The sequence below is a fragment of the Petaurus breviceps genome, unplaced genomic scaffold, assembly GCF_028583685.1.
Source record: "Petaurus breviceps papuanus isolate PSGF00001 unplaced genomic scaffold, PetGlider_PUasm1.0 178, whole genome shotgun sequence".
NCBI classification, from domain to species: Eukaryota; Metazoa; Chordata; class Mammalia; order Diprotodontia; family Petauridae; genus Petaurus; species Petaurus breviceps.
In genome coordinates, this window is record NW_027185777.1 from 8,743,754 (window position 1) to 8,870,389 (window position 126,636).

The following is a 126,636-nucleotide window of genomic DNA, read 5'->3' on the forward strand; positions in this document are numbered from 1 at the left end:
GCCAGGTCCTGCCAAATGAATTTGACTCGTCTTTTCAGCCAAAGAAAAGTAAAATTTATTAAAGTTCGCTTGCATTAGACACAGAGTATGTCTGTGCTAGAAAATTCTACAGCACTCTCACAGCGCTCTCACTATTCTATGGTGCTCTCAGTATTCTATGGCGCTCTCATACCACATGTGTGGTGTGAGATGGGGGTCTTATATTCAGAAGGTTGTGGGGGGAATCTAGGGGTGGTCTAGAGGAGGAGTTTGGGGAGGGTTTTCAGGAGGAGTTAATGAGGTCAATGAGTGATTAAGGGTGGGAAGCCACCTGGAGACCACAAACCATGGTGGGCTAGGCCAGTTCAAGGGTGGGAAGTCTAGTAACAGACTTGCCTCATCAAATGGGATGATTTAATCAAGAGTCCAAGGGAGGTTCCCAGAGCCTGTACCTGAAGGACTCAAGGAGAGCTCGAGGGGGCTCCCAGAACCCATACCTCATCATTATGTCCCACCAAAGAGCTATTCCCCAAATTGGTGATCAAAGATTTGTAGGTTGGGGGAGTGAGCAAGATTGGTGGCAACAATTGCCAGGCTCTGGGGTGCTCTGTGGATCCATACTCCTAGAACTAAAAAGCATGAGCCTCCACTTGTAAGACTACTTTCAATATTCAGCCAGAAGATAAAATTAGGTCAAGAACAAAAGGTATTCATGAAGATGGCATAGTAAGAATTATAGCTGAAAATCACCCCCACATATTAGAGGCACACCTTCCCACAAAAATATTCAGCCTCCATGGTTAGAGTGGAGACAAAGTCCCCTGACAGTGACACCCACTTAGGAAGCAAAGCACATGGCTAAGGCAACTCACACCTCCAGTACAGCTGGGACCTGATACCTTTTCTCTACTCATAGTACCCTTATGAGTTTCTACTGGGGAGCCATCATTCATGTTTAAGTTTTTGTTTGTTTTGTTTTGTTTTGTTTTTGGAGGCAAGGCAATTGGGGTTTAGTGGGAGGCCGTCATTCAGCTGGGCTTCATGGGTCTGGTCCTCTCTTAGTTCTACTCTTGCATTCCAGAACTTGTTGCTTCATGTCCATAGTCAGCTCTTTTCTATGCTGCCTGAGTTTATGTGAAACTTAGAACCTTCAAACAGTCCCAAACCAGGACTATTTGAAGCTGCTTTCTCTGCTTGTTTCTCTGTGTTTCCTAATGGATGAAGTATCTCCTATTCTGCTAGTAGATGCTATGGCCAATGTGGGCTAGTGGGAGAGGGAGGAGAGGAGAGAAATCCCTCCCCCAGGTGCAAGTGTCTTCTGTTAAGAGATGCAGAGGGAACATTTTGGTATAAATGAGCATCAAATAAATAAGCATCAAAATGTAACTGAGTTTAAGAGAGTCATCACAAATCCTTCCTGATTTGATAGCAGAGGGAGTGACAAGAACAGGAAAGTATTGGATGCCTGAGGCAAAGGAAGAATTCCCCCACTGAGTCAGGGAAAGAGTATGGAAAAATGGACCCCCTCAGTGTGAAGCAGACTCAATTTACGTTCAGTTGGGTGAAAATGGAAGTGAGCTGTGAGCTGAACTAGTTTTGTTTACTTCTGATTCATTGTTTTCTATGAATTATTGGGGTTTCTGGGTTTTTGCTACCTTCTACAAGAAACTTCCTATCACTATAGTCTTCCCCATTGATTTATTTTTATTTTGCACACATCTTGTATATTTCTACTTAAGATGTGTCCCCAGGGGAGGCTAAGTGGCTAGAGTCAGGAGGACCTGAGTTCAAATTAGACCTCAGACACTTAACACTTACCAGCCGTGTGACTTTGGGCAAGTACATTAACCCCAATTGCCCTGCCTTCCCCACTCCAAAAAGCAAAAAAAAAAAAAGTGTCCCCATTTTCTCCCCACATAGAACGTGAAATCTTTGACAACAGAGACTTTATTTTTAAGAAATGATTGTTGAAGGAAGGGGAAAGGGAAGGAGGGAGGGAGAGAATTTGGAATTAAAAGAAAAAGTTAAAATTTCTTTATTTTAGAGAAATTAGAGTCAGAAATTGAGTAGGAAAAAAAGAAATTATTTTTTAAAAAATGTCTGTTGATTGCCTGAAGGCTAACTTCAAAGAAAAACCTTCATTCAAAGATTTGCTCATCTATTGCTTAGATGTGATGGCTAGGTAGCACCATGGACAGTGTTGGACTTGGAGGAAGACCTCAGTTCAAATCCTGCTGAGACACTACCCATGTCACTTAATCTCCATCTGCCTCAGTTTCCTCATGTGGTAAACAGGGCTAACAATTTAACATAACACCTATGTCTCAGGATTGTTGTGAGGATCAAATGATATATGTTGTGTTTTGCAAAACAAAGCACTATATGTATCCTATTACTATATACTGTTGAACAGAGCTAAGGTCTTGCTCTGAAAAAGAGAAAAGAGGGATTAGATATGAAAACCATTCGGTCCATTTCAGTCATTATTTTGTGATACCGTAAGAACTTTATTCCTTTGCAGTTTTTTGCTTGTTTACCAGTAGATTATAGGCAGCATTCCCTTGAGTAATACCAAAGATTATGTCACAGAATTCAGAAATAACTTTGGTAATATTCATTCTACAATACTTTGTGTTGTCATTTAGTTGCCTATTATTTCTCTATTATACAGACTAGAGAAACAACAGGATATCATTCATTTCTATTTGGACAATGATCTCAAAGGGTAAAAGCCCAAGACTTCTCCCAAGAGAGACTAATAAGAACAAATGCTTAAATGTACTAAAATTGAGTAAATCTGGCTTTTTGAGCACTGGAGTTCCACAGGAAGGAATACTAGAAAAAAGGTAGAGATTCAGTAAGATGAGTATAGCAACAAATGACTCCTTTCAAGGCTCTTGAGTGAGGACTTTGATCTGGTGTACCTTCTATTAAAAAAAAGCTGCCAAGTTTAGCCCTTGCATTTTCCATTCTGACTCTTCTGTTTCTAACCTTAATCTGACAGCATTGAAAGTAGGTAGCCATAAAATGAGCAATCATCATGTTAACTTGGCATTCATTTTTTAAATTGTTTCCAAATTGCAGCCTATATTGGTGATTATTTCACAAGAATTTTCATGCCTACTTGTACGTACAAAATTTAGCTGAAAGCTCTTTCTTGAACTGGATGGCTGGGTCAAATGACAACTCAAAATTATTTTGGTGTGAATGAAACACTGGCTATGTTGCAGCCTCCTGAAGCCAATCTTCCTGTTTAAAAAATGTTAGCCAAGTGATTTGATCCAGTTATGAATATATATTTCCAGATTTTATGTGTCTGGTGAACACCATGCCATTTTCCTAATGAACAAATTAGGGCCTAGATAGGGAGAAAAGAGTGCTACTGGAGAAAACATTTTGATGGTAAAAACAAATGAAAATCTAAGAGAAGAAGTAATTTTAAGCAGTTATGGAGGGAAGAGTTTATCTGTAAGTCAAAATATTTTAAAGAGGTTGATCTAAGAGGGATTAGTCATGGCTGTAGGAATTCTAGCATATTTCTGATTAGAAAACTTTCAAAAGAAAATTTATATCATGATAAACTAAGAAAGGTTATATCAACTTGACCTGTGCTGCAAATAATAATAATTATTTTGGGATGGGGGTAATGGTAATGGGAAATTGAAGATCTTCCCTGCCCCTTAATAGGCCAAATATAATCACATGGAGCCTGTGGTGGGAGGAGTTTGCTAAAAGGGTGGAGCAGAGCTGAGAGGAAGCTGGCAATCAGAATGGAGTGAGGAGAGGATGAATGTAAGCAGACAGCTAAGATTTTGAATGTTTGTTTGTTGGAAGGCCCAAGGAGGGGGAAGGCTTTGGGAAGGTGTTGCTTCCTGCAGTGATAAGGTATATTAGCTTTTTTGTTGCTATGATGGATTGGGTTTTCTGGAGTTGGGATTCAGCTTTCTGGTGTCTAATTAAATGTTTTGCTTCTGTCTTATATATGGAGAGTCTGCTATATTTTGCATTTCAGAACTATGCCAGCATATTCATGGTCACCATTGGTGCTATGAATATTGCTTTAGCCATACAGGCTGATATTAAATTTTTTAATAAAAAAAATAACATTTATTGAGTACCTTGGTGTTCAAGGCACTAAGAAAAGTACCCAAAGGACAACAAAATGAGAACTAATTTTTATATTCAGAGTGACCAAGTTGGTATGTGAATAGGAGGAAAAAGTGGGGTAAGTAAAGAGTCTTGGAGTAAAGCACTTTATTGTGTATACAGACCAAAGGGAAGGAACAATGATGAAGTGTGTGAACTCTTCTCTGAGTGAGATGGCATACAGAGAGATAAGATGGTGGCCTAGGTGCTAGTGGCCCCACCCTCCACAATAATATATATCGTCTTTGCTCTCAGAGACCCAATGTAGTAGGGTGGATAGAAAGTTAGCCTCATGGCCAGAAAACCTGGGTTCAAGTCCTGCTTCTGACACATAATGAATTGTGACCCTGGGCTAGATGCTACAATTCTCAAAGAAAAGAAATTGCAAAGATGTTGGCCAGTAATAGTAGTATTTCCTCACCTGGTAGTTTCTAATACCAATGTAACCAAAGGTACTCTAGCCCTCTGAGAGGAGTTATGACTCAGGGAAACAAACCGTTATTTTACAACAAGAATTAAGCAGTATAGGTTAATATGAGAAATGCATGATTACTTGGCAAATGAATCCTTCTGATGTGGATGACAAGAGACTCCAATAGGAAGAAATGGGATCTGAGCTTGGCTTTGAAGGGAAGTATTTTAATAGGTAGACATATAGCAAATATCCAGTTCAGACAGGTGTCAATACACAGAGGTAGGAAGATTCAAGAAAAGGCAAGGAAACTTGGGAACTGCTAGTATTCCAATTCATTTGGAATGAAGAAGGCAGGAAATGGAATACCATGAAATTAGGCTAGAGCTTAAGAGACAAAATTTGGAGAATTCAGGTTTCTGGTATCTGGTTTGTTTGTTTTTTCTTTTTCTACCCTCACAACTATGACTGTAGTCACTGCAGAAGTAGAGGGGATGGAATCAAGGGCCTAAGTTGAGGAGCTGACCAAAGCAAGAAGAAAGGCCTTTTCATTATCAGTCTGGAATGAAAGAGGTATTGGAGGACAACGTCAGAGAACAGAGTGACTGGCACATAGTAGGTATCTGATAAAGGCTAGGTGACTGAATTTTAAGTGAGAAGAGGTTAACAGTGCACTCTTGACAAATGGTCTCTTTTTTTTCCTGTGAAGGTCCTATGAGGAATAAGGAAGGCTTCCCACAGGAGGTGGCATTTGAGTTGGGCTTTAAAGAATGGGTAGGAATTCAAAAAGTAGAAGAAAGTGAGAGAAGTAGGATATTTCAGGAATACGTGTGGGGGAAAAAACAAAAATGGAACTGCTCAGGGAGTATAGCGGAGTTGGTAAGTATTGCAGTTTGTTCAAGCATGAGGCATGTTTGAATCATGTGTAGCAATGTGAGGCGCGAAGGGATGTGGGTTCAGGCTGTAATGATGGTGAGGCACCACACTACAGCAGGCCTTAAATGACAGGCAAAAGCCCTTGAACTTTATTAGGCAAGTGGAAACTGGCAAAGATTTTTGAGCAAATAACCTGTATGTATAGGAAGGAGAGTTTGGAAGCAATTATGAAGATGAGCTTGGAGGTCAGAAGGTCAGTTAGGTGGTAATGGCAATTGCCCAGAAGGAAGGGAAATTAAAGTGGGAACAGAGAGATAGGAATGGATGTAAGACATCACAGATACAGAATTAACAGATCTTGGATAAAAAAGGTAAGTGAGAAAGAGTCAAAGATAAAACTGAAGTTTTACAATTAGAGACCAAATACAGAAATGTTGCAGATAGAAATCACAAAATAAAAAGGACGGGCAAGTTTTGGAGGAATGAAAACTTTGGCTTTGGATATGTTGACTTTGAGGATATGTTGACTGGTGGGATGAACTAGCTAGAGAAAGCACTTCAATAGAGATCTGATAAATCATCTGGAGCTCAGGAATGAGCAGGGCTAGATACAGATCTAGAAGTCACAGAAGTCACGTGAATTATGGTGATAGTTAACACCGAACTAAGTAAGAGCTAAAAAAAAGAAGGTACAGAAAAGGGACACTGGGGAATATCCATTCTAAGGAACAGAAGATGGGAAGAGCATGAGTAGACAGCAAAGGAGAAAGAGGAGTAGCTTGAGAAATAAGAGAACCAGGATTGTGCAATGTTTTAAAACCAAGAGAAGAGAGACCAGCTAACAGGAGTGGTCAATAATGAGAAAAGCTGCAAAGATGTGGAAGTAGAGAAAGACTGCAACAAATATAAGCTAATGGATCTCATGATTAGATCACGGGTTTTAATGCCGACAGGGGTCTTAGAGATTATCTAGGCTAACATTTATTGAACTATTGAGGGGATGGAAGCAAGTGCACATGAAGACGGATTGGTCTTGTCAAAGAAAACGGCCACCTATTTGTCAGAGATCGGGGGAAAGGAAGAAAAAGTGGAAGATGATGTCAAGAGGTTTTGAGATGAAGAGAATGGGAGAAGATACCCTGGTATTAAGTAGCAGAAGCAGGGTTGAACTCAGGTCTTTTGGCTCCAAATTCAGCATCTGTTTTTCATTGGCATATTGTGAAAGAACAGTTTCAGCCAAGGAGTGGAGAAAGAAATCAGATTACAAGCAGCTGAAAAGAAACTAAGCTGTGAAAGACACATTTGGTATAATGTTTTCAAAATCAATATATCAAGAAACAAAATAAAAACCAAAATATACATTAAAATAACTTATCTTTATTTAGTATACAAAAATAGGCAACTTGTCAATTATACTGTTAAACAAGTTTAAAAAAAGATCTTCCCACATAATCTGATGAACTATTCATGTAGAACAGAAGTTTTTTTTATTTAGAAAATATCAATGTTCCTAAATGCGTGAAGGTCAATATAGGATACCTGTATCTTAATTCATTTATTCAAGGGACACATTTTTAGAAGAAATTTTTCATTTGCATATTCAAATTTAGTATATATTATTCACATTCAGTAGGAGTACTAATGATCTTTATTTTAAAAAACTAAGTAGATAGTAATGAAAAGTTTTAAAGGGAAGTGAAATTCAGTATCTAGCCAAGAACTCTGATCATAGCAAGTGCTTAAATTACTGTTTTCTAAATGGAATTGAAAACATTTTAAAACGAATATTAAATAACTTAAAATTTCAAAATCTTTCTAAAAGAAATCTAACCATGTGGCTGAATTTGTTCAAAATAATTTTAAAAATAAAAATTTCATCATTCTCTTCTGAACACAAGGGAACATCATTACCATCATCTGGAAGTATGTCACAATTACCCAAGCAAGATTTTGATGAGTTTGGACACGACATGTACGTTAAGACTATTCCCAAGTAGGCGGTAACATTGTTTCACTGTTATCTTCTCAGGAAATCCTAGAGACAGAGACAGAGAGACAGACACAAAGGGAGAGGAGGAGGGGAGGAAGAGAGAAAGAGAAAGAGAAAGAAAGAAAGAGGGAGAGAAGTCAGAGCACAAATATTTAATTTCAGACACAAAAGGCTCTATTTTTTATTAAATGTAAAGGGTGCAAAATTATACAAATAACAATAAATGAGATCCTCGAACATGCAACTCATGCACTGCCTCCAGAAGAAGGAGGAGAAATGCATCGGCGTGATCATCACCAAGAGCTCGCTGACCCTCCAGCTGCCATTAGTCCACATCTGTTTCTCCTGCTCTGGATTTTTTTTTTAACAAAATGCTCCATTAATCCTATCTGCATATACTCAAAAGTCTTGTTTTCACTGCAGAACACGAAATTCCAAATGTCAATTTTAAATATTATCCTGAGACATGTCCTCTTTACATAGGGACTATAGACCCACAAGTACTCCATAGTTTAACATAATATTGGAGTTATACTCTGGTCAAACATTATTTTTTCTTTTTTTTTTTCTTTTTGGAAGGGAGAAGGCAGGGCAATTGGGGTTAGGTGACTTGCCCAAGGTCACATTGCTAGTAAGTGTTAAGTGTCTGAGGCTGGATTTGAACTCAGGTCCTCCTGACTCCAGAGCTTCTCTTCACTGCGCCACCTAGCAGCCCCAGGACATACATTTCTATAGCAGTCACACAATGAAAGGCTAATTAAGTATATAAATTAATGGTCAATTAAATTTAAAAACATCAAGAATAGTAAGGCAGTATCCATTTAAAAGAGTCAGATCTGGTCATTGAAAAGCAGCTATGTGAATAATTCAGGATCTATTACTGAAAATAAAATAGTTTTGCAGCATTACCACTCAACCTGATCATGAATCTGTTTTTACAAAAAAATATGAATTAGGAAATAAAGAACTTACCTCATCTTAATTACAATTTAATTCAAAGTAATTCCAGGTTTATAAACATGACTACTTTAATCATCCCAAGAGATAATCCTGTTATAGTAAGACTAAGGCAAAAGACACATAACACTGGACATAAACAAAAACTAAAACATTCAAAACAATAATAAAAAAACCAGAACATTTCACTGGGTGATCATAAATTAGTTCAGACATCACAGTATTAATAAGAACACAATCTCAGGTTCAACTGAATACTGTCTAGCTAGCTCCACTTAACTTCCAGAAGGGGACAAAGGGGACTTCACCTCATAATGTGGGACAGATATTTCAGAAATATATTCTCTGGTCATAAAGAAAACTAAAACAAACAGCATGATAGGATTTGTGCAAATCCATCACCACAACTGAAAAAAATAATTCAAAACACATCAAATTCTGATTACTGTTGAAAAGGGTGATCTATGAGTATCAAAACAGTAAGTGTTGATCAGTCATTTAGAGCTCCTTTTAGCATTCAAAATTTCCGTGATAGATAATTTTGTTGGCAGGATACTCCTTCCACCAAGACAGATCACAGCCCCTCTACAATGGTTGAAAGTCATTGAAAAGAATTTCTGGGCCCATAAATTCATCATAATGCAGTCAATGGGGTGATTGACTTCTCCCAAATTCAGTTACACTGGTTATCAACACAACCACACTGTCCGTGGATGAGTTTATCTTTCTGAAGCTTTTCTACCTCTACCCTTGAGAATCCAGGGACACCTGCACAGCAGAAGGAGATCTCTGGTAGAAGCAATATATCCATATATATGCATATAAATATATATATATATATAAAGAAATATGCTTTTAAAATGTGATTTAAATGACTGAAGTATATATTTCTGAATCTTACAGCTATCAAAAAGACCTATTATTTTTATTTTTCCCCAACTAAAATCCACAAGCAAAGTTGAGAAGAGAGATTTTATCTATAAAAGTTATGAAGGCAAATGTTTATTCTCCCTGCTCCCTAGTACACTACAGTTTGGGGGAACTTAGGGGAGGCTGAAGCCATTCTTGTATTAGAGTTGTAGAACTGCAAAATTTAGCATGTTTAAATCAAGGATTACCTGCATTTTACTTACCAAACTCTGGGGGAAATCCATGAAGATTTGCTATTTCTCTAGGAGTAAAATACCGCAATTTAAGCATTGACAACTTCATAAGCTTCTCTTCTTCTGACAATGCTTCAAGAGACATGTACACACTTTCAATCTGTGAACACATCAGATATCAAAGTTTTATGTAATTGCTTTTAAGTTGCCATGTGATACTGTAGAAGAATACAGACATGCCTTCTATTATCAATAAGGTTACAAAGTTTCCCCACATTGAACAAAATGGCTCAGTGCCCTAAACTGAGTCACAAACACATTAATGCCATCAGAAACTAAAAAAGAAGTCAATCACAGTGCTGAAGAAGCCAGGACATTTTTCTACTGTAATTATCAGCTCTGCTTTTACTCAAACACTCAACCACAAAACTGTAAACAACTGCCAACCACAGGATAAAGGAACCATAGGAAAAGAGTCATGGCTCATGCCAGGGGAAAACATCAGCAGCCTCCATCAGTCTCACAAGGCTAAGAGGAGGGACATGGTAGCTTGTACTACCACCCATTCCACCAACTAACAACGGCCTCTTCAAGTGACAAAATAAACTTCATTCATCAGAAATTTAGAAATTTAGTTGACGCTGATGACATTTTTAACGAGGGTAACTTGATGTTAAGAGAAATGTTTCAATAGGGCAAAGAAGAATGCATTGAAACCTTGCTATTTTACTATATATAGTAGAATTCAGTTTAAGATAGGTTAAATTTCAATTCCATTCACTGAAATTTAGGGCTGAAGTCCCAAAGGAATCTTGCTGAAAACTGGACTTCACTTATTATACTTATTATAAGTAGTCCTTATAATACAGACCCAACAGTATACATGAAGCTCCAGCATAAAGTCAGTAGAAGAATGAGATGCTGGCAGAATATTCACTAAAGGAGACAATATTGGGGGGAAAAGGAATTGCATGAAATCATAAAAATATCTATAGATACATTTTTAAACCTAGCAATGCTAAATTTATAAGGTTCTATAGAAGTTAATACTTTGAATATGTAAGAGTATTTTTTTCCCACAAAGAAAGATGATTTTATTGGACAATCTCCCTGGACAAACATTAGAAACTCATGAGTACCTGACAGTCTTGAGTATTGTCAGGGAGTTGGGGGATAGGTGTAGAAGAGGGGTGCTTCTGAGGGCCAGACAGTCAGTCAATGTCAGAGTCTGGGCTCGGTAGCTTCCTGACTCCAAGACAAGTCCTTTCATTGACATGCCATGATGTTTCTCAAGATTATACAGGGACATGTAAAATTAAAGCCAAATACTATTCAGACTATTCAACTTTATTATTTAATATGTTTAAAGATTTTAATTAGATTTGAAAATGTGTAAATTACCTGTACATTCTCAGCAGTTTGCAAGACAGATCCAGTCCCTTCTACATAGCTTCCATAGCTAAAAAGTGAAAATTATTTGAGATATATGTAAATGTAAAACTCAGTTCAGAACTAATAGATGCTAAATTTCTATTTAGGAATGCATAAAATAATCTCAATATTTAAAAAATATCATTGTTCAGTTATTCAGTCATATTCTGACTCTTGGTTTGCCATTTCCTTCTTCAGTATGTCCCTATTTTACAGATGAAGAATTGAGGCAAAAAGGGGGTTAAGTGACTTGCTCAGTGAAGCAGGTAGTAAGTGTCTGAAGCCACATTTGAACTCAGGTCTTTCTGACTCCAGGCCCAGTACTCCATTTTCTGCACCATCTAGATGCTCCCATCCCCAAATTAAATCACAAGGGAAAAATGCATGAAGCCCTTCCATTAAAACTTTGTCATAGTTTTATAATGCTTTCAGAACTGTTTTAAATACCCACATTTCATTTTATTTTAAATACCCATTACTTTAAAACATCCACATATCCTACCATATTCCATGAGATTCATTAAGAGTTGGCCAAATAATGACAGTCAATATAGGTCTTACTGAAACAAAAAATGACTTGTTAAAAGAAAATTGCTCTCTTCTTCACAACACTTATTTCATGATGAATGAATGAAAAGAGTATTCATCAGGCACTTACTATGTACAAAGCACTGGGCTAAGTGCTCTACAGACAGAAAAAAGATAACTTCTGCTCTCAAGAGGTTTACATTTTACTAGTTACAAACAACATATATAGGAGGGGGGTTTAGCCAGGAGTGTGCTTAGTAAATGTTCAACAACCAGCTCTTGGGAAGGGGGAAAGGGGCGTACACATGACGTGCTTTTAAGTTTAATTTGCATTGTTAACATTTTCTCCATCACTCTCTTTAAATAATCAATAGAACTATAAATCAAGTCCTAATTTTTAGTGTTTGAAGATTTTTGAGATGTAAATGCTCACAATGAAAATTTAACAATTAGCTACTATAAGCCTGTGTGAGATGTTTGAGGACACTCCTGCTTTGTAGCCCATTACAAAGTATTTAGGTCATAAAATATGTTGCCAAATTATGTCCCTGCCATATAAGTAAGGGCATGGAATGAATCTCTGACCACAACACATTAAGTCTGTTAGCCACATCACCTAATGCCACCATTCTCAGAGATCTCTTTGACTCTCTCTCCTTACCCTCAGTCCCATATACAACTACATACAAGTCCTTTCAATTCTATCTCTACAACATACTTATGATTGGGAAGGTTTCATTTTAATGGTGCATGGATTTGAGAGATATAATTCTTTTAACTTCAAGGCACAATGAAAAGAAGGGAGTTAAGGAATTCAGCCATCCAACCATCTACAGAAATCTCATTTCTGCCATGAGTAATTAAGATCCTCTGAAGGTCACCAAACAAATGGCTTTGTCCTTCATAAGCACTTTTGTGGGTTGTGCACATAATGTTCTGCCAAAAGAAATTTTCACTCATGTCCTATTGGACCAAAAAGCAAGCAATTAGAGAAAATTAATTCTAACAGAAACAATTTCCAAAACATGACACTTGTTTGAAGGATAATCAAAAAAGCTACGGCAAATAAGACCAAGATATTTTTGACCATCAATAGAGTCTTTTTTAAGCTTACCCTTTTGTAAAGCACGTCGATCGCCTACAAGTGGGCTGAACAATGTCTAATAGAAGAGCATAGCGTAACAAGGCCTTTGGTGGCAAAAAGTACTGACTCATGTCATCGTCATCCTCAAGAAAATCTTTTAACATCTGAACAGAGAGATCACTGTCCTGCTGAAGTTTTCTCTCTTTTTCTTCTGCAGTTTCCAGTTTGAAAAGAAATGTCTCTCTCCCAGAACACAGTGTATTGCCATCACAGTAAGGGTTTGGTTCCATTTTCCTCTCTTCACTGTTTTTCCTCACATCTACAGTAATGGTGTGCCTTTGTGAATCTGCAGATTCAACTGTGGGAAACTGAACTAATACCTGATATGAAGTAAAAAGATGCAAATGTTTTAAAAAATAAAACAAATCCATGACTGCTACCTAATGAATTTATAGATTAATTACTCTAGTCATTTAAAGGTTTGCCTTAAAAATGATAAACTATAATGTTTTGTCACCTTTTTCAGTAATTCAAAAGACACATCACATGGCTCAAGAAACAATCTAGCATCCATTTTTATATATAGTCAGCTAATATGCAATATGAGGATATTGTGCTCTCGCTCAGTAAATAGGAGAAGCTGTCCAGCAAAGGCTAGAATAGTTACTTGGAAAAGTAGAAATTTATTGAAAATGGGTTTTGGACCAAAAGTTTCATTAAAAAATAACTGGATCATTTCCATGCACAAAAGGAAAAACAGTCATGGAAAAGAGAAAAATCCCTTTTACACCCAGCGGGTATTTATTGCATGTAGCTCCCTTAGGACTTGCAACAACTTCCAAAGAGCTCAATTATTTCAGCAAAATCTGGATCATTTTATAAAGGTTCATTTATAAAAGAAAACACAAGCACTCTTCTAATACAACTTAATACTTTCAATAAAGAGTCAAAAAATGCTTTGGCTGGGATATTGTTCTATGTTTTACTCACGGGCTGACCCCATACCCATATACTTATGGGATACTTACATAAATTATGGGATAAAAAGGCTGTCTTTCACATATGAAATAGGATTGTTCTACTGGACATATATTTTGAATTCTCCTTGGTGGTAGAGGCTCCAAGTTTCACAGACCCAAAACCACCATGATCAAAGGTTGTATTAGTGAACTACAAGCCATAGGCTGTACTTAGTTTCATACTCATTGTTACCATGATTTAATCATCTGAGTTAAATAGCTAAAACATCAAAGAAAATAATGGAAAGTATAACCATGTTAAGACTTAACTGGTATGAAGAAAAGGAAGAGGGTCAGAAGTGTCCATATAATTAATTTGACAATATTGAATACTTTAAAAATAAACAAACAAGAAAAAACAAAGTGATACCTGACCAGGAACTTGAAAAAGGAATGGTTCTGACTGAAGTTTTGCAATAAGAAAGTAACGTAATCTGGAATTTGGAATACCAAGCTACAAACAAAACATATCAATTAGCTACATAAAATCAAATTTCAATTTCAATTAAAAATCTGCATCAGAATGACTAGAAGTAATTAATTTTCTAAAAGTCTTCTAAGCACACATTTTCCTTCTTGTAGTAGTAAATGTTGGTTTGCAGAAGTAATTTTTCAGTTCTTCTAAATTCATGCTTTTATAATTTAATTGATGGAGAAGAGAATTGCTCCCAATTAGTATTCTACCAGAGGGTCATTTTCATTGTAGATTGTACAGATAAATAGCAGGAAAATATGTAACTAAGGATCAGGGCAGGAATTGGAGTCAAGGTTTCATTACCATAGAGAACTTGAAGAACCTGACATTTTCCTTTCCTAACGGAAGTGGACTGCTTTTCTGCAACTTAGTCTTAGAGCTGTCTAGCTAAGTAAAGTCATATTCAAATACTGAGCTTTTTCCAGTTTGAATAGATGAAATTCAAATACATTCCAACTAAATTATCTCTATAGTACCTTTCAGCTATAAAGGGTCTGTTCCTTATGCCAATTTTTGACTTTTCACTTATTAACCAATTTTATTCAATAAAACTGTCACTATGTTGTAGAAATTTAAAGGTAGCAAAATATGAAGTAAGACATTTTAAAATACTTTTAGAGATTTAACATCACCTATTTTCAAAATTTGTAACTAGCTTCAGGAATTAGTTATTTTAAATGTATCTCTTCCCTTTTTTTCCATAACAGGGAACTGAGTAATGTGCAAACATACGGATAGAAAGCCAAAAAGTAAAGAACAAGATGAAAAGAATAATAGTAAAGGCACATTAGGGGGAAAAATCAGTAGCCTATCAAAAATTTGCCTTAATTCAAAAGTAGGAAATTTGGGGTTTTTTTAGATTATAAAGTCATGATCTGACACTAAATTATAAGCATTATCATTTGATATGATTGATTTTCTAATTTTTTGGATTACTTTAAAATATGACAAAATTTTCGAGACTACTTGATACAAAAATACTATTTTTGGAATCCTATAATTAAACTATATTTTAAAATAATTTTTATTAAATAGCAATACCCCCTATATCCCAGATGGATTAAAAAAGAAATATTACATGTGCTTTGCATGTTTTAGGTATTTAAACAATTATCTGGTTGTGACTGAATGAACATAAGCTACAAAAGAATCCTATTTCTAATTTAAAAAAATGTATGTATAATGCAATGTATACAAATGCAGACTTAAAATATATATAGGAATGTGAAAAGATATAAATAGGCAAGACTATATGTGTATACCACTAAAAAGGTCAAAAGGTATATAGCATTATCTAGAATAGTCTATAAAGTAGAAATTCTATTGAATGAATCAAATTCTTAGAATAAAAGCCTTCAAGCTATAATATACACAGGTCTTTATAATTTGTTACTTACAGATGTCGGAGATAATAGAAATTCTTGGTATTTAAAGCCACAATTTTCTAGTGTTTGTACAAAAAGATCTCTGCAAAACAATGTTTTAAAAAGTAACTTCATTATACAATTACAAACATAATTGTAGACCTCATATTAAAATAAAAATTGTATCTCCACGAAAGTTCTTTAAAAATATGTTAAGCACTTTAGGTAGGATTGTTCTGCCATGACCTCAGAGCCAGTCCACTACTATGACCTTTTCCAATGCTACGCTCAAATCTAAAATGCCTCTATGATTCAGTGAACCTTGATTTCACTACTGTGGGTATTGACCCCCACCAACACAGATTTGGATCCTTCTAAGACTCGATAAATGATCTTTAAGAGCTTCTGTATAGAATTCATCACCCTGTGGCCAAGCTGACAGTGAGCTGTCTGAATCCATCCAGGCTGGTTTTTCAGATGACAGACAGTCTGTTACTAAGCTCAAAATGAAAGCATTTCTAAGGTTCACTGGACTTGCCAGAGCTAACCCACCACTGGAAGAGCCACCAAGAACCCCAGGTCACCACCAGGCCACAATGAGGCATCAGAGAAGCGCACTCTGAGAATAATTCTATAATAAAATTATAGTAATAGAAACATACTAGTTCTTCAAGGACATGAATAATTAAGACTGGTAATAAGAATTTCTCTGCACTGTGTGCCACTGGTTGCTGTAAAGCCATCTCTGGCACTGCACAAAGGAAAACACTGTAATAGCAATCGAGTGTATAAAGCTAACACACCTGCTTAGCTCTCTCTGCTGGCTGCGCACACTGGGCTTAGATGGTCTAGATAACCACTGAAGATTGGCTACCATCAACCAAATGATCAAAAAACGGACTTCTTATTGGTTTATGCTAAATCACTAAAATAATTCAAAACCATACAGGTTCTGTAGTACAAACATAGTAGGTACAAAATAACATCCACTTCTATTTTGAGGTTTTCATATGGAATTTTTTAACCAGCCTCCATCAAGGGTAATAAGACACAACTGAGAAATCTGAAAAGGTTCCAAAAAAGCAAAATGAACCAAGACCGATGATGAAACACCAGTTTGAGGAGCAGAGGAAGCTCCTCCTCACTGGGTGTTCCCCATCCTAATGAAATCATGAGTCCAGTAAAAAACATCTGTATCTTGCACATACTTAGATATGTCCCCGATAGAATGTAAGCTCCTGAAGAGTAGAGGCTCTTTCATTCTTTGCATCCTCAATATTTAGCACAGTACCTGGCATCGAGTAGCATTTAAATCATCGTTTGTTGGTTAATATTAATTTTTTTTAAATAGTTCTATGTTTCTGGCAAAATTAATGCACTTAAAAACGCAGCAAATTTGTAAATGAAGTAAAAATGAAATGGAACAGCTCTCAAATACTACCTTACATAGGTAAAGCAGAAAATGCCTCCAACAGCACTCATTTATATCTAGGCACAAAACTTAGAGGGCAAATAATTACACACTTCTCATTAAGTTTGTTTTAGTATTTTTAGATTGTGAATAAATTTAACCCGATAATATGTATTTTATCAGCCTTATGTTATCTAGTGTCATCAATAATATTTTTTAAAAAATTATTTCAAAGGCTTTTATTCCAAGAGTTATGCAGTTTTTAGAAGGGTTCTGTCATTGCAAAACATTAACTAAGTCCTGTGTTAGATAACTTATTGAAGACAATTGGAATTCATTCCTTATTTCTATGGAAAGAACCAGGAGACCCTGCTGAAGGGAAGGAGGGACTAGAGATACACGGTTCCAACCATTAGTCCAAAGGGAAACCAGAATCCAAGAGAATAACAACAAAGCATTCTAATTGGGTCTCCCTAACTGCACTGCAATAGAGTTCATTTCCCCTAACAAAAAACAGTTTTAAATAAAACTAATTCTAACTAAACAAAAGGTTAGTGAAAATTAAAATATTATTTTTTCTCTTTCAAGCTCATGAGCCCCTTGAAATTTAATGATGACCCCAGAACCCTTGATATAGTCCAATACTTTTAATGGGAAAATGAGGTTCGGATAAGTTAAGTGGTCATTTTGCTAGTAAGTAGCAGGGGTAGATTATTACTCTAACGTTTTGTCATCATTTAATAAAATCAACAAACATTTTCTAAGGGCCTATTTCATTTATTATACTATCTTAGACTATGGGAGATTAAAAGATAAATAACTTGTGGGAAAATGCTTCTTAAATGAATGGAATTTAGAATTTTAACTGCACAAAGGTGGGTAGCCATTACTTTGTTCTTTATATTTATATGACACGATATAGAACCTATTTTTATTTGTTTTAATTTTGTAGCTAAGGGGAGTTTAATGGATTTGTCATATAGCTTGATATGTTTTTGGTGCAGATCAATAATTCCTTGGTGCTGGGGAGTTCTCTGATGTAGAAATTTTCTTCAATGATGCATGCTGACAACTCATCTGTAACTGAATATTTCAGAGAGGTATATGGGACACTGAGATGTTAAATGACTTGTCCACACAGTCAGGATTTGTCAGAGGCAGGAAATGGATTCAAATGATTCCCCCCCACTGCTACTTTGCTACTCTGCCCTTCTTGAATATGGTTTTGATTTCACAATGTGAAGGCAGGGTTTGGTTACAGGGAATTATTGATATTATTTGAAACACGCCGATTAGGACAGTATTTCATGAAGTATGCCCAAAATGAAAATGGAAAAAATCAGTAGGCACATCACAAAACAATTTAATGTTTTTTTACTAAAAGTTAGCCAAAGTTACAACTGTGGCCAACGAAGGCAAACATATGCTTTACCTGGTAGAAGACACTTCAAATCCTTTAACGTTTTCTAAAAGGATATACTTTGGTAATTTTTGTAGCCTGCAAGAAAAAGGTTTTCTTGTAAATTATATTAGAAAAAGAAAAAAAAACCCACACTACTATTTAAGAAAAACATTTTTCAAATCATTCACAAAGTAGGAAGAATTCATTACTAATGCTTTAAAAAGTCAGAAAAGTCATTACTCATGTACCTCATGGAGATAAACCACACTCAGCCAAATCATCGTTTCAAAAGAAAACTTAAAGCAAATTCACTTTAGAGAATACAGTATAAAACACTGTCAAATGAGAGACAAGAGTCCTGGGTTCTAGTCTTGGCTCTGCCCCTAACTCACTATGGGATAATGTATTAAATCACAGGGAATTAATATTTATTTAAGTAAATTTAAATAATTAAATAAAATTAAATTACACTGAATTTAATTAATTAACTACATTTTAAAAGTATTAAAACTGGGGCAGGCTAGATGGCACAGCGAATAGAGCACTGGCCCTGGAGTCAGGAGGACCTGAGTTCAAATCCAGCCTCAGACACTTAACACAAAAACTAGCCATGTGACTTTGGGCAAGTCACTTAACCCCAATTGCCCTCCAAAAAACAAAAACAAAGTATTAAAACTTCACCTCTCTGGGCCTCATAAATCTGTACAATGAGAAAGCTGAACAAGGTGAGCTTTAAGTGACCTTCTGGCTCCCAAGTTAAAGTGTGGCAAGAACAATGTACAATGTTTGGTTCATGTGAAAAGCAAGTGTCACATTCACCCAAATGACAAATTTTCATACTTCATATAAGACTCTGAAGAAATTTAAGGCTATACCTTGGAAGAATGTGAAGAATGTGCAGGAAACTCTTTGTCCTCGGATCAGTCACATCTCCCTGTAGGCCAATTCTAGAGGGATAAAGAACACATGTATGGAGAAAATTAACACTGCAAATTATTCTGAAAATTATGATTAGCTCTGTGAACTAAAGTTCAAAAAGAAAAATAGAAATTAGCATGCTTCCTCATTTCAAATCCTTTAATATTCAAAAGGACTGAAGTCTGAGTCAAACAGGATTTTGTGGTTTGTAGAGAGAACCCAACCACCTGTCAGAGCATTATTTCTATGAGAAAACATACTCTGAATTCTAAACAACTGTCTTAGAAATGAGCTTTGAAATGGAATTTACACTATATCCAGGCTCTTTAAAATGCAGGCCATCCCACAAAAAAATCGTACTACATATTAAGGTGGGTTACTTAAGAATAAACCATCAAGCAATAGTTATAAAAACGGATAAATATTAGGACATGATGGGCCAGACTTTCATTCAACATATAATTCACTTGATTATGTAACAGAATAAAGGTTTGTGAATATAATGAATTGTATCTACAGAAAGCAAAGTGCTTTATCCTTTGTAAATCCTTCACAGGTATCTTCCTCAGTAGAAGATGATTTATTATACCTACCTTGTGAATGGCTGACACGGAGGGCTCATTAAAATCATATTGAAGGACAGCTGATTAAATTCCTGGAGTGTAATTCCCTAGATGATTTAGAAGAACAGACATGATTTAAACAAATAACGTGTTACCTTTATTTAGGACTTTATATTTTTCTAGGCACTTTCCTATGCCTTTCATCATCATAAGAATTGAATGAGAGGCACAGTACAGGTGAGCTTATCCATATCTGACAGCACAGGTGACTGAGGTGCAAGGGACTTAAGCAACTTGCCCAGAGCCGCCAAAGAGGACCCAAACAGAACTTCCACTAGAATCACGGTCTCCTGCCTCCCACTCCAGTGCTACCTTCACTAATACCTTTTTGGCTCTGGCTTTGTACCTGGTGGAGCCAGAAGTGGAGAGCTCCTTTTATAATTATTTGAATTTAGTATTTAAATTTGAAAATGCATTTTAGAGTTCAGAGTACACCATAAAGAATGGAAAGACAGGTAGTGCTGTGTCCAGGCTCCAAGCTCAGATCTGAGACCTGGCACCACCAGCCTTTCCATCACTTCAGGTCAGCAATCTCATCCCCCGCAGGATGCTCTTCTGCCCACCCTCCATCCCCAAATCTTTTCTTCTTCAGATTAAACATTGCCAACTCTTTCCACTAATCCACGTGTGACACAAATGACACTATCCTTCTAGCCATCCTTAAGAACATCTTAAAGATGAGAAAGGAGTCAGATTAAGGAGAGAATGCAGAAGAACCTAGGTTGCTCCATTTCTCTGATCATCCTCACCAACACTATGAGGGAACTATTAAGAACTCTGCAGCTACAAGCTCTGCTTTTGGTACTTTGGGCGGATGCCTGATACCATCAGTTAGCGTGGACACTCCTTCTACCAATGCCTCTTTAATTCTTCTCAAATCTTAGCAATGTTTTCCTATTTAGACCACACATGGCAAATATGCCCAATTCACTGGAGGCTTCCTTTTTTCTTTTTTAACATCTCAGGATTATCAACATACCATCTATTGTCCCATTCTTGATTCATGACCCGTTTCCTTTTCTTGCATACATTTCCCTTTATAATGTTTCTTGGACAAAACTTCTCACAGTCAAACAACTGCTAATGCTGTAACCTCACATACATCACTGCATTGTTCTTTTGTTGATTTCATTTTAATCCTTTTAAGATCATGCTGTTCCACACACAACTTACATACACAGAGTAACACCAAGAGAATGCTTGTGTTTAAAAGATGGGTTTTTATGACAATGAGCAGTTTGGGTCAGTGAAACCCTGTGCAATTTGACAAATGTGAACCAATTTAATCTCCTTTTCCTACTCAATCCTGGGCCAAGCTCACTGTCCTTCGGCAGTTCCTGTTATGCACATATGGACAGACTCATTTAGCCAGCTGCATGTCATAATCTCAGCAATGTATATTTTTCATGCTTTGTTTCTCCACTGTGGGTAATGAGTTGGTGCATGCCAGGTTCTCAAGTGAAGAGCTGGTGATCTCCAACCGTGCACAGGAAACTGTATTTGGGAGACAGCACATAAGGAAAGGGGTGGGTCCTAGTGCCCAGCTATATAATGATGTACCAGTGGGAAGAACGATGGTGCAAGCTCAGAGCTGAATCCCGGGCCTCTTTCTGGGCCCCTTCTGGCTCTCTGTTAGTCTGCAGGCTTCACCAGATTAGCACAAGGGTCTATGAACCCCTGCATGGAGGCTCATCTTCTCTTCAACTGCTCTTCACTGTTTTATTATATGATTCTGCTCCAGTTTCCTTCAGCCTCCATAAGAGTTTGCAAGTGAGATTGTACTCCAAATTGCTTTTGCCCTGGGGTGCTGTGTCTTTTCCAGTTAACGAGAAGAATACTAGCCAAATGAGACAATTTCTGGGGTCCTTCAGCTGCTGCCTTGTGGTGATTGCTTTGTATCTGTCAAAATTATCTAGGAAATGGTCATGGAGACAAGGTCTTTGCTTTTGTATATTTTTCATTTTGGTAATTAACATTTTATTTAAGCAGGACAAATCTGGTCTGCTATAATCTTCTACTGCATATGGTGTTCTTCTAATCTTTATCCTTTCTTCTAATGTGACATTACTCTAACCATTTTTTTTTTGCTCTAACCAACTGAGCATTTGACTGCACAAAAAAGATTATTCCTCAAAAGACTAGCAAATGGTCACTTCCTGTCTATTAAGACAATAAATTTCATTGTTTGTCATGTTGATTCTCCATATTTCGTGCCCTGACTCTCTTCTTGAAAAGTATATTTAAGAATCTTCTTGATCTTGAACCTGTCTGGTCACTCATGACACCCTCTTCCCAAGACACTCTCCAGAAATCCAAAGGTGAGCTCTGATATGTCCCCGTTAATATGAGCTACATTAGACTAAAGTTCCTCACCACATACTAGTGTATGGCATGTGTATGTGTCACTGAGGCAGTGAGAGTATTACAAGCAACCAAGCCAAAAGCCTGTGCTCTTTTTGGAGAAGACACAATGCCCATACAGATGAAAGAGCTACAGGGCAAGTTCCATGAGGCCCTTGCTAACAGCTCTAACTCTCACCCCAAACTCATTGTCAGATGATTCCCAAAATGCACTACTACAGTTCACAAGTCCCACACACTCTGCTATTCAACATACAGACACCATAGTCACTTTCTCTACAATCATGCTCCCATACTCACACTCTCACACCCAAGGCAGCTTCTACCCAACTCAAAGCCACAAACATCTACTCATGGTCTCTTCCTGCTCCCTCTAAATATTCCCCACAAAAGCACAAAATCACTCACTCTGCTTTTCAGTCACCCCTACAATACAAGTGAGAAGGCAATCTTCCCACACAAAAGTCCCAAGGCCTACCTACAGTTTTCCTTTTCTCTTAGCCCAGTTAATATTCCAGTGTCTGAACAGGAAATCCTTATCTCCTTCCAACCCCAAGCCTGTTTGGCCACCATTTTTCAATGAAGAGAGGAAAAGCCTCCTTTTTTTCCAAATGCCTTAGAAAAGAAAATATTTGATCCACAGAAATATCCCTATTAACTCAGAGAAGTGTTATACAACTTTCTGTTGAGTCTGCACAGGAAAAGTGTCTGATGGACTCTGTGTTTTCTTCTGTTTTTGTCCAGGACTCTTAGGACATTTTCAGTTAGCTATCTCCTCTGCCCTCATAGCAAAGTACTCTCTCAAACCTGCCTCGGTTTTGCTCCTGCATTTCTCTGAGGGTCACCTCAGGTGTGGCCTGAATCTAAAGCTCATTCCCACTAGTGTTTCTTTCCAACCTCTGGTGGAAACTACTAGGAAAAGGCCACAGAATCACACATGCAAGTAGTCAAAATGGAGCATTCCTAAGCAACAAGTTGAAAACATTTGGTTTTAGTCCTCTGTTCTATGAGAGTGATTGATGTCCTTGAATTAAAATGCTATTAATCATAATGTGGCCTTCATTTTGTAAAGTGGCAAACATTTTCTATGCTACATAGTTATTAAAATAATAATAATCATTACTCACCTCAATAGTTTTGGCCCATAATTGTGTATGAGGAAAGTTATGTCTGTATACTTCATTCGCAATAGTGTTTACATCAATAGCAGCTACCACTTCAGCAGATACACAGCTCTCTGCAATGATAAACATTTAGAAGGTGCTCTGTTTAAAAAGGAGTAGGAGAGAATGGCATTTTGTCCAATATGAAGAGACAGTAAAATAACTAATACTCTTAACTGTAGTCAGATGTCAGTCCTCTACAAAGTCCTGCTCCCATGCCTCTTTGTGCCAACCTGATCCTTGGAGGCTCTACCAGAGGCGCAGGAGCTCAGAAAGCTCCATCTATTACACTGGAAGAGCTCCAGGTGTGATTCCAGCAACAAACTATACCTACTTTTCAAGGACCATCCCAGCTAAGTACATCAACAGCCTGGTCAATCAATAACTAACACTTTGGTTATGGCAACTCAACAAACAGATCTTGTCTGCTGGTATGCTCAATGTGAAATCTTTGTCCAGTAATCATCAATGGACCTCTTAATGATGGAACTGAATGAATCATATCATTCTTGACATCCCCACTAGGAAACCAGAAGACAAAAGGAAGTTGAAGCTAAATGGAAGGATGGTTCCATAGCTTTTATTTGACAGTGAGAGGAGTTAATCACAGAATAACAAAAGGCAACAAGAAACATCATTTCATGAAACATGTGACCATCTCATATTTCAGTACCAAAAGTGGTAGCAAACCAATGTGAACCATCTAGAAGCAGCTAGAAGTTGAAGGCAACTTGGAACCAAACCCAAAAGAGCAGGCCACCAGGACAGTTGGCCTGAAAATAATCCACATTTGGAATACAACCATGTTTAGGGGACAATAGTGAATAACTACAGAGAAGAAAAGGGGACTAAAGGTCTGAACTGGTCCCTGGGTGCTCTGCTCAAAAACTGGGATTCCTTTTGCTTTCTATATGCCTTTCATTGTAAAGTAAAACATTGTTACTAATGTATCTTAGGTGGCTGCTTCTCATTTTAATTAAATCTGGTTATGAGGGTATCTATTACTTTCCCAAAAACAAAACAAAGAAACCCTTATTTTGCTGGTATTGATCTTATCTCAGTTAAAAAGGCAGTCAGGAGAGATCTTTGGGCCAGTTTGTATAACTGTAAATTTTTCTTTTCTTCCTGAAACTCATTTCAAGAATCAAGCTCAGTGCAAGATTATCACTAATTATTTAATTGTATCTTGCAATGAATAACCTTTTTGTGGAATACGTTTAAGATAAGTTCTTAAGAAAACATTGTTTTCAACATCACTCAGATGCTTTCATTACCTTAGGTATCCTGAAAAACTGAGTTTGCTTGATGCCAGGTGATATGTGACCTTTGTCTCTTTCTGTGGGGCTGGAAATCCGCTCTATGGCATTTAATCTATTCAATAATTCAATATTCAAATATTCAGTAATTTATAATTAATACTATGTCTTCCTGTGTATGTGACTCAAAGATCAACTAATGACAGAAATTCCCCAAAGAATTATTTTTATATTAAAAAAACCTTCAGTAGAGAAAACAGATTCTTGCAGCAGTGACCAGATGAGTAACAGCATTGATAGGAGGCACATAAAAAATGCTGGCAAATAAAGAACTAATATATAACATTTAATACATATTTTGTGATAAGAAATAGATATGAAAAGACATGAGTGATGCTGACTCAGCACCCTTTTTATCAAAGAACTGGCTTACAGTACTGGTGAGCTTCAACAGGAAATCAAAGATCTCTTTTAAAAGTTAAAGATCTCTTTAAAATGACCCAAAATACAGGCCACAGTCTGTCAAAAGTTTAAATTAAATTTGTAAAGTTAAACTAGTCATATGAGAATTTTCTGACATGTTTTATCCTAATACTTTCCAAAGGGAAGACAGCTTTCTTCCCCAACCTTTGTCTCTTCTCTAGCACCTAATACAGCCAGTATACTGAGCACTTTTGTTGTTTAATCATTTCAGTTGTTTCTGATTCTTGCTGACCCCATTTAGGGTTTTCTTAACAAAAGACACTGGAGTGGTTTTGTTTCTGGTCCTTCTCCAGTCCATTTTTACAGATGAGTAAACTGAGGCAAACAAGGTTAAATGACTTACCCAGGGTCACACAGCTAGTGAGTGTCTGAGGACAGATTTGAACTTGGGAAGATGAATCTTCCTGACTCCAGGTCCAGTGCTAACTGCCCTAGCTGAGCACACAAGCAGGTACTTAATAAATACTTGTTGAATTAAATCACATACCAATTTAGCAACAGACACATTTATAAGAGGAGGCTGCCCAGTTACAAACCAGCACTGTACCTCACGTACAGAAGGAACACTTGGATGACCTCATCACAATCACACCTGTAATAGCTACCCAGGTATGCGAACACTGACATCTAGTGTGAGACCAACACAAACAATTGCTAAAAATAGACATTCGAGTTATTCTGTAAAGTACAATATGACTTTTGTGAGGAATGGAAGTATCAAAGCCCACATAAATACTTCTCAAGGAATCTGAATTTAAAATCATTGCTGAAACTCTGCTATAGGGTTTAGTCAAGCATCATTCTTGTTCCTTTTAAAAAGAAGATAGTAAGTAGATATCTGTGTAGATATTAACAAGTTCTTTTGTAAGGTTATTAAAAAAGCACCAAATACAGAGATTTAATTTCCTTTAAAATCCAGCTTGGCTAAAAGTCAAACCAAAAGTAATCAAGGAAATGTATTTCAAGATTTGCTAATTCTTTCAACAGTAAATTCAATATTTCAACAATATAAGAAATTTCATGATCCTGACATAAAATCCCAAAGTACCCAATCACAGAATCCAATACCTGGAAGGGACCTCTGGAGCCATCTAGCACAATTTATGCCCAGAATGAATCCCTATATCTCATACCTGACCAGTGACAATCTAGCCTCTGCTTAACGACCACCAAGGAGGTGTGCTGGGTGCTAGAGCTAGGAAGACAAAAAAAAAAAAAAAGACACAATTCCTGCTCAGGGGGGCTTATATTCTATTGGAATCAAGCCTCAATTTGTCTCTGCAATTTCCATTTGGGGTCCCTGGTTCTGCCCATAATTCTAATCTCTCTTCTACATGACTGCTCATTCAGTGCTTGGAGATAGTTATCATAACCTTCCCTCTCCCTCCCCATCCTGAGTCTTCTCTTCTCCAAACAAAATTCTCAGATCTTTCAAGTGAACCTGATATTACATGGACTCAAGGCTTTTCACCATCTTGGTTGCTCTCCTATGGACACTTTCCAGTTTGTCAGAATACTTTTAAACTGAACACAACATTCTAGAGGTAGTCTGACAAGGCTAGAGTACAAAGGACTGCCACTTTGCTATTTCAAGAAGTTATACCTCTCTTGATACTGTCTAAGACTGCATATTTTTTTTGACTGCCTTATATTACTGACATATATGGAGCTTACAGTTCACTAAAATCCTCACATCCTTTTCAGAACATTTGTAGTCTTACCTCATCTCTATCTTATACTTGCAAGGTTGATTTTTTGTGCCCATATAAGACTTTACATTTATTCCTTTAAAATTTCACCTTATTTCATTTAACCCAGTCCTCTAACATTTCAAGAATCTTTTGGATCCTGACAGTCATACAGTATGTTAACTATGCCTCCCCATTTTGTGTTGTCTGTAAATATGATGAGCATGCCTTCTAAGACTTTACTCAATTCATTAACAAAAATATTAACATTAACAAAAATTTTCACATATTTTTAAAATGTGTCAACAGCACAGAACCAAGTAGATTCCTGGGGTACTCAACTGAATAACTCTGAAATAGAAATAATACTTTCAATGTGGCCATCCAATCAATCCTGAATACATCTGACTGGATTCTCATCTAAACTTAGGATTCCAAACCCTTTTTGCACCACAGACCCCTTCAGTCTGATGTAGCCTATGGACCCTTTCTCAGGATAATGTTTTTAAATGTAAAAAATAAAATACACAAGATGTTCTTAAAGTCTTAGTGCAGTTTTAGGCTTTAATTAAACCTAAGGATTTTGGGATGCCCTGAATACGAATACAAGATCAAGAACTGATCTAATCCATAGCTATACTCTCCATAAGAATAGTATGAAAAACATGAGTGAATGTTTTGCTAAAATGCAAGCAAACTATATCCAGAACATTCCCCTCATCTACTCATTCCCATAGTCCTATCAGAAAAGGAAATGAAGGTGGATCTGGCACAACCTGTCCTGGCCAAGCTAACTCTGCAATCACACAGCCCTTTCTAGATGTTCAATAACTAACTCTTTATTGAACCTTTTGAAAATTTCCTCAAGAATCAAAGTCTGGTTCACTGGAGTTTACAGACTGTTCTCTTCCCTTTTCTTGAAAAGCAGGAAAATATCCAATCTCATAGTACATCTCTCCCATTTTCCATGATCTTTCAAATGTTACTTTCAGAAGCTCAGCAATCACTTGACAGTCTCAGGACACAAGGTTAAAATTCACCTGCTTGAGTTTTCAAAGAAATTAAAGCTATCTATAGTCACATGAAAAAAAGTGCCCTAAAGCACTACTGATTAGAGAGATGTAAATCAAAACACCTATCAGATTGGCTAATATGACAAAACAGGAAAATGGCAAATGTTGGAGAAGATGTGGGAAAGTTGGAAGACTAATTCATTATTGGTGGAGTTGTGAACTGATCCAACCATTCTGGAGAAAGATTTGGAACTATGCCCAAAGGGTTATAAAAATGTGCATACCGTATACCCTTTGATCCAGCAATGCCATTTCTAGGGCTGTATCCCAAAGAGATCATAAAATTGGGAAATGGACCCACATATACAAAAATGCTAATAGCAGCTCTTTTTGTGGTGGCCAAAAACTAGAAATTGAGGGGATGTCCACCAACTGGGAAATGGCTGAACAAGTTGTGGTACACAAATGTAATGGAATACTACTGTGCTATAAGAAATGATGAACAAGCAGACTTCAGAAAAACCTGGAAAGACTTATATGAACTGATGCTGAGTGAAGTGAGTAGAACCAGAAGAGCATTGTACACAGTAACAGCCACAGAGTGTAATGACTGATTTTGATAGACTTAGCCCTTCTCAGCAATGAAAGGTCCTAGAACAATTACAAAGGACCCATGATGAAAAATGCCATCCACATCCAGAGAAAGAACTATGGAGTCTGAATACAGAGTGAAACAGACGATTTTCTGTTTGTTTTGTTTTGTTTTTTCTTTCTTATGTTTCCTCCCATTCATTCTAATTCTTCTATACAACATGATTAACATGAAAATATGTTTAACAGGAATGTATATGGAGAACCTGTGTCAGATTATATGCTGTCCTGGGGAGGTGGGAGAGAAAATTTAAAACTTTTGGAAGTGAATGTTGAAAACTAAAAATAAATAAATTAACTTCAAAAAATAAAATAAAATAAAATTCACCTGCCTGGTAACATGTATTTATCAAGAGTAACTAGGTAGTATCTTATTCCCTTACTTATCTGAGTTTCAACTCCCTGTTAGTCATTTGTGTTCTGTCATTTCCAGAGAAAGGGTCTTTCCCTCTGTAGAAGATGCCGAAGCAAAGCATGACATAAGCAACTCTGACTTCTTTCTGCTGTCAGTTACCATGACTGCATCTGCCCCAAGCAGGGCCTTGTGGCCTCTTCTCCCTGTCCTATTCAGGCTCCATTACTTCTACTCAGCTTCTGGAACTATGTGGATTCTGCACCACACAGAGGGAAGAATTCTGGCTCCTAGTGAAAAAACTGGAGCCCTGTCTTACAATGGGCACCTCTACAACAGATGTGACCCTGGACAAATAAATGCTACATGTCTCTGCGTCTTCTGTTTCTTCATCTTCAATACCGGAACAGATGATCTCTAATGTATCCAAATAGCTCTAAATTCCATTGATGACTATTTTATGAAATATGGATTTCAGATACAGAATAAAGTAAAAAGATAACATAATTCAACAATTCAATTCAATAATAATTTATTCAATCCCTATTTGAAAAGCACTGTTAGAAAGGCAATAATTGAGCAGCTGTGTAGCACAGTGGATAGAGTGCTGTCCTAGAGTCAGGAAGACTCATCTTCTGGAGTTAAAATCTGGCATCAAACACTTACTACCGTGTTTCCCCGATAATAAGACCTATCCCGAAAATAAGCCCTCCCCATTACTGTGTAAGATTCCTCTAAAATAAGCCCTCCCCCGAAAATAAGCCCTATTGAGATTGCTACTGTAGTGAAGGTGATCCCCTGTGCTACACGCTACATTACGGTACCCTCTGTATGCACCGTCCTCCCCCTGTGAAACTCACGCCGTGCTCTGAGCTGCATCCAATCAGAGCTGCAGCAGTGAGCACGTCATCCTGTTCTTCCCCAGTGATTTGCTTATTGAATAAAGGTACATTTTTTTGTTCACATTTACCTGTTTATTAAAATTGCTGTCAATGTTCATTAAAATAAGCCCTCCCCTGAAAATAAGCCCTCTGGTGTTTTTCTGTCCAAAAATTAATAAGACAGTGTCTTATTATCGGGGAAACACGGTAGCTATGACCCACTGCACAAAGGGAAAGGGAAGCCCTGTGAAAACAGACTGGAAAGGTAAGTTGAAACTGGTTTAAGATAAAAGAATGGAGCATGCCTTCACGGAGGTAGCAGCCAATAAAAAGTACTAGCAAGGGGGGAAAAAACCTCTTATAGCAATGAGATGGTTATGAATGAAGATGCTCAAACTCTAATGCTTCCATAAGTATTTTCGAGAGCTATAAAAAGTCAGTACTTTAGCAAAATATAAATTGGGAACATGGGACGCTGGAGGAGCAGCAGAGAAAGACTCCAAACTAAGAGGAAGGCAACAGGGCAGGGATTACAGGGAAAGGAAAAGCAGGGCACAGGGCCAGACATGACAAAGCTGTTAGCAAAAGCGGTGGAGACACAAATTTATATAGGACTTGGGGAGAATGGGCAGAAAAGCACCATCAATCTCTCCAGTAAGTCTCTAGGAAAATGAGCTAATAATTGCACTGACATGCTGAGAGTCCAACACAGCTACTGCTTCTGGTCGTGTCTCCGCCTGGCCCCTGGAGGCTCCTTGGCAGGAAACAACACGGAGCTAGCTGTTCAGCTTGCTATGGATGAACTCCATGGAAGTGGTACAGGAGGAGGCTACTGGCAGGTACCCTGTGGATCTGGCCCAGCCCTGAGTCAGTTACCCTAAGTCTAATGTGAGAGGAAACCAAATTGTTCTGGGCTCTCTAGTATGTTCCTGAATCCCCAGATCACTGCCAGGTCCTATTCCCTCTTCCCTTAGCCTTACACTACCTCTTTGGAAACAGAGGTAAACTGAGGTAAGGCTAAAAACATTGGAGAGATCACTACCAACAGAAGTCCAACAAATCATTCTCTGATACGACATATTTTAAATAACAAAAATTAACCAAAATATCAGAAAATGATACCAGTGTGAAAATTTACTTCTATAAATATGTGTGGGCATACATAGATGAATATACGTGAACATATATGTGTGTGTGTGTGTATTATACACTATATGGTAGGAAAAAGAAAAATGAGATTTCATTAAAAGTTAGTAAAATTCAGGAAGTTCTTGTTATCTGAGAATGACTGATGAAATAAGTAATTTAAAATTAAGTGAATTCATTTAAAACTGGGAGGGACCATTGTGTCACAGCAAACAGGGAAAAAAGATTTGATAAGAACTTTACCACAGACACAAAAATAAAGACTATTAAAAGTTTAATTTATCTGACAGGAATAAAGACTAGGAGCTGGAGGTGAGGAGAGTGAGCTAGCAAATGCATGGAGTATCTGTCTGGAATGGGAAAGAGCAGGGCCAGCAATGGAGGACAGAGGGAGAGGGTGGGAAAGACTAGAAAGGCAGTAAGTCAGAGGACTTCACAATTATCTCCCAGCAGATCTTCTGGATTTCATGACCTCTAAAAACTCAACATTCTGCAAGATGAAATGAACTCAGAGGGAGTAGACACCTGGGAGTTCCTCCCAGCCCCACTCTTTAAGGAGGGAATTCAGGGAATTCACTTCAGCATTTCTTACCCAGCTGATCTCCTGGATTTCATGATCATTCTGCAAGGTGAATTCAATTTCATACCTCAGACCTTCTCAGATCACCCCTGATCCCAGTTCTAGGGACCTTCTCCCCTCCTCCCTTTTCCAGCTTCTTCTAATATGCTGTTTTCTAATTAGCTTATGAGATCCTTGCCAGCAGAAACTGTCTGATGTCTTACTTTGTATCCCAAGTGCTTAGCACGGTAGAGAGATGCTTAATAAATGTTTACTGAATGTGACTCCGATCTAGAAGTCTTCTGATCAGACTGAGGTGGGAGAAGGGGAGTAATGTGTGGCATGGCCAGACCTACACTTTAGGAAAGTCATTTTGGCAGCTGAGTGGAGGATAACCTGGAGATGGGAGACATTTGAGGCAGGGACACCAAAAGAAGGCTACTGCAATAATCCAGATGAGAGGTAATGAGAATCCCAGGATGGGATCTGCACAAGTGCAAAGATGGTGGACATAGAAAAGAGATGGTGTAAAGGTACAAACACCATGATCTGACAACAGATTGGATACATGGGGTGAAAGCAGGTGAGAAGTGATGACACTGAGGTGGCAAGCTTGGCGGGCACTAAGAAAACGCTGTTTCCTTGGATGGTAACTGAGAAGCTCAGAAGAGGAGAGGGTTTGGAGGAAAGGATGGGGAGTGCTGTTTGTTCACACTGAGTTTGCCTCCGGGACATCCTGTCTGAGTGCACGAGGCAATTGTTCATGCAGAACAGAAGATCAGCAGAGAGAGCAAGGTAGGATATGTAGATCTGGTCATCAACTGCAGGGATGACAGCCAAACCCACCAGGAACTGATAAGATCAGTGAGATACTGGGCTCTGGGGGAAAACAGAAGGTCCAGGCTAGATCCTGTACTAAGCCCCTCATTAATTTTTTTAAATTATCTATATGTACTAATGTCTCATTTTCCTATAAAAACAATTTTGTAAATATAAAAAATGGTGAGTGCCCAGGAGTCCACAACACTATGTATGCTTAACCCATTGTTTACCTGAAGCATGGTACTAATTAATATTGTTTTAATAAGACAACCATTATCTATGACAATATTTTTATGAGAAATATATATTTCAAGTTTCAGCCAAGGATGGCAAGAACTCATCTTGCTTCTTTACCTTCGCACCTTTCCTATCCTACCTTGTTGGGAATAGCAATTCTGAAAGTGACATCAAGTATTTTTATTTAGCATCATGGTTGGGGGGAGGATGAAACTGGACTTCACTCTCTGCATTTACACATGGGAAGGAACCTAAGTCAGTCTTTCCCCAAGTGAAATATTATTCAAACCATAATAGAATCAATCTAGAAAAAGCATCTCAAACTGAACAGGTTTAAATATATCCCAATAAACTACACAAAATCTGATGCTTAGCTAAAGCAGGAAAACTGTGATTCCATCCATCCATCAGTAAAGTTCAAGTGAACAAAGATTAATTGAAATAATTAAGCTGTACAATACAGCCATTGTACAGTTCAGCTCCAAATGATTATCATGTGGTAAACCTTTTCTAAGAAATATAAAGAACCAGGGACTGTCCACATTCCAATAGCATTTCAAAGGATACAAATGCAAATCTTCCTTACTCAAGTTTCCTTGGAAGTTTGACAGATTCCCACTTAAGTTAAAGGGGCTATCTGGTTTACATGAAACACATTTTAAAATAATTAAGTAATAGACAAAAAAAATTGGCTAATATTAGGTTTTCACTGCACAGACTTTGAAAATGCTTCATAAAAGAAGACTGGAACTAATGAATCAGTCTATATTTGTATAAAAACTACAAAACAAAATACCATAATTTCCACTAAAGATGGTTTATAGGGTCAAATTTTTATGATTGAGGTGGGGGAAGGAGAGAAGTATATGACATGGTCAGACTTGAATATTTAAGGGTCAAAGATTTAATTTTTCTATTCTAGAAAAGAAATTATCTGGAACGTTGAACAGCAATACAGATTTTTAAAAATAATTTTTAAATGTTTTTATTCAAAGTTTTGAGCTCCAAATTCTCACTCCTTTCTCTGTCCCCTCCCTGAGATGGTAAGCAATCAGATATAGGTCATACATGTGCATTTACATAAAATATTTCCGTATTAGTCATTTTGTATAAGAAGACTTGAATAAAAGAAAAAAAAAGAAACTGAAAAATAGCCTGCTTTAGTCTGTACTCAATCAGTATCAGTTCTTTCTCTGAAAGTGGATAACATGCTTCATTATTAGGCTTTCAGGATTGTCTTGGATCATTGTATTGCTGAGAGTAGCTAAGTCATTCACAACTCTTCATCATACAATATTGCTGTTAATGTGTACAACATCTTCCTAGTTCTGTTCACTTCACTATGCATCAGATCATGTAAGTCCAGGTTTTTCTGAAATCACCCTACTCATCATTTCTTACAGCACAATAATATTCCGTTATAATCAAATACTACAGCTTGTTTAGCCATTCCTCAGCTGACGGGTATCCCTTTGATTTCCAATTCTTAGCCACCACAAAAAGAGCTGCTATATTTTTGTACAAATAGGTCCTTTTCACTTTTTTTTTGGATGACTTTGGGATATAGATCTAGCAGTGGTATTACTGGAACAAAGGGTATGCAAAGTTTTATATCACTTTAGGCATAGTTCCAAATTGCTCTCCAGAATGACTGGATCAGTTCACAACTCCACCAACCATTCATTAGTTTCCCAGTTTTCCCACATCCCCTCCAACATCCAACACTTTTTCTTTTTTGTCATATTAGCCACTCTGATAGGTGTGAGTGGTACCTCAAAGTTGTTTTAATTTGCATTTCTCTAATCAATAGTGGTTTAGAGCATTTTTTCATATGATTACAGATAACTTAATACAGATGTTCTTAAGCAATATTTTTTTCCACATTCATGTCACTATGAATTATAAAGTGGTTGTGGCAAAATATAATTAAATTATCACCTTTCTATATCCCCTATAAACACAAATCTATTTTGAATTAGTCCTAGACCCACTCTCCCACATGCCTTCTCTCCTCTAGGCCTAAGGTTTCTCATTTATTGCTTCTGAAGATTTCAGACCTCATTCTCATATGGCCTAAGGAAACATGCTCTGCTATGGGCATCAATAAAAGGAAAGAAACCTCAAAGAAAAAAAATATACTTTATTTCTTCGCTTCCACATTATCACAGTTTTTACTCTCCTCCTGTCTTTCTGGCTGGTTACTGAGTCAAAGACATACTCCTCTCAGGGCCCTTTGCCCCATCAAGGCTCATACCCAGCCTAGCCCTAATTCAAGCACTAATTTTCTCTTGCCTGGACTCCTCATCAACTCCTCATCCCAGTCACACCTCCCACCAACGAAATTCTATGTATCTTGACTTTCAATCAATATGGTTGACTGAACAGAGAAAGATCAGTTAGCCATATAGCTAATCCAGCAAAAACCTGCAATTCATACCAGACTGAATAATGATCAAGAAATACAATGAGAAACTATAGTGATTTCTACCACCCTAGACCTACACAAAAAAGTTAGCCATAAACCTATGTGCAATAGTAAAGGGGGCCCCCCAAAAAGCCAGCATCAGTGCAGACAAACATTCATTATAACCAGAGACAAGCCAGTGACAAACCTCTGTGTCTAGAAGCCACCCCCCTACTGCATCCCAACCCCCTTCACCCCCAAAAAAACAACAGGAAGGATAGAAAAACCCAGGTACAGACCTCTGGAGTTTTAGTAGTGATAGGGATTGGAGCACTATGGGACAGCACAGATCCAGAAGTTCTGACAGCCCTAGCATTCTTTCCATATTCACCACTGACAGCCCTTAGGATCCAGTGAGGAAGAGATAGAGAGGGAGCCATTATCAGACAGACCTCACTCATATATGAAATGAGCAAAGGACAACTGAAAACACATACCCACATATACAATCATATGTAGAAATAAATCAAACACAACAGGGAAACAAGCAGGGATGGAGGGGGTAACAGAAGGTAGACTATAAGGAAGTGTAGAGTGTGTAATATGATATTTCAGAAGACGACTGATAGGCAGGTTTATAACCATGAATAACTCAGCCAACAAAATGGAATATAACCCGACAGGGGGAGAAATGAAATAGAGGGCTGCCAAACATTCCTAGTGAAAAGACCAGAGCTGTGTAGAACCTTTGAAATAAAAACACAGGAGTCTAGAGAAATATAAAAAGCAAATATGAATAATCATAAGGAACTAAACAAAGATTTAAAACTGCTTCTATTCTAATATGGGAAGATGATACCTGTATGTCTCCTCAGGATCCTATCATCGGTGGCTGTAGGAATCCAATAACCCAGGGGGCTGGGAGTGGTTTTTAATATGCTTTAATGACCTTAAAATAAGAACAGAAAGAGAAAAGGATGGAATCCATTAGGGGAGGGGGAGACAAAAGAGGGAGTTAATCAGGGCAAACAAGGAGAAAACTATCCAGAGAAGAAGGGACAAGGGGAGAGGGAGTAACACTTGAACCTCACTTTAATCTAAACTGGCTTAAGGAGAGGAAAAGACATCCACACTGTTGGCTACATAAATACAATTCCCTCAAAAGGGTAAAACAGGAGGGGAAGGGGAGAAGAGGAATTAAGAGGGAGGGCAAACTGAGTAAGGGTTCAGGCCTAAGCAAAACAAAACAGTGGAGCAGATGCAGATCACATCAAACTTGTAACACGCAGGGATGCTGAGCACACTCTTCTCATCACCGAAGTGGAGAACACACACACACACACACACACACACACATATATATATTCCTTTCTATTTGCATTCAGTAGTCTCTAGAGGTCTGTTATTTCAACATTTTCTAATATTCTATTCAAGTCCTTAGCTTCTTTCTTGTTTATTTTTTTGTTAGATTTTTCGATATCTGAAAGGATTCTCCTTGTAACTCATTTAACTTTTAAGTATTAAGGTGGTATGCCATTTGGTGCAAATATATTTAGCACTGGCATTATTTCATTGTCTTTGGTATTTCAGCAATATATAGTTTCTCCTGTTATCTTAATAAATTCTGTTTTTGCTTTGGCCTTGTCTGATACTGTGATTGCTACCCTTGCCTTTTTACTAAAGCTGAAGCATAAGAGATTTTTTTTTTTTTTTGCTTTTTGGAGGGCAATTGGGCTTAATTGACTTGCCCAAGGTCACACAGCTAGTTTTTTGTGTGTTGTGTCTGACGCTGCATTTGAACTCAGGTCCTCCTGACTCCAGAGCCGGTGCTCTACTCACTGTACCACCCAGCCGACCCAAAGCATAATAGATTTTTACTCCTGCTCCTTTTTTAACTTGGTGTGAATCTTTATGCTTCATCTGTGTTTCTTGTAAACATATGGTTGGCTTCTTCCTGATCCAGTCTGCTATCTTCTTTAGTTTTATGAGTTCATACCATTCACATTCACAGTTATGGTAGCTGATTGTGTGCTTCCCTCCATCTCTTTATACTCTTCTCAACTGTGCACAACACTTTTACAAAAATTCACCAGGCATTAATGTATAGAAACCTTACAAAAATGCAGAAATATTAAACTCATTTTTATGACCCACAATGCAGCATTTCTTTAAGTTACCAACAAAAAGTAGCAAGAAAAGATAAAAAGGTAATTTCCATTTAAAATAACTACATGATATATAAGATATTTGGGCATCTACTCGCCAAAATACACACAAGATCTACAAAACACATTACACAAATAAAGATAATTCTAAATAACTGAAAAAATATGAATTACTCCTGGGTAGGCCAAACCAATATAATAAAATAATACTGCATAAATTAATTTATATTTTCAATGTCATACCAATCAAACTACTAGAGGATTTATCTATAGAGTTAGAAAAAAATAATAACAAAATTCATTTAGGTGGCGGCCAGGTAGCACAGCGAGTAAGAGCACCGGCTCCAGTGTTGAGAACACCTGGAGATCGAATCCCGGGCTCAGACACTTAGCACCCACCCAGAAACACCTGGCCGTGTAACCTTGAGCAAGTTACTTAACCCCAATTGCTTAGGGGCGGCCAGGTGGCTCAGCGACTAAGAGCATCGGCTCCAGTGTCGGGATGACCTGGATCAAATCCGGGCTCAGATACTCAGCACCACACCCAGAAATAATAACTAGCCATGTAACCTTGAGCAAGTTACTTAACCCCAATTGCTTTAAAAAAAAAAATTCATTTAGAAGAACAAAAGGTCAAGTATCTAAAGAGAAGTAATGGGGAATGGGAAATAATGGGAAAATGGGCGGGGGGGAGGACAGAAGGAAGCCTACCAGTACCAGATCTCAAAATATACCACAAAGCAGTAATCATTCTAACAATTAGATACTGGTTAGAAATGAAAAGATTTGATCTGTGGAATAAATTAGGTACACAATAGGAGTAAGGAAGGACTCATTTGACAAAAGTTATCATAAAAAAAGGAAAACAGTCTGGTAAAAACCAAATACAAAATAACACCTTACAATCCATATACCAAGTAAGCTCCAAAGGAGTATATGACTTAAGACATAAAGGGTGACATCATAGACAAATCAGAAGAGCAAAGAAGAAATTACCTGTCAGGTTCTTGGAGAGGGGACAAATTTACAAAAAAGGGATAGAGAGGCTCACAGAAGGTAAAATGGGCAATTTTGATTCCATAAAATTTAAAAGTTTTTGCACAAACAAAACTAATGCAGTTAAAAATTGGAAGAGAAGCAGATAAATGAGGGGGAAAGTCTTTGCAGCAGTCTTGTTTCTAAACTATGTTGGGAACTGATTCAAATTTTTAAGAATACTCCATTTTTCATTCCCCAATTTTCAAAGGAAGAAATCCAAGATATAAAAAGCCATATTAAAAATGCTCTAAATCACTAATAATTAGAGAAATACAAATTAAACAACTCTGAAATTTGATCTCACACCCATTTGAGGTTCAAAGTTGGCAAAAAAAGAAAATGACAAAAGTTGGAGGGGCTATGAGAAAACATACATTAATACACTATTGGTGGAGCTGTAAATTTGTCCAGCCATCCTGGAAAATCCAGAAGAAAGGAAAGCAAATAAAAATAAAAACCTATTACAAATATGTATAGTCGAGCAAAAAAATTTCTGCACTGGCCAAATAACAACAATATTGTAAAAGCAAACAACTTGACTGGTACGATGACAACTCTAATTCCAGAGGTCTCTCTCTCTCTGTCGTTCTCTCTCTCTCTCTCTCTCTTTCTCACACACACATACACATGCACATGCACATGCACATACACATACACACATTCAGGCTCATACACACTAATGTGGGATTCTTTTTTGTTTCATTCTATATATTTATTATAAAGGTTTTGTTCTTCATTCTTTTTCAAAAGGGGAAGGGGGCTTTGGTAGGAAGAGAAGCTAGATTTTGGTTAACTGAGAAAATAAAATTTAATTTAAAAATTTATAATAGTGTTACTCATTTAAGATTATTCATTCCTTGGCCTATAACATTTAAAAATACTCCCTACAAGAAGGAATACCTACCTCATTGTATAGATTCTCTTTTACTTTTGGTTCTTTTCTTATTTAAAAGCCCCTATCACTGAGATTCCTGACAAAGCTTTCAAGCCTCAGGTCCTGTGCTGCTACACAGGCCCTTTACAATGAGATGGTTCTATCTTAAAGGTTCTCTTTATTCAGGCAAAATTATATTAACTTTCAAGAAGAAATAAAGGGTTTGCAAGTACACTCCCAATTAAAAAAAAAAAAATCACCAACAACTATCCCAAAACAATTACATAACTCCTCAGTAGGGAACCTTCTGTTTTAGCCAAATTGTACTTAATATTCCCTGGTGTGATAGAAAGCCCATAAATAAAACAAAGGATTAACTGCTAAAAGTAAAGGCATCCAGCAGGCCAGGTGATCTAATAAACTTTTTATCCAAGTTAAACCTATTTTCTCTCCAAGAATGAGGTATAATGGAAGCAATGCCCTTACCTCTCAGTCAGGGTCACAGCTTGGGTCTGCTTAACAGTTGTCTCACTTTGGTCATGGAAGGCTAACAAGACTACTGATGAAAACAAACATCCAACCCTGTGTATAATCTTACTCATATGATCTTTATGTTAAAGTTCCTTGAGGGCAGGAACTTCCCATCTCTGTGTACCTAAACTGATCCTAACAGCGGCTAGCACACAAGAAATATCTGTGAAATGGAAAAAAAGGAGGCCCAAGAATGGAATTTCAGAGTCCAAAAGGTCCTTAGAAACCATCTAGTTTAAACCCATTTTACGGATAAGAAAATAAGACTGACCCTGCACCTCTTTGATCCTGTCTCCTCATTTGGCTTGTTTGGAAAGAAGTATTTTGTAACTTGAAAAACACTACAGAAATGCAAGTTATCATTATTGGACACCATGGCTCCCCATCATGTCATACTTTACAGGACCCTGTTACAGGAAGTACACTGCTGTTAGGTACTTGGGCCCCACTGAGCCTCACAACAACCCTGTAAGCTCACTTCTGAAAACTGTCCTCTTCTAACAGGTGTGGAAACGAAGGCCAAAGAGTTGGAGTTCCTGAAGGTGGTCCTAACTTGACTCAACCAACAACTCAGGCAGACCAGAACTGAGCCTCTTCTGAATCCAAGTTCACTCTTCTTTCCATTATACTCTCTCTTCAAGGCCAAACAACTCTCTGGAAAGTGAAAAGAAGGTGAAGGAAGTGTCTCTCAATGGACCGGGGCCCAGAAAGCTGGTAACAGGGTTACAAAGGAAGATTGTGTTGCCTTCCTACATTTAAAAGGTACATACCATGTTTCCCCAATAATAAGACACTGTCTTATTAATTTTTTTGGAAAGAAAAACACCAGAGGGCTTATTTTCAGGGGAGGGCTTATGTTGTCCTGCCTCAGCTCTCCTCCCCGGCACTGCTCTCAATGGCGCCAGCAAGCAAATCACTGGGGAAGAACAGGATGACGCGCTCACTGTTGCAGCTCTGATGGGATGCAGCTCAGAGCGCGGGGTGCATTTCACGGGGGGGGGGAGGACGGTGCATACAGAGGGTACCGTAATGTAGCGTGTAGCACAGGGGATCACCTTCACTACAGTAGCAATCTCAATAGGGCTTATTTTCGGGGGAGGGCTTATTTTAGAGGAATCTTACACAGTAAGGCGAGGGCTTATTTTCGGGATAGGTCTTATTATCGGGAAAACATGGTATTGAGAATATAAAAAAAATCATAGAATGCTAGAGTAAGAAAGGACTGTGGGGCCCATAAGGACTGAATGCCTCAGTGAGAGATGAGGAAACTGAAGCACAGAGAATTAGACATAGTAAGTAGGTCTTCTAACTCTTAAATCCAGCATTCTTTCCACTATACCACATTGCCTCTAAGGTTATATTTATTTAAAAGTATGACAAGAATATCACTTCATAAAATCTGGCCCCCGTCAACCAAGAACATCAAAAATGACTAAGCTCAAAGTATGTTCAGAAGAAAAAAAAAGCAATGCAATCCATGTGAGTTACTATTACTATTAATATATACTGATTATAACATCTGGTCATGCATCTGTTTCACTCATTCCCAAAACTTTTCCAAATTCTGCAGCTTTTTCAGCTCCAAAACCTATCTGTTCTTTGCTTCTCCTTTATTTTTCTATATCAATATTATTTCCTCATCAATATACTTCACCCATTTAACTCTGACTCATTCAAATCTCTTCAAAAATCTCTCCAATGCCATAGTTAACAATCAAAGGATCTGAATTCAACTTCCTACTCCTCCAATTTTATCAGTGTAAAGTAGGGTTACCTGAGGATTGAAAAGCTGATATATCCAAAGCACTTTTGACTCATCATATGCACTGTCACTCTTTTCTAGGAATGAAATTCCACTTCTGCTTTTGTATTTTAATAGCCTTTAGGCAGAAACTGTTAACTTGATAAATTACATCCATTACCATAAACAAAATCACACAATGGAACACATTATACACAAATGGCAGCAAATTCATTAAGAATAACTGGATATGGAAAACAAACCAGATTATTAATACCAACTGTCCAATGACCTTGAAAGATAGATTTGCAAGAAGGAAAAAACTCCACAAAGATTCTTAGAAACCAGGCAAAGGCCACTCAAAAATAGAAGTGAGGTAGGGAGTCCTAAATGATCTAATAAAATTAGTTATCTACCCACTGAATATTAGAAAAGCAATCAGAAAACTTTAAAAAAGTTTTTCACATTCAATGAAAGCCACTTCATTCACCATAAAATAAATACTATCAATAAATGGGCAGTTAAGTGCTCCTGGGCTGGGCTCACACAAACTAATCTTAAAGCGATCAGTAAATCACTATGTAAATACAAAGTGTTATTGTTTTTATTACCAAAGCTAATTTTAAAAATGGATAATTTGCTGACCACACTCTACAGAACAAAATGCCAAGTCTTTTAAATATTAGGGAGTTTTTCTGCTTATCCAAAATCTAAGGGTAGAAATCTAACCAAGGAAAATGTAGCACAGAAAGAAAATGTCACAAAATCATAGGCAAATGCAAAAGGGAAAAGGGGGGGAGGGAAGAAGCCTTGCTCCAGCACTCAAAAATTAAACAAAACCAAAGATCCAAAAGCATTGTCTGGTGACACCTTTACTAACAGGGGAAAAAGTCTCAAAATGTTCTGGTAAAAGAGCAAAAATCCTTATAAACACATATAATTACAAAGTGGTTTGGTTTAGGCTCAAATTGGCAAATATATTACTGAGGATTGAAGATGACTGAAGAGGTCTAACAAAGGAGCCAGTGATGAGTGATAAATGTGAAACTCTTATTTTTAACCAAAAATAAGAACCTGGACCAATTTTGCTGAGTGTAATTAGGTACTACATGGAAAGAACTCAAAGTTGACACCCTGGCTGGACTTCTGATACTCTTTTGTAGAGCAGGCCTATTTACTTTGAGTTTGAGACCATTAAAAAATAAAATCACCCAGGACCTTCTTTTCCCCCCATTTCATACACATTTATTACTTTTACTGAAACCATTTTAATTCTTCATTGTTTAATTTCTCTTAAAATTAGAAACACAATATAATGAATCGCCTCATTTTGTATGCATGGGCTTCTGAAGCAAGTCCTTTCAAAAGTCATTAATATATACCTCAAGATACTCCATGACTTCATCTTGTTTCTGAAAGCAGAGGGTGGGAAATGTCATGGGCTATGACAGCAAACCGTATAATACGGTTTGAAACATGCATTGATCAATCAACAAGCATTTAGTCAGTACCCGTTATGTGCCGGGCATTGTACTTTAGGCATTTAGGGATACAGAAACAAAAAAAGATGAAATTGTCCTTACTTGCACAATTACATTTTAGGTTTCACATTTGGGAAATGAGTACAAAGTAAACACAAAGGAAAATAACTTTCTCTACTGATTTTAGAGTTTATTGGAAAGAATACAAAGTCTTACAGGATATAATTTTTATTAAAGCTTGTAGGAAAAATATTGGAAAAAAAGTCCTCAAAATAAGCCAGCTCTAGAAGGGAGCAAAGCCCAAGAGCACTGGAGAATGGCCCTTCTAATGAAAGATTGACTACACTGAGGAAGATCAAATCTGTTTTTGGTTCTTATTTCCCAAACAGAAAATTAGTTTTGTTTAAACATCTATGATCCATTTTGGCTTAGAAACTTTGGGAAAAGGATACCAGCAAAGTTGGAAATAAAGAGAATTTCTATAAAATGAAACCCCATTTATCCAAAGACCTTCATTAAAAGTAGGTTCCCAAGGTGGACAAAGGACAGAAGAACATACTACAAAAAACGTACCTGAAAACTTTTGGGAAGGAAAACATTTATAACAGTGGCCAGATGCTAAGAGTCTGCTGGATAAGGTGTTATGACGAATGTGCTCTAATTCCCAGCCCAGTGTATTTATTAGATAACTGCTATGTATAAAGCAATAGCTAAAACAGACACAAAAAGTCAAGAGAAATGTCTGCTAATTAATAAAAAAAAAAAGCATCTTGAAAGGACAGTAATAATACTCATGGCTTTACATGTCTGTACTAAAATGCAGAATATGAGAAAAAGACAAAGTGAATTGGAGATCTTAATACTAAACTGGGCCTCAGAGGTATCACTGAGACTTGGTGAGACTCATGACGGAAATAAGGCAATGGGGTAGTACTGTATGCAAGAAAAGAGAATCCTAGAAACATACTGAGAAATATTTTATTAAGGATCCAGGGAAGGAGCTGTCTAAGTGATACAGTGCTTCTGACAATCAATATATTATAGACCACATAACCAAGAGGAAATGTTTGATGAATCTCTGAAATAGACCACAGAGTTAACACTCTGAAATGAATGACAGAGGAGAGATTCAACTATCCAGATATCTGCTGAAGTTGTCTCTCTTGCTTAAATCAAAGCAGCAAATAATCTTATTTTTTAAGAGGTGAAGGAAGCAGTGTGGAGAACTGCCATTATGGACCTAATTTCAGCAATAAGAATAATGGCTTACTTAATTAGAAATGTCAGAAACCTTGGGAGGAAGTGATCAGGCCATCTTGGAGTCTGTTACAGACAAAGGATAAAGCTGATTACTGTCAAGTATACCCTATATTCAGGGAGAATTTCTGTTCTTTATTTTTTTTTTACAGCTGAGAGAAAGAATAAACAAACTTTCGTGATCAATATTTTGCAGCTCACAAAAGATGGAATGCACTCAGGACAAAATGGGTAAAAAGGGAGGAAGAAAGTTAGCTATCCAGAGACCAATGTTCTTCCTATATAAAAAATTTGTACTGTGTAGGGATAAAAGTCTCAGTCTTAGATGGGGGAGGGAGGCCCTAGGTGAAAATTCTGACTATTCCTTATCAAATGAGCAACTTTAGGCTAGTTTATTTTACTTCTCTGAAGCTCAGTTTCTTCATCTATAACTTAAATGGATCAGTTTAGATAACTCTAAACTCTAAAGTTTCCCTCCAACTGGAAAGAGTGACAACTTAGATTTTTAAAACACATGTACAAAAGATGGAAATAAAGTCAGGTGATAGAGCAGGGATTCAAAAGGATAGCACTAAACCATGTTAAGATTTGTGATAAATGCTAAAGATAATAGAAAGTCTGGGTAGGGATACTTTTTTCTTTTAAGAAATTTCTAAAATTTAGAACTCATGAAATCTGAATATAGATTGAAGCGTTACTGTTATTTTACTCTATTTGGGGGGGTTGTTGTGTTTTCTTTTACAACATGACTTACATGGAAATATGTTTTGCATATTAAATAGGTTAAAATTGTTTTTACATGTTATTGGGGAAAATAAAATACTAAATTTTTTTCAAAGTAGAAAAAAAAATTTTAATTCAATATCATTTTATTTTCAGTTTGTAATTCTCTCCCTCCTGACACCCCCACCCATTAAGAAGGCAAGAAAAACAAAACAGGGGGAGGGGTGCATTTTTATCTATATTACAGTTGTTTGTTCCTTATTTTTGAAGAGGATCAATGACATCACAGGGTCTTGACTCATGCATGAACTGGATTTAAGTGAGGACTGCCTCACAAAGTCATCAGCCTCACTCCCTCTTCCAGAGTTATCAAAGTGCAGGAGACAAACAAAAGTCAAGATGACTGGTGATGGCCCAGGATGCAGTGGATGACCTTGGTGTCTTCAACATGTGATAGCACCTGCTTCAACAGCTACTGGAACAAATTGTTCCCATCTGCCCATTCTGCTGGCAGGATGCCTTTATATGCTTGGGGTAGACACCCCTCTAGCTACTGGTTGCCCTCAACCTTGTTCAGTTCATCGGCTGAGATGGTTTATCAGGGTGTGGCTGCTGTGCACGCTACAGCTTCTTGGAGCCACAGGTGAGAGCTAAGTGCCAGGTAGATACCAAAGGTGGATGAGCAGCCCTGAAGAGGCTATTATTACGAGACTACAGTTAATAAGACTATTAAAAAGGAAATAGGCTCAGTGTTTGAGGTGGATAGAATAATAATGGTCAATGGAAAGAAGACAAATTACTTACCTTTTAGTTTGCTTCAGACTGTAAGCTCATTTGACCTTATTTTTTTAGACTGGACCTATGATTTTAGCAGTATAGAGAAACTCCCAGAGAAGAACACAAGTAAAGATAAATAATAGAGTACATAGCTACCAGATTAGGAGACAAACACATCCTGTACTGCAGGATACTAAAAGACCTTGAAAATGTGATTACTGAGGCAATGATGATGATCTATGAAAAATAGTGGAAAATGAGAAAGATGCCCCATGACTGGAGATAAGAAAACATAGCCCATATTTTCAATAAAGGGAAGATGGATTCTTCAAACCATAAGTTAGTAAACTTCAATTCTTAGCAAAATTCTATAAAGGAACTATTGATTGCTATGAGTCAACAAGGGCTGACCAAGAGTAAGTCATATCAGTATAACCTCATGTCCTTCTCTAAAATAACTAAAGTAATAGATAAGGGAAACAAAACAAAAACAACAACAAAAAAATAACAGGCATAGCAAAGTCTTTGACAACATTATCAGGGACAATATGGAGAAATAGGAAGTCAAAAGTAAAGTTGATTCAAAATTGGTTAAATCACTGAATTCAAAGGGTGATGATTAATGAGTGAAGGAACTCTAAAGAGAATTCTGTAGCTGAGTGCTTTTATCTATGACATGGATGAAAATAATATAAAAGCAGGCATAACAACTTTCTAGAAGGGATGGTACTAATGTAATAGGGCACCTAACATCTTGTATGTTGGCTTGGATTGGAGTCAGCATCCAAAAAATTCTCAACAGGCTAGAAAGGTGGGATAAATTAAGTAAGATGAAATTTAAGATATTTAGTAAGAAAAAATATAAAGTTCTACATATGCGTTCAGAAAAATCAAATAAACAAGTAGAGAGTGGTTAAGACCCTATGCTACACAATGCCAGAAGGGACGGGCTCAATATCAACAAGTAACAAGAGTTGATACCCCCTTCTATAGACTACCTTACCAAGCTTGGAATCCAGAAGGGGGTGATTATGTACTGTGTCCTAGCTAAGCCAGATCTGGGATTCTGTATTAATTTCTGGCAGCCATCTTGTAGGAAGGGCATTGACAGGCTAGACAAAGGACAGTGACCAGGAAACCTGAAGCCATGCCACACAATGACCAGTTAAAGGAACATTGTACAGAGAAGTGAAGAATTAATGGGGACATGGTAGCACTCTCCAATTATTTGAAGGCCTATCATAAAAGGAGACTTTTCTTTATTTGGATCTAAATGGAGAACTTGGGATAATGAGTGGAAATTGCACAGAGGCAGACTGAGGCTCAGTGAAGAAAAAAACTTTCAAAGGGTTGTTCAAAAGTGAAATGAGCCCCAGAGAGTTTCTCATTATTGGAAGTCTTTAAGCAGAAGCAACACATCTCCTTCTTACAAATAATAAAGGTAGAACTACCTACTCAGGTATGTACTGGACTAGATAACCTCTGTGGTCCCTTCCAATTCTAATTCTATAAGGAAAAACCTCAGAATATCTATCTGTTAGGTTAGATAGCTACAAAGCCCCACACAATTTGAGATAATTCTCAATATAAATAGAATTTATATTGAGATATATAAATAATATTACTTTATACATAAATATATAATATATATTATATATATAAATAAATAATAAACATATGCAAGTGCTCCTAAAAATTTTAATTTTTTCATCTATACTGACTAGTAACACTACCAAAGAAACTTTATTCTGTTCATTTCTTTGGACACCATTGCCTCCCCCTCACCCCCCAAAAAGAAAATATAAATGACAGACTGGAAGAGTATACTATTCTCCCTTCTTTGTAGAGCTGGGCAACTATAAGAGACCACTGCATTACTGTCAGATTCAACCAATGTGTTGATTACTTTTACTAAAGCACTTCTAAAATAAATGTTTTATTCTTACTTACAAAGGATGGCTTGCTGGGTGGGGAAAAGGAAGGTATATATTCAGAAATGAAGGTGATGTAAAAACTAGGTATCAATAAAAAATTTTAAATTTAAGGAAACAAGACATAGCATTGTCATGCCTTTAATCAGCAATAATAAGGTTTGAAAATATTCTAAATTTTGCTCATCTGAATTTCAGGAAAAGTGTTTTCAGGAACAACAACAAAAAAAATAAACAAAATAAAACTATAAAAAAGGTTTTCACTAAGCCACAAAGTTTTAATGTATCAGTATCTAAACCACTCCTATAATATGTTCATTTCAATTCTCAAATACAGATTTCAGGAATACATGTGATGAAGGCACTAATGCTTTTCTTATTGTAAAGATGACAAGATTGGGCTACACAGTGGTAAAGTTAGGTGGATTTAGAACTGATTGAATGGCCAAGAATAAACAGCAACCATCAAAAATCCAAAGTCAACTTTCAGGGAGGTCTCCAGTGGAGTGCCCCAGGATCTACTACCTAGTGTTATTTAACAATTATATTAAAGACACACATATGTAACACAAGGTACATTGAGGGGGTAGGGGGTGGCAGTAGGAAAGAAGGGGGCTACTTAACAAGCTAGATAAGTATAATGGTAATGAGATTTGAAGATCTTACATGCCCCTCATGTTGGCAAGCTAGCTGCTACTTGGCACTTGGTTTCAAGTTCATAACTGTGTCAAGTATTGAGACGCAGAATTTGTGAATCCCGAAGTAGGATGAACTTGCTGACATGGCAGGAAGGGGTGGGGCAGGGAAGAGATTTTGAGAACAGAACTGGTGGTGACAGAACTTCTTCTGAGATCCAGCCAGAACTTCTGCTGAGGACTTCTGCTGAGAACTGCCGGGAACAAGAACTGCTGGGAACTGGAAATGTGAGGAGCAAGCAGTGAGTGAAGAGAGGAGGATCTTTGCCTGACGGGGCCTGTTTTGTTTTAAAGGCTTGGGAATGTGGGTATTCACTGCATCAACTATGTGTACCAACTTCATGGCTACTGTAATGACTCTGACTTTCTGGTTTTGGTACTCAGCTTTCTGGTATTTGAATAAATGCTTTGGCTCTGCCTCCATGTGGAAAGCCTGTTACATTTTGTGATTCACACCTACACCAGCATATTTATAGTCACCATGGGCTTTGTGAATATTGCACTGTTGTTACAATAAGTCAGGATCAAAAAAGATCTTGACAGGGTAGAAAACTAAGCCAAATGATGTAAGATTCAACAATTTAATAAAAATTAACATAAGGTTTTAAATTTAGTTACAAAAAACCAATTTTATAAGCATAAAATGGGAAAAACATGGTTAGATGCCAGCAAATCTGAAAAAAAAAATCCATAGGGAACTAATGGGCAAGCTCAGTAGAGAGATCTGCTGCTGGTACATACTGCACTAGGTGGCCCATTAAGATTACATCCACTTATGTGATTTACTATATTTCAGCATGGCAGCCAAAAAAAGCAAATACCAATTTCTATCTCACATTAACCCAGGAAAGGTGTAGGGAATGAGCAAAATGATGGTCCAACTGAACACCATGTCTACAATTACTGCATTTAGTTTGGGGCACTCTATTTTCCAAAGACCACGGATAAACAAAAGTATCTAGAACAGGATGACCAGGATGTTTAGGGCTGTCAAGGTCATACCACAGGAAGACCAACTGAAGAAAATGCAGGTATTTAATTTAGAAAAGAAAAGATTAATGGGGGAGGGGAGAGAATAATCGCTATATATAAGTATATGAAGGGCTGTCATAAAGAAGAGTTATTAGGGGCAGCTAGGTGGCACAGTGAATAGAACACTGGCCCTGGAGTCAGGAGGACCTGAGTTCAAATCCGGCCTCAAACACTTAACACAAAAACTAGCTGTATGACCTTGGGCAAGTCACTTAACCCCAACTGCCCTATCCTTCCCCCTCCAAAAAAGCAAAAACAAAAAAAAGAAGAAGAGATATTAGACTTGTCTGGACAGTTGGAAGTTACAAAAAAGCAGAAAAACTGCCTAACGTTATCCAAAATTATAGTGTATATATATATATATATATATATAGCTCTGAAGGTTGTCCATTGATCATTTGTTGGCAGTGTTATAGAGAGGGCTCTGGGCTGGTTTAAGGATGGACTAACTGGCCTTTTGAGGCCCACTGTAAATTCTGAGACTAGGACTTGTTGGTTACCATACGACCCTTCTGGGCATATTCTATCCCACTTCTCACTTGGTGCATACCTTGAGAGACCCCAGCTCCCAATTTTTGGCTAATTCACAATTCAGACTTTTCTGGTCCCTTCCACTAACTCTGGGATCAGTGGTTCCAAAAATCAATGATTGTTCCAGACACTGGAAATATTCAGCCTAAATAATGTCTTCTACAATATCCAAAACATATTTGTTTTTATAGGCCAAGGGATAAGTTATTTTTTCAAGATTGTATATAAAGTGTCAAATTAATATACACTAGAAGTGACTCACATATCACCATATTTACAGAGTTTTTATGCCATGGAAACTGACTTTAAAAAATCATTTTTGTCTGTATATAATTTTTTAATTAAAATCACTGATACTGACCTTCAAATAAGCAAAAACTTGTGTGAGGGCTGGAATGTAGCATTATTTCTATAAAAAAGACCTTTTCCATTTTCCAAATGACCAATTTATCATCCTCTGAGTTACAAATTTCCCAAATGTGTGTTTATTTGAGGCTGGGCATCACCTCTCTTTATGGGAGATATATTTGTACTTATTACAAAAAATTCCACTACAAAGAAAAACTCTGAATGTTTCGTGGAACACTATGCACTAGGATTTGATCGTCTCAGCACAGGATTTAGAAGTGGAAAGGTATTAGAGATTACTTAATATCCTTTCATTTTACAAATGAGAAAACCTAGGCCCAGAGATGAATAACTTGCCCCTAGTTACACTGGTGGTAACAGAGAAAAGTCTTGAACCCATGTTTACTGACTCCAAATCCAATGCTCTCCCCACAGTACCAGAGAGTACAAAGCTGTACCAAGGATTTACCTGCAACATGTCACGCTGGCGAATGAGAAAACCATGTACTCTCCTACTACAGATTAAAAAAAAAACCTGAGTGATAAGTTTATTATTCAACTTAACTGTAAATCGGTCTTAGTAAACTCTGGTTGGCAGCTGAACAATTCGACCAAAATTTAGGCTAAAAGTTGTTTTTCTTTCCTCACATTGTTCTACAACTGAAAGTTGCCAAAGTACTTCTAGCACAGTGCCTTGCATTGAGCAAAAGCGAATAAATCTCAGCTGAAAGTGGGCCTGAGAATTAAATCAAAATGTTCTCATCAGATAGTTTAAACAATGCTGCTTCGAGGAAAGGAAGAAAATGAATTCCAAAGCTCAACAGAAAAAGGCAAAGTAAGTAGATACTTCTACTTGAGAAATAAAGCTAATTCTTCTCAGCTGAAAATAAAGAAAAGTGACAAAAGGCCTGAGATGGGAACCTTCAGAGGTGTTACCAGCTGGCATTTACTAATGGTTGTGGATATGCATATAACACTATAAGGTTCACAATGTGTTTGCTTTATATATCTTATTTCAATGGATCCTCACAACAATCCTATTAGGTAGATACCATAGGCCTATGATCCTCCTTTTATAAGAAGTAAAATCGATGCTGATAGTCACAAGTTAGTGTCAAAGCCAGGACTGAAACCCAGATCGATCAATAAGCATTTATTAAGCACCTACCATTCACTAGATACTGGGCAAACAAGTGATCCCTTTAGGGATCATTTTTACTGGATTTCCCCTATGAGTCAAGGTTCCCTCCGCCTTACAACTGCTATATCTCCCAAGGCTGGCATGATTTTTGTGTTGGGAAATATACTGGAAATTACCCAATCAAATCTCTTTATTTTAACAGATGAAAAAAAAATGGGCCTTTAGAGGTTAAATGATTTGCCAGAAGTCCGGACATTTAAGAGAACTAACAATTGGGCAACTACACTACATTCCCACTCCAACAAGCAACCAACTGAACAATCAACAAGCATTTATAAAGTATCTACAGTGTACTGTATACATACAGTATCTACAGCATACTGTGTATATAAAGTATCTACAATGCACCAGCTATCGTGGGGGCAGCAAGCATACAAAGTCAAAAACAAAACCGTCCCTGCTCTCAAAGAACTTACATTTTCCATGGGGAAACAACATGCACATGGCCACACAAATACAACATAAATCCAAGGTAGTTTAATGGGGAGGCCTAGCAGTGGGGAATCAGGAAGTTTCATGTAGAAGATGGTACTTGAGGGGGCGGCCAGGTGGCCGCAGTGAGTTGGGAGACCTGGGATCGGTTCCGGCCCCTGATACTCCGCACTCACACAAAAATAACTGACCGTGTAACCTTCAGCAAGTTACTTAACCCCATTGCTTTAAAAAAGAAGATGGTACTTGAGCTGAATCCTGAAGAAATCATGGGCTTCTAAGAGGTACAAGTGAAGTCTGTATCTGGGAGATGACCAGTGCAAAGGTCTGGGGAGGGAGATAAGAGTGTCAGGTGTGAAAATCAGGAAGACCATAAAATTCAGAAAGGGAGTAATGTGTAAAGGTTGGCTAAGGCCAGGTCATGAAGGCCTTTAGACTAAAACAAAACTAAGCTACCGTGGTTTATAATTGAGGAGGAAAAAAATGAGAATCTTTTGCCTGTTTCCTCATAAATAAAATGAAGAGCTTGTACAAGACACTAAACTCGGGCAGGCCGGGAAGGTGCAGCGGCCTGTGCGGGAAGGCGTGGCACGGCTGGCAGACGCAGGCCTGGAAGGGGCCTGATCAACTCAGAGGGCAAGTCTTCCCACCAACCACAAGGTCCACTACCAGGCCTATCACCAAAGGGCTGGGACTGGAAAGAGCAAGGTAAGAAGCAAATACAGGGGCCCCTATACTGGACAGCAAACACTCCTGGGGCTACCACTTCATAGCCCAGAAATCTTTAAAAAAAAAAAAAAAGCCCCTTTCAGGACCTCCAAAGACAAGGATGACAGAGTGAACCCCGCTTGCTCCAAACCCCCCCTCTGACCCTGAAAATATAGTAACTCTTGCCCCAGGGCAAAACCCTCTACAGTAAAGGCTTGGGATCCTAGAGGAAGGGCGTGGCTAGGACACTGCCTCAAAATGGGTAGAAAGCAGACTACAAAGACAAAGACTCTGGAGTCCTACCATCCTCAGAGGGAGGAACCAACCTCAGAGGGAGACAATGTGGACTCCACACCCACAGCTGAGACTTCAACAGGGAATGGGTCCCAAGCACAGAAGGCTCTCCTAGATGAGATCAAAAGGAAGTTTGAAAGCAAAATGAGAGAAATAGAAGACAAAATGAATAATTCTCTCAAAACGAAAATAGCAGAATTCGAAAAACATTATAATGAGGAAAACATCTCTCTAAAAAGAAAAGTGTATGATATGGAAAAGGAGCTTCAAAAATTAACCAAGGAAAATGATTTGCTAAAAACCAGAATTAAACAAATGGAAACAAATAACTCTATGAGGAACCAAGAATTAGCCAAGCAAAACAACAAAAATGAAAAATTAGAAAAAGAGGTAAAATACCTCAAAGAAAAAATAAATGACCTGGAAAACAGATCCAGGAGAGAATCATAGGCCTACCAGAAAATTATGATGAAAAAATGAGTCTGGACAACATTCTCCAAGAGCTCGTTAAGGAAAACTGCCTTGAGATACTAGAACCTGAGGGGAAAATAAAAATCGACAGAATCCACTGGACACCTGCTGTAAGAGATCCCAAACTGAAAAGTCCTCGAAATGTTGTGGCCAAACTCCAGAACTACCAGATAAAAGAGAAAATACTTCAAGCGGCCAGAAAGAAACAATTCAAATATCGAGGGTCCACAGTGAGGATTGCACAGGATTTGTCAGCCTCCACATTGAAAGATCGGAGGCAGTGGAATACAATTTTCAGGAAGGCAAAACAGCTCGGATTACAACCAAGGATCACATACCCAGCGAGACTGAGCATATTCTTCCAGGCAAAGAGATGGTCATTCAATGATATAACAGAGTTCCAGACCTTCTTGATAAAAAAGCCAGAACTCAACGGAAAATTCAACCTCCAATTATGAGAAGGAACAGTGACTTAGAAAGGTAAACAAGGAGAACACACATCATTTTAGAGGGAAAGAGGGGAGGGAGAGGAGCTTCGCATGAGATCTGTTCCTGTCATTCTTGATGCGAAGAAAAAAGAGCATACCTCATTAAGTATAACAATATCCTACAGGTAGTAGGAGGGGGAAAGGGTTACAAAAGGGGGGTGGGAGTGGTTTGTAGGGAGGGAAGTAGTAAGGGAAAAAGGGGAGGAAAAGGGATGGGGGCCAAAAAGGGAACACTGAGGGAGGCGGTGGTCAAAAGGAAAACTATTAAGGGGAGGAAGGGAGAAGGGAGGGAAAATACGAACATTAACAGGGGCAGGAATAGGATGAGGGGAAAGAAACAGATAACAATCATAACTGTAAATGTGAATGGAATGAACTCTCCTATAAAATGGAGACGGATAGCAGAATGGATTAGAAATCATAATCCTACAATATGCTGTTTACAAGAAACACATCTGAAACAGAGGGATACACACAAGGTAAAGGTAAAAGGTTGGAGTAAAATATATCATGCCTCAGCTAAAGTAAAAAAAGCAGGGGTAGCAATCCTTATCTCAGATAAAGCAAATGCAAAAATTGACCTAATTAAAAGAGATAAGGAAGGAAACTATATCCTGTTAAAAGGCACCATCGAGAATGAAGCAATATGACTACTTAACATATATGCACCAAGTGGTGTAGCATCCAAATTCCTAGAGGTGAAGGTAAAGGTAATTCAGAGGAAGAAATAGATAGCAAAACTATACTAGTGGGAGACCTTAATCTCCCCCTATCTGAACTTGATAAATCCAACCTCAAAATAAACAAGAAAGAAGTTAAGAAGGTGAACAGGATTTTAGAGAGGATAGGTATGATAGATCTCTGGAGAAAACTGAATGGGGATAAAAAGGAATATACTTTCTTCTCAGCAGGTCATGGCACATATTCAAAAATTGACCATGTTCTAGGGCATAAAAACCTCACAATTCTATGCAGTAAAGCAGAAATATTAAACACATCGTTCTCAGATCATGATGCAATAAAAATTATATGCAATAAAGGACCAGGGAAAGACAGACTAAAAGCTAACTGGAAATTAAACAATTTGATCCTAAAGAATGAGTGGGTCAAACAAGAAATTATAGAAACAATCAGTAATTTCATTCAAGAGAATGATAATAATGAGACAACATACCAAAATCTGTGGGATGCATTAAAGGCAGTTCTTAGGGGAAGTTTTATATCCCTGAGTACATACGTGATTAAATTAGAAAAAAAGGGAGCTCAATGAATTGGGCATGCAATTTAAAAACCTAGAAAATGAACAAATTCAAAATCCCCAATTAAATACTAAACTAGAAATATTGAAGACTAAAGGAGAGATTAATAAAATCGAAATTAAGAAAACTATTGAACTAACAAATAAAACCAAGAGCTGGTTTTATGAAAAAAACAACAAAATTGATAGACCCTTAGTCAATATGATAAAAAAAAGAAAGAAGAAAACCAAATTATGAGTCTCAAAAATGAAAAGGGTGAATCTACCTCCAATGAAGAGGAAATCAAAACAATAATTAGGAATTATTTTTCCCAATTGTATGCATATAAATTTGACAATCATAGGGAAATGGATGAATATTTAGAAACATACAAGTTGCCCAGATTAACTGAAGAGGAAGTAAATTACTTAAATAATCCCATCTCAGAAAAAAAAATTGAACAAGCCATCAGTCACCTCCCTAGGAAAAAATCTCCAGGGCCAGATGGATTCACTAGTGAATTCTATCAAACATTTAAAGAACAATTGATTCCAATACTCTACAAATTATTTGGGAAAATTAGTGAAGAAGGAGTCCTACCAAATTCTTTTTATGACACAAATATGGTACTGATACCTAAATCAGGAAGAGATAAAACAGAGAAAGAAAATTATAGACCAATCTCCCTCCATGAATATAGATGCAAAAATTCTAAATAAAATACTAGCCAAAAGACTACAGCAACTTATCTCAAGAATAATACACTTTGGATTTATTCCAGGAATGCAAGGATGGTTTAATATTAGGAAAACCATCAGTATAATTGAGCATATCAACAATAAAACTAGCAGAAACCACATGATCATCTCAATAGATGCAGAAAAGGCTTTTGACAAAATACAACATCCATTCCTATTAAAAACATTAGAAAGTATAGGAATAAATGGAGCCTTCCTTAAAATAATAGGTAGCATCTATTTAAAGCCATCAGCAAGTATTATATGCAATGGGGAGAAGCTGCAAGCATTTCCCATAAGATCAGGGGTGAAACAAGGGTGTCCACTATCACCCTTCTTATTCAATCTGGTACTAGAAATGTTAGCAGTAGCAATTAGAGAAGAAAAAGAAATCAAAGGAATCAAGTTGGGCAAAGAAGAGACCAAGCTATCACTCTTCACAGATGATATGATGATATACTTAGAGAATCCTAGAGAATCAAGTAAAAAACTGCTTGAGACAATAAATAAATTTGGCAAAGTGGCAGGATATAAAATAAACCCACATAAATCCTCGGCATTCCTATATATTTCCAATGAAACACAACAGCAAGAAGTAGAAAGAGAAATCCCATTTAAAGTTACTGTAGACATTATAAAATATTTGGGAATCTACCTGCCAAAACAAACCCAGAACCTGTATGATCATAACTACAAAACACTTTTCACACAAATAAAGTCAGATCTAACTAATTGGAAAAATATCAATTGCTCATGGCTGGGTCGAGCTAATATAATAAAAATGACAATTTTACCTAAATTAAATTATATATTTAGTGCCATACCAATTAATTTACCAAAAAACTACTTTATGGAGTTAGAAAAAATAGTAACAAAATTCATCTGGAAGAATAAACGGTCCAGAATATCAAGGGAATTAATGAAAAAAAATGCTAGGGAAGGTAGACCAGCTTTACCAGATTTCAATCTGTACTATAAAGCAGCAGTCATCAAAACTACTTGGTACTGGCTTAGGAATAGAGGAGTGGATCAATGGAATAGATTAGGCACACGAGATTCAGAAGTCAACGACTACAGTAATGTATTGTTTGATAAACCCCCAGACCCTGGTTTTTGGGATAAGAACTCACTATTTGACAAAAACTGCTGGGAAAACTGAAATATAGTACGGCAGAAACTGGACATAGACTATTATCTAACACCATATACCAAAATCAAGTCTAAATGGGTTCATGATCTAGGTATAAAGGTTGATACTGTAAGCAGTCTGCTAAAACAAGGGATAGTTTACCTATCAGACTTGTGGAGAGGGAATGACTTTATGACGAAACAGGAATTAGAGAACATTATAAAATGTAAAATGGATAACTTTGACTACATGAAATTGAAAAGTTTCTGTACAAATAAAGCCAATGTAACCAAGATTAAGAGGGAGGTGGGAAATTGGGAAAGAATCTTTACAACCTATGTCTCTGACAAAGGACTCATCTCTAAAATATACAGAGAACTGAGTCAAATTTAAAAGAATACAAGTCATTCCCCAATTGATAAATGGTCAAAGGATATGAACAGGCAGTTTTCAGAGAAAGAAATTAAAGCTATCTATAAGCACATGAAGAAATGCTCTAATTCACTATTGATTAGAGAAATGCAAATCAAAACAACTCTGAGGTACCACATCTCACCAGTCAGATTGGCTAAGATGACAAAACAGGAAAATGACAAATGCTGGAGAGGATGTGGGCAAATTGGAACACTAATGCATTGTTGGTGGAGTTGTGAACTGATCCAGCCTTTCTGGAGAGCAATCTGGAACTATGCCCAAAGAGCTATAAATACTTTCATACCCTTTGATCCAGCAATACCACTCCTAGGGTTATATCCCAAAGAGATCATAGAAATGGGAGAAAGACCCATATGTACAAAAATGTTTATAGAAGCTCTTTTTGTTGTGGCAAAGAATTGGAAATTAAGGGGGTGTCCATCAATTGGGGAATGGCTGAACAAGTTGTGGTATATGCATGTTATGGAATATTATTGTGCTATAAGAAACGGGGAGCAGGCGGTCTTCATATTTACCTGGAGAGGCTTAAAAGAACTGATGCTGAGTGAGAAGAGTAGAACCAGGAGGAATTTGTACACAATTACAGACACAAGGTATGTGTGATGACCATCTTTGATAGACTGGACTCTTCTCAACAATGCAGGGATATAAGTCAATCCCAAAAGACACATGATGGAGAGAAAAACGTGCATCCAGAGAAAGAACTAGAAAGAACTAAATTTATATCCAGGTGGAAGCAAAATACCTGATCTTTTTCGTTCTCTTATTTGATTTTATGTCCTCTTTACCATTTTTCATTCCAGCTGGTACAATACATCCTTATAACCTGACCATTGTATAATGTGAAAGTATTTACAGATCCTATACTTGATTATAAGACGCCATGGGGGGGAGGGGAGGGAGGGGGACAAAATGTGAAATTCAAGGAATTGTGGGATTGAATCCTGTAAACTAAAAGGAAACAAACAAATTAATTAAAGAATAAATTTAAAAAAAAAAAAAAGAAAAAAAGACACTAAATTCGGCTCAAGTTCTCTGCCTATAATCCGGTGACCTAAGCTAGCATCAGAACTGAACATTTCAGAAATCAAGGTGAAAGGTAGGGTCTATCGTTCTCTTTTATCCCGATATCTACGTAGTAATTAGCACGCAGAAGGAGGCTGATACATGCTTTCTGAATATCAATATGCTTACTCCGAAAGAGCTCCACGGTGCCTGAAAGTCTTAGCCGGGCACAGCTGGCAGCGTGACAGGAAGGCATAAACCTTCTGGGCGGTTCTGTGCTTGTGCTAGTTTCACGGCCAACTCAGTCTTAATTAAGTACCTGAAGATAAGACTTATGGGAGAGAAGGGCTGGACTGCAGTTAGGACGCCACAGGTTCAATCCCGCCGCGCACATGTGCATGCCCGCCGCGCGGGCACGGGCTGACCCAGGCTACCTGAGACTAGCAACCGCAAACCCCCCATCTGCATCCGTGGCAGCGAAATCACAGGGACGCACCGTCTTCCTCCACCCCACCCCAACCACTGGACCTCGGAATCTCTACGGAAGAAACATCGGAAGGAAATCTAATCTACTTCAATTCCCTGAATTTTCAGGGGAGAGATGTAAGGTCCAAGAAGCTGACTTGCCCAAGGTCTCAAAGGAGCCATCCCGACTCCCACATTTGGATCACCTACCCCGGAAGCGACTCGAGGGGGCGGGGCTAGAAGAGGGGCGGAGTCAGGTCGGGGGCGGGGCTGGCGCAAGGAGTGGAGTTAGTCGGTCGGGGGCGGGGGCAGGCGCAGAAGGCGGGGCCACGCGCTTCCGAGCCAGGCCGGGCCGGGAGAACACAGGCCGCGGAAGCGCGGGGTTCGGAAAGCCCTTGGTTGCCAAGGAGACACAGCGCACGCGCGGCTCCTCCAAGCGACCCGCCCACGGAATCCTAGGGGAATACGGAGCCGGAGAGGGCGGCTCGTACCTTTCAGGGCCTGGTGCATGCCCCCAATGCCGCTGTACAGCTCCAGCACCCGCAGCGGTTCCATCGCTCCTCCACGTCACTTCAGGCCGGGTCTCTCAGCGTCTCCTACCCCCCTCCCAAGCCACCTGGACAACGGGCCACACCCACCGCTCCTCAGTTCCGCGGGAATTCAGTTCTTTGCCCCGCCCCCACTGCCCGAGGTGCACGTGCAGGCCTCCCTTAAGGCGCAGCCCAGCTTCGGAAAGAGCTCGCAAGGGATTGTGGGAAGGGAGGCGCTCCGTTCTCGGGGCACCTCGGGCCCTGGGAAGGGGGCGGGGCTAGGGACCCTGAAGGAGCGAATCACCAAGCCCCCCCCTCCATTCAGTCAACTAGCGAGCATTTATTAAGTGGTCACTGTATACTTGTCTCTTGACTGGGCTCCAGGGACATAAAGAAAACCAGAAATACAAGTCCTGCCCTCAGGGAGCTTCCATTCGGAGGAGAAAAAACCAAGTCTACTTATACACCAGCTATCTACAATACAACGTAAATGGGATTTGCCACCTGGGGCGCTTCTGGGTCTGAGGCTGTCCTCCCCAAAGCTCTTGCAGGGGATAGCAGACATTCATGCAGCGCTCCAAGGCTTGCAGATAACTTTACCACCCTCTCATTTTACCCTCACAACAACCCTGGGAGTTGGGTGCCATCAATTTACCGAAGGGGACCATAGCCTCCCAGAGCCTCAGTTTCCCCATCAGTAAAAAGGAGGAGCTTGTACCTAAGGACCGCAGCAGGTCCTGGATAGTAGGACTCAGCGTTGGAGAGCTTGAGGCTGAGGGAAATGAACCAGAGAGGAAGGGTGCTGTAAACGAGTGTCCAGTGGCTGGTCAAAGACATTTTTAAGTGATGAGACAGTGTGCCTCCCTCAAAGCCCTCCTGCTACGGAGGCGAACCCAGCCCTCCCAACCAAACCGCAAGGGCTTGGAGGGAAACGCGGAGAAGGCGCACGTGTCTGCCACCGTGCTAGCAGCTTCGTTTGGAGGACCTCCTTGTAAGAAGGTTAATTGCCGTGTGATGATTTTTGTGGGGGACACAGCAGTGAAACCAACTCCCGCAAGTACAGGACGGACCCGTCCTTGTGGGATTAGATTGCTGGAACTATTCAACCAATATGTTATGGTTTCCAAATTGCTCTAAGCAGTCAGCCCTCAAATGGTCCAGGGACGACAATGTTGCAGAAGCTACTGAAATCAATATGGTTTCATTTATAAAGCTGTTCTTCACTACACCCCCCTTATTTTAACTCAAGGGTGTTACTCTACTACTTAGGTTTTTTAAATTCAGTTCAAAAAATATTATGCAGTTCAATTAGTAAACATTTATTAAGTGCCTACTATGTGCCAGGCATTATGTTAAAGTGCTGGGGACACAAAAAGAAGCTAGAGTCTGTGCCTGCCCTCAAGGAACTTACAATCTAATGGAGGAGACAACATGTTAATATATACAATGCAAGCAATACACATGATTGTAATGCCAAGCAAAGGCAATTTCCCAAGGTTCAAAAATACCAGCATAGCCGCTCTCCATTTTATTAGTGACAAATTAAGAACAGAGAAAATCAAAATACAGCATAATTCAAAATACAGCATTCACCAAATGTAATTCAATAATTTCCCAGTACTACTCCACCCCTGGAAAGTGCATTCATTTAGTCAATCACAAAGTCCATTTTCCAAGTACTACTCCACCCCTGGACAGTACATTAATTTAGTCAATAACAAAGACCCTCTTCTCAAATAGAGATTAGTTTCCAATCATAAACAAAGTACATTTATTTGGTCAGTCACAGAGCACAAAAAAGTCAAACGTTTCCTACCCCTGGATCACAACTGAATTACAATTATCATCAGTTAATGCCAAACACCTTCTTCTGTCTCGCTGGGGCCTCCAATTTATGTTGGGCATAAAAGGAGCGAGACAGAAGATCCCTGAGATTAAAATTGGAAGTGGATTTTATTGCCGTGGGACTGTTGAGGTCACATACCCAAATCAGACAGTAAATTGGCATGAACAATATGCTGATTTTTAAAGAGATTACAATAGTCAGATTATGTAAGCTGAAACTACAATCAGTGATTGGTCAGTGTATATTTGAATTTTCCCTTGCTTTTCCTAAGCTGAGGTACAGGGAACCCAGAATGGGAGGAGATGGGGGGGAGGGGCAGGGAAGAATGGAGCAGGAATTTTACCCTAGGCTGAAACCCCCACCCAGGTCAATTAGGAGAGGACAGGGTAAAAGTTATGCTAAAATGCCTGCTTATAGTTCAATGGAAGGGAAGGGAGGGGTAAAAGTTATGCTAAAATGCCTGCTTACAGATCAATGGAAGGGAAGGGAAGATGGAGTTGTTGCTTACAGATAAATTAAGGGAAGGGAAGGTGGGGTTGTGCTCAACAGTACCTCTCTAAATTCATGGCACCAGCTTCTCCCAGTTCAGCCCCCTCTTTTCACATCAACAAGTCCACCACACAAGTGGGATTCACAAGCTCTGGGTTTTAACACAACCCGAAAACCAAACCAATACAGGGGGATCATTAAATTCCATTGCTATTACAATGATAAAGAGAACATAATTAATAAAGGGAAGGCACTGGAATTAAGAGGGGTTGGAGAAAGCTGCCTGTAGAAGGTGGGATTTTAGCTGCAGCTTAAAGGAAGCCAGGGGAGGTCAGTTATTAGAGTGGAAAAGGGAGCGCATTCCAGGCATGGGGTACAGATAGAGAGAATGCCTCTCTGTGATGTGATCAGACTTGTACCTTCAGAAAATCACTTTAATGGCTGAGCAGAGGATGAATTGGAGTGGGGGGAATTTAAGAAACAACAAAGGCAAGCACTTACTCTGTGTTAGATACTGCTAGGTACTGGGAATCCCAGGTCAAAAAGGTAATAGTCTCTAATCTGAAGGAGTTTGTATTCTATTAGAAGGATAAAACATATACACAGATAACCTGTGAATTCTTCAATTTATCTACAAATATCTTGATTTCCTTGGCATAACATTTGAAAACCCATATTCACCTCCAAGTCATTATGTAGCATTGAAGTAGGATAGGTATTTACACTTACAATTATTATTATATTATATTCAATAGAATTATATAGTATTTTATTATATTATGATATATTATTTACATTCATGAATACATAAAAACATTATTCATAAATATTTTGTTGTTGAGTTGTACCTGACTCTTTGTGACCCCATTTGGGATTTTCTTGGCAAAGTTACTGGAGTGGTTTGCCATTTTCTTCTCCAGCTCATTTTACAGATGAGAAATTGAGGCAAACAGGGTTAAATAACTAACCTAGAGTCACACAGCTAGTATGTCTGAAGCCTGGCATTCTATCCACTGGGCCACCTAGCTGCCACCATTATTAGCAACAACCTAATAATATATTTGACTGTATTAGACACAATAAAAAGGATTCATGACCTTGCCCACAAAGAATTATAATAACTTTTCCCTTTGATGAGTCTCACTCCCCCATGGGCCTCCAAAGAAACTTGCCTAACAATCAAGGAAGGCCCAGATTTGCCCTTCAACATTGTAGCGCTTCAGTTCCCTGCTCTTAAATTTTACTTCCAGGAGCTCTTTGCTAAGGCTCGGGGGCTCCTTCAATGATACTACTTTGCCACTGTTTTACTCCATCTTCTACTTGGTTGCTGCTGCTCCTACTGTCAATAATGCTTCCTTAGGGAAATGATTTAGAATATGACTGCCAGGGTCCCTGGGACAACACACCCAGGGGCTAGTTAACACATTTCCACACTAGTGTTAGTCTTTATATATAAAAGGGTCAATCAGGAAGCTTCTGACCAGAAGGTCCCCAACTATTACTCTTACCTGTCTTTTGCTTTGAATTAATCTGCTATCTATCTAGTTGGCTGGTAAAACCAAACATTTTGTTGGGTACCTGTGAATTACAGATTTGAATGGAGGTTGAATCTGGAGAGTACCTCAAACCTGAGATAGCTTTCTGGGGATCTATTTACTCTCTCAATGGCAATTACCTGAAGTACAGGCATAAAAAAGCATCCACCAACTTCTCTGGACTTTGCATGTAGAGAGCAATCGAAGACATATAAATGGATTATTTTTCAGGTTGAGTTAATGAAGAAGGAAGCTTGGAGGATTCCAGGTAGAAAAACAAAAACAAACCCTTTTTAAGGATTTGATTCCTAGTTGTTAGTACTATCTTAAAGAAATATTGTTCATGAAGACTCTGTTCCACTTCATGAATGTTGAAGCAGACAGGAAACCACATTGCCCAAGCAGCAACCCCCATAGTTATTCCAAGTATTCAAAGAAATGTGTGGTTGCTATATTTCTAGAGCAACTTTTACAATCCGAAGGAGGAGGGAGTCATTTTCTGTCTCATCTTTCTCTTCCTCTCTCTGTATCTCTCTCTTTTTCTGTGTCTGTTCCTCTCTTTTATGTCTTTGTCTTTGTATGTCTCTGAACACCAGAAATATCTAGGTCTGGTCATTTATCTCTAGAACTTATCCCAAACAATTTTTTAATTCACTTAACATAGCTGTATTCTTACTCCCTTTTTCTCAAAGCCACGCTCAAATTAAGCCTGAGAAGTTTTCTGTGGATTCTTGTAATAAGTCATTATGGCATTATGGAGACAGCTGTGGATGGTACAGACCCTCAAATTATATTTATTTATAATATTTCTAATCTCTGGCTTGATCTTTAGACAAACTTTCATAAATGCTGGTTTAATCTCTCTTTACAGTAAAAATTATATGCAGATGTATGAGAAGGAAGAGGAAAATGGATAATTATTACAGTAATACTATTTTCTTTTTCTGAAGGATCAAAAACCTACATAAAAGATAGCTAAATTCCCAAGGAGAAAGTTTCCACTATTATTTCACAACTTCTCCTTTTTCCCCTCTGAATCCACAGATAGTATTTCAATCAACGGATCAATCAAAATTAGGTACCTCCTATGTGCTAGGTCTTAGAGAAAGGGAAACAAAAATGAAATAGTCCCTGCCTTCAGAGAGCTTACACTCTACTAGGATGACACATCCTGGTCACTGATGAGTAAATACAAGATATAGCACCTACAAAATAAATATACAATGATTGGGTGGGGAGAGGGAGAAGGGCTGCACTACCCGAAGAAAAATCAGAAAAGATTTCTTGTAGGAAATTGTCCTAGAGACAAGCTTTGAAGGTAGCTAGTGAGTAGGTTCTAAAAGATGAAGGTGAAGAGAGAGCCTTTGAGCCTTGGGGCAGAAGGCATGTTAGGGGAAGGGGAAATGTTGCACATGGGAACAATGAGTAGATCTAAGTAGCTGAAGCAAGAGGTACAATCATGTGTTAGCAACCTTGAAAGATAGGCTACAATCAGTAACTTTAATGAGACCATCACAGTATTAGTTGATAGTTCAATCTGACATGATGGAGTGCTTCAACTGAGGCCAAATTGACAAAAATAGTTAAAGGTTGCCAGTGGCACAAAAATAAAAATAACTAATATGTACAGAGACTTTCAAGATTTACAAAGTGCTTTATATTGTTCTTCAGTTTTTCAGTTGTGAATGACTCTTCATGACCCTATTGGGTTTTCTTGGCAAAGATATTAGAGTGGTTGGCCATTTCCCTCTTCAGCTCATCTTACAGATTAGGAAACTGAGGCAAACAGGATTAAATGACTTGCCCAGGGTCACACAGCTAGTAAATGTCTGGGGCTGGATTTGAACTCAGGAAGATGAATTTCTTGACTCCAGACCTGTCACTCTATCCACTTCTCCACCTAGCTGCTTTATAGAGATTGTTTAATTTGATTCTTATAACAGTCTAGTGAGTTAAGTACTACTTTCCTACTTCACAAATGAGAAAACTGAGACTCAGCAAGATTTACATAAAGATTTACTGAAGAAACTGCTAGTAAATGTTAGAGGGAAGATGAAGTCAGGTCTTGATTCCAAGCACAGAGTTCTTTTCTCAACACTTTTGGCAGTCATTTCAAATGTATACTTTGAACCTTATTTAGAATTTGAAACATTGTTTTTGACATAGAATGATTTATATTATTATTAACGAAAATATACTGTCCCATTTGGGGAATGAGAGAGCTAATGATAGACCTACCATACACACTATGGCAAAGTGTCCCTTATCATGTAACATACTGCTGGCTGCTCCTTGAAGTACTAGGCTATCCTGGATACACCTCCTACTGCCTTTTCCCTTGCTTTATCTAGAAAGGGAACTGTTTAGTGATTTCCAGGCAAGGACAATTTCCCCACCCCCCCACCACTACCACCAACAACAACTTAGAGGGGCCTTTATGGCTTGCCCTCTCAGAAAAAAAAAATGGCCAGAATAGAAAGTTGTTTGTTTTCACCCTGAGATATGAAAGTTTAATGAAAGTCTCTGCTGGTTTTATTTATCTTTTTTAACTAACAAAAATATATTTTCTCTCTATTCCATGTCCCTCCTCTTAAAGAAAAGAAAAACAATAACCTTATAATAAATATGCATAGTTAAGCAAACAAATTCCCAAATTAACCAAATCCAAAAATATATCTCATTGCACAGTCTAAGTCTATCATTTCTCTGTCAGAAGATGAATCCTGTGTATCATCATGAGTCCCCTGGAATCCTTGCTGGTCATTGAATTGATCAGAGTCCTTAAGTCTTTCAAAGTTTTTTGTCTTTATATCATTGACATTAAGTTATTCTGCTGGTTCTGTGCACTTCACAGTGCTCCAAGATCACTAAACATTGTGTGTCCCCTTTGACCCAGTGATTCAGTACTAGGCCTATTCCTCAAAGAGAATGAAAAAAGAGGAAAAGGACCCATCTGCACAAAAACATTTACAGTAGCTCTTTTGTGGCAGCAAAGAACTGGAAACACAAAGGGTGTGCCCATCAATTGGGGAATGACCAAACAAATTATGGCATTGGAATGTAATAGAATACTATTTATTGTGCTACAAGAAATTATGGAGATAGTCTCAAAGAAGCTCAGGAAGACTTCTATGAATCCCACTGTGTTTTGTGGTCACCAGGAGGGAGCGCAAAGCCAGGCCAGCTGCATGGAGATGACTGCATTTGGGAGCAACAAGGCAAGTGGGGAGCTGTCAGAGACCAAGAGCAGCTTACACTAGAAGGAGTCACTGGACAGCAGCCTCTCTGCACTCAAATTTCCGAAGAAGGGAGCTTGCCCTCTCTAAGCCCTGAGTCTTTGGTGGGGCTCATTTCCCTAACTACTCTCAGGTAAGTACAAGGTTGGTGTATTCATTTAACAAAGTGTGCTAATAGCACTTGTATTACTTTACTAATTGTTTCTGTCCTGATTAAATCTTTTTTGTCTTGGTGCTATTCCTTGCCCAATTTTGTTAGCATGGTGACCAATTAAATACCAATGCCTGAATTACCACCAAAAATTCCTTGTTTCTGAACTAGCTGGAGACATATAAACCAAGTAAATTACCATGAAGAGTCCTAGTGTGTGAGATTCCAGAGGTTATAAGAGCAACAAAGTAGAATTAATGTGGTAAGAGGGACAAATAAAACTTTATTGCCATTAGAAATCATTTAAACACTAGACAATGAACAGTAAGTACCAAGAGTATGCCCTAAACTAAACTAAATGGATAGTATGGGATGGGGAAAAGAAGCAGAAGACATAGTCCCAACACTGAAGGATGTTAGAATCAAGAAGGGAAGGCAAAACATACCAAGACAGTATTTAATCATTCCCTACATTTCTCTGACAGTGTGTCAATAAAGGTAAGTACTATGATGCTTAAAATTGCCTCTGCTATTTTTTTTATGTCTTTTAAAGAAAACTCTGGAAAGGATTTAGTTTCTATGACTATCTCTAATTCACTCCAGATGGTTTGTCAGGGGGTTTCTAGATTTATGTGGAGAAAAGTTTTACAAATTCAATGAACATAAAAGATACAAAAAGTAAATTTTCATTCAACTGCACCTTCCTTTCTCTGAGATTGTCATTCAACCTTTTTGTCTGTTCCATAAACTCTATTGAAGCAAATGTCCTAAGCCATATCTTTCTAAAGAGAAGTGTGGTATAATAGAACAGGCACTGGATTGAGAATTAGAGGATCTAGGTTCAAATCTCTCATATGCCTCTGCTACTGTTTATAAGCATGCCTGCAAATCTCACCTAACCTATTGGGCCTTATCTGTAAAAGTGAGAGAATTGGAATATATCGTCTCTAAACTCTCAGTCTTATGCTCATTTCTACCAACCATGATCTCCATGATTAATGTTAACTTTGGGAATTCACGAATGTGAGATACATTAGTATAATTTGTTCTTAATTGTTATTTGATTATTCAGGGAATTTTGAAGATTGAAAAAATAATTGGAAAAAGAGAGACCATAAAAATGCAAAAAAGCAATAAATCTTTAAACTAAATGATTGTAATCTTTCACTAGAGATGATGGTTATCTTACTTGTAATATGTCAATGGCAGAAAAGAAACAGGAATAGGCAAGATTTCAACAGAAAAAGAACAGATGGAAAATTATGTATCATAACACTCAGAGAATATCAATCAAAATGTTTTCTGCAGTAAACTGTGTTCTTATGATTTCTTCTGTACAAATCATATTATCCCCCCAAAAAAGGGATAAATGTAAAATAAACATTAGAACTCAAAAGGAAATATAAAATTCAAGTTTTCTGTTGAAACAAGTCATAATACTTCCCTTTATATGTTGGCAAATTGTATGGCACCTTGTCACAGATTTTTTTATATTTGAATTTTACTTACTGGAGTTTTCTCTGAAATAAGAGTATTGTCATCAAATGATACTTTTACAAAGTGATTTGGAGTAACAATCAAAATAGCCTTTCTCTGTCTTTTTAATGTGTTCTTATAGAATCAAAGCTGGCAGGGGTTTTAGGAAGTCATATAATTCGTTCTTCTTCCTTTTCTAGAAGGAGAAACTGAGTCCTCAAGAGCTTAAGTGATTTGTCCAAGGTCACACATCTGATCAGTGACAGAACTGGTGCTAGAATAGAACCTAGGTCTCTTGCGAACTATTCTAGTGCCCCTCTTCTTTAGACCATGCTGTCTTCTCATCACAAACCATTCTTAAACAAACATGATAGCCAGGCTTAGTAGACATAGTTCTCGTGACTAGAGACATTCCACAACTGGGAGAATGATCTTATTGCATTTCTATTCCTTTCACCATTTTATCAGCTTCATCAACAACAGGAGAATACTTCTTCAGCAGAAGTGGATATAATTAGTCATCATTTGGATCAAAAACAACTTTGCCCACAGATCTGCAAACTAGGTGGCTGATGGTGCCTCAGACTTAGAGTTAGAAATCTCCTTAAAAGCCAGCTAACCATGAGCCTGAATTTCCAAATGCCTTCTAAGATCCTCTACTGTAAAACTAAGATTGGACAAAATTAATATAGTTTCCCAGATTTACTACTGGAAAATAACCAAAAGTAGAGAAGAATCAGCCACAATGAGCAATGATTAACATTTTCATTAGAATTTTTGCCATCATGAGCCAGTGATGATCTATATTTCTCTTGTCCAAGTATAGCTAAGGAAGGAAAACATCATAACCAGATTGTCACAGGTTTGTGAATATTTTTGACCACAGAGCCTTTCAAAGACCATCTACTCAAGTTTCAGAAAGATTGTAATTTGTATCAGTGCAGGGGTCCCTAAGCCAGGAAAATATAGACCCTTGATATTTTGAAGTATTTTGCCTAACTGCTGTTTAAATTGGAGTTATATTGTTTAAACAGTAGCTATATTTAGTTACAGTGTAACTAAATTAACCTTTGAAGAATATAATCTATTGACAAAAATCATGAACCTCATGAAAGAATAAAGAACTAATTTCTTACATTATTTTCAAAACTTTTTTTTACCAAAGATTATAACTAGGCAGAAACCAAGAAGAGTCTGCATAAGTACCCATATTTTTCCCCATTCTATCTAGTAAATTTTGGAGAGGTGGATGTGGGAGAAAAGGAAACAGAGATTGAAAAAAGGAAATCTGGTATCTTAAATTTCTGGTCATTCCTTTGCCCCCACTTCCCTAGTGAGTCATATGAACATCCAGAGTTGTTACCTAGGCAACCAAATTATATAGAGTTAACCACAAACATACCAGGAAAAGGAAATCACCAAAATAACCAATATCACTTCCCCTTTTGTCAAACTTCAAAAGCACAAAAGGACAAATAATGATGGGAAATTAATAATTTTATTCTTGCTAATTAAAAAAGGCTCAATAACTACACTACTATGTGCTATCTATAAAAGTAACAAAAACTACAAAGTTCTGTATTTATTCTGATATGTCTTATTACTGCCAGCTATATACTTATTTAGAAGGAAAACTCTAAAGTCAGCTATCATGTGCTTATGATACCTTTAAGTTTGTATATTTTTAAAGATAAATTGAATAAAGGAAATATACCTATTTTCCTACAAAGTTTTATATATGTGTGTATGTATGTATGTATGTATGTATGTATGTATGTATGTATGTATGTATGTATTAGTCTGGATCTCTGATTTCCTTAAGTTCCAGCAGGGAAATGGCTTCCACCAATGCAGATCAGCAACTATTATAACTGATAGTCTTAGAGAATGCTTAGACAGTAAGGGGCAGAGAGACTTGGCCATGAGTTTACAGCTGTCCTCTGCCAAAAGCAAGATTTGAATACAGATCTCCCTAATTGAAAAGCTAGCCCATCATCCATTATGCCATTCTCTCCAAAAGAAGATGAATGTTAGTAAAGGATATTTAAATTTACATTAGAAAATAGAAACAATTGCCTAGAAGAAGAAATAACCATACTTGATCTGCCTCTCAATTCATATTCATGAATATGTGTGTGTGTATACATACAATAGGTACAACTTGTTTTTGTTCTTCAGTCCTGACCATATAGGGTTTGCTTAGCAAAGACACTGGAATGGTTTGCCATTTCCTTCTCCAGTAGATTAAGGCAAACAGAGGTTAAGTGACTTGCCCAGGGTCATACAGAGTAGTGAATGTCTGAGACCATATTTGAAATCAAAGTCTTCTGACTTGAGGCCTAAAACACTATCCACTGTGCCACCAGCTGACTCCTAGGTAAACACCTAGCATGTCCCAATTCTTACTCATACTTGAAACATGTTTTGATGCACTCACCCTATATCTTATAGAACTAACAATGAATGGTTTCTGGGTTTGGTTTCCATCTAAGGTCATTGTAACTGAGTCAAAGCAAAAACCCTTAGAGAACCAGTAAATGTCAACTATGGTAGAATTCAATTACATCCAGAAATAGAGGGTCAGAAGAAGGAGCCAATCCCAGGCATTACTGAATAACTTTAGACAGAAAATAAACTATATTTTAATAATGGAATGATGCCAGCACATAATAACTATATTTTAATAATGGAATGATGCCAGTACATCATAACTATATTTATACAAAGTTCCAAGCACTTAAAAGATTTTTTTGAACTCTTAAATTTAGTGGGGACAGACATTAAAAATTTCTACCATCCTTTTAATATCTCTCTGCCCTCCATTCCTCAAAGGAAAAACTTTGATTTGCCCAAGGTAACATAGCAAATAAAATCTTATCAGGGAAGTATCATAATTGTGTCATGTAATTTATGGTCTATCTTAATCTGGCAAAAAGAACTAACCAAGGTCACGATGAGAGAGTCATACATTGATATTTAATTTGCAGACCTTAAAATGTACCACTGGTGTTCATTTCATTTCATTTTCTTACCATTACCCAGCATGAGGTAGTGAAAGGGGCACTAGTGTGCTCTTTGGTTACTGAGACCTGTTCTAAGTTTCTCCTCTAACTGGATAAAGGCAAGTTAAGGGGAAGATTGTTCTTTGGCTCTGATTCTCTTGTCTGTAGAACTATGGAGTTGAGTTGAACAAGATCAAAGGGTCTTTTTTTTGGGGGGGGGGTTGGCTTTTTGGAGGGTGGAAGGCAGGGCAATGGGGCTAAGTGACTTGCCCAAGGTCACATGGGTAGTATGTGTTAAGTGTCTGAGGTCAGATTTGAACTCAGGTCCTCCTGACTCCAGGGCCTATTCACTCTATTCACCGTGCCACCTAGCCACCCCAGGATCAAGGGTTTTTAACCTAAGATCCTTTGACAACTAAGGGGTATGTAAGTAGATTTCTGGAAGTCCTTTTATTTCAATATAAGTGAGTTCTTTTGTAATTCTATGAATATTATTATTCTATGTACCTAAAGCATTATTTTGAGAAGGGGCCCACAAGACTCCATCAGACTGCCCTTAGGGACCATAACACACAAAAAAGGTTAAGAACCCTGAATTCCCTCCCACCTTTATAATTCTGTGAATCAATTTCTGCCCAACTAGATATATAGATAATATAGATAGAGATATTCCCTAGATCACCGAGGTAAAGTATTAAAATTGAAATATAGCATCTTAAAAAAAACCCAATCTATTTAAAATGGTGAACAAAAGGGGGAGGGGTGAAAGTGATCCTAAGGGCATTGTAAAAAAAAAAACTATTTCATGCTTGGAGTTAAAAATCACTGTGGTTGGGGCATCTAGGTGGTGCAGTGAATAGAGCACTGGCCCTGGAGTCAGGAAGACCTGAGTTCAAATCCAGCCTCAGACACTTAACACAAAAACTAGCCGTGTAACCTTGGTCAAGTCGCTTAACCCCAATTGCCCTCCAAAAAGCAAAAAAAAAGAAAGATAAAAAAAAATCACTGTGGTTTGGAAAGAATGTTTGGTATCTTCATGTCTTATCTTTTTAGCTATATATGTATTCCTTTCCATTTAGAAGTAAACCTTAGAAGAGTATAGCATCAAAAGGCATTTCAACGAGAGGTTAAAATTTGATCATGGTATTTTATGGATAGAGATAAGTCCTATATTGTGGTATATTTGAAGATTACAGATGAAAACTAGTTAAGAAATAAATACATGCTTTAAGTGGCCAAAACTCCTGAAAGGCTCACCTGGTATAGAAAGGCTCACAATGTATAGAACAATGGACAAAAGCAAATGACTGATTTAGATTTTCTAGTAAAAGGTGGGGGAGTGGACTAAGGTCCACATGTTAGAATGACAAGTTTGAGTTCAAGCAGTCAGTAGATATGAAAGGTGATAATTCTGTGTTCCAGATGAAATAACTCTATGTATTACTTACCTGCCTTTAGGTTCCCATGGCCCCAAAGACCAGTTTAAAGATGTGAGTCCCATCAGAGGAGGTATTCCAAAGAAGAAACCAAAGAGCAGGTAGCAACAGTGATTTGGCAGTCCAAGTTCTTCAAGCAGATTCTCTATGTCCATAAATCACAGCATAATGTGAGATCTTCTGAGCCAGCAAGGCAAAGCTGAACAGTGGAAAGTGGCTTGTACTTAGTCAGAAGACCACTTACTAACTCTTAGTTTACTAAGTACTAGTTTACCAAGCTCTTGGTTATTTACTAGCTTGGTGAATTTGGGTAAATTGTTTCATGTCTGTGGTCCTCAGTTTACTTAGCTGTCAAATGAAATTGATAACCCAAAATACAAAGGAAAAATCTAGTTTTCTGATTTTAATAAAATAGGATAGAGGCTGTTTGGCATATACTGGATAAAGAGCCAGCCAATGAGTCAGGAAGGTCTGAGGTCAAGTCACATAACCTCTCACTTCCCCCAAGCAACATTTTTTAAAATTAAATTTTATGTTTATTTTTAGCTTATATCATTCATTTCCACAAGATTTTGAGTTACAAATTTCCTCCTCATCTTTCCCCTACCCACCACCCCAAAACAGCAATCCCGCTGAATACCCCCTCCCCCAATCTGCTCTCTCTTATATCCTCCCCCACTCCCCCTCCGACTTTCCAGTAGGACAAGATGGATCTCTATGCCCCAGTGCCTGTATATCTTATTTCCCAGTTTCACGAAAAAAATCATATATATATGTTTAAACATTTGATTTTAAAACTTTGAATTCCAGATTCTTTCCCTTCCTCCCTCCTCACCCACCCTTACTGGGAAGATAAGCAATTCAATATAGGTTGTACATGTGTAGCTATACAAAACCTTTCCATAGTGGATATATTGTGAAACACTGACTATATTTCCCTCCATCCAATCCTGCCCCCCACTTGTTCTATTCTCTACTTTGACCCTGTCCCTTTTCAAAAGTGTGTGCTTCCAACTTCCCTCCCCCCCAACCTGCCCTTCCCTCCATCATGCTCCCCTCTCATCCACTTCCCCCCTATTCTCCTGTAGAGTGAATACTCTATTTAGTGTGTATGTCATTCCCTCCCTAAGCCAAATTCAATGAGAATAAGGTTGACTCATTCCCTTTTGCCTTCCTGTTCTTCCCCTCCATTGTAACAGTTTTCCCTTGACTCTTCTATATGAGATAATTTACCCCCTTCTGTCTCTCCCCCATCTCCTCTCATTATATTCCTCTCTCACCTCTCAATTTTACCTTTTAAGTATCATCCCTTCCTATTCAATTGATCCTGTGCCCTCTGTCTATGTATACCTGTACACATATATACACATACTCACATATGTATTAATTCGCCCATATACCCTCCTATATAGACATATATGTGTGTATATATATACATACACACACATTTATATTCCCTTCATTCTGAGAATTATATTCCCTTCATTCCTTTTATATTGAGAAAAGTTTCATAAGTTACAATTATCATTTTTCCATGTAGGAATGTAAATAGTTCAACTTTGATAACTTCCTTATGATTTCTTTTCCCTGTTTACCTTCTCATGCTTCTCTTGCTTCTTGTATCAATGTCAAATTTTCTATTCAACTCTGGTTTTTTCATAAGGAATGCTTGAACGTCCTCTATTCCATTGAATGACCATATTTTCCCCTGATAAATGATGCTCAGTTTTGCTAGGTGGGTGATTCTTGGTTTTAATCCCAGCTGCTTTGACTTCCAGAATATCATATTCCAAGCCCTTTGATCCCTCAGTGTAGTAGCTGCCAGATCCTGGGTTATCCTGATTGTGTTTCCACAATATTCAAATTGTTTCTTCCTGGCTGCTTGTAATATTTTCTCCCTGATCTGGGAACTCTGGAACCTGGCTATAATATTCCTAGGAGTTTTCTTTTGGGGATCTTTTTCAGGAGGTGATTGGTAGATTCTTTCAACCTCTATTTTGCCCTCTGGTTCTAAAACATCGGGGCAATTTTCCTTGAGAATCTCTTGAAGGGTGTTTTCTAGGTTCTTTTTTTTTTTTGATCATGGCTTTCAGGCAGTCCAATAATTTTTAAATTATCTCTCCTGGATCTATTTTCCAGGTCAGTGGTTTTTCCAATGAGATATTTCACATTGTCTTCTATTTTTTCATTTGTTTGGATCTGTTTACTAGTATCTTTTTTTTTTAAAGCAATCGGGGTTAAGTAACTTGCTCAAGGTTACACGGCCAGTTATTTCTGGGTGTGGTGCTAAGTATCAGAGCCCAGATTTGATCCAGGTCATCCCGACACTGGAGCCGGTGCTCTTACTCGCTGAGCTACTGTGATAGTAATGGCAATTAAAGATTCCCCTGTATTGGCTTGGTTTTCAAATTGATAGTGTTAAAACCCAGAGTTTGTTAATCCCACCTGTGGGATGGGCTTGTTGATGTGAAAAGAAAGTCCTGAACTGGGAGGAGCTGATGATGTAGATTTGGAGAGACACTAGAGAGAGGCGGAAGATCTTTTTGGAAGCAGCACCTCGTGGAGAGAGAGAGAGACTAAGAGAATTGCTGGTGGCCGCTTTGAATTGCCCTGGACTTTTGAGACCTGCCCCCTGAGCTGCCAAGGACTGAGGAGACATGGCTGTTTTGCTGGTACTTTGTCTGTCTGTTTTGATGTTGTTTTGCCAGATTTGTCCACTGGTGAAAGACAGTCCTTTTGTTGAAGAAGTCCTGGAACCTGGCTGTTCGCTAAGAAACCCTGAGACTGTCCTGCAGACAGAAAGTGAATACTGTCCACTGGTGAGGCACAGTGCTGTTGTTGCAGGGGTCTGGAGACTGTCCTGCAGACAGAATGAATACTGTCCACTGGTGAAGGACAGTGCTGTTGTTGCAGGGGTCTGGGAGCCTTTCTGTTGGTTCAGAAGCCCTGAAGAAGGATTTTCTTGTTGTATGTTTACAGAAATCCTGGGAGAGGGCTTTGCTAATGTGTTCAGGGGTTCTAGGACTGTTCTACAGACAGAGGATAAATTCATGAAGGGACTGGCAATGTATCTTGTGGCTTTGCTAAGCCTTGTCTCCCCAGGAACAAAGATTGCTGAGAACTTGCCTCTTGTCAAGATGAAGAAAAGACCTCCATTTGGGTATTAAGTGCTGTGTTTAAACTTGATGTAACTCTGGGGTAGATTCAATTGTGATCCAGGGGTGGGGAACTTTTGACCTTATGTTTGGTAACTAATCTCCATTTAAGAAGAGGGGCTTTGTGGTGGACTTAATTAAGGTATAGCCTAGGGGTGGAGAAGTATTTAGAACAGAGACTTTGTAATTGATTGAATGATTGGAAGGTCCTGGGGTGGGGTAGTACTTGGAGATTATTTAATCACACTTAGTAAATGCTGTATTTTGAATGATGTCATGTTTTGATCTTCTCTGTTCTTGGTTTGTCACTGAATAAAATAGAGAGCACCTATGCTGGTATTTTGAACCTGGGAAGTTGCCTTTGCTTGGCATTACATTACAGCTACCTGGCCGCCCCTGTATACTAGTATCTTGATTTCTCATAAAGTCACTAGCTTTCATTTACTCCAATCTAATTCTGAAGGAATGATTCTCTTCAGTGAGCTTTTGAGATTCTTTTTTCATCTGTCAAATTCAGCTTTTTAAGGCATTCTTCTCCTCATTGCCTTTTTGAGCCTTTTTTGCCATTTGAGTTAGCCTGTTTTTTAAGGGTGTTATTTTCTTCAGTCAGGTTGCTGACTCTCTTTTCATTATTTTCTAGCATCATTCTCATTTCTCTTCCCAAGTTTTCCTCCATGTCTCTTATTTGGTTTTCAAAATCCTTCTTAAGCTCCTCTATGGCCTATAACCAGTTCATATTTTTCTTGGAAGCTTTTGGTGCAGGAGTTCTGACTTTGTTGTCTTCCTCCTACTCCATGCCTTGATCCTTTTTGTCCCCAAAAAAGGAATCCAAAGTTGGACTGCTGTGCTTGCCCCGCTTCTCCCATTTGCTCATGTTGCCACTCAACCACTTGACTCAAGATTTTTGCCACAGTAGAACTCTGCTTTCAGAGAGGAGAGCTTTGTTCCAAATTACTGGGGTTTTCTCAGCTGCTGGAGCTATTAGCTGGGTGCCCTCTCAGAAGCCTCCACTGGCTCTGGCACACTGGTCACGCACCCCATGGAATAAAATCTTCTACTTTATATTCCAGGTTTGAATTCTCAGCAATGGAAAAATACTTTTAGATCTCTACACTGGTATTAGCTCTTACATTGCCTGGTCCAATTCCTCATATTTTTTTTGTAAGAACAAGCTGCAAAACCAAAAATATCATTTGTATTAGTTATCTCATTGGAATGATATGAGGTATTCCTCATATGATATATGCATATGATGCATGCAGAAGAATTGGTAAAGCACCTTGATCCACACACAACTGAAAAAAAGACTGAAGATCATTTTTATCAAGAAAAAAATCAAAACATTTGTGGGTGTATAATTAAAAAAATTTTTTTTTCAGTTAACAAACATTTTTTTCCCCATTCCAGGCCTCCCAATTGGGGGAAAAAACAACAACAAATAACCTTGTAACAAAAATTCATAGCCAGGTAACAGAAATGTCCACATTGTCCATGTCCAAAACTATATGTCTCACTCTGCATCTTTAATCTATACCCTCTCTATCAGGTTGTAGGTAACATACTTTATCAGTCCTCTGGAATCATGTTGGTCATTGCTTTGATCAGAGTTCTTAAGTCTTTCAAAGCTGTTTGTCTTGAGAATGTTGTTATTATTATAGAACTTGTTCTCCTGGTTCTGCTTACTTTACTCTGCTTCTGTTCATACAAGTCTTGCCTTAACCTCAGGTCCCTTTTCTGTAAAACTGGGATAATAATAGCACCTACCTCATAGGCCTTCAACACTTACAAGTTGTGTGACCCTGGGCAAGTCACTTAACCCCATTTGCCCTAGTTTCCTTAATTGTAAAATGAACTGGAGAAGGAAATGGCAAACCACTCCAATATCCTTGCCAAGAAAATCTCAAATGGGGTCACAGTGAGATCGACATGACTGACAGTGAGCATAGGATTGTTGTAAGGATCACATGAGATAACATAAGTAAAGAACCCTGTGCATCTTAAAATATTGTGTAAATGCTAATAACTATTGCTATCCTTATCATCATCATTATTATTCCAGAGTTTCTCTGGAAACTTCCCTTTTGTAACTTCTTATAGCACAATAGTGATCCATTGTAATCATATACTATAATTTCAACAAACATTTATGGAGCACCCATTATATACAGGTGCTGTGCTAGGTGCTGAGGATATGAAGATGAACCCAAATGTGCACCTACCTAGGGACAGGGACTGCACCTGTATTCTCATTCATCGTATTATTGATAAGAGTTAGGGATTATACATCGCCAACTATGTGCCAAGCACTGTGCTAAGTGCTTTACAAATATTATTTAATTTGATCTTTGCATCCAATTTTATCCATATTAGTTGAGGAAACTCAGCAAACATAACTTGAGGTAGCTGGAAACTCTCTCTACCAATACAATCAGCACCTTCCCTGAAGCTTCTAGTTCAAGAGAACTTTCTAGAGCACAGTGGGGTTAAGTGACTTATTCTGCTCAAAGTCATACAGCCAGGAGACTGACAAGATCAAATCTGTCCTCTCTTTGCTTTTGCCAATTCCACCCAGCCCCTGAATTTTATCAAGGGAGGGAATAAGGGGAATAATGTGGTCATTTCTAGGCTTTAGGAAAATTTCTTTGGCCGCTGTATGAAGGGTGGTTTGGAGTGGGGAGAGACTTGAACCTAGATTAATTACAAGGCTATGTGGTAGTACTGGAGAAAGGTGATAAGAGCCTGAGCTAGGGTGGTGGTTTTGTGAGTGAAGAAAAGGGGACAGGGGTGGCTAGGTGGCACAATGAATAAAGCACCAGCCCCGGAGTCAGGAGGACCTGAGTTCAAATTTTGCCTCAGACACTTAACACAAAAACTAGTTGTGTGACTTTGGGCAAGTCACTGGGCAAGCCCTACCTTCCCCCCTCCAAAAAGAAAAAGAAAAGGGGACAGATACATGACATATCAGGGAGGAAGAAATTGCAAGATCTGGCAACAGATGTGTGGAATGAGGGAGAATGAGTTGAGGTTAACACAAGTGAAGAACCTGTGACTGGAAGGTTATTGCCCTCAATAGTAAGAAAGAAGAGGGATGGGTTAAGGAGGAAAAATAATGAGTTCTGTTTTATATGTGTTGGTTTCCATAGAGGTTAAGTGACTTGTCCAAAGTCATCTATTTAATTAAGCATCTGATTTAGGATTTGAACTCAGTTCTTACTGTTTCCAACTCCAGCACCCAAATACCCATTGTTCCATCTAGCTACCAACAAAATATACACTTGTTGCATTAAGAAGTTGAAGTATTCTGTCCCTTCTAAGGCTGTTTCAATTTCAATATGAAATAGGGAGATTTCTTTCTTTTTTTGTTATTTCAATGAGGTAGAAAACTTCCTTAAGGAAACACCCTCCACCCGTGCAGATAGAGTACAATTCTTGAACCTATAGTCTTAAAGAGTTGCTTGGGGGAGGGCGGGGCCAAGATGGCAGAGTAGAAACAAGACTTCTTTGGGGCTCCCACTTCCACCTTCTCCAATACATGTAAAAAAAATGACTCTAAACAAACTTTAGAGCTACAAAACCCACAGAGACAGAGAGAAACTAACCTCCCGCTGAAGACAGCCCAGCAGGCTGGCAGGAAGGTGCCAGTGCAGCATGCTGGGAGCCAAGCCCAGCCCCCGTGTAAGACCAAGGTTTTTAGCCTCAGGGTGGCCTGAACAGTCTTGGCTAGAGGGTTGTAGGGAGAGTGGATCACCAGCAGCTGTTGTGGTTTCCAGAATTATCAACCCATAAATGCCAAAGTCAAAGTGAAAGGTCAGTGGACTTTGGGAACAGGGAGTCCAGGAGTGGGGTCTGGCCTCTGCCCCCGAGGTGAGAATCTGCTGAGGCACAGCAGCCACTGCCCCATGGCTGCTTCAGAGCTCCTGGTCTGCAAATTGTAGGGGGACCAAGCATCCTGTCTGAGGGGCAATCGCTCTTGCTTTAACCTGCATGGATCTGGATCCTTGTTCTGGGTGGAGATCCTACTACTAGAATAATTATCCTGGATTTTTTCTCTAATATATTTTCCAAGAGTTCGGTCTCCTATTAGTCAATGCATCAATAAAGCACATTGATTAAACACTTACTATGCAGTAGGTACTAACGATACAAATACAAATCATTTCTATATTCAACATGACTGGGATGTGATTGTTGAACTGTGGTCCATAAACTTTAAAAAATTATAGAAAATAAGATGAGGTACAACAGAATTGGGGAATGCCATCCTCATTTCAAAAAGAGGGAAGAGAATGGAGCCTACCACCTCTAGTCCACTGAGCCTTTTCTGGGGTGGAGGGGGAAGGATAATTTTATCCTCACCATCAGACTTAAATTTTTCCTTTTACAACTTCAATCCATTGCTCCTAGTTAATACCCTCAAGAGCTAAGTAAAATAACTAATCCTTCTTCTATGTGATAGCCTTTCAAATACCTGAAGATAGTACCTTTCCCCACCAATTTCTTATTTTTTCTATCCAAAGTTGATTCTCATATAGCACAAACTTGAGACTTTTCCCCATGCTGGTTGCTGCTCTCTAGAATGTCAGGCATTGCTAAAATGTAGCAGCCACAATGGATGCACTACTCTGGATGTCATCTCTCATGGGCAGAGGAATATTCACCTCTCTAGCCCTGAACATCATGCTTATCTTGAGACTGTCCAAGATCACATTAACTTTTTCAGTCGTGTTATCACACTATTGACTCCTGTCAGACTTCCAATTCATTCACAGTCTAGATCTTTTTCAGATGAACCTGTTCATACTTCCCTGATGTGTAGTTGTGACATTGAATTTTTTTAATCAAAGTATAAGAATTTAGATTTATCTATATTAAATTTCATCTTACTCAAATTGGCCCAATGGTCTAGCCCAACCAGATTTCTGTTTTTAATCCTGTCTCTTAACCAGTGTGTTAATTCTAACCTCCTTGTTTTTTGTCACGTGCAAATTTCAAAGCATTCCTTTATCCAAGTCATTAAATATTAAACAGCAGAGGGATAAGGATAGATCCTTAATACACTTAAATGTAGATTTACTTCCTAGATGATATTGAACCATTAATGATAATTCTTTGGGTCTTGCCATATTCTCTCTCTCTCTCTCTCTCTCTCTCTCTCTCCCTCTTTTCTCTTTCTCCTCCACAAAAATATCATAAAAGATTATGTCAAATGCTTTATTGTAATCTAGGCAAACTTTATCTCCTGCATATCTCCAATCTACCAGCCTAGCAACCTTATCACAAAAGGAAATGGGGTTAGTATAGCATGACCTATTCTTCTTTTTAAACGGAAAGGCATTTATCAAGTCCCTATTACGTGCCAGGTCCTATGGTCAGTAGCATGACCAATTTTTGACAAGTCACATTAGTTCTTGGTGACCATTTTCTTTCCTAGATATTCACATCTAACAGTTAAATTGGTTTAAAAAGTCAGACATCAAAAATCTTAGGCTAGAACGTTGGGCCAAAGCTAATAAAATGAAATTGAATATGTTTAACTGTACAGAGTTTTCCATATAAGCTTAAAAAATAAACTTTTAAAGTACAAAGTGGAGGAGATATGCCAAGAAAACAGTTCATTCAACAAAAGATTTTTTTTAATGGTATGGAGGTCAACATGAGAAAGCATCATGGGATATGGCACCCTTTCCCCCCCCCCCAAAAAAAAAGAAAGAAAAAGGAAAAGCATCATATTAAACTGCATTAAGACAAAGGATCCTGGACTAGAGAGGTGATAACCCTTTTGTAATCACTGGGTTCATTCCTAGGTGATCCACTTTAGTAAACACAGTGATATTCAGAAAAGAACCAAAGAAGGGCAAAGAGGCTATTGAAGAGCCTGAGAGCCCGGAAATCATGCAAATGTGATGATCATCTAAAGGCACCCAGCATGGCATGCTTATACTGGAGGAGGGAAGTCCTGGGGGTAGGGGAAGGGGAGATTTGAGAACTTTGTTTAAGTTCATGAATGGTTATAATATACAAGAAGGATTAGGCGTATTCTACATGGTCCCAGAGGGAGGAGGTGGAAGTTGCAAAGAAGCAATTGTAGACTTGATGTCAAGACTTTCTAACAATCAGGGTTCTCAAAAACTGCAATGTATTTCCTAGGAAGATAGTAGATTGCTGGAAAGATTCAAGGAAATGCTGGATTACCACTCTTTAGGCTTGTTAAAGAGGGTATTCTCGGTCCAGATGTCTTTCCATGTCCCTTCCAACTTTGGGATTTGGTGTTTCTGTGATTACCTTCTAAAAGACAGACCTGGTGCTTGTAAATTGTGTGTGTGTGTGTGTGTGTGTGTGTGTGTGTTCAGAAACTTAACATTTTTTCTTGTTCTTTTACTGGTGTTTTTTATTCTTTAATTTATTCCAAGTTACAGAGCTGTAGGACCCTCAGGTATTGTGGAGTACCCCACTTTTCCTCCACTCATCCTGCCATAAGTACTCAAAATCCAAAACCTCTTTGTCCACAAGCTCCCTTAAGAGGCCCCCCAAATGAAACACATGCTGCTGCCAAGTCTCTCTAGAATCCCTCTCTCTGCCTCATCTTGAAGGATTTTGGAGGGGGTGGGGGTGGTATGGAGAGTAATGAATGTCATGACTCACTGTCTGTTTCAAGCCTTGCCAGCCACAAAATTTAAAACAGAAGAGGATGATTTTTTTTTTTAAATTAAAGAAATGTTGATCAGCAGGGAAATTTGTGACGTGGAGATTAGCACTATGAGAACTCTATGACCCATGCAACTAGGGCTGTGTACAAAAGAATGTCCAATTCAACTGGCACATTATCTGCCCCTTTCACCCACCCCTTAGCCCTCCATCATGCCATGATTTCTAAAATAAAGACTGGAGAGTTACCCAGAGGAAATCAGTATTGATACCAGTTACTGCCAAGGAAATTAGGTTACTTTGAGGAGAGGGGGGTTCTCCTAATTGAAAGGAAGAGTCAAAATTGATATTAACTTCTCCAGTATAGTTTTCTGTTTTGTCTCTCCAGACTCATTTTGCTTAAGCACTTACCATGTGACTGGGATCCCCTTTTTGCCCTTTATGTTTTTTCTTACAAATGAAAAACTCTTACAGTCACTGAACAAAATTCTCTGCAGCAGCGAACCAACATGGAGCCTGAAAAGAAGGTTTAAAAAATTGGCAAAGAAACATCCTTTAATTTTTTTTTTTATGACCAAGGCCTGAGACACAAATCTTTCTGCAATGGATATATTGATCCTAATACTTATTTCTTAGGTGGAAAATTAGGTAACTTATTAAATTGATACTTCAGTGATATACAGTAACAATCCTAAACAACATACCCAGCATTTTAAGCGCCGTTATTATACTAAAAAACTGAAGGAAGAAAACCACAGGGAGAAAACAATTAAAGCCACAACATCCCACACTTATTTTTCAAATGGAATTTCACCTTCTATCTTTAATAGTCTATAGGAACTATTGACCTTTTTTACTTGACTCACCACCAACCTTCTTTCACCATGGAGTACTTGTTCTATTGGCCATTAAATCTCAGTATCTGGGTCAGAAGATAAATGCAAACACCTCCAAGAAGTAACAACCCTGAAAAGTGTCCTGGTAAAATGAATCTGTTCTGCCTCTGTCCAGTTCAAAAAATTCAAAGCAAAGGGCTACAGGAACAGGCCAGCAAAGCTGCCAAGGACACTGATTTTGAAATGAAAATCATACTGTGTGGGTAGTATGAGTCAATGAAACAATTTCCTTAGTGATAACTGTTACCTCAGTTACATAGATTACTTAGAATTCTCAGTTGTAGGCAGGCATTTTGATGGTTTTCTAAACTCCACTAGTCATTTCCTTTTCTCAATTGCTAACTCTTCTTACAGGATATAGTCTTGTGGCTGTTTTGTGTGGTAACCCAGCAACTGTTATATATGGTATATTTTATGAAAATGGATGGGACAATAAAAGTTGGATTTTTATTGCCTCTCATATTAAAAATCACTGTTATTACATTGAGACTGTCTAACTTGATGGAATTGTTATGAAGAAGATAATAATAGTCTTTGGTGAGAAGCACAATAGGTCTAATTAGAGACAATATGATTTAATAGAGCTTACACAAACTTTAGGAGATAGTGGAAGATAGAAGGGCCTGGTGTGCTATGGTCCGCAGGGTTACAAAGAATCAGGGACCCTGAAGGCCATCTAAATCCAATCCTCTCATTTTTCAGATGAGGAGCTGGGGCCCCAAGAAGTTAAATGATTTGCTCAAATTAACAAAGGTAATAAGTGGCAGATGTGAGATTGAACCCTAATGCTAAGTTCAACAACTTCATCTACCATACCATGCTACCTCCCCTAAAAGTGAATCTGCTTTTGTTAGAAGGAGGATTACCAGGTAGAGGACGATTTCACTAGACCTTCATAGATAAATCTTTGGGAGTTGCCTGAGCTTAGAGGCATTAAGTGGATAACTAGTGGTCACATAGCTGGCAAGAAGAAAATTCGAAATTTGAATGCAGGCCTTCCAGTCCAGCTTGCTGACCACTATGGCATTATAAACATTAACTGAACTAAGTTTTTGAGCCATAGCTCTGCTATGGTCTTGTTCAATCAGGCCATTTCCTGTAAATCCTCTGTGATTCATTTTCCCTTGCATAGATTGGATATATTTGCTATGGTCAAACTCTATGACAGTTGATGAGACTTAGAATAATTAACAGTTACCCATCTCTCTTACAAACTTCCCTTCTTGCACCAAGGATCCATAATCCTTCCAGTTGCTCAGGTTTTCTTTTTTAGTGTCATCCTCACTCTCAGTCATCCTGAATGTCCAGTAAATTGTCAGATCTTACCTTTCTACTGCCAAGACATCTCTTGGATCCATTCCTTTCTCTCCACTCCAATTAGGCCTTCATCACCTTTTGCCTGGACTCTAACAATAACTTCCCAATTGACTGCCCTCATCTCTCCGCCCGACTCGAATCTAAACTCCACACAGCTGTTGGTGTGGCTTCCTAAAGTACAAGGTTGACCAAGATTGACCATGTGACTCATTCCCATTTTCATTATGCTTTGTATTTTTCTAAAATTAAAATGGATTTTATAATACTCACCTCCATGCACACTGTGGTCTAGTCAATCTGGTTTCTTATTACTCCTTAATCATGATGCTCCATTTTCTGTCCCAGAACCTTTGCATATCATGACCCATGCCTACAAGGCACTCGTTCCTCACCTTGGCCTCTCACAATTCCTAATTTCATTCAAGGTTCTGTTGAAATACCGCCTTCTACAGAAAGTGTTCTTTTTTTTCTGGTCCTCCCCACTAGCTAGAGTTTCCTCTCCTTCCCACAAAAAATGATCTTTTTATATATTTTGAAACAGTATCCCTCTACCCCCTATGTGACACTTGGCAAGTCACTTAACATATTTTGTACTGGTCATGCTGTCAACCCATGGCAGATTGTAAGCTCCTCAAGGGCAGAAGCCAGGTGACTTGTCTTTTGTTTTTCATACGGTTGCCTGGTACATAGTAGGTGCTTAATAAATTATTTTTTTGTTGTTGACTGAATAGAACATTATTGATAACAAATAATTTAAAGCAAAAAATAAAGCTTGATATTGATTAACAAGAATTATGAATAGCAATAGCCAACCTTTACATAGAATTATACCATTATTCGAATTTAATACAAAAACCCTGTGAAGTAAGTGCCATAAAATCTTTTTATCCAGAAACTGAAACTCAGATACAAAATGACTTGATCATGGTAATAAGTTCCAAAGATAGGATTCAAACTCAGGTCTTTCCTGACTCTTAAGTGTAGCATTCTTTCTCTAATCAAACTGCCTCTCATAGGAAAAGTTGCATATGCGAATGAAAACAGATGTCTTCAAATGAGGAATTTTGGGGGGCTTTTTTTGGAGGGGGAAGGCAGGGTAATTGGGGTTAAGTGACTTGCCCAAGGTCACATGACTAGTTTTTGTGTTAAGTGTCTGAGGCTGGATTTGAACTCAGGTCCTCCTGACTCCAGGGCCAGTGCTCTATTCACTGGGCCACCCAGCCGCCCCAAAATAGGAATTTTTAAAAGTCTAAGATGCCAAGTTCGTATTTATTGACATTAACAAAAATAAGAAGAAATTATATGCATATAGTGGTTCATTTATTTCTGATAAGTCCATTCTATGTAACACTGATTAATTCTAATTAATTCCAAGTAACACAGATTAATTCTACTCCCAAGGTCTAAAACAGATGTCAAACACATGGCCCAAATATTCCTCAGTGTGGCCTGAACCAAATGAAATGCAGTTGGGAAATATTTAACAACATATGTAAAAATACAATAAAATATAAACAATATTAGTATGTGATTTTCTAAGTCAGTATGTACCCAGAAGGATTTTTATGTACTGTTTGGTGGTCCCTGTCTCTAAGTTTAATGTTGCTGTTGTTTTTCAGTTGTAACAGACTCTTCATGACCCCATTTGAGGTCTTCTTGGCAAAGATATTATAGTGGTTTGACATTTCTTTCTACAGTTCATTTTGCAGATGAGAAAACTGAGGCAAACAGGACTCAGTGACTTGTCACAGCTTGTAAGTGTCTGAGATTAGATTTGAACTCAGGAAGATGAGTCTTCCCAAGTTCTGGTCTGGTACTCTATCCACTGTATCACCCAGCTGCCCTTTTGGCACTAGTCTAAGCTACCATCTACTATCATAAGAATTTAAGGAATCCCTTACCTTTGTTGGGCCTGGAATACCATGTAGTAGTGCTCTAGAAGTGACTACTGAACTTTCTTTAAGACCCTGGTCATATTATTTTCAACTTGTATTATATTGTATCATAAAGGCATGGACCGTCTACTAAAGTCCAATTCCAATTCATCATGACAGAGAGAATGCTGGATTTTCCAGTGCTGCATGAAAGGAATGCAAGCTCAAATAGACCACATGAGTCAGCCAATAAGCATTTATTAAGCACCTACTATGATCCAGGCACTGGGGATATAATTAAATCTGGAGAGTTGGAGATCTGGGAAGAGTGTTGGGGTCAGAGACAAAGACTTTGGGATTATCTCTATAGGGATGGTAATTAAAGGCATGGGAATCACCAAGGGAGGGAATAGAGACAAGGCCAGAATCTTGTGAGATATCCACATTTAAAGAATGCAAAGAAGAAAAAGAAGAGGCAGAAAAGGAGGGTGAGAAAGAAAAGCCATAGATGGAATAAGAGAACCATGAGACTATCAGAGTCATAGAGGTGATGAGCAGAGATGATATCAAGCAAGGGGATGAGGGAGGCAGTGTGATCAACAATGTCAGACACTATAGAAACATCAAATAAGGTAAAGTTTGAGAAGAGGAAGTCACTGGTAACCCTGGAAAGAGTAATTTCAGCAGAGAGGTAAAGAAATATGCTAGCAAGGAAGGGATTTTAGAGATGCAACATGGTTTAGGGGATATAGAAATGGATCTGAATCAGGAAGATCTGGGCTCCCACCCTCCCTCCTATAGGAACTAGCTGGGGAACTCTAAATGAACCACTTGACTCTTCTGGGGTTCAGCGTTCTCATCTGTGAAATGAGGAGATTGCATGACAGCTTCTAAGCTATGCTTTAAATCTATGAATGTATGATACCACAGGCTAAAGAGTGAGTGAAAAACTGAAGGCTATGAATCCAGAGTATTTTATTTAGAAGTTGAGTTGTGAAATAGAGGACTTTGAATGATATCTTGAGAAAATAGGAGGAGCAAGTAATTAACTTCATTGGTTCTTTTTTTTTCTTTTTGGAGGGGGGAGGGCAGGGAAATTGGGGTTAAATGACTTGTCCAAGGTCACACAGCTAGCAAGTGTTAAGTGTCTGAGGCTGTATTTGAACTCAGATCCTCCTGACTCCAGGGCTGGTGCTCTATTCACGGTGCCACCTAGCCTCCCCAATTGACTTCGTTGTTGTTCAGTCATTTTCAGTTGTGTCTGACTCCATTTGGGGTTTTCTTGGCAAAGGTATTGGAGTGATTTGTCATTTTCTTCTCTAATTCATTTTACAGATGAGAAAACTGAGACAAACAGGGTTAAGTGACTTGCCCAGTGTCACATAGCTAGTAAGTGTCTGAGGTCACATTTGAACTCAGGTCTTCCTGACTCCAAGGCCAGTGCTCTCTCCACCACACAAGCTAGCAACCCACCAAGTAATTAACTAGCAGGGAGTAATGTAGGTACTGGTAAAAAAAAAATGCCCTAGAGTTTGTTTCTTTCTTGCTGGTAAACTCAAGTTAAGCACCGTTTATTTAGCTGGGTATATTAGTCATATGCCAGTTGTATTAGTTTTTCCTTGCAGTTGAGTCAGTACTCAAATGAAAGATCTCCAAGGAAAACATCTCAAAATGTACCAAGAGGTTTTAGTGATTCATTTAAAGCATCATTCTCCCTGAGTAAAAATTGACTTAAATCTGAAACAGTATAGCAACAAAAAGATTTTTGAAAGTACAATTTGAACAAATATTACTGTTAGTGGCCATATGTACGGGAGGCAGATGGTATAAGATACTATGCCGTACAGATGGTATAAGATATTATACCACATGTGTGGTCAAAATGCCATTTGCCCTCCTGTCTGGGTCCAATTTCACTTCTAGTAGTCATACTAAAGAGCTATAATTTAGTATATGCTAGTCAAGGACAGTGTAGAGAAAGTGCAATCTGTATGCTGCATGATTATGATACAAAGTCAAACACCACAGAACAAACACTTATCTCCAAGCACAAAGAATTATGTTGTACTATGCATCTTAAAATTGCAAATCCTGTGTGGTATTGGAGATGACAAATAATAAATTATAAGGAAAGTGACCTAATTCCTAAGACAAATATTATGGAAATGAAAATATTGATAGCTTGGGCTTAATATAAATTAATTTTTCCTTCATGATGGAAATGATAGAATTATTGCCCTAACAAAGTACACTCAGTATCCAAATATGTTGTCAGGATTCCAGGAATTATGAAGAAAATTATAAATCTGTTCATTCCTTTGTTTCTAACTCAGAGTAACACTGTCCTTAACTCATTAATGATATACTAGCTTTTCTATACCCCTGTGGCTTATGTATTTTTCATTACTCTTCAGCAGTTAGTGAGTTAATCTTGGAGACAGGAAGATGTAGGTTAAAGTCCCATCTCTGATACGTCCTAACTCTGTGACCATGACCAAGTCATTTACACTCTCAGTGTTCCAAATAATTCTTGACGATTATAAGGCACAGAGCAGGTGTTGATCTTTGTTAATATGGTGCCCTCATCAAGAGTTCTCTTTTCTAAGGAAATCACAGATCTAGTCCTTTCCCTCACTATGGCCAAAAATCTTTCATCACTACCCACTCCATACCTCTTTCAACCTATGAAATGCTTGTATTTGGGGCTTTTTTCTCTGGATGCTCCTGATTAGAGTTTCTCGTACTTTTTTCTAATAATAATGGCTCACAATTATATAGTATGTACACTGAACAAAGTCCCTTCCTCACAACCTTTTTAGAAAGTGTTAATTTTGTTATCCTCATTTAATGTATAAAAACCTGAAATTCAGAATTAGTAAATGACTTATCCACTATCACCCAGATATTAAATAGTGGAACTTGAATTTGAACCCAGGTCTTTTGATGCCTAAGTCCAATTATGTCTCCATCATACAGGACTTTTACCATCTTTTTAGCTTGCGTCTCTTAGTTCTTAAAATGAATTATTCTTTGATAGAATACATATGGAACATTTTCTAGTCAGAATTTGTCAGTGTATAAATTATACTCTGATTAGGCATATTCAGAAATGTTAAGTGTCCTGGGAAAGGGAATACCATGGAGGTAACCTGAAAACATTAAAAGGCACCTCCAATGTTGTCCAACTATTGGGAGATTTGGTAAATTCAATTAATTTGAGGACTTGGTGTGCATGCATGCGTGTGTGTGTGTGTATGTGCGTGTGTGTGTGTGTGTGTGTGTTCCTTTGGGGATGGGGAATGGGTTACACTCACTTGGCCATGCCATTCCTCAGGAGGTGGAACAGAATTTCTTCTCTGAAATTGTCCAGAAGAGACGTAGATATTCAGTATATTCTCTTTCCCATAGTGGGCTACTGTACTAATAAAAAAGACTGTATGTAAGAAAGCTACCTCAGGTCTTTGGAGGAAGGTTTCATTATAAATCCAAGTATTATTAAATGTAATGTTTTGAGAACTTAAAACTACCATGAAAAACTTCTAACGTTTAAGGTAAAACAACTTTCACAAAACAAGGCTGAGTAATAAGAATTTCATCAACTAACACTAAGTCCTTTTTAAGGGTTCAGACTAGCACACAAAGGTCAGCCATAAAGGGTGTTTCACCAAGAGATGCATCAAATTGGATGAACACTCAAAAACTCAGCTTCTATTTTGCCTTGGTCTTCCATAGCTTTCCCTTGAAACCTTGGGTTAATTCTGATGCTTTGCCCTCAACCTACCTTCTGTTCCTCTCTACTAAATCCAATGGTTAATTCTGATGCTTTGCCCATGTTGTGTTCCTCTCTACCAAATCCAATATATTGGACTAAGGCTTAAAAACTTCAGGTCCCACTCCCACAATACCTGCTGTTACAGACTCTTCCTTCTGACACTGTTAACCTGAATTTTTTTAATATTGATTACAGCTTGCTTCTCTCCCTTTTTGATGCTATTACGTGGCAATCTCCTTCTCCTCTGTATAATCTGCATCTGGGGTCTTTTCTCTTCCCTTTTCCTTCCCGTCCCTTCCCTTCCCCTTCTGTTCCTCATCCCCCTTTGTCTCTCCACCTTGCTTCTTTCCTAAGATCCTTGCCCGGATGGTTGTCCAAATGGGTAGTGACTAGGATAGGTTTCTTTCATACAACCAGGTTCTGCCTCATGTAAATTTATTCTTGCTGGTCAGCAGGATCAATTTTCCAAGTCTAGCATCAGGAGACATTATCTTCTTTTCTAGTATCAACTTTTTCCATTTTTCTTTCCTTTTATATTTTTCTGTGAAATTCCTAGTCTATATAATGTAGTCATTTTAGATCCCCTCCCATACACTTACCATCCTCTCTTATCTTACTCAGACTCAGAAGTCATTAAATCATTACTTGTAAGAGGTTCCTTAAATTTGCTCTTCTTTCCTTATGAAAGTTCTTAGGCAATATTAATATATTTAAAGAACTCACCATTTGTATTATCCTGACAAGATTTCTATGTGCTCCTTTCATTTTCAGGGTAATTTTCTTTGAACCTTTGTTTACTGCTATGAGTCACTGTTTATGCCTTGAATGTCTACTAAATGCACCATACAACCCCCGCTGCTGAGTACTCTGTGGGGGGAGGAGGACATGGAGAAGAAATAGAAGCCAATACTTCAATGCATTCATGAGCTCATAAATGGGCACTCCAGGGGCAGCTAGGTGGCGCAGTGAGTAGAGCACCAGCCCTGGAGTCAGGAGGACCTGAGTTCGGATCCTGCCCTGGACACTTAACACAAAAAAAACTAGCTGTGTGACCTTGGGCAAGTTACTTTACCCCAATTGCCCTCCAAAAAAAAGCAATAAATAAATGGGCCCTCCTTTCATAAGTGCAAACCACCCACATCTTCTCGTGTCTAATTCTTATCCATATTCCCCCATAAATTTTCTATGGAGGATCTCTTCAATGTTCCAGAAGGCTTCCTCCAAAACTTCTGATATTTACAAGTACTAGGGCAGCTCCTGGAATAGCATCACATTATTCCTCACTCCACTTCAGATCCTGAGCACCTCATTTTCTGATCACATCTGGAGGACAGATAGCTCTTATAACACTTCTTACATGATAATATACTATAGCCTGCCTATGCCCACCATGCAACTTTTCATTGCCCTTTTGGTCACCTATAGTTACGACACTTTGGAGACTAATATTCTATGATTGATAACCATATGGTACCATTACAGACCAGTGGCATTTTTAAAATGATAAGGTTTTGTAAGTTAAAAAAAGATTATGAAGAAGTCTTTATTAGAATATAAGCTCTTTATGAATAGGGATTGTTTAGTTCTTTGTTTTTGAATCCCCAGGATATAGCACAGAGCCTGGAACATGGGAGATGCTCAATAAATGCTCAGTGAATAATTGGTTGATGGATCAGGGTTTTTGTTTGTCTGTTTGTTTGTGCTGTGGTAAAAGTGATGGAAGAGATACAAAGTATAGAAAAGACATAATTTCTACCCTTGTGGAGTTGAAAAGACTACTATGATACAAACACAGAGAACTATAATATATAATAGTATATGCCATATGCATTACAGAATAGCAAAACAATATACTATGTGAGGACCAAAGAGGAAACTTCTAGGGTGGGGACTGGAGATCAAGGAACACTTCCTGGAGGCAAAGACATCTAAATACAGCTTGAAAGACTCATAAGATTGAATAGTGCGCAGGCCCTGGAGTCAGGAGGACCTGAGTTCAAATCCAGCCTCAGACACTTAACACAAAAATTAACCATGTGACCTTGGGCAAGACACTTAACCCCAATTTGCCCTCCAAAAAGCAAAAAAAAAAGGCTCATAAGATTTCAAAAGGCAAAGAGAAGTAAGGACATTCAGTCATAGCAAATAGCATGAGCATAGATAGGTAGTGAGGAGAGAAAAAAACACAGGTTGTGTTCCTTGTATGCAGCCTGGGATTGTGGGGAACAACATATGATTTAGAATTAAGAAGATTTGAATTTGAGTTCTGCCACTGATATATACTAGCTATGTGCCCCTGGACAGGTCACTAACTTCTTAAAACCTCAGTTTACTGATCTGTTTTTGTGGTTCTGCCTTCCCACCCCTGGAAGACTTCAAGCAAAGGCAGGATGAAAAGTGTTGGGCCTGTTACAGGAGGGTTTCTTGTTCAAATACAAGTTAAACTCAAGGGTCCAGGGTTCCTTTCAACTCTTAGATTATGTGTTTTCCTTCACTTTTTAAAAATTTATTTGCTTTTAGTTTACAACATTCAGTTTCACAATCCTTTGAGCTTCAAATTTTCTCCCCTTCCCTCTCTCCTGTGGTGGCATGCAATCAAATATAGGATTTACAAATACCTTCACATTAAACATTAGTCAAGTTGTAAAGAAGGATTATAACCAATGGAGTGAACAATGAGATAAAAAGAAACAAAACAAAATGAAAAAAGAGAGAGTGCAAGTAGTTTGCTTCAATCTGCATTCAGACTCTAGTTCTTTCTCTGGATGTGGATATTAGATTATGCATTTTTGTGATAGAATATATTCCAATTTATCTGGAGCATAAACTATGTGGAGAGCAGCAGTGTGAGACAAGGATGAAAGATCGAGTGACCCCAATTATAGAAGACTTGTATGGCAAATAAAGGAGTACAAACATTATTCAGTAGAAATAAGTGAGTCAGTGAAGTTTTTGAGCAGAGGAATAACATGGATAGATCTGTGCAAAAAGAAGATTCACTTGGAAACAGTGTGAAGCACTGGTAGAGAGTTGAAAAAAGAATACCAGTTGAGAAGTTAATGAAACAGTCATAATAGAAGGTAATGACTGATATGTGGGTGGTAATAGTGGAAAGAGAGAGGAAGGTGATAATAAAGAGATATAGCAGAAGCAGAATCAATAGAACTTGCTAAACAACTTGGTAAAGGTTAGGAATATGATAAAGTCTAAAATAACTTCAAGATGTTGAATATGGCAGACTGTGAACAATGAAGCCATTATGACACTGTGAAGTTTGGTGGGATATTCAGGTAACGATATCCTTTCATTAGTTGGAGATGCAAGACTAGAGCTCAGAGGAAAGATCAAGGCTAGAAAATGAGATTTAGTAGTCATCTGCATGGAGGCAGTCACTGAAGTTGTGGGAATAAATGGAGATTGCCAAAGGAAAGATATTTCAAGAGAGAAGAGAAAAGGACCACCTGAGGGAATACCTATATTAAGGAATTAGGAAATAGAATAAGGACTCAGATATGCAATTTGAGAGTAGTGGCTTAAAAGGAAGAAAAAAAACAAGAGAACACAGAGTTTCTGAAGTAAAGGAGAGAAAGAACATCCTGAAGGAAGACATGGTCAAAAATGGCGAATGCCATTTAAACTGTCAGAGGATAAGGAATGAACAAATGAATATGAAGCATTTACTAAGCTTTACTATCTGCCAAACCATATGAATGGGGAAAAGGCCCTTTGGCTTGACTATTAGAAAGTCATTAGTGACTTCTGAGAGGCAAGTTTCAGAGTAATGCACTCAGAAACAATATTGTAAGAAGTTGAGGAGAGAGGAAGTGATGAAGAAGTATCAGCCATTATTTTAAGAATTTGGGCAATAAAAGGAAAAAGGAGTGGGATGGTAGCTGGATAAGATAGGAAAGTATTTATTAGAATTAATATAGAACTGACAATTTTGTAAACAGAAAGGAAAGGCATGATGCATTGAGATTGAACATATTTGTCAAAGAGTAGATAATTGCTGAAGGAAGGAGATAATGGAGGAGGAGAAAGGAAATGGGACCAAGAACAGCAGGAAAAAGGATGAGCAACAGAGAAATATTTTCTTTGGGGTACAGAAAGAAGAGGGAAAGAGGAAAGTTATGTGAGAGGAGGATTTGAATTAAGAAGGAAATGTTAAGATTTAAAGGGTTTAGGGAATTATGAATTTAAGAGATTGAATTTGGGAAGGGGAAATTGGAGTTGGTAAAGTTGATATGAGGAGAATGTAAAGGAGGAAAGGGCTTAAGCTAAAAACCATGACCAACAAAAAACCAAAAACACAAGGCTAGAGATGAAGGGAAAGGATTCAAGATAAATAAAAGGAAGGATTCCAAAAAGAAAATAGGGAGAAGGAAGTTGGTAAAGGAAGATAAGAGTAATTAGTAGGACAAGGTAAGAGGTTGGTTAAAAAGGGAAATAAAGTCAGATAAGACTGTCAAGTTGCAAAGTGAGAAAGTGCTAATGAGATGATAATGAGATGAAAAAAAAAAAGTGAGAACAGAAGAGATAGTTCTGGGGTTCAAAAGCTCCAGTGCCACCAAAGCTAGCCAGAGGAGCTACTGGGGAAAAAAACAAAGTTGAGGATCTCAGCTTGGCAAGTATGTGGAACAAGGAAGACACAGTGACTTAAATAGAATATATAATATCCCAATTTCTGCCACAACAAAATGACTGTTACCTACACTCAAAATCCGTGCAGGCTGTTCTCATGCAGCAATCAGTGTTAAATAGATATACTTCATTGAGGAAATCTAGCAACCAGAATAGGGTAGAAGGTCAATAGAGACCAAACTGAAATGGTATTATCATTTTGTTTTATTTTCCAGATTATCTGGACACATAAAATAAAGAGATTAATTTGGGGGACAGATCACTGGCTTGGCACAAATGTATATTATAGGAGTGATAAGAAACTTTGGTATATCTGCAAGAGTTCTATTTCTCTGGCCCAAGCATGGCAGCTAATAATTTCCTTACTTAACTTTATTATAATTTCTATTTTGCAAAAGGCAAAAGAATCAAGGATTGAAAATCCTTTAAAAAAAATCATCAAGAACTGATTTCTGGGTTGGAAATGATGGAGATATCCGGAGAATGTGATCATTCCATCTAGGAATCTGTGATAGGGAAGAAGAAGCATGCTAGCTATATTCTGACAGAATTCCTAAATTTGAGAAGAAAAGTCAGTCCAGGAGGGATGAGAAAATTTCAAGAATGGAATTCTGAAGACACAAATGGATCCAATTTTGTTGAGGAGGAAAAGGGAAGGCTGTTTAAAGAGATCAATATGGATGCACAGGGAACTCATTTATTAACTCAGATTTGAAAAAGAGATGTACAGAAAATAGAAGCAAGAGTATGTAATGAAGGATAAATGCAAAAAGAATGATAGTTTTTGTGTTGTGTCTGAAGCTGGATTTGAACTCAGGTCCTCTTGACTCCAGGGCCATTGCTCTATTCACTGCACCACTTAGCTGCCCCCCCCCCAGTTTTCAAAAGAGAGAACAGAATCAACTCTGCAAACTATGGACCAGGGAGCTTGAACTAGATTTCTAACAAAATGCTAAAATTTTTTAAAAGTTATATTTGTGACTTTTGTTTATAATATAACATTCATTTCTGAAAAATATCTCTCTACCACTGCTACATCTATTACCACATGAGCCTTCCTATGGGACAAAGACTAAAAAAATGTTCAGCAAAATCAACCAACACATTGACCGTACCTGAAAGTTTATACATCTCACATCCACTGTCCTTCACTTCTTCTAAAGGAGAAGATACATTCTTCTCTCTTCACTGGAGCAAAACTTGTTGTTATGGTTGTATCTTGTTCAGGTTCATTTTATTGCTCTTTTGATTTATCCTGAAGGCTTGAAGTTGAAGATTTGAGCTCCTTGAAGTCAGAGAATATGTTGTTTTGGTATATTTTTTATCACTACTGTGAATACATCCCCTAGCACAATACTGGGCACTTAATAAATGCTTGCTGAATGATTGACACATGGTTTTCTGGTTCTACTTATATCAGTCTGTCAGGTCATATGCCTTGCCATGTTTCTATGGCTTCCTCATATATATTTTTTTTATTTTTAATGGCACAATAATATTCCATTACATCACGTACCACCACTTTCTTAGTCATTGGCCAAATGAATGATGAGAACCCAATGTATTTCTAGTTGTTTGCTGCTACAAAAATTTAAAATTCAGTGTTTCTGTAAAAAATGCTGCTATAAATATTTTTGTATATATGGGCCTAGAATGTATTCTCAAAGGGTGAGTTAGTGTACACCTAGAAAAGGAAGAGGTGATCACAAAGAATCAGCATGATTTCATCACGAATGGGTCATACCAGACTAATTCTATTTCCCTTTTTCTTTTTGACAGTTACTTGATGAGTAAATCAGCTGTAGATGAAGTTTTATATTAAGCTCAAGATAGGGGATAGATGCTACCTCCAATTTATCCTGTATCTATCTTGTTCAATTTATATGTTGTCTTCCCCATGAGATTCTGAGCTCCTTAAGGGCAAGAACTATATATTTTTTTTACCTTTCTGTGTATTCCTGGTACTTGGCATTGTTCCTGGAATGAGGTAGGTGCTTAATAAATGCTAGCTGACGGAGGTTAGAGTCAGATAGATTAAAAACTGGCTGAATGGCCAAGCTTAAATAAGGTAAAGGTTTTATATTAACACTAATGGAGTGCCTAAGGGATCTGTACTTGGACCCAGAGATTGTTTGACTTTTTTTGTCAGTGATTGGATAAAGATGAAAATGGCAGAAATACCAAAATTCCAGATGACAAAAAGCCTGGAGAGAAGGCTAACAAGTTGAATGACAGAGTCAGGATCCAAAAAGATCTGGACAGACTAGAATACTAGGCTGACTAATAAGATGAGATTTAAATAGGCTTACACTTCTGTTCAAAATGTTAGTTTCATGAATTCAAGACATGGGAGATGTGGCTAGTCAATGACTTGTCTGAAAAAAAAAATCTGGGGGATTTAGTGGACCACAAGCCTGAAATGAATCAACAGTCTGATATTTGAATATTTCGATGGGTTGGTGATCTCACTAATGTGGGCATTCCCCAATGGGGCAGAAGGCAACCCATCCAAATTCTAAGAACTGATTGAACATTTAGTATGTGGTATTTTCTATCTTCAACTCATTTGGATTAATTACAATTCAATCAAATTCAAAGCCAAAGGAATTCCAAACATTTATTAGCTGCCTTCTGTGAGTAGAACATCATGCTAGGCAACAAAAGTACACACTTTAGATGAGAGTAGTGCTGACCCTACATCTCTCAGTCCTATAAATTGCCTTATTCTCTCTCACTTCAAAGCTTGTTTCTCTTCATTAGTATATGAAATAGTATTTGAATGCTTTCTGAAGAGGTTCATGCAGTAAAACCAAAAAGAAACGTAAGAATGAAGTCAATAGTTTCCTTGTCATCAAGAAAATGATAGAACATAGTATTAGTTCTTGTACTTACAGCTACCATCTTAGATACATCTATTTTTTTTTACTATATTTAATAAATCAGCAAATATTTGTTAGGTGTCCACTGTGCACTAAACACTCTACTGGACACTGCCTTTATTACTTCAGATTTAATTCAACACTTGCTAAAGCCTGCTGGGCTCTTGAAATAATTGAAAAAAAAGTGTTTCTCACAGTAATTGTCTCAAATGTTAAAGTAATTTTTGATGGAAAATATGGAAAGTATGCCTAGTGGACTGTGGATATTTGGGACAGAAGAAAAAAAAACTTATGGAGAACATGATAACCAATGTCTAATATTCTAAGGGTTGCCACATGGTGGAATGCTTAGACATGTTCTCTTTGGACCCTGGGAGCAGAACTAGGAGAAATGAGTGGAAGGTACAAAGAGGCAGATTTGTCCTTGATGTAAGAAAAGCTTTCCAAAAACTAGAACAATGCAAAAGTGGGATGTAAGGCCCGCAGAGGTCATAGAATAGTAAATTTAGAGATGGAAGAGATGGGCCTTCAAGGTCATCTAGTCCAACTTTCTCACTTTACAGTTGAGGAAAGTGAGGTCCGGAGATATATGACTTGCCCAACGTCACATAGATAGTAAGTATTGGCTTCCCCAATCCCTGAGGATCTTAGATGGATGGGGGATCACTACTTGTTAGAGATCCGATAGACAGCAACCTTGTTCAGATACAGACTGGACGATAGTTTCCGGGGTCCTTTGTAATTCTGTGATTCTGTAATTTGACATAAAGTACACAGAATAAGAGCTGTACTGGGACACGCCAAACACGGTGTCAAAACAAATGTAGAAAAAAATCACAACTAACTGAAGATAAGTGGTGAAAGGAATGAAACTGGTAACATAAGGATTGCAAGCCAGACTTTCTCGACCTTTTTAAAATTAATGCTTCCAAACCTCACCAAAATCTCTTTTCACTCTATTCAGAGATTTATCTTCTGCCAGTGAGTCAGTCAATAAGCATTCACAGAGTTCCCAGGAGGTATAGAACACTAAACTTGGCTGAGCAATTTTTAAAAAAATATAGAATGCTAGTTTCTTCTATAGGGTGGGCAAAGCCTTACCCCCTTTTCTTCCCTTAAAGGGTGATAGATAGCCTTTCTCATTCCAAGGGTTCCAGGCAACCTTACAATGGGCTTACATTTCCTAAGCAGCAGTTAAAATAAAGACCTCTCAGAAAACAGGATGGTAACACGGAACACAGGCTGATCTGCCAGTACAGTGAGCCCCAGGAATGTTCTTTTCGTGTGACCCTGGCCTCCCAGGGAAAGCATGAATAAAGAAAGCCACAGTACAAGATTTGTGCTTCAAATGCTCTCACAGCTCAACCTTGTCAGCTCCATTTGCCCAATTTAACTGAAATGAGGAAAACAAACTACAGTCTTGACTGAAAGAAGCTTGTAGAAAGAGGCCCATAATAAACTTCTTTATTTAGCTCTGAAACACATTCCTTAAATACAGGTAACTTTTAGCATCCAAAGGGAAAATAAGAATAGGATCTTCCTTTTTTTTCTTTCTGTATCCCTGGGGTAGCAAGATGCATTTACTCTATTTTTGTAGTAGCCCTGAGGTTAATGCTTTCAAGGGTTTCAATAAATGAAATCATTTTAAAACTTTAGGACATTTGTAGCTTTTAAGCTGTTACTTCATGCCTACCATCCCCAGTGTTCAATATTGTTCTAACCTTCCTCCACAGTCAATGGTAAAGTTTTTAGTTCTGTCTTTAACACCATTGAGATTCTAGCATTTAAGTAGTGACAGTATGTGACAGGACCTCTGGTTTCTGGATCAGGGTCCTTTGCTCATGCTAATATCACAATTTCCTCCCTCCCCCAACCCACCTCACAGTCAAGTAGCAGAAGGACCTGTACTATTCTACGATTGCTCATAAGCCTGTATCATTTTTCCAAATGGTGGCAATTTTGAAATGAGAAGGTGTAATGTATTGTGCTACTCGAAATACAAATGTTAAGTTCTTGGAAACATCCCTATTTCATCATTTGTTATAATTGCTTCCCATTTAAAATAATTCTTTATTTAAATCTGGTCTTAAGAGTTAACACTTCATTAATCCTTTAATGGAGCTATGTTTATACCTCTGAAATAGTTTCTGGATATTACTACAAAATGAAAAAATCAGTCAACTCAATTTGCTTTTGAAAGACTTGTTTCAAAACATGGGTTGCTTTTTTTTTTTTTTTGGAAGGGAGGGGTAATATTATGGTTTCCTTCTTATAAAAGACTTTCTGATCTTTTAAAAGGTTTGCTTCATGGGAGGAGAACGGCCCAGAAAAACAGACTTGAAACATGGGCATTTTCAAAATTCTCCCCTTCGGTGTACCTAGGGTGGATACCCCCTAACTCAGGCTCTCCACACTCACAAATCGACAGAAATGTCCTCCTAGTAAGAATGGAGCCACACCCCTTCATCCTGTAGCGAAGCCCTCTTCAGGATAGAAGAGTAAGAAGCAATACCCAGGCAGGAAGGGGCCCTTTTAAGGAGGGGCATATAGACATCGTCCGCTACAATTCAGAGCAGCTATTTATCTATAAATTGGGTGAAAATTTTGTAGAGAATGGGCACATCCAGACTGGAGTCGACTTTGTCTAACGGTTTCTGAAGCTGGGCGTTGGAGACGAGCTTCTCCAAGCAACCACCGTCCAGTGATTCATCTCCAGTGATTCACGATCCCCTTTCTCCACCCCCCACCCCCGCATTCCTTCTATCCTCCTCTACCGCCTCCCCTCAGTCGGACTACAGACCGTCCGATTCCGGACAAAACCCGCAGGGTCCCTAGACACAGGGGACGGCCCTGCAGGATAAATGAATTCGCAGAAAAGAGCCCATCCCTCTTCTTCCGCTAGGCACAAAGGGGAAGTAACAATGCCTGAAGAACTTCATTTTGTGAAGTGCACGCCCCCTTCTCCCTCCTCCCAAATCTCAGGCTCTCTTTCTTTCTCGCTGCTTCCTTCCCTTATGGCCGAAAAATCGCTCTCCCCCCGCCTCTTCTCCCACTTGGCCAGGGTCTCTCTTCACTCTGGTCCTTCCTAGCAAAGTCCTTTTGGCTCCTCAGGCCTCCCTTTCGCCCTTTTGGCAGAAAACCAAGGTGCCCCTCCCACCTCCTCCTACTACGCCCCTTTGGAAGAGTTTCCTAGACCTCTCCTTTTCCAATCTCGAGTTCCGAGTGGGTCCCCCAACTTCCTTTAAGCTTTCTCCCACTTCTTCAATGTGCCCAAAGGTGGGAATCACCCCCTCCTTCAGGGGACAATCAGCAGGATTCCGAGCCCAATCCCAGAAGTAACGGGATCGGGCTCTCCGCCCAGTTTGGGGGAGACGGGGGAGGGCTAAGGGCGGCACCCCCGCCCACCCTACCCCACCCCTCCACACCCCCTCCCCGTTCCCTCCCTACTCTGTCCTTTCTCTCTGGGTCCCCATTGGCTGGCGAGTGGCCGGGGATTGGCCAGCTGCAGGGGCCCCCTCCACCGATATAAGAATCGCCAACGAAGCGGGGTCCCGCTCTCTGCCGCTCCAGTCGCCCAGGTCTTGTAGCCTTAGCCACAGCCAGCACCGCCGCCGCCGCCCCTCTCTTCGCCGGTCGCGCTCCTCGCAGCAGGCACTGCCCACTAGCCCCACAGCAGCCCTCCAGCCATGTCTACCCGGTCGGTATCCTCATCCTCTTACCGCAGGATGTTCGGCGGCAGCAGCGCGGGCGGGCGGCCCAGCTCCAGCCGCAGCTACGTGACCTCGACCACCCGCTACAGCCTGGGCAGCGCCATCCGCCCGAGTACCACCCGCAGCGTGTACTCCTCCTCCCCGGGCGGCGTGTATGCCACGCGCTCGTCGGCGGTGCGCCTGAGGAGCAGCGCCCCGATCCCCGGGGTGAGACTGCTCCAGGACTCGGTGGACTTCTCCCTGGCCGACGCCATCAACACCGAGTTCAGGAACACCCGCACCAACGAGAAGGTGGAGCTGCAAGAGCTCAATGACCGCTTCGCCAACTACATCGACAAGGTGCGCTTCCTGGAGCAGCAGAACAAGATCCTGCTGGCCGAGCTGGAGCAGCTCAAAGGGCAGGGCAAGTCGCGCCTGGGGGACCTGTACGAGGAGGAGATGCGGGAGCTGCGCCGGCAGGTGGACCAGCTCACCAACGACAAAGCCCGGGTGGAGGTGGAGAGGGACAACCTGGCCGAGGACATCATGCGGCTCCGGGAGAAGTAAGCGCGGCGCAAGTTCGCCGGGATCGGCTTGCCGTTGTCCATTGTTCGTTTCACCTAGCTGGGGAGGAGGAGGGATGCAGACTGGGGCGCTCCATCCCTGGTCTGCTCAGGGCTGCCACGCCCTTAGGCCTTTGGGCGTGGCGTGGTGGAGGAGAGGGAGCCCGGGCTGGGGAAGGAAGGAGAATAGGGCGCTGGGGTTTGCAATCTGCTTTCGGGTCGCCCCGCCCTTCATCTCTTGCAGCTTTCCACGACTCCCCCTCCATTCTACTCATGCACGAGCTTTAAAAAGTTGTTCACGCTTATCTCGCATCTGTTATCTCTCCCATTGTTGGAGGCGGGAAAGAATTCCACAAACTTTTCCCCAAGTTTCCTTGCCTCCTTCTTGGAGAGCCCTGGAAAGAAAGAAAAGGATGGCTTGGGGAAAGGAGGCGAGACAAAGGGCAGCGACGCCACGGCCTTGGCCACACTCAGCCGCTCGCCCCTCCGAGTCCCACTTCAGTCGGTCCCCAAGGTCCTGCAGCCCCCCGCTCCCTCAAAGGATCCCGTTGGAAAGAGCCGAAGTTAGCTGTCTATCGTTAGAGACTTGGTTCTTTCCCCCCTGGTGGAGAGAGAGGGGGAGGGTTTGGTGGTTGGGTGTGGCTGCTTGTCCAGCCCAGCTGGCGGTTTCCCACTTCCCCCTTGGTTGATGTGTCACTATTTCAGGTTGCAAGAGGAGATGATGCAGAGAGAGGAAGCTGAGAGCACCTTGCAATCTTTCAGACAGGTTTGTAGCCTTCCTTCCCTTTTGTTCCTTCTACGTGCAATTCTAAAAGTTGATCCTTAACCCTAACTGGGCTTGGAACAGCTTTCAATCTGTTGGCGCAGCCCTCTAGCGGTGGCCAGGGGCCAAATCCGAGCTCCCGGGGAACTGGGGGATTTGCCTGGGTGTCACCAGAGAATACAAAGGCCAGTAATATAATCCTCCTTAGCTTTTAACTTTGTTTCAAGTTTTCAAAGAACGGGACAGTCTTCATTTTTCCCACGCTTTCTGAGACTCAGATTTGAGCAGCCCCAGTTTGAGTGGGATTGCGATTTGCTGAAGTCAAAGAAGTTTGACATCTTTGTATTATATCCAAACCAAAAGAAGTGCAACATACAATGGTTCAAAGTGTAAAATAAATGTTGTTTTAAGAAGAATTTGCTGTGAATAAATAGAATCAAGACAGAAACTAGATGGGGGGCGGTAGAGAGGAGGGGGAGTCCTATTGTATAGTAAACTATATGGAGCATAAAACAAAAGGGCTCCCATCCACAACTATTTTTTTTTATCTTATTAGAGTGAAAAGGAGCCATCTGTCCTGCTGGCTATAGAGTATTAGTGGTTTCTATGGGATTCACTATGGAATGTAGATAGAAGCATTCTGGCAAGAGGGGTCGCCTAGAAGGAAAGAATAGGAGTCTTTGTTTTCACAGGGAAGTTGCAACAGGCTGCATTCTTACAGAATATGTAATCATTTTTAATTGGACACAAGTATTTTATACCAAAAAAAATATACTTAATCCCAAATTGCACATTAGATATGACGTTAGAACTTTTAAAAGGACATTAGTCAGAGCTGGTCTTGAAAGGACCCCTCTTCCTTCTTTTTGTTTGTAATTTCCATTTCCAGAAAAGTTTTTCTTTAAAAAGGTGCTCTCATAAGGAAACAGAGCCCTTAAACTTGGTTTTTAAGTGACATTTTCAAAATAGATGTTATGCTCCAGAGCTTTGAGACATCTGAGGCTGTATTAGGAGAATTAAAAATGAAGGGGCAGCTATCAAGGTGACCACAGTGGATAAAGAACCAGCCCTGAAGTCAGGAGGATATGAGTTCCAATCTAGCCTCACACTTGTTATTGTGTGACCTTGAGCAAGTCACTTAATTCTGATTGCCTCAAAAAGAAAAAAGAAAGAAAATGAAGTATAGAATGGTTACCTAGTTTAAACTTTGGGTTAATATATGTACTTTTTAGAGCATACCTTAAAGTCATTATTAGATTGTTATTCTAGCCTCTTCTGGGTGGAGGTGTTTAGGACATTTAGATCCAAGATATATACATACATGTGTACAAACCTACACACATACAAGCGTATACTTACACCAGGATAAACTTTGAAGTGTAGGGTAATGAGAAGAGTGAAAGATCTGAAATTAGAAGACTCAGATTCAAATCTTGCCTCTATAGTTTCCTTCCTGTGTGATCTAGGACAAGTGACTTAACCTCTGTCTGTCCCAGTTTTCTCAACTGGAAAGTAAGGGGTTTGGACTAGATGACCTAAAAAGTCCTTTATATCATAAAATAGATCATAAAAGTGGACAAAGAAGGGAGGAGAGAGTAATGCAGTTCCATTTTGAAGGATTGACAGGAAACAAATGATCTTGAGTGATTTGATCACGTTTCCATTCACCTGAGTTTGTCAGTATCCCCTTTTACTGATATTTAATGAGATTTTAAAAACTTATAAGTCGCAATTTCAGGGTAAAAATGTCCACCCACCATGTTATGAGTATATTAAGAAACCAAAATATATTTGCCAAATTACAAAAGATATGATGACATGTTGTAGAAAAACGGGGCTGTTGTCTTTATTCACTCATTTTTGAAGGATGAGTGGCGTTTGTCCTGTTCACTTATAAATAGGTGATCATAAAAATCTCAGGACTTGAACTTAATATTTTTTTCAGTCCTGTAGAATGACCCATGTGGCCCTTTTTTTGAGAGTACCTGAACTATTTGCCATAACTATTCTCAGAGCTGAACAAAAAGCAAGACTTTTTTTTCATTCAAAATTGTATCTTTTTTTTACTTATCAGTTACTCGATTGATTTTTTTTCAATGAGAGTGTTACAAGTGTCTCTGAATTTTGTAGAGTAGAAACTGTACACTAAATGTGTCTTAAAGGATAAAATAGAGACATTTCTGAAGGGGAAGGAATAATCCATCTACTTGCAAGATACATTCTGATTAGGAAATACTGCTATTTACAAATGGAGTTATTAAACCTGTTATACCTTGAAACAAATGAAGGTAAGTCTTCACCAGGCAACAGGAAGATCTCTATATATGAGTTTCTTTTTAAGAATAAGAATGAGGTTCATTTTAAACAGTCATTTTGAAACAGGTTCTAGTAACTGACAAACCCATGGAAAGAAAAGGATGCCCACACCCTTAAGGTGCTCAAGAAGAACACATGCAACTCAGAGGCCAAATAAATGCAAAACAAAGGTGAATCAGAGGTGTTGAATTTTTCCTCCCTTGGTTCTTTTCTTGGCAGTGAAAATACGTATCCAGAGCTAGGTTACTGAAATACCAGACAAAGCTCATAAATCCTGGGAAACAAAGTGGTACCTAAAAATGTTCTTTCAAAAGATCTAGGGTAGGGCACATTGTTTTGTTTGAATTAATCGTGAAACTTTATGGTAAGTGCTCCCTCCCAAAAAATTCAAACCAAACCAAAACAAAAAAAGACCTTGGGGAAAAGATCAGCTAGGTGGTACAATGAACTTGAAGTCAGGAAGACCCGAATTCAAATCTAGGCATGGATGCTCAATAGCTGTGGGTCACTTCATCTCTGCTTGCCTCAGTTTCCTTGTCTGTAAAAAGGATAATAAAAGCGCCTATCTCCCAGAATTGTGAGGATAAACTTAAAATCACTTTGCAGACCTTAAAGTGCTATATAACTACTAGCTATTATTATTCTTAGATTGTAAGCTTGAAAAGTAGATAGGTCTCATTATTGCTCCTCTGTGGTCCTTTGTTAAATTTACCATTGTCATGTGAAATCTGATCTGAAAAGCTCTGTGGTGTTAAAAAAAAAAGTTCCCCAAATATTTTTAAACTGAATATAAATGTCACTTCAGTGAAGTTGATAGTGTGGTAACAGCTGCCTGGGAACATTTGGTTTTTATTCGGCATTAGGGGTCCTGTGCATCAGTATCACCACTTCCAAACTTTGGGAAGGACTGGTGGCATTCCAGAGTGTGTACGTTTCTCCAAAACCCACGCACTTTTATAACTGCCATAGTTGGGGTATTTTATCCCAGGATTGCTGAACATATTTTCATTATTTCTGAAAATCTCTTAATCTGGAGTTAATGGTGGTTCACTCAGATGTGAATTTTCCATAAAAGATTTTAGGTTTTTACTTGAGTTCAGGTATATTCAAGAGAAGGTATGGTATGAGGTATCAGAAGATTTTTACAAATGAGAGGAGAAAGAGGGTGATTTAAGTAGCTTGACTAGATAGGTCAGTCAATGAGCATTTATTAATCACCGATTGTCTTTTAGGCACTATGCTAGGTGTTGGCAATATAAATAGGGAAGTGATATAGACACAATCCTCAACAACTTTAACCTTCTGTCAAGGAAAACATGCCTATCTATACGTTTAATATATTATTTAATATATTATCTATATGTAATAAGTAAACAAGATAATTGTTTACCTTGGGGGCAGGGAGAGAGGATTTAGAAAAGGCTTCACATAGATGACACTTGAGAGAAGTCCTAAAGAAAACGAGGCATTCTAAGTAGGAGTAAAGTGGTATTTAAAAAATTACAGTCAGGGGAAGCAAACATTGGATTTTGTCGTCCAACATGTCCCTTAAATGAACAGACTAATATGATTAGATTACCCTCAATGACTATATTTCATTTTTTAAACTTTTGTTACCACTTCTATAATCAAAGATAATTCACATTTATGGAAGTCTTGAAAGTATCCTGAGCTCTTTTCCCATACAACAACCAGAGACTTAGATAATGCTGGTATGATTATCCTCAGTCTGCATATGAGGAAACCAAGGTTTCAGTGGGAGAATTGACTTTCCTGGGGTTGTATTGCTAGTGAGTGGGCTGGGCTACGAATTCAAGTTTTTGCAGTATGTGAATGGCTAGGAATCCAGTTCTCCCATTTTGTGTCACAGAGATGGGAAAAGATATCATCTTTGAGATCCAGTTTTATTAGATGACATTCTCAGATGTTTGTGATGAGTTGGGTCGACTCCTACCCTAAGAGCCTGATTTGCTAATGAGCGTTTATAACTGCGTCTCAGAACTGTCCCGGGGCATCTGTTGAAATAAAGTGTTGGTCAAAACAACAAAAGCGTTCTTAATAATACATAATGACAAAATCTAACATGTATAAAGCACCTACTATGTGCCAGGCACTGTGCAGTCAAATTTACAAACATCTCAGAACAACTCTTGGAGAGGGTGTTATTAATAAGTGTGTTTTACAGATGAGGAAGTGAGACAAGGAGAGGAAAAGTGACTTGCCCAGGGTCAAACAGGTGATAAGTATCTGAGGCTACATTTGAACTCAGGTCTTGCTGACTCCAGGCCCAATACTCTTATCTACTATGAACCTAGCTGCCCCATACCTGTCTTAGAATGCTGTACAAAATAAACATTATTTGGAAACCAACCAGTAATTTCATATAATTACACACTTAACATCCTGTTAGTACCTTACCTTTAACAGATTATATAAAAATCTAAGTCTAGCCCTTTCTTACAGAGGATAAAGTAAATATCCCTTGGATCTCATCCAAAAACCTTAATATAAAACGGTTGAAGCTATAAGATTATGTAGGACATGGGTTCCCAAGATCAGTGTCATAGGAAGGCCTCTCAAATCTATTAATTGAAGTAATAATATAATTTCCAAAACTGTTTTCTTTTTTAATCAGGATGTTGACAATGCTTCCTTAGCACGTCTAGACCTGGAGCGTAAAGTTGAATCCCTGCAAGAAGAGATTGCTTTCTTGAAGAAACTTCATGATGAGGTAAATTGAGTCCTCTGCCATGCTTGGATGTAGAGAGTAGTGATGGCATCTGGGAGATGGTTGACTCATTCATCCACTCTTTTTTCCAGGAAATCCAAGAACTGCAGGCCCAGATTCAAGAACAACACGTTCAGATTGATGTGGATGTTGCCAAGCCCGACCTCACTGCAGCCCTGCGTGATGTCCGTCAGCAGTACGAAAGCGTGGCTGCCAAGAACCTTCAAGAGGCTGAGGAATGGTACAAGTCCAAAGTAAGAGCCTGAACCAATGTGATTAGTTACCAGGGAAAATAATTGTGCTTTGAGGAGACTTGGGTACCTGCCACTGCTCCTTAGTTCCTATAGTGATGCTTAGTCATGTGTAGGACTAGTTCTTTGATCCCTAACATCCATTTTCCATGGAAAGAAGTTTATTTTGGTCTTCTGTCAGATTCCCATTATTTTTCAGTAACTTGTCCTGGTTCTCTATTGAAATGGACCCCCCAAAAACATAGATCATCAAAATATTTTATTTGAACAAGGTGATCTAATAATGCTGAACTAAAAATGTTAGTTATCACCCCTACCTCTACTTCCTCTGACTTGCCTAATGATAACCTTGTTTTTAAAAAGTTGTATTTCTCATTTAAGTATAAAAATTTAAATTTATTGTTTGTGCTGTGCTTAGTTTTTGCATTTTCCTGTTAAAGGCTCTTCAGTCCTCCAGATAGAAAGCACCGTGACACACATGGGCTTCAGTAGCTCAAGGAAAAGGTTAACTGGCCATGTACCAGTCAAGTTGTACAAAACCAGACAGTCTGATATCTTTAAACATATAGAAATGGAACGGAATGATCCAGGGAGGCAGATGCTTGAATGTTATTTAATTAGGAAGGAATCAACAAGCATTAATGAAGGACCTACTCTAAACCTAGTACTCTTATTAGGTGTGAATGATACAAAAGGTCCCCCCCCTTCAAGGAGCTTACGTGCTGGGGGAGACAATGTGTACATGTCTAGGTCTCTTTATAAAATAAATTTGGTATTTCTTCTTCAACAGTTTGCTGATCTCTCTGAAGCTGCTAATAGGAACAACGATGCCCTGCGCCAGGCTAAGCAAGAATCTAATGAGTACCGACGACAGGTGCAGTCCCTCACCTGTGAGGTGGATGCCCTTAAAGGAACTGTGAGTACCACATAGTTTTAAAGGGGGGGGGGGGGGGGAAGACATCGCATTTGACCTTAGCTTCCATTTTTTATCTTAAAGTAAATTTGACAGTTTCTCAAAGGAGTATTCTCCATTTTTATTTAATATCTCTCATTACCATTTTTTGAAAGGCAAGTCCCTTAGTTGAATAATAGACTTTCTGTTCTGTTGACATAGTACCCTATATAGTTAACTTGAGTATGAGTAAGAGTAACCTGAACCTTGAGCAGATTTCAGTTTTCTCATCTATTCCTAATGCATCTAATGGTAAATCTGATAGTAATTTACAGTAGAGAAAGAAGAATAGTGGAGGAATGGAATTTAGAATGAAGAGGTAAAAAATTTTTTAATCCAAAACATGTGATGTCAGAATAAATTTGAGTTAATACTGAGTTAGAAATCCATGATTCTGTATCTTAGATTAATTGTTCCTAACAAGAAGGGACTTGGTACTTAACCTCCTTCCCCTGCCTCTCCCCCAAATAAAAATAATATTCTGAGAAAGGTATTTCATTATAGTCTCTGAAGTGGTTTCAGCTCGTTGGGTGAAAGTCTCTTATGTTTGTGCTTGAAAATAGCTGCATAGCTTTCTGCAATGTGAAGAGACTATTAAGATTAAGCCCCAAAGCTATCAACTGGGAATCCTAGTGTATCTCTGTGAATTAATATTAAAGGCCTTTCTCAATTCTTGCAGAATGAATCCCTGGAACGCCAGATGCGTGAAATGGAGGAGAACTTTGCTGTTGAAGCTGCTAACTACCAAGACACTATCAGCCGCCTGCAGGACGAAATCCAGAACATGAAAGAAGAAATGGCCCGTCACCTTCGTGAATATCAGGACCTGCTGAATGTCAAGATGGCCCTTGATATTGAGATTGCCACCTACAGGAAACTGCTGGAAGGAGAGGAGAGCAGGTAGAGAAAGTGAATCTGTGTGCATGGATGGACTTCCCTTGTGTAGAACAATGGGTGTGTTTCTAGGGCGGGGAAATTGCAGCCACATGCAACAAAGAGGTGATTTAAAGGAATCCTTTGTAAGCCTTTGGAAAGTTAGGCCCTTTTGTAAAGTGATCGCCTCCTAGAAGTATGGTTTTCCCTAAAGCCTGTGTTCATATATAGCTGTTCCCTGTCATTGAAGTTGCTGTAACATGACTCTTCTCCTGCTTTATTTTCTTACAGAATTGCTCTGCCTCTTCCCAATTTCTCTTCCCTGAATCTGAGGGGTAAGTACTTGGCCTTTCATTTATAAAGAAGTCAGCATCTCCCAACCATTGAGCCATTTTGTTTTCTGGGAAAGGTCATCCTTTGTTAGAATGGATCTGATAATGTTGTGGCAGTGCAAATTCTATTAAATGTCCACAGTCTGTGACTGTTTATTTTCTGGATGAATGTACATCAAAGGCCTAAATGGGAGGTGCTCAATCCCAGGCCACCTACTTACCCTCTTAATGCCACCATGCTTTAAACATGGAGGTTTTAAAAATCAGCGAAAGGCTCTTAAAGCACAGCTCAAGCTTTTAGACTTCTTAGCAGTGAATCATTATATTGAACAGCTCTAAAGGAAGTTTCATAACTCTTTAATTAAAATTCTTATGTTGCATTTGAATTTCATTTTCTCACTCTGATGTGTGATCTCTCCTCAGAAACCAACCTTGACTCACACCCTATGGTTGACACCCATTCAAAGAGAACACTCCTGATTAAGACTGTTGAAACTAGAGATGGACAGGTTGGTATCCCCCGAGTTAAGGGAATGGGTGAGCTAAGGGAGGAACCTAAATTCTTGCAAGTTGTACTATTACCTAGATATACCCAGGTTATACATTTACAGTCAGATTCTGAAGACTGACTCCAAGTCTCATCTCCCCCTATCCCAAACAGACACTCAACCAGCTCATTAAGTGGTACCTGAAGGTATGATGAGACTCTTCTTGCTGTGCAGTTAATCTGCATTTGCCAAGACGGCTAATCAGAAATGGAAATAAGTGAGACAGGGTTAGAATGCTTCAGGGTCCCCTTCACCTTGATCCATCTCGACTCCATGTGTACTTTCAGTTGTTAAAATACCACCTTTTAAAACTGGGATCTTCAGCCAGCCATAACTGATGAGATGAAATTAGAGTAGCTGAAGGCTTTGAAGGAGTGATCTTGACTTCTACCACTTGTATTGTATTTGTGAAAATCTACTGCAGGAGCTGAAGCATGAAGAAAGGTGGATTAGGGAGCCATATTCTGGTTTCTACTGGCAAAATGCAGTTAATAACACAGCTGGACTAGGGCAAATAGGCTCCTCCCTGCACCTACCCTGTGGTGCTGGGACATGCTGCCAGCCAGTCTCTTGACAACTTGCAGTATGCCAAATTAAGATCAGGAGACCAGAGGCAATCTCCAAGTGAAATGAACTGTTCAAACACTTATACGTGTTTGATGGTTGAGTTGTATTTGGAGAAAAGGAAGGTAAACAAGAACACCAAAGTGTCCGACTTACATACTTTCCCATGTGCTTTTGAGCTACCGATGAACATCTATCAGAACCACCATAGAAACATCCATCTAAATTCTTGCTCATCTGAGTGTTTAACACTCCGTGAAAAGCATATGTAAATAGGCCAAAAGTATTTCACTCCCATTTACAGTCCCTATTACATGTAACCAACCTTGAAATACAACCAACAACTGGGGGAGTCCCTCCTGAAAATGCATTTTATAAGTGATAACAGGGGCAGCTAGGTAGCACAGTGAATAGAGCACCAGCCCTGGAGTCAGGAGAACATGAGTTCAAATCCAGCCTCAGACACTTAACACTTACTAGCCATGTGACCTTGGGCAAGTCACTTAACCCCAACTGCCCAAAAAGCAAAAAAAATAAGTGATAACATTATCTATACCTTTTCTGGCCAACAAAAAGATCCTTTTCAAAGTGGACTTTTCAACTTCAGCTCAACTCTTTATTCTCTAATACCAATAAGTTACCTTCCCAAGTTTATTGGGGGGAAAGAGGGATTATGAACATCAAGCCCATTTTATTACAGAGGATTTTGAGGTTTGAGATACTAGTGCTAAATCTAAATTGTATTTCAAGTTTTTAACTTTTCTTCCTTTAAAAAAACAAACAGGTCATCAATGAAACTTCTCAACACCATGATGATCTGGAGTGAAAAGTATGAGCTGACTGCAGTAGAATCTTACCAGCAAGAAAAAAAGAAAATTCCATATGTTAAAGAAACAGCTTTTAAGTGCCTTTCTGCAGTTTTCCAAGAGCGCAAGATAGATTTGGATAGCTATAACGGAATAGGCTTTAGTTCTTATGAACTGACCCTCGTAAAAGATTTAGAAAGTTTACAACAAAATCTAGTTTACAATGATATCTTGTGCTATCATACTTTTTTAAGAAGTGTTTTTGAATACCATAAAACTGCTTTTTATTTCCAGCCAGTGTCTGACCAACCTATTACTGCTTCAATAAATCTTTGGAAAATATGGTTTCTGCTCTTGTCTTTATTTAAAAAAAAATAAGCCATTGCTCAAAATGTGTCATTTTAGATTGGAATTTTGCCATGATTCTCTGCTTCTTTGCATTGGTAACTGTTTTCCTGATGGTTTCTTTAGTTTAAGAGTATAGTTGCAAACTCCCTTTCTCCATCCTTTCCCTTATCCTCAGAAAGAGCAAACAAAAGTTGGGCACTGAATCGGAGTCTGGTATTTGGACACATACTTAAGATCTAGATAGAACATGACATTAACAACAGCAGAAAATCATCTATATGCTAGTCACAACGGAATGAAAAACCAATTGATAAAAGCTCTGACCTAAAGAACATTCTTATGAGGGAGACAATATGTATATATGAGTACATACAAAATAAATCTATATTTTGCTGTGATCAAACTACAATTCAACCATTTTACTGACAACCACAAAGAATAATTTGTCATCTATGATGTGTCTGATAATGGTGAATGTTTTGGAAGGATGGTGGTCTTTTTTTTTTCTCAACCATGTGAGTGAGCCCTGTTTATCTCTCTGGTTTTCCATCACTGGGATTTTCCAAGATCATTCAATAATTTAATAAATGGAAAGTAATGCCACCTTCATCATGCAGACAACTCTTCAGATCCAGAGTGAGATAAAATATGAAAATCAGTTTACTGAAATAACCTAGATCCCACCTATAATTTCACTGGTAAAAAGAAAACCTCTGAATTTAAAACTATGCCCAAAGGGTTATAAAAGTATGCATACCACCAGTATGTCTGTACCTCGAAGAGATAAAAGAAAAAGGACCCAAATATACAAAAATGTTTAGAGCAGCTCTTTTTATGGTGGCAAAGAATTGGAAATTGAGGGACTGCCCATCAATTGGGGAATGATTGAACAAGTTATGGTACGTGACTGGGATGGAATGTTATTGTTCTATAAGAAACAATGAGCAGGATGTTTTCAGAAAAACTTGGGAAGACATAAAGTGAGCAGAACCAGGAGACCATGGCACACAGTAATAGCAGCATTGTGCAATGATGACTGTGAATGCCTTAACTGTTCTCAGCAATACAATGATCCAAGACAATTCTTAAGGACTCAAGATAAAAAAAAATTCTGTCCACCTCCTGAGAAAGAACTCACGGAGTCTGAATGCAGATTGAAGCATTATTTTTTAAACTTCATTATTCATTGGGTTTTTGTTTTTTGGTCTCTATCTTCTTTTGCAACAGCTATTATGTAAATGTTTTGCAAGATATATATGTATAATTGATATCAAATTGCTTGCCTTCTGGAGCAGAGAGAGGGGAAGGAACATAACATGGAACTCAATTTTTAAAAAACTTAATGTTAAATTTTTTTTGTTTATATGTAATTGAGGAAGAAAATGAAAAAAGGAAAGCATTTTAAAATTCAAATCCTTAAATGAAGACAACTAATGAGGTGAAAATACAGTAGTTGAGGGTTTTTTTGTGGCTGTCGTTGCCTCTGCTTTGTTGATAGCAACGAGCTAATCGACTGTAGCTGGTGGAGCATGAAAACATGGGAAGGGGATATAGCCTACCTTCTATTAACAAGAGACAGTCAAAATGCCATTGTTGCAATAATTGGCACCTAGGCAAATTAACTACTGGCTGCTGTGGGTGTTGATGTGTGAAATATGCATGCCTTTCCTTCCATCTTCCCCTTTTCTTAGAGGGTAGTTTGGTTTTTCTAAATTTTTGAAGCTGATGATTTTCAGATAAGTCATTCAGCAGTTTAATGTAACTGAATTGTAAACTTATTTGCATGCCTCCTCCAGGGAACCAGTTATTTTCCAAATAATGTAATAAATCTCCTGCAAAATGGTCTTACACTGTCTACTACATGGTTTAGTAGGTTCTAGAAGCAAAGCCCTCTTTGTTCAAACAGAAGAAATTTCAAATGCCCCAAATCTTCATGTTCACCTCAAGTGACCTAACTTGGTGTCCTGGGTCTGCACCCCACTGTTTTGAAAAACTGAGCAATGTTGACAATCAAGCATTTACTCAGTGAGTACCAGATAGTTCCAAGGCCTGGTAAAAAAAAAGGCCTTGCAAAAAGGCAAAGGTATGTTCTGTCCAAAGACTTGACAGTCTAATGGGGCAGGCAGGGCTGATAACTGTAACAAACAACTAAATATATAGTATTTCCACAAGTGCAATAAGAATTCATGAATGAAGATGCCTTAGAACTGTCAGGAATGAGCTCCTGAGAGCAATTAAAGACCTAGTGGAAAAGAGAAAGGAAGGTATTCCAAGAGAAAACAAAAGGAAGACCCTTAAAGTGATGCTGGATGTGACACTAATAAGCCTGGGCATTTATCTTGAAACTCATGGCAGTGCCTACAATCCCGAAATTTTGTTTAGGATTAGAGATGTAGAGTGGGAAGAGATTCTCTCATTCAAACTCTCTCATTTTAAGAATGAGGACATGGGAAACCCAGAGAGATTAAGTGATCCAGCCAAGGTCACAGAGGCAGGAAATGGTAGAGTCTGGGCTCCCAACCCAGGTCATCTGATTCCTTTAACCTTACCACACTGTCTGTAGAGTTGATGACTTATATGTGCTGTTAGAGGTAGATTCACAAGGATAAATGCCTTATCCTCCAAGTACAAGGGCAACCCCTAGGAAGCCTTTACTTCATTAATGGACTTGTGATCTAATTAGTGTGGGTATTCTGTTGGTACACGGGTGCATCCATACATTCTGAACCATGCCCTCCCATGCATCCACTTGACTTGCTAATAATACTCCTTTTCTAAGTACTTCTGTGAGTACCAATGCGGGTTTTGGGAGCCTGCTGTCCCTCACTCTTCCTACATGACTGGCCCATTTCATTTAATGATCACAAATTTCCTGGATGATATCTTTTTTTGGGGTCACTTCTTATACATTGGGGACAGGCCAGAGTCTATGTATGCCCACCACATATCCCTTCATTATTCTCCATTGAGGTCATCTGCAATTTTTATTCTTTTAACACCATCATCCCCTCTCAATTCAATTCCAGTTTGTCATCAACTGATGAAAACACTGGTCCAATGCTGGCTTTCTCCAAGGGTGTAACACTACTATAGAGAAAGACTTGATTTCTTTAGAGACCAAGCGTTATTATGTCACGATAAACCTCTAAAAGGTCCTTTTCTCCCACTGCAAAAGGTGGTATTTCTACAAGTCCTTGGATTCCTTGGTACTTCTTTTAAGCACCCTCTTATCTTAGGGGGTGAGGTGAATAGAGCATCAGGCCTAGAGTCAGGAAGACCTCAGTTCAATGCCAGCCCTAGACATTTAATAGTTGTGTGACCCTGGGCAATTCACTTAACTTCTTTTGTCTCTTTTTCCTCAACTGTAAAATGGTAATAATGCCTGGTACATAGTAAGTGTTATATAATCGATTACTCTTTTTTCCCCCCACCCACCTTCCTTTTTATTAGAGCCATAAAGATTGGGATCATAGGATTTAGAAATGAAATACACTTTAGCAATCAATTTGTTTGGGGCGGCTTTATGGCACACTGAATAAATAGAGCTCCTGCCCTGGAGTCAGGAGGACCTGAGTTCAAATCCGGCCTCAGACACTTAACACTTGCTAGCCATGTGACCTTGGGCAAGTCACTTAATCCCAACTGCCCCTCCAAAAGTAATCACTGGTTTGACTCTTTTATTTTACAGATGAAGAAACAGGCACAGAGAGATTAAGTGAATTGCCCAGTGTCAAAGCGGAAGTAAGGAGCTGATTCTGAGGTTTTCTATTTCTATATTCAGTGCACTCCTTACCATATCATGCTGCCTCCCTTTGTCTCCTTTCTCTATGACTGTCAGAAATCAGTCCTTAACAAAAGACCACCTAGAGGGTGCATTATCCTCGGGCCATTTCAGCTGTGTAGTTGGTCTTATTTCAGTTTATTTAAAGCCTTTATTTTTATCTTTGTAGCTTTCCTTCCCTTTCTCTTTGGGGAAACAATGAAAAGGAACTGTTCTAACCACCTATGGTGAAGCAAGTGATTGATATTTGTCTTTTTCATATGTAACATGAATCCAAGATTACGGGAGACAGGAAAAAGAAGGAGGAGGTGATGACAGAAAGCATGAATCTGAAAAGAAAAGTTGCTAGGGGGACAGTGAGATGTGTGGAAATAATGTGAAAATAAGGGTCAGCTAAGCATTCTCACAGCCATGAAAGGTGGGGGGGGGGGGCAGTGAGCACACCTGAGATTGATTAAGTGATGATGTGAATGTAATTCATCTCTCTCTTCTTCCAGAACAACCTCTCACTGAAGTTTTGGTCTTCGACAAAACTGTAAGTGGGAATTATCTCCTCAGGGTAGCCTGAAATATGCCCTCAGTTGGAGGAGGAAGGACACTGAAACACTGTCCCAGATGTCAGAGAAAGAGACCTTGGGCTCTTGCAGGGGGAGAGAGGGCTAAGCCTGGGCCAAGTTGCCATGGTAGAGTTGCTCAATCCAGTGACTAAGGACTACAAGTGCTATTTTTTCAGTGATGTTCAACTCTTTGTGACCCCATTTGGAGTTTTCTTGGTAAAGATCTTGGAGTACTTTGACATTTCCTTCTCCAGCTCATGTTGCAGATGAGGAAACTGAGGCCAACAGGAGGAAGTGATTTGCCCGGGGTCACAGTCACATAGTAAGTGTCTGAGGCCAGATTTAAAGAGTCTTTCCTACTCAAGACCCACATAGCTGAGAACCCTCTAAAATCTGATACCCCTTAAGTCCAGTGCCCTGGGGGAAGATCCCATGTCATCCTGCCCTAGTTTTATCAGCATACTGTAGAGTGCTAGAGTTGGAATCAGGAAGACCTATATTCAAATCCCAGTTTTGCCACTTGCTACCTATGTGACCTAGGACAAGTTACTTAACCTCTCTGCCTTAGTTTCTCCAACTGTAAAATGTGAGGGTTGGTCTTGATAACGTCCAACATTCTATCTATGGCCATGAAGTGTCATGTCACTTCTGTTGCCATAAGACTCATGGCAGGTGGTGGTAACTATGAATTGGTGGGAAAAAGTTGCTAAATATCCCATCTTCTTCCATACCTGCTTTTCAGAGCCCCAAATTTCTTCCCAGGGTAAGTAAAAAAAGAGCAGATATCCCCTGCTATTAAAAGGAGTGGCCCAGCAAACAATGATACTCTCTTTTAAAAGAGAAAGTCTTTAAGCATGTGGTTAGTTGCCTCTCTCCCTACCTACCTTTTCTGAAGGTCTTTTCCTGGAGATTTTCACACATATGATAATTGTCAAAGCTAGCAACTCATTTCTAAAAGATGGTCTGTGTTAACTAATATTGTTAAGTTTTAACATCTTGTTTTGAATTTTTTTCCCTATGATGTAATGCCAATTCAATACCCATAGCAGCTGCTATGAATGTATATAAATATTTCCAAGGTTGGTTCACAAAATATAATAAACTCTCTTCATCCAAGATCAAAGCAAAGTTTTATTTGAAATATCACTATTGGGGTACCAGAAGGCGAGATTTAGCAAGGTACTTACCTCTAATGCAGGGAGAACAGACATCTCAAGTGTTCTCTCCATCAAGACTCCCCACAAGCAAGTTCCTCCTTTCTCTCTCAGGCAGGATCTCTCTCCTCAAGCAATATAATATAATATTATATATCTATATGTATATACACACAGTTTCTGAACAAGGACTCAGTACTTGATTAGCTTAGCCTTGGGAAGCTTGGAAATCTACTTAATTGGAAAGGTGTGGAAAGAACCTAATTGGCTCTGAGTCAGGGCTCCATGTGAGATCTATTAATGGACAGGGAAGATCTTATATCCCATTAAGCCTACAGATGACCAGGATGACTCTTTCTACACTACCATCTGAAGACCAACCCCTCAATTAGGGACAGGAAGAAATCATCAGAAGTCTAGGAAATGTCCCATTTGGCAGGCAGAAGTAAGTAATACAACCTAAAAATCTCCCTTAGCTGCTGAAAGAAATGACTGAGATTTTCAAAAATTCACATGAAGTTGTCAATTTTGGAAAACAGGTTCTTTACCCAAGAAATGCAAAGATTGTCTCTAACCAAAGAAGTTGAATAGAATTAGAAAATACCAAACAACAAGAAAACTAAGGATGTGAAATGCAAGAAGAATGTAAAAGCAATAATGAAGGAATATAAATTTAATAAAAATAATAACTAGCATTTACATAGCCCTTTAAGTTTAAGTGACTTGCCCAGGGTAACAAAGCTAAGAGATTCCAGGCTCGGTTCTCAATCTAATGCAACACCTAGCTACCTAGTTTCATTTTGCACAAAAAAAAGAAAAAGAATTCTGTGGAACAAACTCAGTTTTAATTGCAGCCAGGAGGTAAAAATAGAAGTATTCAAGAGACTGAGTATTCCCCAAGAGATTGCATTTGGTAAACAACCAAAATTCTCTGAATGGGAAAGAATAATTTCCTCTCTGGACCTGAATAACGATGCTTTTTATGGCCACTTTGAACCCTTGTGTCTCATTCCACCATCATCAAAAAAGTCTTTTTGGGTGAATCTTTACTTCATATGCCTTATAGATCTCTGGCTATGCTGAAGTTTGTCCTCTTGAGGACAGAGGCCATATCTTAGATTTCTTTGTATTATAAACATTAACAGCAATATTCGTGTTCATCAATATAATAATAAAAATTAATAAATACTTGCTAATTGATTGATTTCCAACTCCCATATACCTTGCATGTTCTCTTTCACATGGTAACTACTCAACTATTTGTTGACTAATTGTTCAATTTTCTATTTAACATAATCCCTACTGTCCTCCTCTTAGAAATGGAGACCTTGAAATAGTTCTGGGTTTTCATTTTACTTGCTAGGTGTGAATACATTATTCTGATTCATTCATCTTAATCTTGGGGTATTAATTATAATTCCATCTTCTATTCTACACTACATTTGGAGACAAAGGACCTAGATTCTAATTCTGCTCAGTTCATTCCAACTGCCATCTTGAGTTTCTCTGGGATTAATTTTCTTTATCTGTAAAATGAGGGGGTTGAATTAGATGAGTTGAGGTCCCTTTCTGGGAAGGGGGAATGTAAATGCTGATAGGAGATAGGGATTCTGAAGGGATTGGCGAAAAGGAAATGTGTGTATAAGTTTGGAAAAAATGAGAGTTTGGGAGGGTCAGTGTTGATAAGTGAGTTTTGCTCACTACATTTTTAGGAAGGGCTGGAATGAGCTGGAAAACATCCAGAGAAACACAGCAAGGATGATGAAAGATTTTGAGTTCATTACATGCACGGATCAGTTGAAAGAAGTGGGGATATTTTCCTGGGGAGTTAAAACTTGGGGGAGGGAAGAGGCATGATCAATGTCTCCCAGTCCACAAGTCAAGTCAATAAGCATTTATTAAGTATGCCGGGCACTTTTCTAAACCGTGGGGAACTGGAGAGATGTCAAGTGGAAAAGTGATTGGAAAACTAGCTTGGACAGTAAGAAATTGCAAAGAGGCAGATTTAGGTTTCTAAAGAAAACCTTCCTAACAATTAGGGCTGTTTCAGGAGAGAATGCATTCTTCTCCCGAGCGATCTTTAAGCAAAACCCAAATGACCATTTGCCAGGAATGCAGTAAAGGGGAATTTACAGGCAAGTCTCTTCCATATCTGAATCCTATGATCCTACACAGCTTCTGCTTTCCGGGAACTTACCATTTGGGAAGACAACATAAATACATAAAGTCTTAAATAACAATAGAAAGTAGTATGTAATTAAGTGCTATAATAAACAAAGGATAAATATAAGAATTTAGAAGGAGAGGATGTGGGTGAAGGCTACCTGGAGGAGATGAAATGAGCTATATCTTGTTTGAATAAGTTTGCTAAGAGATTTGGTTAAATATCTTTTTTAAAAAATTAATATGTTTTCTGCCTAGCAAATAAAAGTAAGCATTTCAACAGAGGCTCAGAAGTTATGGTTTTGAGTGGGTGCTGACCCACTGAATATCTTGAAACTGGGATAGTTTTTCCATGGTCCCACATGTAAGGGGGTAGGGTCAGGTGCCACATTTGTTATTTTTTATGAAAATGAAACTATTTGGAAATCACTTTCTAGTCAAGAGAAATAGATTAGTCATTAATCTTCTTGTTTAGAACCAAAGTGACCCCCACTCTTTAGTGTGTAACTGGTAATTGTTCTTCTCTGCCCTGCTTGGCATCCCATGGGTAAACAGTCAAGCCATTGCTGCCCTCTATCAGTCTCTAAGAAAATTTGGGTCCCATAAAGAACTAGTATGTAATATTAAGCAGCTAGGTGACACAGTGGATAGAGCACCAGATCTGGAATCAAAAGACCAGAGTTCAAATCCAGCCTCAGACTCTTACTGACTGTGTAACCCTGGGCAAGTCTCTTCATCTCTGTCTATCTCAGTTTCCACATCTGAAAAATGAAAATAACAATAGCACCTACCTCCCAGGGTTCTTCTAAGGATAAAATGAGATGGTATTTGTAAAGCACTTAAACCTTGTAAAACTTTTAAAACACTATATAAATACTAGCTGTTACTACTAGCAATAATACTACTACTGGTATTACTATTACTACTACTGGTATTAGTACTACTACTGGTATTATTATTACTACTACTACTGGTATTACTATTACTACTACTACTGGTATTAGTACTACTACTGGTATTACTATTACTACTACTACTGGTATTACTGCTACTGGTGTTACTATTACTACTACCACTGGTATTAGTACTATTATTATTGGTGTTACTGCTACTGCTGCTGCTGCTACTACTAGTAGTAGTAGTAGTATTACTAGTTCTGTTCAGGTTATGACAACTTTGAAGTCTGTGTACTACACTGGGCCCCATCTGATGTTTAATGGAAGCAGTGTTAATAACCAGAGCAAAACTAACTAGAAAAGTGATAAGAAATGTACAAACAGCAAACTACGAGAGTTCCAAGAAGAGAAGGAAATCTACTTTGAAGTAGACATTATTTTTATCCAGTCCTATCACTTGGATGGAGACTGCAGAAAGTTAACCAAGGCAGGAATTGCTAAACTGTGCCAATCAAAGAACTTTGCACTTGGTAGATATGCAAGAAAGGGTTGCTGGAGGAATATACTACCTCTCTCCTTCATGGTTTCCAATGCACACAGCCACTGGAATCTAAGCATGACTAAGGGGTCTGGGCTAACCAGGGTGATCTTTGTGTTCTTTCTAATTTCTTAGGGACAAGCAGATGACAGCGGTGGTTTGTCTACTCCCAGTTGTGGGATGCAGGGTAGAGAAGAGCACTAGTCACTTGCCTTGATTTGACTATCCAACCTTATCTGGCCAGTTTCCTCTCTGCCACTGCTTTTCCTGCTGCCATTTCATCCTCTGAGATGGACAAACTAAGACCATGAATGGGTGAACGAATGAATAAAAAGATTTATTAAGGACTTGGTTTGTGCAAAGTTTATATGCCAAGTGATCAAAGGATTTAGGACTAAAAGAGACCTTAGGGGTGACCTAGTATAGCTCTTTCAATTTTTATTTTTTAACAAATGGGGAAAATAAGTTCAGAGTCACTTGACTAAGGTCATACAAATAGGAAGTAGCAGAACCAGGATTCTTTGACTCAGACCCATTATTCTATCTACCATGCTGTCTCTCTGATGATGCTGCAGACAGTTTAATCTTCAAGGTTTTTAAATGGATTATCATTAATTTATTCACAAACAGGTCAGGGAGCTGCTGCCAGGATCCTTCCCTAAGCTTGGTAATTGACTAGACGACTCTCCAATTTCCTTCCAGCATAAATCACATGCCACCATTTTGTATTGATGGAATCCCAGAAGCTGTTCTGGAGCAGCGTGACTTGTCAGTTGGCCATCAGGGCAGCCAGCTCTGGTTTTAAGGGACAGCTGCACTGTCTGGCCTGATCCTGATGAATAGCTCAGTCACTCAGTAGTGGGAGGCACAGGTATGCTGGTATATGCCCCCATGCTTTCTTCTCCTCTTTTTCCCTGATTAAACCCAAGAAAGTCTCTAGCAGCATCAGAAAATGCAAAGTGCATCATAACGCTGTGGATACCAAGCAAAATTACTGCTGAATTTTCAAACCGCTTCTTAGCATCTCCCCTACCACCCTGTAGCTAACAGCAGGAAAGGACTTCCAAATGGGGCCTAGCAGCCTCCAAATTGTTCAATGCCCCAAACCACAAATGACCCAGTGAGCTTACAGCCCCATCACAAGGTTCCAGTGGAAACAAAAGAAAAGTTTGACATCTTGAGGAAAAACTGCAAAACAATAAGGAAAACACCATAAATCATTCCCTACCAGATTGTATAGGCCATTGGGACTTTGCAGTTAATAAAGCAGCATTGTGCATCCTTTGAGTGGAGCCTGGGAAAGCAGGAGACCTGCCATCAACATGCTGTGTAGCCCCAAGCAACTTAGTAATTTCTCTGTCTCAGTCTCAAAGTAGTTATTTGGGTGGGAGAGCAAAGTAAATATATTTTCTGAGCACTTTTAGCTGATTAAAAGGCTTAAGGGCTCAATATTAGTTTGATGTTTGGCACAGACTGGATTATCTCCTAGAGCACTGAGAGGTAAATTTTTATATGCTAATAAAGATTAGCATATCATCAAAAGATAGATAGTGGAAATAGCCTATTGGAAAGAACACTGTCATAGAAGTTTTGGAACACGCATGGTCTTTAGTCTTTATTCAATTATGTCCTTGGATGATTCAAGTCAATTCAACGCATATTTATTGAATGTCTACCTTTAAGAGATTCTATGTTAGACAATTCTGAATTAATAAAAGTTTGTGTGTGTGTTAGTGACAAATTTTTTTAAATCTGCATTAGAATATAGTAAATGCTTAATAGAGGGACTCATTTCCACACCTGGAAAGTGAAGGCTCCTGTTAGATGATCTCAAAGCCCTTTCTCTTAGCTCTAAATGCTCAGATTTTGAGGTTGCTTTTCCAGAAAAGCTTTGAATTCCTATGGATCACTGATTATGAATATTACCTATTTGGATGCACAAAGGATACTGACTTTTCAAATCGGAGGGGGAAATGTGTAGCAGGACAGATACTGTTACACGTAAGACCGCCTGTAGAGACTTGCTCTGGTCTCAGCTACTCCTTTTAAAAAATAGTCATTAAGATGCCTCAGGAAAATACTATTTAGATAAAGGGATATAACTTCAATGGAGTTGGTAGGTGGTAAAATCCTCTAATTGGCTCTTCTGAAACTACTAATTGACAAACATCCTCTTCCAAAACATTGCTTCTTTGTTGTGGATAATGAGGAGTCTCCAAGACAGACCTTTAGGTGTACCACCTATCACTGTATGCCAGCTAAAGACATGTTAGACCAAGCACATCCTCCACTCGGTGGCGAGATTTGAAACCCTGTTGAATTTAGGGCAGATGACTTAATTTGTTGTTACTGCTTAGTTGTGTCCAGGTCTTCGTGATCCCCTTTAGGGTTTTCTTAGCAAAGATACTAGAGTAGTTTGCCATTTCCTTCTCCAGCTCATTTTACAGATGAGGAAACTGAGGCAAACAGGGTGAAGTGACTTATCCAGGGTCACACAACTAATAAATATATGAGGCTAGATTTGAATTCAGGAAGATGAGCCTTTGGGACTCCATGCCTGGCACTCTATCCACTATGCCACCCAGCTGCCCTAGCTTATTTAAATAGTTACTAAATAGCAAAAATTATCAGGGGTACAATATACTGCTCATTTTAACTGAACTTTATTGAAAAACAGTCTGAATGTTTGAGATGAAAAACAGGTGGTGTAATTGATATTAGAATACCTTTTACCCTCTACTCAGTAAACTCCAGTGGTCTCTTATCACTTATAAGATAAAATAGAAAATCCTAATTTTTAAGGGCTTCAAAACATGATGTCCTTCCTACCTTTCCAGTCTTTTTGCTCCATTGGGCTCCTCTGGGCATACTCTGGCCATCTTGCTGTTCCACATTTACTCCATCTCTGGACACCTTGCATTCTCCCTGGCTCTTCCCTATGCCTGGAATGCTGTCCCTCCTCATTTCTGCTTCCTGACTTTGTTGCCTTCCTTCAAATCCCTGCTGAAATCCACTTTCTTCAAGAAGCCTTTCCTGATCCCCCTTCTCTCCATCACTACTTCCAATTTACCCCGTAAATATTTACGCCTTGTACTTACATTGTTGTTTTCATGTTGTCTCCCCTGTTAATAAGAGAGTTCTTTCAGGGCAGGGAATGGTTTTTTGTTTGTTTTTGCATCTTTTTGAATCCTCAGTCCTTACCACAGTGACTGCCATAGATTAATTGTTCAACAAATGCTTGTTGACTCAACATAATTGTTTTCCATCTACTCAGAGCTCTACAAGCCTTGTTAGGTCAATATGAAAACTGAAAATGAAAGGCCAAAATTTCTTTTTCTTGACCTAAAAATCTCGCACAACTTTCTTAATTGGAAGGAGAGAAAGTCAAGGCACGCCCATTCTAATATTATCGACCAATAACAAAGCATTTAATTGACCAGCTCCAACTACTCCAATGTTGTGCTATAATCATCAATCACTTTTTTCCATTATTGATTTGGATGCACACACTATTCTAAGACCTATTCCTTTCTGTCCTCTTTATATTATAGATACAAATCTATCTAATCTAACCTTTGTCGTCTTCTTTCTGTTCCTAGCTCAGTTTATATACTTCAGTAATTCAAAGACCTGAGCTTTTGTCTTTGGGAACGTTCTCCTATAGGCCATTATTAAATTGTCTCTGTGAATTGCTGGGGCTGAAAAATTCATCACTTCGAAGCCAGGCTGATAATGAGTCAATTTAGACTTTCTTTCCTTATCTCCTCTTAACTTCTTCCATTTTTATTAGTAAGAAGAGTAGCAATAATTCGTATTTATATATCACTTTCCTGACAACAAGCTTCTGAAGTGGGTAGTATGATTCCTATTTGTAGAAAATAAAACTAAAGCTCCAGGAGAATAATTGACTTGTCTGTGCTCACAGCTCCAGGCTGGAGTCAGGAAGACTGCTCTTCCTGAGTTCAAATCTGGACTCAGACACATACAAGCTGTGTGACCCTGGGAAAGTCACTAAACTCTGTTTGCCTCAGTTTCCTCATCTGTAAAGTGAGCTGGAGAAGGAAATGGCAAACCACTCCAGCATCTGTACCAAGAAAACCCCGAAATAGGGTCATAAAGAGCCAGACATAAGTGAACAACAACAATGCTTACAACTGGCAAGGCTTAGAAGCAGTGTTCAACTCAGACCTCCTGACTATGGCTCTTTCTGTTACTCCATGATACCTTTGTCTCTCTTGAGCCTAACCTTTCTTGGGTCCCCTTTCTACCTATAATTACACTCTGCCTCTGGACTTTCTTTCAGGGGAAAAAAAGCTGGGGGGCAGCTAGGTGACTCAGTGAATAGAGCACTGGCCCTAGAGTCAGGAGGACCTGAGTTCAAATCTGGCCTCAGACACTTGACACACTTACTAGCTGGGTGACCTTGGGCAAATCACTTAACCCCCAATTGCCTTGCCTTCCCCTCTCCAAAAAAAATTTCAATCAAAGAATAACTCAGATTTCTACAGTGCTCTAAGTTTTGCAAAAACACTTGTTGGAATCTTGCAACAACTCTGAACTAAGTGCTATGTTTTGTTGTTGTTGAGTCGTTTTTCAGTCATGTCCAACTCTTTGTGACTCTATTTGGAATTTTCTTGGCAAAGACACTGGAACGGTTTGCCATTTTCTTTCCCAGCTCATTTTACAGGGGAGAAAACTGAGGCAAACAGGATTAAGTGACTTGCCCAGGGTCACACAGCTAGTGAGTGTCTTAGGCCATATTTGAACTCAGGAAGATGAGTCTTTCCAAGTGCAGCCCTAGCAGGATCTGAATCCAGCTCTGCATGATTTCAAGTCCATTATTATGGCCACTTCGCTACTACTATCTCTAGAAAGTATTTGTACTAAGTGAAGATAGTTACAGGTCTCCCACCTCCCACCACAAGACCATAGGAGCATACATTTTGATCTGGAAGGGACTTTGGAGGTCACTGAATCTAACCCTTTCTTTTCTCCAAGAAGAAAAGTGAGGACAGATTTCTTGGTTAATGTAATAAGGGAGAGAGATCATTTGGTACAGGAACTGCCCCTTTCTCCTGATGTTTACTACCTAGAAGTAGCCAATAAGGTAAAAGGATTTATCTATGCCAAACTTCATTTACAATAGCCAGCCTTTCCCTCTGACTGGTACCTGGTGAAATAAATAAAGATGGCCAAAACCACAGGGACAAAGACATGAAGATGTGTTCAATGACCATCTTTAGAGGTGAACTTTCTAAGGGAAGAGATTTTGTTATTGTTGTTAACTTTATTTATTCAATAACTCTTGAATACTGAGGCTCATGGAACCAAGATTCCTATTTGACCATTCTATACATTTCAGTTAAAGATAATATCATAGATTATAATTTAAAATTCCTTCCTTCCTTCCTTTTTCCCTTCCTTCCTTCCTTCTTTCCTCTTCCTCTCCTCATCTCCTCACCTCCTCCTTCAA

At 38.6% G+C, this 126,636-nt stretch overlaps 2 protein-coding genes across 5 annotated transcripts; one reads left to right on the forward strand and one right to left on the reverse strand.

Annotated features, from left to right (window-relative positions):
- Nucleotides 1-6,770: 6,770 nt before the first annotated feature.
- TRDMT1 (tRNA aspartic acid methyltransferase 1) lies at nt 6,771-59,210 on the reverse strand. 4 transcript variants are annotated; one of them, XM_069086258.1, is made up of 12 exons: nt 58,953-59,207; nt 35,594-35,683; nt 23,207-23,316; nt 19,689-19,765; nt 19,053-19,124; nt 18,208-18,273; nt 15,398-15,467; nt 13,896-13,979; nt 12,537-12,886; nt 10,865-10,922; nt 9,494-9,623; nt 6,771-7,448 (listed from the first exon to the last, which is right to left on the reverse strand). In XM_069086258.1, the coding sequence occupies exons 4-12, from the start codon at nt 19,724-19,726 to the stop codon at nt 7,348-7,350; spliced, it is 969 nt and encodes a 322-aa protein (XP_068942359.1). In that variant the 5' UTR covers nt 19,727-19,765; nt 23,207-23,316; nt 35,594-35,683; nt 58,953-59,207; the 3' UTR covers nt 6,771-7,347. The 4 variants fall into 4 exon arrangements, with proteins under 4 accessions (XP_068942359.1, XP_068942358.1, XP_068942357.1 ...); XM_069086257.1 differs by lacking the exon at nt 35,594-35,683 and having other exon boundaries at nt 58,953-59,210; XM_069086256.1 differs by lacking the exons at nt 35,594-35,683; nt 58,953-59,207 and adding an exon at nt 58,186-58,207.
- Nucleotides 59,211-100,894: 41,684 nt separating this feature from the next.
- On the forward strand, nt 100,895-112,068 carry VIM (vimentin). Its single transcript, XM_069086261.1, has 9 exons — nt 100,895-101,593; nt 102,299-102,359; nt 107,308-107,403; nt 107,493-107,654; nt 108,442-108,567; nt 109,283-109,503; nt 109,768-109,811; nt 110,232-110,317; nt 111,705-112,068. Exons 1-9 carry the CDS (start codon nt 101,028-101,030, stop codon nt 111,744-111,746), a joined length of 1,404 nt encoding a protein of 467 aa, XP_068942362.1. The 5' UTR covers nt 100,895-101,027; the 3' UTR covers nt 111,747-112,068.
- Nucleotides 112,069-126,636: the final 14,568 nt, after the last annotated feature.

Bases quoted from the DNA above. Each gene is read 5' to 3' on its own strand.
- TRDMT1 (XM_069086257.1), bottom strand. From the start codon at position 59,016: ATGGAACCGCTGCGGGTGCTGGAGCTGTACAGCGGCATTGGGGGCATG. The intron at 19,766-23,206 runs GTGAGTAATGAT...TAAATCATCTAG, and splicing joins TATGGGCCAAAACTATTGAG to GGAATTACACTCCAGGAATT. The intron at 10,923-12,536 runs GTAAGCTTAAAA...TTCACTTTTTAG, and splicing joins TCGACGTGCTTTACAAAAGG to CTATGGAAGCTATGTAGAAG.
- VIM (XM_069086261.1), top strand. From the start codon at position 101,028: ATGTCTACCCGGTCGGTATCCTCATCCTCTTACCGCAGGATGTTCGGC. The intron at 107,404-107,492 runs GTAAATTGAGTC...TCTTTTTTCCAG, and splicing joins TGAAGAAACTTCATGATGAG to GAAATCCAAGAACTGCAGGC. The intron at 110,318-111,704 runs GTTGGTATCCCC...AAAAACAAACAG, and splicing joins TTGAAACTAGAGATGGACAG to GTCATCAATGAAACTTCTCA.